This window comes from Anguilla anguilla, chromosome 7 (assembly GCF_013347855.1).
Source record: "Anguilla anguilla isolate fAngAng1 chromosome 7, fAngAng1.pri, whole genome shotgun sequence".
NCBI lineage: Eukaryota > Metazoa > Chordata > Actinopteri > Anguilliformes > Anguillidae > Anguilla > Anguilla anguilla.
In genome coordinates this window covers 26,583,899-26,728,077 of record NC_049207.1, presented here as the reverse complement: position 1 = coordinate 26,728,077, position 144,179 = coordinate 26,583,899, and the positions used below count along the sequence as shown (strand labels likewise).

General features: G+C 44.0%; 6 protein-coding genes across 11 annotated transcripts in view; 2 read left to right on the top strand and 4 right to left on the bottom strand.

Moving 5' to 3' along the window:
* LOC118231140 (testicular haploid expressed gene protein-like) overlaps nt 1-3,414 on the top strand; it is an 8,320-nt gene extending 4,906 nt beyond the window's left edge. The window contains exons 4-6 of the mRNA XM_035424680.1: nt 549-690; nt 1,421-1,558; nt 2,247-3,414. Of these exons, the coding sequence (XP_035280571.1) occupies nt 549-690; nt 1,421-1,558; nt 2,247-2,408 (442 nt within the window). The 3' untranslated portion in view covers nt 2,409-3,414. The remainder of the gene's footprint in view (nt 1-548; nt 691-1,420; nt 1,559-2,246) is intronic.
* Nucleotides 3,415-8,914: 5,500 nt separating this feature from the next.
* hopx (HOP homeobox) lies at nt 8,915-14,486 on the bottom strand. Its single transcript, XM_035424884.1, has 3 exons — nt 14,339-14,486; nt 13,731-14,031; nt 8,915-9,266 (listed from the first exon to the last, which is right to left on the bottom strand). Exons 2-3 carry the CDS (start codon nt 13,893-13,895, stop codon nt 9,189-9,191), a joined length of 243 nt encoding a protein of 80 aa, XP_035280775.1. The 5' UTR covers nt 13,896-14,031; nt 14,339-14,486; the 3' UTR covers nt 8,915-9,188.
* An 11,506-nt stretch (nt 14,487-25,992) lies between these two features.
* On the bottom strand, nt 25,993-53,456 carry sec24b (SEC24 homolog B, COPII coat complex component). 2 transcript variants are annotated; one of them, XM_035425971.1, is made up of 24 exons: nt 52,892-53,456; nt 50,914-51,519; nt 50,366-50,524; nt 45,442-45,561; nt 42,611-42,691; nt 42,163-42,326; nt 41,434-41,618; nt 40,751-40,853; nt 40,135-40,261; nt 38,591-38,700; nt 38,054-38,166; nt 36,835-36,953; nt 36,373-36,428; nt 35,869-36,075; nt 35,342-35,465; nt 33,338-33,496; nt 32,634-32,807; nt 32,077-32,187; nt 30,921-31,096; nt 30,274-30,411; nt 29,710-29,814; nt 29,346-29,438; nt 27,178-27,281; nt 25,993-26,629 (listed from the first exon to the last, which is right to left on the bottom strand). In XM_035425971.1, exons 1-24 carry the CDS (start codon nt 52,983-52,985, stop codon nt 26,515-26,517), a joined length of 3,543 nt encoding a protein of 1,180 aa, XP_035281862.1. In that variant the 5' UTR covers nt 52,986-53,456; the 3' UTR covers nt 25,993-26,514. The 2 variants fall into 2 exon arrangements, with proteins under 2 accessions (XP_035281862.1, XP_035281863.1); XM_035425972.1 differs by lacking the exon at nt 45,442-45,561 and having other exon boundaries at nt 52,892-53,452.
* Nucleotides 53,457-53,710: 254 nt separating this feature from the next.
* LOC118231770 (thiosulfate sulfurtransferase/rhodanese-like domain-containing protein 2) lies at nt 53,711-59,801 on the bottom strand. Of its 3 annotated transcripts, none has more exons than XM_035425975.1 (10): nt 59,676-59,801; nt 59,000-59,178; nt 58,409-58,701; nt 57,871-57,979; nt 56,669-56,791; nt 56,294-56,399; nt 55,464-55,579; nt 54,962-55,120; nt 54,723-54,861; nt 53,711-54,248 (listed from the first exon to the last, which is right to left on the bottom strand). In XM_035425975.1, the coding sequence occupies exons 1-10, from the start codon at nt 59,683-59,685 to the stop codon at nt 54,022-54,024; spliced, it is 1,461 nt and encodes a 486-aa protein (XP_035281866.1). In that variant the 5' UTR covers nt 59,686-59,801; the 3' UTR covers nt 53,711-54,021. The 3 variants fall into 3 exon arrangements, with proteins under 3 accessions (XP_035281866.1, XP_035281864.1, XP_035281867.1); XM_035425973.1 differs by having other exon boundaries at nt 59,741-59,771; XM_035425976.1 differs by lacking the exon at nt 59,676-59,801 and adding an exon at nt 59,494-59,669.
* A 4,658-nt stretch (nt 59,802-64,459) lies between these two features.
* On the bottom strand, nt 64,460-80,294 carry LOC118231091 (solute carrier family 49 member A3-like). Of its 3 annotated transcripts, XM_035424574.1 has the most exons (11): nt 79,873-80,008; nt 79,394-79,479; nt 75,337-75,495; nt 70,008-70,227; nt 69,537-69,613; nt 69,296-69,433; nt 68,971-69,087; nt 68,293-68,445; nt 67,696-67,853; nt 67,041-67,153; nt 64,460-65,839 (listed from the first exon to the last, which is right to left on the bottom strand). In XM_035424574.1, the coding sequence occupies exons 3-11, from the start codon at nt 75,403-75,405 to the stop codon at nt 65,685-65,687; spliced, it is 1,200 nt and encodes a 399-aa protein (XP_035280465.1). In that variant the 5' UTR covers nt 75,406-75,495; nt 79,394-79,479; nt 79,873-80,008; the 3' UTR covers nt 64,460-65,684. The 3 variants fall into 3 exon arrangements, with proteins under 3 accessions (XP_035280465.1, XP_035280463.1, XP_035280464.1); XM_035424572.1 differs by lacking the exon at nt 79,394-79,479 and having other exon boundaries at nt 79,873-80,294; XM_035424573.1 differs by lacking the exons at nt 64,460-65,839; nt 79,394-79,479 and adding an exon at nt 65,947-66,207 and having other exon boundaries at nt 79,873-80,294.
* A 6,218-nt stretch (nt 80,295-86,512) lies between these two features.
* Nucleotides 86,513-140,572, top strand: LOC118231417 (polycomb group RING finger protein 3). Its single transcript, XM_035425195.1, has 10 exons — nt 86,513-87,034; nt 120,674-120,780; nt 124,114-124,231; nt 128,840-128,936; nt 131,851-131,906; nt 132,753-132,863; nt 133,968-134,056; nt 138,018-138,155; nt 139,908-139,988; nt 140,370-140,572. Exons 2-10 carry the CDS (start codon nt 120,766-120,768, stop codon nt 140,415-140,417), a joined length of 753 nt encoding a protein of 250 aa, XP_035281086.1. The 5' UTR covers nt 86,513-87,034; nt 120,674-120,765; the 3' UTR covers nt 140,418-140,572.
* The last annotated feature ends 3,607 nt before the right edge of the window (nt 140,573-144,179 follow it).

The following is a 144,179-nucleotide window of genomic DNA, read 5'->3' as shown; positions in this document are numbered from 1 at the left end:
ATAAAATTATATATAATATAAGACATTCATTACTTATATTGATATTTATGGGGAAAAAATAAGCTTTTTATCGTTGGCTCCATAAGATCTTCTTCTTCCCTTTTGCTCTGTCACTGGTAAGATGTACACGTACAGAGTACAGTAAGACTGCCAAGAAACAGATGCTAAATATCACAACGTGGTCACAAATGTTTACATCAAAATCAGAGTATGACATGGTGGTATTCTCAGAGTTTGCAGATTCAATTTCTAGGCAGGGGTTGCGAGTTCAATTTCCTGTTGTAACCTTGGACAAAGATGCTTAACCTGAATTGCTTCAGTGATTGTCGAGCTGTGTAAACAGTGTGTACAAATGTAACCTGTAAGCAAGTGGCTCTGGATAAGGGTACCTAATCAATATTATCATCTTCAAATATTATAAGTATGTTAATATCTATGTTAAATGTAGCATTGTTGGTGAAGGCTCCTGCATTGATATTTAAGGAGAAAAGGAAAGGGAGGGGTAGAGGAGCTGTTTGTGATGTTGGGTCTGGTCTGAACCGGTCCAGGCCTCCCCACACGCAACGGTGCGAGCGCGAATGTCCCATCTGGCACTACGAAGTGAGCACACCGGCCCGCCCCTTCTCGCCCCGTCTCCTCCAGCTGGCCCGGCCCAAAGAGACCCACCCCAGCTTCAGAGGCAACCGGGAGGTGAGCATAGTCCCAAAAATCCTGAGCCACGCTGGGATAACGATGCTGAGTGTGCAGTGCAGACTAATGACAGGACCGTCATACTGGGGGAGGAACTGCTGGCACGGTGGTGTCAGGTTCAAATCCCGAGCGAGGGCCATTCTGCGTCGAGCTTGCATGTTCTTCCCCTGTGTCCACGTGGGTTTCCTCTGGGTTCTCCGGTTTCCTCCCACAGTCAAAAGACATGCAGGTTAGGTTAATTGGAGAGTCTAAATTGTTTTTGAGGTATGAATGTGTGAGTGAATGGTGTGTGTGCCCTGCGATGAATTGGTGACCTGTCCAGGATGTATTAATGCCTCTCACCCAATGCATGCTGGGATAGATTCCAGCCCCCCAGCAGCCCTGATCAGGAATAAGCGGTTTAGAGAATGAATAAATTTAGGGATGCAGGTGCTGCTGTGTGCACCTTGTTTGAGTGGATACTGCATATGGGGCCATGGTTATAGAAGTGGATCTAATGCTAGGTGGGGCTTTCTTGGGATATAATTAGTAAAAGATGGCCTTGAATCTATGAGCCCTTCATGTCCCGGGATTGATTTTGACAGAGATGTGGCTTTGGCCTGCTGGTTTCCTGTGATGATGTGATGGTTAGTTTTTAATTTTTTTCCTTTTTATTTTTCTGCTCTCCATCTGTCTCTTGTTCACACTTTCTCTCTCTCTCTCCCTCACTCCCTCTCTCTTTCTCCCTCAGTCGGTGGAGACGGTCATCTCTGAGACTGCTAAGTTGGCTCATTCCACCCCCAGGCTTGACCTACTCTCCATGCCCAAGATGAGGGAGGAGAGTCACCTGTCCTTTCCTCTGAGACACCTGGAGGACCCCATTCGCCCTGTAAGAGTCTGACCACCTTACTCCAGTCCCCTGGCACTACCCTACCTGAAAACAACACACCACACATGACCTTCTATACATCACATTCTCCATCTGTCCTGGGTGAAATTCTATATACCACATTCTCCATCTGACCTGGTTTAAACAGTACACACCACATTCTCAGAACAGAGAATTCTGGACTCAGGATTTGACCTTGAATCTCATAGCCTACAGCAGCAGTGTAGCCTATGCTGATCAGACTTGTTTCTGAAAGCATTCTCTAGAACTGTATAATAATGACTTGGCCCATACTGACCTTTAGCTTTTGTACAAATTCAAATGGTGTTCTTGATCCCTGCTTATTCAACCTCCTACAGAGCACTACACACCAAAGCCACCACACCCACATATTTATTTTTTTCCCAAAAGCTTGTTTTTATTCAGTTTCCTGTTTCCTGTAAAGCCTTTTAGATGACAGTGTATCTGTATAAAACATTTAACTCTGAACTGAATTAAACTAAACTGAACTGAGCTGAACTGAGCTGAGCTGAGCAGAACTGAACTGAACTGAACTGAACTGAACTGAACTGAACTGAACTGAACTGAACTGAACTGAACCGAATTGGACCTAAAATGAACTGATTTTAATTTAATTGAGCTCTCTGCGGGCCTCATCCCATGACACATCCTCTCTCGCGTTTCGCAGGTTTCCAAACATGCCAAAAGGGCCGTGGCGTCCCTTCGAGTCAAGAGCCTGGCGGTACCCAAAGCGGTCGTTAAGGATTACCTCCCAAACCGAGATCCAGTGTGGTCTCCTCCCAGAAGCCTGTGGACAGGAAGCTCAAAGAGGAGAGACAAGTCAGCTTAGCCCATAGCTGTTAGTGCACAGCAGAATAACACAAGGCACTATGCAAAGCCCCTCATCCCCAAGAAGACTTACTTGGTTTCTTTTTTGTATGATTTTGAGGGGTATTACAGCAGTGAGTCGCTAACCCTGGTCCTGGAGAACTTCAAGGTTTGCTGCTTTAGTTGTTACTCAGCACCTGATTCACCCATTCACGTGATTAATGCACCTCATCTGGTTTGTTGGGCCTGACCTGGGTGTGAAATTCCTGGTGAGGAACCAGCAACACCAGGGGGGGTGGCCGGGGAAGGACATGCAAACTCCACACAGAGAGGATGCGGCCGGGGCTTGAAGCCAGCACCTGCTTCTTGTGAGGCAACAACGCTAACCACTGCCTCCGTGTCGTCCAATATTCCCCAGCTGTTGAACTCTACTCCCTGCGTCTGCAATGCTGGGAAAAAAAATCTGTGTTCTACAAAGGGCCTGCTGAGCATTGCGTGGGGGTTAGAGCTCAATGAGAGAACACAGCAGGAGGTCCTGCCTTTATATTTAACAACACTTTGTGCTGTTATTCTCTAATATCCACCATAAAACCAATGGGATCTTTTTCCCCTGACTAAGGACAATTGTGAGAACATAATTGGTGTACTTATGTGTAAAATTAGTGAAATAATTTCTTGCTTTGTAAATAATTAGCTAAAACAAATTGGTAATGTTTAGTCAAACTTTAATGAATGTTGGAAAAGGTTCTGTAGAGGAGAAGGGTTGCCAATTGCAGAAATTCCTCATAAAATATGAATGTGTGCAGTGTTTTATCTGAGCCCTTCACAACAGTCCATAGGTCACTCTTAAACTTGCATGAAATGTTCCCGTCCTGGAAACTGTGATTAGATCCATAACATTACTTACGAGGATCCTCCAAACATTACTTGCATTTCTCAACATTAGACTAAACATGAATGGTTGTTAATTGTTTATATTATAGTTATTAATGCTTTATTATGAATAAAATAAATAATTTTACATTTTACTGCCCTATGAACCTTAAACGGGCTTACTTGTCCAGTACAGAGAAAGATTAAAGGAACAGTTTCCTTTTTTAATCTATATATAATTTCAGTTTCAGTTTGTTTTCAGTTAGTCCAGATAATTTATGTGTGCAAGAAATGGTATGATTTTAGATATTTACAGAGGTTTCTGACCACCAGACTTGAAATGGCTGATATAGGGCCTTTGAGGGGTGGTTGTGGTCTATTGAAGAGAATACAGTTCAAGTAACTCCAACACAGCTTGTCTACCAATCTTATGTTTCTGGAGGCAGTATATATGCACATAATAGCATTCACTCACAGTTACAAACATAACCATCAGTTTACAAACCGTGTCAGTTCCTGTTTCCTATAGCACTGTGATCTTAGGCTGCACATTCGTACAACAAAAAAAAAAAATGTTCAAGCCAAACAAAAAACATATACATACACACACACACACACACACACACACACACACATCCACACTTACATACATACACAAAAACTGAATTAATATTAAAAAGCTTAGAAAGTGAAATATCACTTTAAAAATGTTGCCTCGGCAGAGAGAAATTTTCTAACATTAGAATGTTGGAATCTCAGCTGTGTGCAAAAGCTTATAAACATTTACCAGAGAAAACATAAATCAAATTTATGTTTATGTACATACACACCTAGTACCAATGGTCCAACATTTTGACAGAGGTAGTGGAAAGGAATACAGAGGTGCAGGCTACCCCTGGGTTGACTCAAATTCCATTGTAGGTTTCACAGTCCGCACCAAATTTACACCAAACCGTCATGGCCCCCCTGAATTCTCTCAACTGGCCCTATAGCTTAAAGAAAAATAAACATCATGTTAAATCATGAATGTTTAACTTCTTAAGTTCCTTGGTATGGGGGATGGAATTTCAAAAATGTTTGACAAATTCTCAGGGCACAGACTAAACCAATGACAAAACACAGCTCTTATGAATTAAGGCACTGAGAGCTTTTACCAACTTTGTTCTGAAGGAAATGTATAGAATGGGTCTATCCTGCAGTTACAGACATGCAGTAAGTAACACAAAAGGAAAAAATTACAGAACTAATGAACACACAAGCAAGGACTGACGCGAAACAGAGGTACAGTTAATCACAACAGAGCTACGACACAGTACACAATGAATGGCTTTCGCAAAACATGGGATGGCCGACGGGTACTTAAAACTGGGCGTCGCCCTCTGATTGGAGGATGGTGGGTAGGGATGCAGCAGGATAATAATGATGATGGGTGGCAGAAATTGGGAAGAAAGAGAGAAAGAGAAAAAGGCAAGAGAGAGAGAGAGAAACACACACAGCTACATGCACAGGGACGTAACAGTGACTGTCTATATGCCATGAGATTCAATAAAGTGTGAGTGCTATGCGTTCTGTTGGGGGGATGTGGTGTTTGATAAAGTGCCTCCTGTGCTTCTCACCAGACTGATTTTTCTTTCCTGTTCTCTTTTTTTCCACAAAATGCTCATGTCAGCGTTGTCAGGCCCTGCTTGGATAGAAGTAAAATTTACAGCGCAAGAACCTTTGCAGCTTCAGCCCAGTGCTTTATGTAATCAAACCCACCTTTGTTTTTGCCACCTCTCACACTGATTGGGTTTCCTAGAAACATGCCTCGGGGCATATGGTGATGTTGAGCACATTCAGCTGTTCTGCACAGCACTACTACCACAACATAAATATATAACATTCACATTTATCAATCTTTTAATGGTGTTTATTTTGGAGTTGTGACCCCTGTAAATTCAGTCAGGTCCAGAACACAAAACACAAATGTGCCCATAGCATGACATAACCATGGTGTGAAGCATAGCATGACATAACCATGGTGTGAGACATAACATGACATAACCATGGTGAGAGACATAGCAAGACATAACCATGGTGTGAGTCATAGCATGACATAACCATGGTGTGAGACATAGCATGACAACCATGGTGTGAGACATAGCATGACATAACCATGACGTGAGACATATCATGACATAGCCATGATGTGAGACATAGCATGACATAACCATGGTGTGAGACATAGCATGACATAACCATGGTGTGAGACATGGCATGACATAACCATGGTGTGAGTCATTGCATGACATAACCATGGTGTGAGACATATCATGACATAGCCATGGTGTGAGACATAGCATGACATAACCATGGCGTGAGACATAGCATGACATAACCATGGTGTGAGACATGGCAAGACATAATTATGGTGTGAGTCATAGCATGACATAACCATGGTGAGAGACATAGCATGACATAACCATGGTGTGAGACTTCAACGTACGTGCACCACTTTTACACATGATCAGAGAATATTCCGCAGAACTCGTTATAAAACATCCTTATTAGCCTATGACATCATAAAATTCCCAGCGTTAATGTAGCTTTTAAAGTTTAAAAAGAGCCAAAGCTGGATCAAATGTACTCTGTCAGAGCTGATTTAACACTAAACACTTACCTGCACAGATGTCAGAAAAGATCAAAGAAACAGGTGTGAGTTTCCCAATTTAAGGGTAATTAAATAGATTTAATGAGCAACTTAATTGAATTACTACACTTCTATTTGTATCACTGATTTCTATGTCTTAGTACAACATTGTTACAATATCAATGTTGGAACTGAGGACGATAAGTGCAGTTAGAGAGGAACTGAGGCTGATAACTCCAGTGTTATAATAAGCGTGATTTCACAATATCCGTCAGGAATATTCAGGAATTTCCTGTCTGTCCTTGGGCTGTGTCTCCAGTTTCCACCAGTCATTTGAGTGCTAAATTTAGACATCAAATGCTAATTAACTTTGAGTAATACAGATATTAAATGCCAGCTTAATTTTACCCGCCCTAACAGATAATGTGGCCTGTCCTCTAACACTAGTTAGGTCTTGTGAACCCAAAACATAGGTGGAGCTATCTTCTTATATAAAAGACTCACAATGGTTTTTGATTGGTTACCAGTATATTAGTTATTGCACATGTGCTCCACCCATCATAGGGTTAATGCGTCCACATTTGCCCATCACTGTTGAACACTGTCAAATGGATTCAGAATAATATTCTGTGTGGCTTCATTAATTTAGCCTTTAAATGCATTTTCCTTGAAAAGTTGTTTTGTTCTTGAAATGTTTAATTTATGGCTATTTCACTTTGAAATGTTCTTTATTTCTCTTATTTCTCATTTTGCACCAATTCAGTTTATGGTGATTGCGATTTTCTTTCATCCTCTCATTTCTTCACTTTAATTTCAGCTATTCTGTCGTTGACTTATGGTTTGCTCTCTATGAGCTGCTACGTTACCTCCAGGCTGCCTATATACCAAACCGGTTCTGTACCGGTTCTCTGCAGGCTGACTGTACTATTGATTTCGTTTTCAAAGCATGCACTCAAGAGTATATGTAGACCTTTTTTCCACCAAGCTTCCCCCCCCTGCTTTTATTTTGCAGCATTCAAATTCCCATTCAAACATTCGGGTGATATTCAAATCAAAGTTGGTCCCAAGGTCATATCCATAACCATTGAGAGGAGATAAGATCTCTGTGACTGCGGACAAAGCTCTACGGTTAGGAAATATTCTAATTTCTTCAGGGATGCACTGTCATATTTGACACATGCCCATCAACCACTAGCAAACGTAACAGGGAGTAACCCTTTATACTGGCAGAGGGTGCTGGCTGTAAGTACAACAGGACTGCTCAATCTGGCAACCCTTCATTCTGGCAGAGGATGCTGGTTTTAAAAATAATCCCTCGGGGAAAAACTGCAAAATTTGGAAACCCTTCCTACTGCTACAGGGCCCTGGTTTTACAGACACTTAGGAATAGCAGGTCATGCAACTATGCCAACTCTCTGGTGGCTCCACACCCCCAGATGAGCCCGGGTCATGGCCTACCAAACATTAGCCGGGCTGAGGTTGGGACGGCTCCCCTGTCTGGCCGCCAGTGCCCTGCTGTCCTGGTGGAATTTCGGCAGGTTAGAGTGTGCTTGATCCCAGTGGTACAGGCAGAGAGGGAAGTGCCAAAACAGCCTCCCCGCTGGGGTGCTGGGCAGCTTTCCCGCTCAGTGCCGATCCCGGAGTGACAGATTCCACACGTTTCCGCAGAGCTCTCTTAGCAACACACACAATGCCACAGCCCATTCTAATTCCACATGCACACTGTTTGGCGTGTGTGTGTATGTGGTGTGTGTGTTTAGTCTCTCAGGGTGTGGATGTTTTTCTCACCAGGCTCAGTGTGGGAACCAACCACACACCACTCTTAGGACCTGTTTTTATGCCGTCTGTGTGTGTTCGTGCATATCCAGGTGCTATCAGTAGTTACACGTTGCCACTGCAAATTAGTTTAAAATCAAGAACTACCTGTTTTGATATTATCAGCTGGAAATTCCATTCTGTGTGTGTGTGTGTGTGTGTGCTCGTGTGCTGCTTTTTGCATGCGCTCCCACCATCTGTAGCCCAGGTAAAAATAACATGCTGAAATCACTTCCTCTCGATCTCTCTATCGCTCTGTCTATCATCCGGGTGCCCAAACAGCAGCATTGCTGTAGTTTTGGGGAGACAGAGCTGCCCTCTAAATATGGAGTGCAGGGTGGCATGTGAGGTGTGTGTGTGTGTGAGGCAGGTCAGGAGTCTGTGTGAGGCAGGTGAGGTGTGTGTGTGAGGCAGGTGAAGAGTCTGTGTGAGGCAAATGAGGTGTGTGTGTGAGGTGGGTGAGGTGTGTGTGAGCTATGTGTGTGAGACAGGTGAGGTATGTGTGTGAGGTGGGTGAGGTGTGTGTGAGCTATGTGTGTGAGACAGGCGAGGTATGTATGTGAGGTGTGTGTGTGATGCAGGTGAGGTGTATGTGTGAGGTGTGTGTGTGAGGCAGATGAGGTGTGTGTGTGAGGTGTCTGTGTGAGGTGGGTGAGGTGTGTGTGAGCTGTGTGTGTGTGAGATTGGTGAAGTATGTGTGTGAGGTGTGTGTGAGAAGCAGGTGAGGTGTGTGTGAGATGCGTGTGTGAGGCAGGTGAGGTGTCTGTGTGAGGCAGGTGAGGTGTGTGTGTGAGGTGTCTGTGTGAGGCAGGTGAGGAGTGTGTGTGAGGCAGATGAGGTGTGCATGTGTGTGTCAGGTGATGTGCTGTTTATTCCCACACCCAGACTTTGATTAAGGTTAAATTTCCTGAGCTGCTGAAGCAGAAACTCCAGTTTCCATTCCACATTTCTTTAAAAAAACCACACTGGTAAGAGGAGACACCCTTTACATCTTTTATGGGGTCCTGAAAGCAAAGCCTTGTCCTGCTCCTGGCTCACTGATCAAATCTCCACACCCTGGCAACCCGCCAGCTTTGGTAATGCGATCACACAACGAGATGGCACCTGTTAAAATACACACACAAACACACAGACACACACACATATGCATGCACACACACGCATTCACACACAAATAATTCTGAAATTCTGAATATCAGGTATACAAGAAGTTTGAGTTATAATGATATATTTATTTTCTTATATATTTATTTATGTAAACATATTGGTTACATTGGTACAAAATGAGCCAAACCAGCTATAAAGTAATAAAATAAAAAAATAAAAAACAAGGAGACTTACAAACAGATCACATTCAGCGAATGAGCAAAGAGCTTAGATACAGGAAGGAGAGAACTACATGAAGTCAAGACTCCAGTCCTCCTTTCCTGCCTGTTATTGGGTCAGCAAGAAACGGCCACGGCAGACTGGCACTTTCACCCCATCTTAGTCCTTCACTGATCCCAGTTCAGCTGGCAGACCCTCGGCCTGTCTCCACTGGGCATTGCGTAGCCTGAACCATTTCTAGAACAGTGGTGGGGGGGGGGGGGGATTCAGAGTCAGAGTCAGTCAAATGTCATGTGAGGAATTTGACAACAATTGGTTCATATTGGAAATTCTTACAACATCATACATAGAGAAAAAAGGATTGTTGTTAGTAACTGGAAACCCAAGGTTTACAGTACTTGCAGACAACATTTTTAAAACATTTATCTGACACTCTAATCCAGAGCAATTAACAGAGCTAACTTTTCATTTTACAGACAGGACAGCCAGATCTTTACTTACGCTGTTCGGGTTAAGTATATTTCTCAAAGAAACAATAGCAAGTATACTGCTCAAAGGTACAATGGCAGCGCCCCATCAGGGAACTAAACCCTCAACCTTTGAGTTACCAGCACAGTTCTCCAAATATTAAGACACACTGCCAACCAAAGAGCCAAACAAGCACAGACAATAATGACTTTATCAGCCGCGGCAACTCAGACAGTGAGAAAGTCTGGCTGCATTGTGCATCTAAATCAGGTAGACAGCTTATTCCATACCAGGATTCACTCAAGGGAAGTTCTCTAAGAGAAGAAAATGAATCACTACCCTGAAGAATTCAACCACAGAAACCTTAAGGCTGTGTTTTACATTGTGGTTTGGAGGCAATAAAAAAAAATAACAACAGAGGCATCCTGGGTAATGTTGTCATTGTTTAAAGGTATTAGGTTTCGAAGGGATACGCGGCAGCGGTGACATCATTCGGACCGTGTTGCTAAATTAGGGAAGGTGTGAAACTGCTTTAATAGCCATGACATCCCCTCCCTTTAGGGTTTGCAGAAATTGCACAAACATCCGGAGGGAAATTAGGGAAATTAAATGGGAAAAGTTTAGTGAGAAATGCACATTTGATTTTCACTTGGAGCTTTTCCCAGGAAAAGTCTGATGTTTTTTAAAGTGACAATAAACACGAGAAAGCATGCCTTTAAAAAAAAGAAGAGGGGAAACATGGCCCCTTCTCCATTCTTCCTGAAAAATGCTGACTCTTCAGCCTCGCTGACTGCACACACAGAATTTAGTAAGTACTTAAACCGCACTTTACTACAGATAACAGCAGGGTCTTGGGAACCAATCCAAATTAAAAGATTTGGCACAACCTGCACACTGCTCATGGGAGGCAGGTTTTTAAAAAGTGTAACACCAGTTTCACGCAACACTGCGAGCCTGAATTATGTCGTTAATTAATTACCTATTAATCAATCACTAATTATTTTATGTTTTAGAGGAAATCGTTCCCATTACGAAATCAAATTAAGTGGTTTGTAATGTACAGGTGAAATATGCAGTGCATTAATTTTGCTGTTAGGCAGAGACTACTTGAGATAATATGTTTCTGCAGGGCTAGAAACCTACATTTCTAAATTCTGCCTCACAGCTGTGGGTACTGGCTTCTGATTGGTGCATGAGGAGTTACCGCTAACTGAACAGACACACTGGGTAACTGTGTCCTGAAGAAGGTTGCTAACATTAGACTTGTGTGACCTGTGACGAAGTCACTTGTTCCGATATGTTTATTGTCTGCAAATAAACTATTTATGTAGAAAAATAATTTTGGGTAGTGTTTACTAATGTTAAGTGTACTAAACTTGATTCAATTTAGACTGAAGTACATACAACTCAAGTAGTTAGTTATGTTTCACAAAATGTAAAAACTTACATGGTTTTAGGCATGGTGTTCTCATGCAATTTTCTAGTAAAATCAACTAATCCGGGATTACAGTGGAGGTAACAGTGGACTAACTCTGGAACACACTGAAAGAATCAATGCCACACCCTCGCATGAAGACATCCCATTGGTTGCAGCATGACGGCAGTCATTCATTTACTACTACTGTCGATAACAGCAGAGGGGGCAACTTCAGCAAGTTTGAACTGATGGATTTTATTTTACGCTAACACAAGCAGAAGTTAGTGTGCTGAGTGTGAGCACTCGGTCCGGTCAAAGAAACCGTGTGAAAAAGCTGAATGAGCAGCAGAGAACTGAGATAACAAACTGCAGTCACCCTCTCTGCTCACACAGCGGCCATATTGCAGAAGGCTTTTTGTAAATGCTCAAACAGAGCAGGGACTACAGACTGAGGAGGGGGAGTGGCCTATCAATGTATGGTCTTTGCCCAACCATTTGACATTACACTAAACATTTTTGGCTAACTTACACTGGCATTTAGAAGATGGCCACATGTTTTTGTTATACGAAAACCAGTTATAATGGTGGATATTTACTGAAGCAAAGCAAGTTAAGTGCCTTGCTCAAAGATATGTAGCAGGGCCCCTCCATGGGTATCAAACCTGCAACCTCTTGAGTTACAAGCTCAGTTCTAAAATCATAATACCACAGTGCCGCCCAATTCTTAACCTTTGAACAAAAGGAGCCAAAAAAAGAAAGAAGGAAAGAAAGAAAATCTCAGTTGAGGATGAAGTTAGGCATTCTGACGGGGAGCCAAACACTCCATGTCATACTGAGCCGTGTTGCCTGGTCAAGTTGGCTGCTTTCCTCCTCCTTTGTGACCTCATAATGGAAACTGACATGATCTGGCAAAACCAGTTTGCACTTGAATACTGAGAGGGGTAAAAAAAAAAACACATTTGAAAAGCATGTGTCACTACTTGATTTGTGCATTAGTGCTTGACAACCTTTAGCAGAAACATGAGGATAATGCCAGGTAACAATCGACCCATGGGAGGCGCCCAGTAGGCTTTTGTTCACACGTTACACTCCCCGAATTCACCTATTCATAAACTGAAAATAAGGATGACGTACATTGAGAAACAGACACATCCTCATGCTGCTAATAAATCCCTCAGGATTACCCATTCGCAACACCCATCCTGTTGTTTGATCTGTTTGATACTTCCATCATTGATGGACGTGTCTGAGTGATGCAAACGATACTGAAACTTATATATTACATATGCTCACTGGAGCTGGAAATATGGTCCATTCTCTACATATTTGCTCTGTCTCGTTCTCTATCCTTTTTTTTCACATTTCCTTAACCAAATAGTGAGTGAGTGAGTGAAAACAATAGCCCTGTGTAAAATGTGGAATGTAAGAGGAGTTTCCTCTGAACTTCTGCATGATGTCATGTCAATACCGCCCCGCGCCCTCCCAATTTTATCCACAGAGCAGACCTACCCTCATTAAAGCCGCACATATTTCGGTATGAGGTCTTGCATCTGTTAGTCTTCTGATAAATCCAAAGCGTAGCTACTGAACGACTTCTCACTCTGGCAGACGCGATTAATGCTCGCACATGGCACAGTGCCAAGCATCCCCTGATCGTCAGGCAAAAATAACTCCTGCATTTTCATACGAAACGCTCTGTGCCTGTTGTATCCGTGGCTGAATAGAAAGGCGTAATTGAAACGTCTCGGGCAAGGGCCTCGACTCGAGTGCAACTTCGATGTTTTATCACCATACTCAAAGGCGCGGAGCTTTGAAAGACCACGCGATATGAGCGCTGTGAAAAGCGTTCTATTCTATCCGGCAATGATTTGGAACTTCGATACCAAGGGGGAAAACATAGTTACATAGAGTCACATAGCCTAAATTTTGTGTTTTACGCCGTGAAATAATAATTCTGGGGGTTGGAAGTGACTCTGAAGTCATGGTCTAGGTTTAAAATAGTTGTTTAGACCTAAATTCAATTTTAAAGTCACATTTCCTATTTTTATTCAGCCACACGAACTTTCACCACAACTTTAAACGGAAACCAAATTGACAGAGCGACGGGTGCAACGGAACGGCCAAGCCGACGGCCGTTCTAATTGTAAGGACGGAGGGGGTGTGAGTAACACACGGACTTTCAATAGCTCTCTTGGCACGGAAGCGTTGTTGCCAAAAAAACAAGTACCCATTCTACACACCGCGGTAACCCCTCCACTCGCTTCTGGTGGGTTCCACTAGTAAACTCCTCACAATGCAGCCCATTAATTCCCCGCGACGTGGAGTGAAAGGTATTTTGTTCGTCGGCGCGTAAACACTATTTGGAAAGCAGGATGTGATTTTGCGCAAAGCCAACAAGTTAATTGAATAGTCAAACACACCTTCCTGAAAAATAACCCCTTAGAACTACCTCCAGCACTTGTGACTGTGGCACACCCGGAGCATCCAGATGCCCACCCAAAACATCGCATGGATTTTTGCTATATGAACGCACAACAGCAAAAAGAACCGCATGAGCAATGTTTACGAAACAGAATTACTGAAAACGCATGCAAGCTCTTTTTTCAAGTATCGTTGAACATACAGCTCATTATGTAGTATACAAAAGTCCTTGTTTCCAAAATACAATGATTCACCAGTACGATTATGCATTTCAGAAGCACAGGCGTCCGTTTTCTCAAAAGTAATATTAATAATAATAATAATAATAATAATAATAATAATAATAATAATGATGATGAAAATAGATTTTGAACATAGCTATGAACCAGACTCACCGCTGTCTCTGCCTCGGATAGTCCGCACTCTGCTGCTATCAACATGAGCGTCGCCTGGTCTGGATGCTTGCTAACTCTGGTGAAATGACCCTCCAGAATTTTGACCTGGTCCTCTTCTAAATGTATGCTTGCCATACCATCTCCATTTCTTCCAACTGAAGCCATTTCTTTTCCAACAAAAACAGCAAAAAAGTAGAAGTAGCCAAACAAGATTTGTTGCGGACGCTCCGAATGATTTTCACTCCCCGATCGTAGATCCCATGCAAAACGCCCTTGTTTAAGAAGTAAACAACAGCGGCAACTGGAAAACAAATAACAAGAACAATCATAAATCCCATAGTAATTACAAGTACTGGTAAAAGGCTGACTACGAACCCGTGTACAGTACTGTGCGCAAAATCTGTGTGATGGACTGGTCCAGACAACAGCAGCTCAGCAAGCATTTCTCACACCTCCCTTTCTTAAGTACACTCTGTCACTAAAACCTCTCTTAAAATTTGTACACATTTGTCGAATGCGCAGGCATAAAAGTGGGACACGTTCAGCAATAAAACTGCCCGCTACTACGTAGCGTCCATTTCAAATATATGGCAGAAAATGTAGCCTACCGATTCGCAGCTCCTCTAGGTGCGTTCGCGTCGTTCGAAGTACGGAGCTACAACAACTGTACGCTACAGTAGCTTTCCCTATCGCAATGTTTGCTTGGTGACGTCACGCAGGGGTAACGCTCTCCGCGTTCAGTCGCTGCACCTGTAATATGCTTTCAGAGTTTTTATGTCATTCCTGTCATGTTTGTGCGCCAAGAATTGAAACCGCTTGTCAGCAACATGGTAAATCTCTCATGGGAAATAGCTACCGCGCGTTAAAGGATGGGGTAGTGTGGCCGTAACTGAGGAAACCATTTCTGCACAGCCTACAAAACGACACAGCCGCTAGAGTCAAGATATATTGTAAGCTGCGAATTTCATTTTAAACATATATAACTAGATTCGAAGCGAATCAGTTATTAGAAGCACTTTCCTTTGTTAACGCGTATTCGCTGTGTATGCAATCACTTCTGGCAGACTTTCTGCGAAAAACGGAAATGTACAAAAGGGTCAAATTAATTATTCTCAGGAATGTTTAAACTGGCACGCACAACGGTCACAGTTCTGGATATTATCTTTACTTTAGTCTATATTTAGAGAAGACTTATAATCACTGCAATCACTTGAACTGCGATACTGAACAAGTTAAACCACATTTGATATTTAACAGTCCAAAGTGTCAACAACAGAGTCCAGGTACTTGATGTGATCAGACACGGACATGCACACGCGCAGACACACATAGACATTTGCACGCCCACCCAGACAGGGGCACTACCAGGGATTGTGGGCCGCATGAAAAGATCTAACATTGGGTCCCATCACTCCATGCCACTCCATCCCTCCACAATTACAGCACAATTAATTGATGGCCCTTGACATCATCTTAAGCCCCCCCACCCCCCACCCCCCTTACTTGCACTTACAACACTGCCTGAACAAAGAATGTGTGGGGAGAATGTTTAAATTAACTGTGAAATAATACTGTAATGTCTTGACACACATGTGCATGGACACACATATAAAATATATTCTTGGCTACAGATCAAATACTTGAGCATATTTGTGATAGATAGATAGATAGATAGATAGATAGATAGGACAGTGAGGACATAAAATGTTAACAAGTGCGTCGTGTAGAATAGATGCATACAAACTAAAAGCTGATCCCTAAATTAAAGCTTATTAAAACTATACTTAAAAGAGTAAAAGTCATAACCTACAATATGCACAAAATTAATATTAGTTTTAAAGAACTGATTTTTTAAATGTTTTTCTTTTCCTTCTTCTTTTTTACGACAACTTAAAAACAAACTGTCAGCACCGATGCATCCTGGTTGGGAAGTCCAAAGTGCAGCACATGTGTCCACAACCCATGTTGAACATTCTATTTTGAGTGCTGCATTCTTGTTTTATGACCTTCCATTCAGTAAACTGACGTTAATATGTTTTACCATTCCCTATAGAGTTACATAAGGAAAAGGACAGCCAGTGTGTACAGTAATCCACTTGTAAACATTATACACTGTAATAGGAATACTGTAGAATTTACAGTAACTTGTTGGCAGCTTGTAAGTTGCTGTAATATATTTCACAGTATGTTTACGGTAATAACAATTGCAGTACTTAGATGGGTACTGTAATTGTATTTACAGAATGCATACTGAGACATATTAAAGAAACTTACAGTACAAGCTCATTGTTGCTAGAAAGTGACTTTAAATTTTACAATATTCCTATTACAGTGTAGAACATGTTTACAGTGCCTACACATAATACCCCATAATGACAAAGCAAATACAGGTTTTTAGGAAGTTTAGCAAATTTCTTAAAAATAAAAAACAGAAATATCACATTTACATAAGTATTCAGACCCTTTGCTATGACACTCAAAATTGAGCTCAGGTGCATCCTGTTTCCATTGATCATACTTGAGATGTTTCTACAACTTGATTGGAGTCCACCTGTGGTAAATTCAATTTATTGGGCATGATTTGGAAAGGCACATACCTGTCTATATGAGGTCCCACAGTTGACAGTGCATATCAGAGCAGAAACCAAGCCATGAAGTCAAAGGAATTGTCCATAGGCCTCCGAGACAGGATTGGGTTGAGTTACAGATTTTGGGAAGGGTACAAAAATCTTTGCAGCATTGAAGGTCCCGAAGAACACAGTGGCCTTCATCATTCTTAAATGGAAGAAGTTTGGAACCACCAGGACTCTTCCTAGAGCTGGCCGCCTGGCCAAACTAAGCAATCGGGGGAGAAGGGCCTTGGTCAGGGAGGTGACCAAGAACCCGATGACCACTCTGACAGAGCTCCAGAGTTCCTCTGTGGAGATGGGAGAACCTTCCAGAAGGACAACTATCGCTGCAGCGTTCCATCAATCAGGCCTTTATGGTAATGGTATGGTATGGTAGAGTGGCCAGATGGAAGCCACTCCTCAGTAAAAGGCACATTACAGCACACTTGGAGTTTGCCAAAAGGCACCAAAAAAACTCTCAGACCATGAGAAACAATATTCTCTGGCCTGATGAAACCAGGATTGAACTCTTTGGCCACAATGCCAAGCGTCACATACCATTGCTATGGTGAAGCATGGTGATGGCAGCATCATGCTGTGGGGATGTTTTTCAGCGGCAGGAACTGGGAGACTAGTCAGGATTGAGGGAAAGATGAACGGAGCAAAGTACAGAGAGATCCTTGATGAAAACCTGCACCAGAGCGCTGAGGACCTCAGACTGGGGCAAATTTTTACCTTCCCACAGTACAACGACACTAAGCACACAGCTAAGACAACACAGGAGGTAAGGGTCCCAGCAGGAAACCTCTCAGGAAAGCAGAAGGACCACACTGACCTCTCTCAGAGCATCATGGGATCCAGGAGAGTCCTGAAATCGCTCCCTGTCCCAGGCTGGCCCTGGTCTCACATCAGGCAGGGGAATTCTGGGATACAAAGTACAGTGGGACTGTCCTTTAGTGACCCCTCTGCTGTCAGAAATCCCCCCCCCCAAACTTTTCCATGAGCCACGCAACCCCCTCGCAGGCTAACTATGGCAATGAGCACAATTGAAAGTGTCACTCCTACATGATCACCATGACAGCTGCTACCATGGCAACGTCTTTACATCTGATTATGACCCCTTTATTCACACTGCTTCCCATTAGATCACATGACATTATATTTTCAGCATTTAGAAGAGAGAGTAGAGCAAGAGAGGCTGAGACATACCTGTGCATACAAAGCTGTTCTGGCCAAAGAAAGAAGGAGATATGTTTGTACAAACACAATGACTAATGTATACACAGGTAGCAGCATCAAAGTTGTAATCATGTGTCTACCAGAGAAATTTGCCAGTAGGCCCCGGGGAGATTGTGATCATGCATTGTGTGTGTGTGTGTGGGGGGGGGGGGGGGGGGGGGGTCTGCATATTGAGATTGTGGATCGGGGGAACCTCCAATGCTTGGGAAACCAATCAAAAACAGCATGTGCCTAGGACACCCAGAACACAGTAGTGTTAGTAGTATAGACAGAGAGATGGACTCATGTGCATGGTCACTTTGACCACAAGAATGCAGGGGGGGGAGCCAGCGTTCCTCCCTCTCTTACCCCCGATACATTCAGGGGAATAGAGAGCCTCCCCCCGTTTCCGTGGCATCCGTTACAAGCTGCCTTGAAGTAGCTACCCTGTTATTTAGGGAAACGGTTGGGGGGGCGGGGGGGGGGGGGTGGTGGCCATCACATGGATCTTACATAAGCTCTGGCCAGTACTCCCCCATGGGAAAGGCCAAACATCTGGAAATTGAAATCGAATTCATACGACCCGGGAGAGGAAATGAGGCTCCGTGCAACCACAGCGTTATTGAATCGTGAGGCTAGAGACGGCGGCACTAGCGCACGCTGTCTCTCACCCCTTCTCACTCTCTCTCTTCCCCCCTCTCTCTCTCTCCTCTCATTTTCTCTCCCTCGCTCACTCCCTCTCCCCCTGCTCTCTCTCTCTCGCTCCCGCTCTGTCTCTCCCTCTCCTGAGCGTGATCTCCACACTGCATAAAGGAAGCATTGAAGAGCAGCTACGCCGGAGATGGTGGAGGCCCAGGATTTGAGGCGATTTGCTCAAATGACGGGAAGCAGCTTCCTGTATTAGCAACAGACGGCCAACCGCTGCAGAAGCTGGCTTTTTTCCCTTTTTTTTTAAAGAAGGCAGAAGGGAGGGTGGAGATGATGGCTGCTTATACAGAGCTAGAGTTGCAGGATGTGTTATGTAATGGAGAGGTTTTATTGATCCCATAGACCAAACAGGGACGAATGCCTACTGCGGTGCCCATTCACTGTCTGAACACAGCGCTCATTAACACAAGCACTACATAATCAAACTCAAAGGGAAACTTTTCCCCCACTAACAAAGGTCATACACGGTTGGCGACTGCTAGTGAAAATGAGAATAATCCTGCCCTATGCTGCAAGTTTTTATGGAATCCTTAGAGAATGTATAAGCATCATTAAAAACTGGTAGTGCACTGGTTACATTACCCTGTTCATAATATTCATATTTAAGGTACAATAGCCTGTACTGAAATGATTATGAATCTGAGTCAGCAGTGCAGCAGAATGGTTAGGGGCTCATTTTTGAGAGGCTGCACATTCAAATCCAAAATGCCTTTGTACTGCCCTTGAACCTTTGGCGAACTGTGCATAAAACACAAAAAGCTAGCATTGTAAGTCACTCTGGATATAAGCCTATACAGTGCCCTCCATAATGTTTGAGACAAAGACATTTTTTCTTAATTTGGCTCTGTACTCCACAATTTTAGATTGATAAATTTATCAAACAATTCACATGTGGTTACAGGGCAGATACTCAGCTTTTATTGTAGGGTTTTTTATATACATTTTGGTTTCACCATGTAGAAATTACAACATGTTTTGTACATAGTCCCCCCATTTCAGGGCACCAAAATGTTTGGGACAAATGGCTTCACAGGTGTTTCTGATTAGTCAGGCGTGTTCAATTGAGGAGAGCTTTGGGTATCTAGTTTTGATTCTATGCTTTTGATTGCCTTTGGAGTCTGTTATTGGCATTTGTCAATATGAGGACCAGCGTTTTGCCAGTGAAAGTCAAGGAAGCCATTATGAGTCTGAGAAATAAAAAAAATCAGAGACATAGGCCAAACCATAGGCCTGCCAAAGTCAACTGTTTGGAACATCATTTAGAAGAAAGAAATAACTGGGGAGCCCAGTAATCACAAAGGCCTGGTAGGCCAAGGAAGACCTCTATAGTAATTGATGACCAAAAAATTCTCAGCATCAGGAAGAAAAAAACCCAAACCCCTGTTTGACAGATCAGAAACAATCTTCAGGAGGCAAGTGTGGATTTGTGAGTGACTACTGTCCACAGAAGACTTCACAATCAGAACTACAGCGGCTACAATACAAGATGCAAAAACCACAAAGCCACAAAAACCTGATGGCTTGATTAAAGTTGACTACTTTCATTTATAAAACATTAGTATGACACAAACATGATGATGCCCTGAACTAGGGGGGCTATGTATAAAAAGTTCTGTAACTACATGGTGAAACCACAACGTATAAACAAATACCCTTTAAATAAAAACAGACAATGTGCACTTTAATCACATGTGAATTGTTTGATTACAAATCTAAAATTGTGGAGTGCAGAGCCAAATCAAGAAAACAAATATGTATTTCTTTATACTAAACATTACGGAGGGCACTGCACTAAGCAAATAAATTATACAGATAATGAAGTACATTCTGTTTAAAGTGTACTCAAAAACAGGCAATCCGTTGATTTATCTGGGCCTCTCCTGGACCAGGAAAGGAAGTAACATGAAATACTGGGCTTTCTGTAAAAGCGACAGCACCACGGAGGACATGTTCATGCTTCTAGGAGCATCCTGCCAACTTACCTAAAGGAGCTGGGTACACATGGTTTCAATTCAGATGTGATGGATTCTGAATGAGGAATGCACCTCAAAATAAACCCAGCCTTGTTTTATTTATTTATTTTTTTGCCCGTCCTTATGCCATGCCACATTGTTGTTGTTGAAGAACAAAAACCATTTTTTTATTTTTCAGAGATTTAGTTTTTAAAATGGGGTATTGAGAAATGAACTTAAGCCTGTGTGTCTAACAATAATAAAGAGTGTCGGAAGAAGAAGAAAAAGCCTTTGGTGATTTGTAAATAAGTGAAAATGGTCAAATCTGAACAGCCATTGTGTTCTTCCATAGCACAGCCGGTGTTAACCCCTCGACTACAAGCTGTCCCGTATCCTCCTGTTCAGAAATGTGGCGTTCTGACAATACATTTTTACGTTTAAGGTTCCCTTTCTTACAAGGAAACAGGAATATAGGATATGTTGTGTTTTTGAATGCTATACATAAGATAACAATCCAAAGGGACCACAGAACAATGTTTTGAAATGTATAAAAAAAGAAAGAAAAAAGAATGCTTTCCCAATTCTTTCACAATCTTTGCTTCATGTCGCACAATATTGCATTGTTGGCTGACCAAAGGATCATGGGAATAGCTTTGTGGGAGGCAGCCGCAGCACCCAAAGCCTATAAAAAGACAGGGAATTTTCAGCATGAGGGAAGGCCTCTGTGAGACTCAGGATTTGGGGAACTGCCCCTCTGCAAATAAACGCTTGAAATTGGCCATGATACTTGGAGCTTTAACATGTAAAGGAGGGGAGGTACGGTGGTGATAAAAGGTTGTTTTATGATTTCAAGATGGGAAAATGTGGTCATTCAACTGGGGGTGAAAAAAAAAACAAACCGGAAAACTATGTCATTGTGTCCATGAGAACATCATGGAGCCGCTGTAGCGTGGACAGTGTCGGTGAGGGAGGGGAGGGGGGTGGTGCTGCAAAATGGAATGTGTGTTTTAATACGCACAGTCAACAGTACTGTTTGTTTCCTGCTGTTGACCCAGGAAACAGCCCTGAAACACCTCAGTGGCTGGTAATTAAATGTCTGGTACTGGGAGAGAGGGGGGAAACAGGCGGCCTTGACCGAGCGAGCACTCGACAGCAGCCTTCTGTTGATTCTGTGCACGTTACGCCTGCGAGAATACGGCAGGGGTGGAACATCTGCGAACCATTTTAATGCTTTATTCCCTCTTTTTTTTTTTTTTTGCTTCTTCGATTTTGGCTGTTACTGTAGCGCGCGGAGAACAACGCACCTCTTATTAAATGTGTTCTGCGTTAGCGTGGCGACGGAGCGCGATGCAAAAAGCCACGGTCGTAAGGAAAGGAAGGCCGCTTCCATGTGACATCGTTTAGTGAGAGGCGAGGGAAAATGCGCGCGTGACGCACGTCCTTGTGCAATATTACTGCGTGTTATTGCTGTACCCGTGCTGGACATCAAACGCTTCATTTCATGTTACAGTTGTGACAAGATACGAACAACAGAGAACAGCGGAGGTTTTGTTGCGGCGCAAGATGAACCAGACTCACAGTGGCACGGCGATAATGTGTGCGTGTTATTTTAAACTCCGGTGAAAGTGCAGGAAAGCAAAGAAAGGGACTTGTGAACTACATCTCTGAATCGGAGCTGAAGTCTAGAGGCCCCTCGAAAAAAAGGGCATTTTCTTTCCTGCGAAGCAGCTGGCTTGAGGTTCTGAAACCCGAGCCTTCGGAGAACCAGCCAGAACCTGCGGATCCGGAGCAGACGGAGACGATGCGCAGCGCACTCCCGATTTCACAGCGTCTCCACGGGGAAAGGGATCCGCACATTTGCAACCGAAGCCAACGCCATTGGCCGACGCATTGGAAAGACTTACACCGGCACCCAGAACAAGTTTCTCAAGCAGAGAAACATTATTCAGAATAAAAGCTTTGTTTTGGAAGGATATTGTTTCTCATGCCATGCTTCTGCCTGCTCGACACGTAAATGATACACATGCAGTTCTCTTGAGCCCATGACACGTCTCAACTAGACACCTCTTACCAGTCTAATTAATTGTTATTTGTAATTAAAGAGAACTGATCGGTGTCCACATCACTTCTCAATAACCCTTCCGTTTTCCTGGTTTCTCCAACTAAATTGTTAAACCGCACATTTTTACACCTCATGAGCATCACCTAGCATACAGGGCATGACTTAATAATGCTTTTCCAGTGGTTTCTTTCAAAATTGAATTTTGGTTTTCTTTTGAATAAGATTCACTTGTTTTTCTTCTGATTATTCAATATAGGATTGTGGAACTTCTCCATTAGACAGTTCCCTTAGATCTAAGGGATGAAAGCCCCATAAATAGGAGGGGCCTGTTGACATGTGAACCACCTTTGAACTGGAGCCAAGCTCAAAAATGGCTGTCCCCCTCCAACACATCTCTCACGCCCTGGCTAAATAAACCACTGTATAAACACACCACACAAACAGAGGGGACTGTTTGTCCAGCTACTGCTCAAAAAGCTGTTCATCTCACCACATGCTAAAGATTTAGAGCCTGGACTGTTTTCAAAAGCAAAACCAAAACACTGGAGAGATATGGTTGATAATTCAAAAGATATGACATGTTAATAACAAGCATTTTCAAAATATCTTACAAAACCACAATATAAAGCTGCATTTATAATTATGCTGTAACTACTAAAAAAACAGTTCTCCTTTGGCATGAACGACAGTGATCATTCACTGTACAAATAACCAAGAAAGGAAATCAATGATGTGTAAATTCTGTGTTTATTTTAATTATTTGCAAAATGTAGCAGCTGTGAGGTTTGAAATAGTTGAGCTCTCAACAAAAACTCAGAGGTTCTTGACAGTTGAAGAAAGCCCATCAGTAATCAGAAAAAGTGAGATCTGGCAGGAGTTTCTAATGAACTCAAATTAGAGAATCAAACCCCATCCACAATTTTATTTCCTTAGCAAATTATTCCAATTCTGGGCACATTTTTAGCAAACAACTGCTCAGCTAAATGGGCAAATAACACATCTGCAAAGCTGAAAGTAGGACACATTGAAAACAGTGATGTAGCCTTGATTTCAAAATCACATCTAGGATGGGCAGCAGAACAGCAGTTACTCTGTCCAGAGACTGCTTTTTCCCCACAAGAATTTCAAAATTTTGGCCAGGTTCAATGCCAATGTCAATACTCTGTTGAATATATCAGTCTCTACTTCTAGACTCGGGGGAAAAAGACCCACACCTTTGAATCTTTTTTTATGTATTAACAATTTTGCAATAGTGCAATTTTGCTTGGCTCACAATCCCAACAGCAATATATAGTTTCATGCCTAATTATAACAGCATGTATGAAAAGTCTACAATCTACAATCATTTTACCTTTGCTGGATCAAAACCGCAAAAAAATAAAAATATAAAAAAGAAAATGAAGTGTTCTCTGATAAATTCCCCACCCACTCAAATCTAAAGCGAGGATTGGGCAGCAATTGTTGCTGCAAGTTGAGTGGCGGCGCCAGCGTCCCTGGGCTTCAAGTCCGGCGGCGAGGAGGTCAGTTAGCAGCGGGAGACCGTGAGCGCAGTGCCCATCGACCGCTCGCTTTAACCGCAGAAGCTGCAGACGCAGACCGCTCGCCACAGGCACCACGTCTGCCGCTCCTGCTGACTGGGCTGGAGGCCCAGGAAAAAGCGCTCGCTCTCCCATAACAAACCCAGAGTGCATCGGGAACTCCGCGCGCTCAGATTGCATCGTCTTGATGGTATCTAGAAGTCTGCTTTTGTTGACACCGCCGCGGCACGCCGGATGGCTGATCATATGACAACGCTGGCCCAGAGGTCCCACCCCCACCACAGAAACAGGAAGATGATGCCAGGGTCCATAAGCATAAAACGTGCCAGAGGACGACTGCAAGTCCAGGCTGTGCTTTTTATCTTATAATGCAAAAGTTAGAATATGGACAGCGCCCAATTCAAACTTCAGCTCTAAGATGCTTTATGGATAACAGGACCTGATCCAATATCAATATTTCTTTTTTAGCTTATTTGGATATGGACAGGGGAAACTTGATACTAGATGAGTTCTCCTGCAAGACACTTTATCAATGAGCTGAAAACTCGCTCTGAAACAAGATCTGGATCTGCCAACGTACTGAAATTTGGGTAATGCACCTTGCCCAAGGGCAAAATGGTAGGGCCCCATCTGTGAATCAAACCTGCAACCTCCAAGTAACAAGCTCAGTTCCTCTCACCACGGTTCTACACTGCTCTCTTACTATCTTTCTTCCCTAAGTGGCTGTGAGACATGAGAAAAGCCCAGCACGTGGAACTGCTCCAAACTTTCTAATCTGCTGTTGCTGCTCTGCAGAAATGTCTTGCTCATCACATGAAATGCATCACCGGTTTCACATTTTCAAAACCACATTAATTTATTTTTTTGTGCCGCAAGCATTCCTCTTCACGACTGCTCTGCACATGTGAGCTCGAACCTGGGGTCCACGTAATCACAGGGTGTCCCACACTGCGACTGAGCCTTTTTATTCAAACACACCGTCATGGATTACTTACCATCACAAAGGCAAGGGTCTGAAAGGGAAACTACACCCCAACTTCCATGTTAACAAATTTTACTGCCCTCCCACTGCAGGAACAGATGAAAATGCATGAAGAAGCCTTGCAGATTCAACTGAGTCAGTACTGTACGTAGAGTGGGCGTGGCTACCTCGATGATTCTTAAAGTATCAGTTGGGCGTAGTTTTCCTGGATGTGTTAGAATGTCATCATCCTGGCCGACTTGACATTTCCCCACCTCTGGGGGGCATTAAAGCCAATTGTTTGTCATTCCTCTGCCTCAATTCATTATTTATTGATCAGTTTTACTGGTGGACGGATCAATTTAAGGTCAGCTCAGATCAGAAAGCACAAGCTAAAAGCTAAAAAAGCTTCCTCATCATAAGCAGTTATTCAATGCTTCATCATGCCTGCTACCAGCTGCATATTTTTTTCATGACCATTTATTTACAGGCCTTGAAATGAACGGGACAGTGCCTTTGAACGTACTGACACTTGAAGATGTACAACTTTGGAGGAACAAAAATAAGATCAAGCAAAATATTGTTTTCTTTTATTTCATAAGCGGATGATAAATAATTTCACGTAAAAGATTTGCAAGAGAATTACAAAGAGAAGAACAGCAGCTGTTATTGCCCTAAAAAAAAACATGTTTTTTTTTTTTGTCCTTTTGTTTGTTTTGTTACAGGAATTACTGTTCATTTCAGACAGAGCCTCAGGCCGGACAGGCCCGAGATGGCGCCGCGCCGCGCTCCGGCCCAGGGGCGTCCAGCCCGACCGGAACGAGCCGGACCCACAGCGCTTCCATGATTAGTACAAAAAGAAACGACAAAAAAAAAAAAAAAAAAAAAAGAGAAGTCTGATACTGCTTTACAACATACATCACAAAAAAAAAAACTGCCATCCCTGTTCCATCCACACTTGGGGACAACAAAAAAATGATTTTGGGGTGGGGTGGGGGGGGGTGGGGGGGGGCAGGGAGGGAGGCGGGGGAATTGGGTCTCTGACATATTTAAAAAAACAAACAAACAAAAAAAAAAAAACAGATTATGCACAAATTAAAAAAAACAAAAAAAACATGCAAGGCTGCTCCTTCAATCTGTAACCGGATATTTACTTTCCGCCTCTTTCTTTTGCGTTGCATGAGAAGTCGCTCTCGCTTGCCTTCGTGCCTCTGGGAGAGATCAGGGACAGTGGCCCGCTCTGCGGCTCCGCAGGGCTCTGGGCGGGAGGAGAAGCAGCTGGACGAAGCGACCAGTTCCTTTCCTCCTCTTCCTTCAGGGCGTGGGGTGGGGCGGGGTTTGGCTGCGTTTACCACGGAGACGAGATGAGGGAGCCAATCACGTGGAGTTTCCTTTGCTTTTTGATTTTCATAACTCCTCCCATCATCTTATTTTTTCATAGTTTGTCACATAAGTGGCCCCGCCCTGGCAGGTGACCTCTGTGACCCCCCCGACCCCCACCCCCCCAACGAATCACTGGGCCAGGAGGTGCCGTACCCCGCCCTTCACCTCATTCTCTCCATCTCTCGCTCTCTCTCCTCATACATCTCTCTATTTCTCTCTCTCTCTCTGGTCCTATCCTAAGTCAGGTGCTGCTCCCCTTGCAAAAAAAAGACGTGCCCCCTGCTGCACACATCGTGACTCTAGCATCTTCACAGTGACGACACTGGGCTGCCGTTACCTAGGCGACTGTCTATCTACTTGGACAGCTGCTGCTGGATGTGGAGCAGGAACTCGTAGTAAGAGAAAGCAGACTCGGTCCGGTCCTCCACCAAGTGCTGGAAAAAGCTGGTCTTCGCAGAGCAGTCGTCCCTAAGAACGGCCATAGAAAATAAAGACTGAATAAATCACACATCCAACATCCAAACAACCAAAACACAAGGCTTGGAGGGCACACCCTTTCTCCTAAAATCACCCTGTTTTCTAAATGTGTCACATGACCCAAGCTCATATCCTGTTCCCTTTCTTGCTGCACTTGTATTTGAAGGTTTTTTAGCACTATGACTAAAAGGGCCAAAACAAGATTTGGGGTTTCATGCAGACGACTTCTGTCAATGAATAAGTTAATTGATTAGCCCCAATAATTTACATGATGTGACATTTCTGATAGCCATGCGCTATAGATGCAAACTGCACATGCATCCTTGATGAAAATGGATATAGGAGCCTACAAGCATCAGGTGTGCTGCCAAACTACAATAATTGTTTATACAGTAACACAAATCAACAGACACACACACACACACGCACCCAAACCCTCCAGGAACATTGCTGGGCACCCCTGTTCACTCCTAGAACAGCTTACTTATCCAGTCAGCCCAGTTAATTCCAAATCCAGATGAAGAGTCTACGGTACTTACTTCACAACGTAAAGCGTAGGGCTAAAAGGCCGAGACTCCAGAAGCCAGCTGAGGAATGCTCTGGTTCTTTCTGACGAGGGAGTGTCTAGGTCTGGAATCTGAGTCTGGTATGAGACATTTAAAAAAAAAAACAAGTAATTAGCAACCACTAAGAGAATAAAATAACATTACATGACTGCTGAAAATGTCAGCCCAACGTGTGAGCATTTGTGTACAAGCTGGCTTCGATAATTATAGCCTCAGGCGAGACAAAGCATATCACTGAAACACAGGGAACAATAGAACAAAATCAAACTTAAATAAATCAAACTTAATGACTTGTTACTACAGAATGCGGTTATGTTGGAATGCCTCAACCATCACAGGCTACCGCCATAACTGAAAACAGCAGCACTGCGGAGAGGTCTATCGAGTGCAGGACTGCAACACGTACAAACAGATCTCTGTATTTAGTACAGTACAGCAGCACAGCATCAGGAGCGGGCATCCAACACTGGCAGGGTCAATGATTACGGAAAGAGATTAGCCTCAATATTACAGACAAATGTGTCTATTTATGGATCATGATGCACACATCACAAATGGGTTTCACTGCCCTCAAACGAATATCTATCAACTTGTGTCTTGTAAATCATCATTTACATGAATGTACACCAATTTGTACAAATGCACACATATTTCTGATTACATATTTTCCCTTTTGAACAAATACCTCATACTCCTACCTCTGTACGCATTCAGTGACGCAAATTTGTGAGTTTCCTCTCATATATTTTTTTTTATTTTGAGACTTTCCTTTCGCTGTTCTGGCACCGCAATCCACACACAAATAGCTGGCTGTATGATTAACCTCAAAGTGCCGTGAAAGCAATACCTGCGTTGACAGTAAGGAGTAGACTGGAGAACACACTTGTACACTTAGTACAAAGGAAAAGGCAAAGTATACATCCAACAACGAAGGCAATAGGAGTGCACTGTAGCATCATAACAGCATCATAACAGCATGGTCTAAGTGTACACTTCTACACTCCCGTTTACTAAATGATACAAATGGCCGCGTGTGAAGAGGGTAAACGCATGGCCTCATACGACTACAGGAGTCAGCGGTAATGAAACCAGGATAGGACGGCTGTGACGTACCAGTCAGTAACAACCAACAGAACAACATTATAACCAATTGGTGGATACTCTGACAATACTTCCTAGGTCCTAGCGGGACAGACCAGGAAGTAGCCAGAAAGTATCAACCAATCACCACTGGTGTTGTACTACTCATTTTATGGGTCGTTCTCACTGAAACTGGCATTTGAGTCCTATTCATTTTTTATGGACAGGCAGCGCAGTGCATGAAGGAAGTGTCTGGCGAGTGGTGTGGTGCCGTCGCCGGTTCTATATTTGCATGGAATGACCTCCGTGCTTTTTATATGCAAATGAAGGTGTAAGCTCACTCCGGCTCACAAAACCCAGCTCAAACTTTCAGACCAGGTGCTGGAGATCAAATATAAATAAGATTCGGCAACTGCATAGCCTATTTCTCACCTCAGATGTTTTCAGAAGTGTATTTTATTGGACAGTTTATGTGGGGAAAAAAAGAGAAGGTTTATCAACGCTCCGCCATTTTGCACCATTTTGAAAGCGGAGAGCCAAAACAGGTGCCGACAGTTTTCCGGAGTAGGCTGCATCACTCGTGCTGGTCCCTTAGCTATCCAACGAAACCCGCCTACACTATTTGCATAGTACCGCCCAATAAACACAGAGCCTGGGGGTTTGGTGAGAACGCAGCATTATAGACACTCAGTGACTGAAGGAGCTCCTCTCTCCTTTATATTAATAAGATGTGCTCATGGCTGTTTCATCTCCACTTTATTATCCCAATTAAAAATCAGTAACAGGAACAGGTTCTACTGATAATCTGCATCACGCACCAATATCAAGCCTATCGCACAGCTATTAAAGTGACTAAATAAAGTAAGTATTTGAAACACCTCCATGTCTTGTATGCAAATGCAATTAAAAACAAAATGTATGACTACCCAAAACATACTGTTTATGAAATAAATATGAAAGATAATATAATATGAAAGAAAACTTTTGTTGTGAAGATGCGTAAAACAAAAAGCACTGAAATCATTTTCTGAGCCAGTGTTGTAAGGATGTGCTGTGCTTGCCATATTCTGCGGTACTGAAGCGTGGTTCTGGTAGCCCAGGACATCTCTGATGAACGGCTCACTGCAGCCTTTCCCAACCCACAGGTACATTACCTGAGAGAGAGGGAGGGAGGGAGAGAGAGAGAAAAAGAAAGTAAGAGAACAGGAGAGAGAGAAAGAACACAGGTGATGAGCTTAAACACAGACTTTCACACCTTACGTCATTTTATAAAAATGTATTTTATACTGTTTATACAGTCCTAATGGTTATGAATACAGCTGGATACTTACGGTAACAATTTAGGCAACTTAACCGTGCTCAGGGGCACAATGACAGAGGAACCTGCAACCTCTCAGCCCAGCGCCCGCAGCGCGAAGCACTCACGTTTCCGCAGTCCATGAGGAAGGCGCCCTCTCTCGTCAGCTTCTCGGCTGTGAGGTGGAGGAGGCTCGGCTGGGGGACCACGCCGTCGTTCATGTGCAGCGCCCCCTGTTGGAAAAACATGAGTAATAAGAACAAAACAAAAATAATATAACTACAATAAAATACAACAAAAAAGTAAAAACAATTAAAAAAAGAAGTGACAAGAGACTTTGTGAAAATACATCTTAAAAAAAAAAAAAAAAAAAACTGCCACCAAGGATGACAATTAAAAAAACAAACAAAAAAAAAAAAAAACACATATAGCACAAACTTACACACCTCCAGAATAAAATGCAAACAAAATTCTACACTGTCAGGTCTGAGAAATTTGGGAACCGATTGGGATAACATTTTTTCTTTTCACTTTGAATGGGACTAAGATGATGCCCCACATTCCAGAGACGGCCAGACACATGTTCATCAGAGTACAGTAACACATCTGTGTTTATTTGATCTTATGACCTCTTATGAAACGGTTAGGTGCCGGTAACCCTAACGTGCTTTCATTCAGAATGAGCAGCTCACCTGGTCGGACAGGTTGTCTATCCTGTACAGGTCGGGGTGGATCAGGCGCATGACCTGCTGCAGCGGCTGGCTCTTGAACTCGCACATGGCGAAGACGCGGTCGTCCAGACGCGTGCTGGTACCTGTGCGCAGAGCTTTCTGTGGGGGGGCGGGGGGGGGTGGGGGTTTAGAGATGTTAGGACTTGCAGAGTCAAGCCCACTTAGGTCAGTAAGGTTAGGTTCAGGAACCTTCAACCCAATTACACTTTTAAAATGTTAAAAATATTAATCTCTGTTTGAGCACGAGTGCGTGCGTACGCACACGTGTGCAGATGTGTATGGGTGGTCATGCTTGTGTGAGTGTGTGTGTGCTTGTGTGAACTTGTAAGACTATCTTTGTTAGAACCAAATGTCCTCACAAGGATAGAAAGATGAGGAAAATTACACAACGTGGGGACATTTTGCTGGTCCTCACAAGTTCAAGAGGCTGTTTTAGGGTTAGGACTTAGGGTTACAATTAGGTTAAGGTTAGGGTTAAGGTTAGGCGTGTAGTGGTTAGGGTTAGGGTTAGAGGTTACAGAATGAATGTAGTCAATGGGAAGCCTTCACGCGTGTGTGTGTGTGTATACTTGTGTGCCTGCGTGTGCATGTGTGCACGCGTTTCTCACCTGTTTGAGCAGGGCCAGCACGTAGAGGGGAAAGAGGCGCAGGGACGCGGGGGCGACGAGGCCGGACTGCTGCACGGAGCAGCCGTCAGAGCGGTACGCTGCCAGGGAGTCCACCACCGCGTTCACCAGGGCGTCCCGGGCATCCGACAGGTTGGACGACACCGAGCGATCGATAGCTGCACGCACACACACATACCGGGCGGACAGCTTAACAGCACAGATACCGCTAAAAACTGGAGGCAGAAAGCCAACAGACACACACTAACAGAGCTACCAACTGGGCCTAAACCACTGACAAAGGTTTAGGCCAAAACGTTCGGTTTCACAACGCTGGCCTGTACCGTCACAGTGTTTTTGGAGTGCATCCTTTACAATAGCATGTAATTCTGTTAATTTTGATATCAGAATACAGACTACAGATATCAAAACTGATATCAGAATATAGAATACAGATATCAGAATTGATAAAAGAATGCAGAAAGGACACTCGGTTTAGAATGAGACTTACCTCACGGAGGCAGAGGAAGCCCTGTGAATCTGACATCCCCAGAGCATCTACGGTTTTTCCCTGAGCTCTCAAACTTCCGCTCAACCACTAGCGTCACTGCCTGGCTCTCTCACTGGGGAGACCTGCACCAAACCGGACTGCATGGCCTCTACATCAATTATTCACTGGGCTGCTTCAAAATGATCTAACCAGGAACATCTGTGAGTTCAACTGAACCAAGCGAGACTAGTCATCTTTCAGTCCGTGTACATATCAGAACCGGGTTTAAATCAGCAAATTGACAAAGCGTGTACTGAAATGTTAGCCCCGTTTAAATATTAGTTAAGGCTAATTATCAGAGACATGTTCTGTCATGTTTCTCCCTGTCTTCACAGTTCTTCGCAGTGCTTTATGAATTAGCGAGGGGAACTGCACGACACTGCCCTTCTTAAAAGCACAACATCAGTGCAAACTGAGTGCCGCTCTCAGAGACCGCACCGTCAGTCAAACCACGGCCTGAAAGGTGATAAAGTGAGCGAATCCAAGCATCGGTTCTGAGGCTGTGAATGCAGTGTGACTCCGCCCGTTGAGTTGTGACCCCGCCCACAGCGTATAGCCCCACCCACACACCGTAACCGCTCCCACGCGCTGCAACCCCACCCCGCTCACCCATGTTGGCCAGGAGGGCGGAGATCGCCTGCACATCGGCACCAGCGAACACGTCGCTCAGCTGGTTCACCACAGGGAGACAGAGGGTGTGAACCCTGATCCTCCTTTTCCCTGGAGAGGGGGGGGAAGAGAAAGAGAGAGAGCGAGAAAAAAAGAGAGAGTGAGAGACAGTAAGAGATAAAAGGGGGCCAGAGACAGAAGGAGAAAGTCAGGAAGAGACAGACAACCTTTTCACCATACAATCCCTGTTTATTCCGTTCACATAACGCGTCACACACCGATTTGGCCGCAAGACAGCACACCTGAGCCTTTGATCTATTCTCTCGATAAACTGCCCCCTACTGAACACCATGCGGACAGCAGCAGGCCTGACGCAGGTGTGTGCCGGTTTAAGCGTGATTGGGGTGGGGGGGGGGGGGGGGTGCGGAGTTGGCCCGTCTCTGGTGTCTCACCTTTGCTGGAGGTGTAGAGCAGCGTGGCCTGGAGCAGGTGTGTGCGGGTTTAAGCGTGATTGGGGTGGGGGGGGGGGGGGGGGGTGCGGAGTTGGCCCGTCTCACCTTTGCTGGAGGTGTAGAGCAGCGCGGCCTGGAAGCAGACCAGCGAGGTCTCCGCCAGGTTCTCCTCGATGGACATCTGCACGGCGAAGCCCGAGTCCGGGTTCACGTTGGCCAGCGACAGCAGGTCCGTGGAGCGCACAAAGAAGTTCCCGTGAAAGGTGTGGATGGAGAGCCCTGCGACGAAGAAACGTGGCGGGAGGACTTAGCGACCGTCTGGATGACGCCAGACCCCTGCTCTAAAAGATGCCCTCGAGTTTTTACTTTGACCTGACTGACACACTGACGTGAGACAAAGACAATGCGAAGGACCATTGTCTGTTGCAGAACCCCACCTGCAATTAATTATGCTTGAGCACTTTTTTTTGCTGATGTGTAATTGTTGTTGTTGTTGTTTGTTGTTTGTGCCGTATTATTACTGTGACACTTTGGGGTTGGTTGTGTTGCCTCCAGTGCTATCGCTACGTCCTGCTGCAATGGCCCCTTGGGTACAAATAAAGTTGTATCGTAAGTGTGCCTAATATTTCAGGATGTGCTTTGCTAACAAACTAACACTTCAGACGAATCATAATCTTGTGTAGAGGGGGATAAAATCGAACTTGACCACTGAGCTACTACGGAACACTAGCTAGAAGTTGATAGAGCCAATGAGATCGCAGGAAGCCAGACTGACAGACAGTGTCTGAAGAGAGAGCATGCCGGCGCACCTTTAGTGCAGCGTATCCTCATCACCGCCTCGAAGCCGATCTTCCTGGTCAGGTATCGCTGGAGATCCTTCTGGAACTTCACCACCTGGGGCTGGTTGTGGGCGTGGTGGAACCCAGGGAAGTAGAAGATGCTTCCGGCCGAGTATTTGGACATACAGGCTGGTGAGAGCGGGGAAGAAAACAGCAGCTACTGGAACCTGGAAGCCTTCACCAACTCCTGAGGGGCTGGGTGCACTTTTACTGCTGAACAGTCTCCCTGACTGAGCGCTGAATTTAATTCCACTGTCTGGCTAACTAACGGCTGCCACAGTTGTTCTAAAGTCGACCAATAAAATTCACCCATACAGAAAGACCACCTCCGGCATTATGATATCCAGCATTAGTCAGTTACATATATCACTACTTCAGTACCCTGGAGCAAGCCCATGCAGGAGAATTATATCTTTTACATAAAATATACAATGATGTTTTTCCATTTATATTATCTTTATTTATCATATTAAAAGCTTTTAAAATCGTAACAGAATCCTTTGGCTGAGGCCTTTCTCTAAAAGCACAGATTCGCAAGGAAGCCCATTAATCAGGGAAAAACGTTTACATATTTGCGCAACCAAACTCAGATAAGGAACTGATATGAAGGAGTGAGGGAGAGCCACAGTGTCTGCTGTTTTCTGTCGTTGCTCAGAGCTTAAAGGCACTCTATGCAGGATTTTTACCTTGAGAATATGACTAAATAAACCATGCTGACACATATCGATGATGCACCGGCAATCTCTGTCTTTACGCACTTTCTCCAAATTTGTGCACCTTTATCTGTATTTGTTATCCTAAAATGCGTACAGGACGTTTCTGGGCGTGATGCTCTTTTCTGTGTCGAGAGGGGTGGGTGTGGCTACAGAGCCTGTGGTTTGGGATCTCATTTTCGCAAAAGCAGCAACGACACACCGAGGCTCACTCAAGAATTAGAGTTAACCGTGGAATTTATTTTCCTTGGTGGCGTCAGCTGAAGTTCATCAAGGGGATGAAAAGCCATGTACAGTTGGCTTGTGTTCTGTGGGATCTGTAAGTAATGTTACTTACAGTGTATTTTCAAACTAAAAGTCCCAACGATAAAACTGCTATTATATTCAAAATAATGCAATTCATCTATACGTTAAACATAAAAGAATTAAGCTATAATCAAATATACCGTCTCACTGTTGTGCACGATCACTCATTTCACGGTACTAACGTTACCTCCAGCTATCCAGCCAGCTACATTATGTGAGGTACGCAGGGTGAGTGGGTGGGGAGGTGGAGGAGGAGACTTTGATTGTAAATACAAGACCACAGCAAGGCTAATAAATCCTGCATAGTATACCTTTAACTGATTAAATAAAGCTGTTGATTACAGGGTTAATTCACCTCTCCAGGACCAGGGTGGGGGACCCCTGCAGACCCTGCAACTCTGTGGGGGACCCCTGCAGACCCTGAGACTCTGTGGGGGACCCCTGCAGACCCCGCGACTCTGTGGGGGGCCCCTGCAGACCCCGCGACTCTGTGGGGGACCCCAATAGACCCTGCGTCTCTGTGGGAGACCCTGCAGACCCTGCGTCTCTGTGGGAGACCCCAATAGACCCTGTGTCTCTGTGGGGGACCCCAATAGACCCTGCGTCTCTGTGGGAGACCCCAATAGACCCTGTGTCTCTGTGGGGGACCCCAATAGACCCTGCGGCTCTGTGGGAGACCCCAATAGACCCTGCGTCTCTGTGGGAGACCCCAATAGACCCTGCGTCTCTGTGGGAGACCCCAATAGACCCTGTGTCTCTGTGGGGGACCCCAATAGACCCTGCGGCTCTGCGGGAGACCCCAATAGACCCTGCGTCTCTGTGGGAGACCCCAATAGACCCTGCGTCTCTGTGGGAGACCCCAATAGACCCTGCGTCTCTGCGGGAGACCCCAATAGACCCTGCGTCTCTGCGGGGGAGCCCTGATGTACTTAAGAGGACAGCCTGGCGCTCTTACCTAGCGAGGCCAGGTCTGAGTACTGGGAGCTGAGCAGGAACAGGTCCACAGCGATCTGCTGGCCGGAGCAGTCCAGCGCCAGCTTCTTATAGAAGTCCGTCGCCGGCCCCAAATGCTGCACCCCCTTAAGACAGGAGAGTGACACAGTCAGATGCACAGCACGACCCACAATACGAGCATTACAAAAAAAGTGATGACTGCTTGTATTGGTGCATTCCCACACACACGCACATACACACACACACACACACATTCACAAAATCTGTCAAGTTTATATAAAAAAATACGTAATCTCCAAAAAAAAAAAACAGACACTGTTTAAAATTATAACAACAAATATTCTGATAAAAATGCAGCCAGCAAGGATAAATACAAGACAACAATGGTACTAATAAACTTAAGAAAAACAATAAGTGGGTTAATTCCTGAATGTATCCCATAATACAGTGCATTACGTGGACTCACAGCAAACAGAATATTAGAGGAGTGTGGCTGCATGTGACGAGGCGTTGGGGCGGGGCCGGTACCTTGGTGCTGGATCTTTGGTTGGGGTCCTCCCGGGACTGCAGGAGCCCCGCCCCCAGGGTGGGCAGCTGGGTCTGGAAGACGGAGACGCGCCCGCCGGTGGGGGACATGAGCTTGTAGGCGGCCTGCAGGGCGGGGCCCAGGGCGCTGTGCGTCTCGCGGGTGTGGCTGAACATGGCGGGCAGGGCGTTCAGCAGGTCCTTCACCAGCTGTACGGGGCACAGAGCTGCAACTCAACTCCAACTCCACGTGATTCAACTCCAACTCAAGCTTCAATTCATCTCCAACTCCAGTTCCAATTCAATTCAGCTCAGTTCAACTCAAATTCACTTAAAATCAGCTCTACTCAATTTGACTCAGATTCAACCCATTTAGACTCAAATTAAATTCAACTCAACAAAGAAAGAAATGCACTGGAAAAATAAAGAGTGTTTAATGAACCCCATTAAAACTTAAATGGTTAAATGTTAAATGTTTCACCAAATAATTTGTCTGAAAGCTCTTACCTCTTTACTCTCCTTCAGGTTCACCAGCAGAGTGTCAGGGGTGGGGATGAAGACGTCTGGAAAGAAATTTTACAGCAGGAAGTGAGAGGGGAGGAGCCAGCAGAGCACGCACTGAACAGAATATTCATGAAAAACTGTCCTCCCATCTCCCATCATGCGGCATGGGATGAGATGGCTCTGCATAACAGCAATCACACTCAAGATGGCCTCTGTCCCAATCGCTTATTCTCACTTCCTTTATTTACCCCAGGTAAGCCCTGCTGAGATGGGATCGGCCTTTCCAGGGGAACCCTGTCCACGAAGAAAGCACTTCCTTACCTCCACCTAAATGTGTGGAGCTACAATCAACCGCCATCACTGACTTGTTTGATGGACACAGAGATGGACTGGGAAGACTGAAAGGGGGTGGAGCAGATTGAAAGTGGGCGGAGCATGTTGAAAAAGGGGGGGCGGGGACTGTACCGTCAATGTCAGACACCACCAGCATCTGAGGCTGCGACAGGCCCTCCTGCAGGTTGTAGAAGTGGATGGTGCTGTCGAACGTTACAAACCCCACTCGGGTGCGCGTATCCCCCGGCAACCTGTCCCAGGAAATAAAGAGAAGGAACGAGGAGGCAGAAAGGTTTACTGCGTGTGCAGAGGAGCAGCCGGATTGGCTAGGGAACGGCTGCACACTGACAGAAACCACCTCTGACTTTTCATCACCCCATAACAACCGTGACCCCAAATTAAAAGAGGGAGAAAAATATATAAATTCACGGGATGAACACTGTCCAGAAAAAAGAACCCAAAAAGTTTACACAACTCACTGAAACTTTTTAAATAAATAGTGGAGGCGGTCCACAATTAACAAAGCCTCCTTTTTCAAAACATGCTCAAAATAACCCAGAAGGCCCAGACACACCGCAGGCGCTTTCAAACATAACAGCCGTCAGCTCAGAGAATGTTATTTTGTACGAAGATGAAACGAAACATTCAATGTGAGAGCGTGCAGGCAACGTTCTGTAATTTCGATGTGTGCTACTACATGCGGAGGCCGTGCTCTTGTCTGATTAAATCAAGTGCAGTAAAAACGCAGCAAGAAGTGCCAGAGTCAACAGTCTTATCAGCATAATGAACTAACTGTGCAATTAATCTGGAGTACATATTCAATTATCCAAACAAAAGATCTATAATTAAACAAACTGCAATTGCTTGTCGTGCCAGGCCATTTTGGAACGTGGATTCAATTCCGTATTAACCCCTTTAGGTGGAAGATAAAAAGTGTGTTATTTGAATTTTGTTAACTGAACATGTAATGTAATGTAACATTCCAATGGTGATGCAAAAATCTCGAGTGGTAACTGAAAGCAACAGTTCTAGAAAGCCGACTTAGAATGAAAATTTAAAAAAAATATTTTAAAAAACCGAATTGTCCGTATTTGCAGTTTGTGTCAGTGCTGATCCTGTAGAGTAGGGGGCCCTAAATCTTATCCAGAAAGGGCCAGAATGGGTGTAGGCTTTTGTTCCAACCAAGCAGTTACACACCCGATTCTACTAATCAACCACTAGACTGCTTGCTATTGACCTTTATCAGTAGAATCAGGGGTGTTACTGCTTGGTTGAAACAAAAGCCTGCACCCACACCAGCCCTTTCTGGATAAGATTAAGGGCGCCAGCTGTACAGCGTATTGATTCTCACTTGTCCAGGTTCTCCAGCAGGGATTGGCAGAAGACCTTCAGGTAGCCCGCCTCCACGGCATTGTGGGATACGTCCAGCACAAACAGATAGACGGCGGGCTGAGGAGGCCGCAGCTGAAGAAACAAATGCACATGCAAATGAGAAGATTAATAAAATACAAAAGCAATACATCCTAAAGACTACCCAACAGCTTCATTGAGCCCAGCCAACCATCTTAGGCATACCATGACTGGTCAACACACATTAGAACAATGTAGACTGACTGTTACAGAGGAAAATTACAGGGGCACAGCACGCATGCCATGAAACACACTGGAATTCCTAAAGTGTGTCATTTCTGTACCCCTGCCAAATGATTTTAAAAGGTTCTTACAGCACTGAATCAGCCTTCTCGAGCACTGAAAGTGTCTCAGATTAGTAATGCTGATCTGAGGTCAGTTTTTCACTGTCCATAGCCAATATGAACGTGAAGGTAAAACTGATCCTAGATGAGCACTCGCGCACGCTGAGACAGACCGTGAATAGGGGCCCTCGTACCATGTAATCTGAGGATGCGATGAACTCCACGGTGGAGTTCTGCACCTCCGGCCGCTTGTGTGGCTCCCCGTACGATCGGGTCACGGGGTTGTACATGAACTCATCGGGCACTGCCAGGGAAACGAAAAGAGCACGTTCACTCCATTAGAGAAACCCTTTCACATGAAACACACTCACTCACTCCATCAGAGAAATCCTTTCACCTAAAACACTCCCCATAATCCAGAGAAATCCTTCTACATTAAACACACACTCGCTCACTCCATCAGAGAAACCCTTTCACATACAACACACTCCCCATACTCCATTAGAGAAATCCTTTCACCTAAAACATTCCCCTCACTCCATCAGAGAAATCCTTTCACATACAACACACTCACTCACTCCATCAGAGAAATCATTTCACATACAACACACTCCCCATACTCCATCAGAGAAACCCTTTCACATACAACACACTCCCCATACTCCATCAGAGAAATCCTTTCACCTAAAACACACTCCCCTCACTCCATCAGAGAAATCCTTTCACATACAACACACTCACTCACTCCATCAGAGAAATCATTTCACATACAACACACTCCCCATACTCCATCAGAGAAACCCTTTCACATACAACACACTCCCCATACTCCATCAGAGAAATCCTTTCACATGAAACACACTCCCCATACTCCATCAGAGAAAACCTTTCACATGAAACACACTCCCCATACTCCATCAGAGAAATCCTTTCACATAAAACACACACTCGCTCACTCCATCAGAGAAACCCTTTCACATACAACACACTCCCCATACTCCATCAGAGAAATCCTTTCACATAAAACACACACTCGCTCACTCCAGAGAAACCCTTTCACATACAACATACTTGCTCACTCCATCAGAGAAATCCTTTCACATACAACACACTCTCTCACTCTCAGAGAAATCCTTTCACATACAACATACTTGCTCACTCCATCAGAGAAATCCTTTCACATACAACACACTCTCTCACTCTCAGAGAAATACTTTCACATACAACACACTCACTCACTCAATCAGAGAAACCCTTTCACATACAACACACTCGCTCACTCCAGAGAAATCCTTTCACATACACACTTGCTCACTCCAGAGAAACCTTTTCACATACAACACACTCGCTCACTCTCAGAGAAATCCTTTCACATACAACATACTTGCTCACTCCATCAGAGAAATCCTTTCACCTAAAACACTCCCCTCACTCCAGAGAAATCCTTTCACATACAACGTACTCGCTCACTCTCAGAGAAATCCTTGTACATAGGCTACAACGTACTTGCTCACTCCATCAGAGAAATCCTTTCACATACAACACACTCACTCACTCCATCAGAGACCTTTTCACATGAAACACACACGCTCACTCCATCAGACATCCTTTCACTTAAAACATTCACTCACTGACATCCCTCCAGAAAGAAAAAAAAAACCACACTCACTCCATCGTGGATGAACAAATAGATGGACAGAAAACAGACAGACGTACGGACTGAAGACTACGCGCTTACCGTCGTTGACTCGGTAACACAGGTTGCATTTCCATCTCCTCTGGTCCAGGAAGGACACGAACGGGTTGATGTAGGTCCGACAGGACCGGCAGCGTACGATGGTGTTGGACGTGATGACGGGCAGCTGCTGCAGGAGGGAACGTGAGGGGCGGTTGTTAACACCCAAACCAGCTTACGAAACCAGGTTATCAGTAATGGCATCAGTCATTAATAGCACATGATGAGGGGCAGAATTGTGGATGAAGGTTTGAATGTAACCTCGTTTGGACACACTACTTGGCTCTGCTTAGGGGCAGAAGGGGCAGAAGGGGCAGAAAATCAAAAGCAAAATGTGAAAACATTTTTTTGCTACCATTAGGTCCCTGAAGGGGTGTAACTGTTATGAAGTGACCCTCCCTTATTTTGGGGGTGTAAGACTTACGATAAGGTCCCTGAAGGGGTGTAGCTGTGGTAAAGTGACCCTTATTTTGAGGGTGTAAGACTTACGGTAAGGCCCCTGAAGGGGTGTAGCTGTGGTAAAGTGACCCTTATTTTGGGGGTGTAAGACTTACGGTAAGGTCCCTGAAGGGGTGTAGCTGTGGTAAAGTGACCCTTATTTTGGGCGTGTAAGACTTACAGTAAGGTCCCTGAAGGGGTGTAGTAGCAGGCCCAGGGGCAGTTTGGCTTTGTTGAGCAGGGCCTGGGTTTGAGGGATGTTGGTCAGGGTGCATCGGAACGTGCTGGAAAAGACACCGTGCGCTAAAGGTCACGCACACTGGCAGTCAACGCTAGATTACACACCCCCCGGGAAAGCCAACAAGGGCACGCAAACACGCACACACACACAGACAACTGTACACAAGTACATGCATACAACCACACGCGCACACACGCACCTCATGGGTACAACCACATGCACACACACGCACCTCATGGGTACAACCACACGCACACAAACACAAACACACACACACACATACAACTACAGACACACACAAACGTGAGCACACACACACACACACACACAAACACACAGACAAACAACTGCACACACACACACATACACAGACAAACAACTGCACACACACACACACACACACACACACATACAACTACAGACACACACAAACGTGAGCACACACACACACACACACACACACAAACACACAGACAAACAACTGCACACACACACACACACACACACACACACATACAACTACAGACACACACAAACGTGAGCACACACACACACACACACAAACACACAGACAAACAACTGCACACACACACACACACACACACACACACACGCACACACACCTGGCGCTGCAGTTGGCCTTTCTCAGCTCGGCGCTGAGGTTGGGCTCTGGGGGCTGTACGGGCTCCGGGGGCAGGATGTTCCTCTCCTGCAGGAGGTTCACAGGCCGCAGTGCCTCCACCTGAAGCTCCGGTACCCCACTCATGCCCCCCAGAGCAGCAGACAGCTGGGACATGGTGGGAAAGGGCTGTGGGGACGCACAGCAGTGGAGGGCGTCACCAGAAAATACGCAATACCGGAAACACAAGGCAGACCACTCAAGTTCCCCTTGAAGAACAGCGCTTCCCTTTCTTTTCCTTTTCAAAACAGAAGACAAAATTACAGCAACCAGGACCAATGTTAGGGAACTGGGCTTGTAGCTCGAAAGTTGCAGGTTCGATTCCTATGTGGGGCACAGCTGTTGTACCCTTGAGGTACTTAACCTGAGGTGGTTCAGTAAATACCCAGCTGTATATATGGATTATATTAAAGAATGCAGGCTTTGTAGATAAGAGTGTCTGCCAAATGGCATCAGTAATATAATGCAATGTAATAATCAGATTTCAGAATAGTGGTTTTCCCTTAAGACGTTCATACCTTAAAAATGGTGTAACCATAACACAATATTTATAAAATAAAACTATGAAAGTACAACAAAATGAAGATCAGTGTTTTAGTTCTTCGAGCAGCCTAGCAGAAGGACCTCCAGTGTTCACAAGGAAAACAGCGATGAGTCAGAGATAATGCATTACCTGTGAATAGGGCTGGTATCCAGGTGGGTTGTACCCACCATGGGAGGGGGAGGAGTCTGTTCTGGAGGCTGGTCCCTGCTGATAGCCTGGAGGCATGCTGGGATATCCAAATCCAAAGGGCGTGGCAGCTTTAGATGCGTCGGATGTGGGTGGAGCTGAGGAGTCTAAAGGCAGAGACAAACACAAATCATCATTACAATCTCATTAGACCCCTTATTAATCGTATAAGAGCAATTTATTAGTAAGGTGTGACCAAGGATAATGCTGTGGCAATAGGCCATTTTGTAATGCAAGATGGCACTGGAAACTTGTGTTACTCATTGGACGTTAACCTTGCAGCTAAGAAGCAGAGCAGACAGATAAGACAGACATAAGAGTATCAGAGCCGAGTATCTGGTGACCATAATGCATCTTTGGTAGTACTGGGAGGGCAGGAAGTGAGAGTTACCTGGGTAACTGCCACCCTCTAGTGACTCATAGCTGTTGGGTACTGGGGACGCGCTGCTGGTGGAGGAGGAGCTGTCGGCACCTGAGGAGAACAGAACGGCCAATCAGACGCTCAGCTCAGAGTACGAAGGGAAGAGGGCGGCCAATCGGACGCTGTAAGGAGAGGGGGAGGAGAAGGGGGCAGCAAGGGGTGCTTCCAAGGGGCCGAAACACACTGCAGAAAAGGGAGAGCGAGAGAGAGAGCGAAAGAAAGCCACGCCCAGAAATCCGCCTCCAATCAAGGTTCCCGCCTCCTGCATTCTCTGAAGTTCTGGGCAATCCGGGGGGGAATAATATGACCCCAACCCCCTTCCCCCATGAAGAGCCATGACAAACACGGCCTTGCAGGTACATGTGGGGGTGGGGAGCGGGGAGGGGCGGAGCTGGTTAACCCGCCCAAATTAGTGCACTTGTGCTGCCTGGGAGTCCAGTGTGACCAAGCGCCCAGGCAGGGCAGGGATTTCCCCGGGATGAGCCGCGTTATCCTCTGCTAATTCTCCCGCAGCTCCCTACGGATTACCTGCGCTGGACAGGGCGTGCGGAAAGAAACCCACCCCACAGCCCCCGGGGATTACCTGCACCTCTTGGACAGCACATACACACGGGGAGACAGAAGCAATAAGCCAACACAGTATTTCATCACATTCCATGAGGGGGCAAAGTCAAAGACGTAAAAACATGAAGCTACAATGACGCGGGGAACATTGGTACCAAACGGCCTTGCCTACTTAGTGTCCATAACTGGAAACCAAGGAGGCAAAGGCTACTAGGGTAAGTGAGAGAAATGAACATAAAATAATAGTCGTAAAATGACTTCAGGAACAGGACGCTGGTTTCTGAGATGGAGGAATGAGAATGTAAGCGCAGCTGTTTGACACAGTGAAGATGAATTCACAGCTATGCGAGAGAGAGAGGAAGGCAAGAGCAGTTCCAGGCCAAGCCCATGTTCCAGTGACACACAGCGCTGTAATACCAGAGAAGGCTATATTTAAAAACCCTGCTCAGTAGCCGGGAGGGGGGGGGGCACACCACCCTGGGCTCCAGCAGAGTGGAGCTGCAGAAACACAATAGCAGTTGGGACACGACTCTGAGCGGGTCACCAATGCAAAAGAAAACATACCTCCATGTAAAAACAGAAAAAGGATGATCACAATGACAGAACAAACCATCCTGGCAACCTACAGCTAATAACTCAACTAGCTAATCAAACAACTAGCGTGGCTCTATTTCAGCTAACCAAGGAATTAGCTAAGCAAGCACAATTGCTGTCAGTGAGGCTAATCAAGGCAATTAACATAGCTACCCTTTGGCTAATCGAGCAATTCCACCAGCTAATCAAGCTACCTGCAAGGCTATCCCTGCAAGCTAATCAAGCAAATAGTATGCCTATGCCAACACCTAATCAGTGAAACAGCACGCCTATCCCTGAAGCCGATTAAGCAGTTAGCATGGCCATCCTGTCAGCTAATCAAACATTCAGCAAGGCTATCCCTGCAGCTAATGATAATCAAGCAACAAGCCTGGTTGTACCATAACCAAATCAAAAAGCTAGCATGGTTATCCATGTAGCTAATGCTAATCAAGTAATGATGGTGGCTGTACTTGTGAATAACAGACACAAATCAGAAGAAAAGGAGACAGAAATACTTAGGAAGCCAATAGACATTCCAGGTTTCTGATTTTATGCCTTAGGATTAAAGAGAGCCCCAAAAATCAACTCAGGTAATAGTACGAACAGAAAAATCTGAGAAATCACATTAATTTAGTTACAACAGTGCTGAAAGTCAGAGCCAAGCCAAAACATGACAGGGGAGGAAGTACAGTTCATGAACAGGAAAGTCCCAGGAGCAGAAAGCTTCAACCATAGTAACATTGTAATGAGCTGCTAATTATTCTTCATTACACACCAATTGTTCTTAATTTGACTTAAAAAATATTTTTTTTACATCTATTGAAGGACAAATTACTCTCTTAAAGCCATATTATGCCAAAAATAGCAATGTATGCCCCTAAAAATATCCCACATTTACATCCCAGAAACTTCAGTCGATCAGACCACCTCATTTTTTAATTTACTGTATGGTATGTACTATATGGCAAATAATTCCAGTTGAAAGAGGTTCCATTTTTTATTGATTCAATTACAAACTGACTGGTGAAATCAGCTGCTCAGTGTGGAATCCTGAAACCATGAGTGTAAAATGAATGGAGTTTACTGACAGCAAAATGGCAATGAGCCAAACCTCCATTGTGTTGAAATACCATACAATTATATTTAACCATACATTATGGTAGAACACATTTTCAACAACCTTAATTGATTAAAAGATGGCAAAAGCCAGCATACACAGTGGGTCCCCAGGACCAGGGTTCAGAAATACTGCCTTAACACATACCAGATGGTGGGGGCCATCCACACACTGGAACAGTGCCTCAACAGATACCAGACCATGGGGCCTATCCCCATACTGGAACAGTGATTTAAAGATACCAGTTCATTGGGCCCATCCACACATTGGAACAGTGCATTAACAGGATGAGCCATGAGGATGTTTATTAGCTATAAGCTGAGTTTTCCCTTTTACCTTCACCAAAGTGGCAGCCTTTCTGTGACTCACAATTCTCAGAAAAAAGCATAGGCAGGGCGAGTACGAGCACTGAATTCTGGGATGTGAAGTCTGCGCTCACACAGGCAGAGTTGGATGCAGGGTTGCGCTAGGGCGAGGGAGGGAGGGAGGTATGAATGGATGGATGGGGGGATGGAGGGATGTGGGAGTAAAAGCTAAAGCAGACCTGCTTCCTCATCCTCCTCCTCCTCCTCGTCCTCATCATCGGAGCTCGATGACGAGGGGGCGGCTGCTGCAGACGCTGCAGAGCTAACTCCGCTATTAGCAACATATCCGCAGTGCATGCCTGTGGGGTGGAGAAGCACAAACAACCGGTCAACTGCGCAGGAAGGACGAGGGTCGGGGTAAGGGGTCAGAGGTCGAGGGGGGGGGGGGGGTCAGGGCAAAACCGCCTGCTGATTGTGCCCACCAAAACTCTGCATTGAGATCTGCCTCCAAACATAAACACACAAACACACGTTCTCCTTTACGGTCGATGCAATGTGAAATTGCAGAGCTCTCCATTACACATACTCTGGCACTTCGCTTGTTTTTCTGTTGGTGTGACAGCGCCATGATGATCGAACAGCAAAGCATGATTTCCACAGACCTGCTTATGTTCAGCTTAAACCTGACCAAGTAAAACACATGACATCAACACAACACTTTTCAAATCAGAACTACAGACAGAATGAAAGCCCAGCTAGCTGCCACTAGCAGGCTTGGGAAACAGACCTTTCATTTCAATATCAAGGAGTTCTACCTGGTTTGTGTTCTGATTACATACCCACACGCCTGTTGACTCTACTCTGTTTTATTTGAATACGGTTAATGTCAGAATACACACCCACACACACAGTACTGTGCAAAAGTCAGAGGCCACCCTTTTGTTTATTCAATTTCCAGCCAAATCAGCCCTTCAGTGCAAATTATTTTTCTCCAGTGTCAGACAATAGCAGGAAACACATATTTAACAGAAAATTACAGGAAAGTCTCCACCACTGCATAGCCTATATCAAATCTATCAGCATTTGTCCACTTACCCTTTTGTGCGCCCTACTACTGCTAACTCTTCCATCCTTTCAATCAACAAACACCTTGCAACTATGTCCTCCCAACAAATGTTAATGTTACAAACGCGTCAATGATGATACGTTAGAACCCTTTGCCTTCAAAAGTAACAGTCAAACAAACAACTACTCAAAAGTACCTTAGCTGCTGTTCAGCTTTCTTTATCATGTGCATCTAAAACGGCTACAGGAGATATTTCTGAGATTAGATAAGATAATTCAACTGCACAAGGAACGTGAAAGTCAAAGGAAAATATGTGCAAATACAGGAGTTTCAAAAACTGGAAGTCAAAAGTGTATTGCAAAATACAGAGAAAATGGGACTCCTAACAACTGTGAAAGAACTGGTAGACCACTAAAACCATCAAACACAATACTTGGCAATACTTAAATATTTTATCTTTGAGACATAAAGGGGAGGAAGAAAAAAAAAAAAAGCTCCACTCATGCTTCAGATCTGAAGAAATCCACAGGTGTTTCTGTCAATCCTTCCACTGTGAGAAGACAACTCAAAGCAAATAAACAAAAAAGAAATTTTGCACTAGTACACCGAAACTGGACACCTAAAATGTGGAGTAAGGTTTTATGAACTGATGACTCGAAGTTTGAGATTTTTGGAAGTAAGAGAAATCAGTATGTACCCCACTGAAGCAATGAAAGACTGTACAACCATCAGTCAAGCATGTTGGCGGACCACTGAGAGTTTGGGATTGTATAACATCTGGAGTTGGTGATTTGATTTTGACATCATAAATTCAGATAAATACAGCAAATCTTGATATATCATGCAATACCTTCTGGAGAACATTTGATTGGGAGAAAATTCATCCTATAGCAAGGTAATGACACCAAGCACACTGCTAAGAAGATCCAACTGCTGGTGATCTCAGAACAACTAAATCCCAGAGTCCAGAGCTCAACATCATTGAATGTGTTTGGGGGATTACTTAGATCGAGAAAAGCAGAAATTGCAACCAGCTTCTAATTTAAATGGTGTTGCATGGAAGCATGGGAATATATCCCAGCAGATTTCTTTGAAAAACTGAAAGCAAGTCTCCCAAAAAGAATGTAAGCTGTAATTAAGACAAGGGTGGACCAACTAAATATTGAAATATTTGATATTGTGCATTTAGATTTTTTTTGTGAAACATACGCTATATGGCCAAAAGTATCCGGACACCCCTTGGTCTGGGGCTGTTTTTCATGGTTTTGGCAGGGCGCCTTAGTACCACTGAAAGCAAATCTTAAAGCCACAGCATACAATCACATTCTAGACTATTCTGAGCTTCTCCAACAGTTTGGGGAAGGTCCTTTCCTAGTTCAGCATTACAATGCCCCCAGGCACACACCGAGGTCCACATGGTTGAAATGGTTGTCGAGAATGGTGTGTAAGAACCTGATTGGCCAGCACAGAGCCCTTACCTCAACCCTATCCAATACCTTTGGGATCAATTGGAAAGCCAACCGCGAGCCAGGCCTAATCGCCCAATCAGTGCCCAACCTCACTAATCCTGTTCTGGCTGAATGAAAGAAAGTTCCTGCAGCAATGCTTCAACATCTAGTACAAAGCCTTCCCAGAAGAGTGGAGGTTATTATAGTAGCATAGGGTGGTCCAACTCAATATCAATGCCCATACTTTTGGATGAGATGTTGGATGTCAGGTATCCCCATACCTTCGGCCATGTAGTGTAAGTTTGCCGCATTATTTTCTGACAATGAAAAATAAATAACTTGCACATTATGGCTGTTTTCACTAGGAAATAAATAAAAGAAAGGCTGGTCTCTGACTTAGGCACCGTACTGTACATTTTCATCTCCATGAAAGAGTCCCAAAATAGAGAGGGATATGGAGGGAGGAGAGAGAAAGAGAGAATGCACTGCCCCACCTGGGACTTACATTTGTGGTGTCCCAAAAGTTCTGCTGACATTTTCAGCTATGTGATGAACACCTTTAATAACATCCATAAAAGCTTGCTTTTAAAAACTAATAATCCCAGCACTGTAGCATTGACTACCACAATGAAAAGCAACAGAGGACATAAACATGACCAACACAAAATCACAGCAAACACAATTTTGAGAAGTTCAATTACCCGGGAGCAGTAACTATGGACACAGCAGGAATCAGGTAGAACAGCGATTGGACAGCGGGTCACAAGATAAGCGCACACAATATCCTGTCAACAGGCATTCACATGAATAATGGCAAGCACCGCACAAGCTAGTGCACACTTACCCTTCACCCTAACATGGCAAATACTGCACAAGGCGCAAGCTTGTGTACCCTAACAGTTCCCCCTAACATGGCAAAAACACATTTTAAAATACGAACAAATTTTTGGCTAGTGTACACTTCAAGGGCTGGACCAGAGAAAGTCTGTTTACTCATCAGTAGGGTTGCACGTTGGGTAACCCCATGAAATACAGCATAGTCTATAAAGGTAAACTTAGATAAGTAAAAAACACACCCTTTCTGCAATGCTCTGCTGTGACGCACTGAAGCTCATGCCAGTGTTTTCAGCAGATGGGCACTCTCAGAGATAAGCCAGAGGACAGGCAGGGATGAAAACAGCACCCCAGTGTGTAGTACTTTGAGCCGCTACGAGCTGTACCAGAAACGGGTTAGTGTATGAAGTGGACAGCACCAATGGGTATGTGAAGCCGTAGCCTTCACTGCAGAGACAGGACATGCATTTTTTTTCTCCAGGTATTTTAATTTAAAATTGTCTGTATAATAAGCTTTAATCACCATTTTCATTAACTGACTGTTGGATTAAGTGTGCATAGTGTCTTGCTGGAATGTTTCCAGGTGTGTCTAATTGTGGGCGTATTTAAAATCAGCTGCGTGGATTAATATAGGTTGATATTTTGTGACTAAGTTTGGGCAGTATGCTAGTAAAGCTTTTGCCAATTATTTTCTAAAGGGTCCAAAAAATTTTGAAGTAAATGTCCTACAACTATGTAAAGCCTCAGTGCCTGCATTTCTGGCTTGTGTGTAAATAAACAGTTTTATATATTTTTGAGCACTGGTAATTAAAAAAAAAAAACTTTTGGTTGCCCAAAGAATCTCCAGGCTTTGTGACAGGGCAGCTATATAAACCTGCATCCAGTAGGTCTCAGAATGGCTCGAATGGCTGTCTGCCTGGAGTGCCATTTCTGCCCTGAGGTGTGTTCCATCTCAGGGGCACCCAACCCCAATCAGGGAGAGCCATACGGTCTGCTGTGAGCCCCCAACCCCAATCATGGAGAGCCGCACGGTCTGCTGGGGTCTGCTGGGGTCCCCCCCCCCACAATTCAGACCCCAGAAACCAGGGGATGTGACATCTGTGTAATTAACTGCTTTACCTCAATCAAATGGTTGCCAAATGACAACAGAAATCAGCATGCACTGTGGTTCTCCAGGACCAAGGTTTAGCTCCTCAGAATTTGTAGTCTCTGGAAGTGGATCTATATTTGGCTGACAGCCTTAAAAAAGATGCGTCACTCAAATAAATGATTCAGGCATAACGAAAGGCATCTTTAGGATGAAACTTCAAACCGAGGTCCTGAATGAGTGGGGATATTTATGTTCTCATGGTGCTTATCGCCAAGATTAAGAGGTTCCCAGCATCCTGACAAAAAATCCCTTGTTTAACAGCCTTAATAATTCCCCTCCCTCACCATATCTGGTGAGGTTAGGTAAATGTTCTGGCACAAAATGGCTCCCATGCATCACCCAGGTGGGCGCTACTCATTGGTAAAGTTTAAGGTGATTCTACCCCCATTAAGTTTCAAGCGGTTTCAGATCCTGAAAAGCATGATGTATATGCAATCCATAATGAACAAGATGAGTTCAACAGACCACAGTAACCATATGCAAAAAGATGTGGGATTAGCTATGTGTGGTGAATCTTTCCTTTAAGGGTGATTCAGCTTGAGAACAAAATCCATTAAATAATTTTTTTTTACAAATTTAATTAAGTAAAATAAAATACAGCTTCTTTCACTTTCAGCCAAGATCTGGTGTACGAGAATCAGGTGTGCATGTGCAGGGTGTCTTACCTTGATGGTGACGGGGTGAGGAATGGACAGAAGCAGAGGGGGTCCCAGAGGGGGGTCTGTCTCGGGCGAGGCCGCTGGCATCCTGCTGGACTGCCCCATATGAGTGGGTCACGTGAGGGGCAGAGCTTTGGTCGTAGTGCTGTAGAACCGGCGGTGAGACTGAAACAGAAGTGGAATCAGATCAGGACATCTTCACCCTTGCTCTGATTTTAAATCCCATGATGAACTCTAGCCCCCCCCCCCCCCCCCCCCAAATTTCTCTCTCCTGTTTTATTATTTTTTTAATCATCCACACATTCATTACTCAGATGATCTCACACTTCTATTAGGGTAATGCCAGTCATTTTGTTGAGCGCCTTTCTGGAAACTTCATCACAGATGGCCCCTGGCTCGTCTCTCAGGACATGAAATATCACATCTCATGAGTCATGACACACACAAGGCAACAGTGGAGGCCACCATTTACAGCTGTAATAACAAAAACCACTTAAGCAAATCAGGGCACTCATAAGGAAAGGATATTAGTCAATGGACAGGTTAAAAATTACCTGTGTTCATCTGCCCATTGACAGCAGCTGGCGGGGGAGGGGGCTGGGCCACTCCGTAGCCCGGGGGTGCACTGTTGCCATGGGAAACCTGCTGGAGAGGGGCCAATGCGGGGGTTGTCATGACATTGGGATCGTGTCCTGGCCCCAGGGTCTGGGAGGAGCGCAACGTGCCATACTGGCTGCTCCCTGGAGCCGAGGGGTAGGAGACGATTGGGTAGAGGGGGTTGCCGACGGCGCTGGTCGCAGGTGTCACGCCGACAGGCTGATGGGAGGGTCCCTGAGAGGTCGAGTACTGTCCATAATAGACGGGAGCGTACGGGGCCGACTGCTGGAATGAGGGCTGGTGCTGGGGGGCCGTGCCGTAGGGCTGGGCAGGGGGAGGAGCCTGGGACCCATCATAGGGAGAGGGGGTGGGGCCTTGCTTGGAAACAGGCTGCTGCTGCTGCTGCTGCATGTTATGGTAGTAGCTGGGGTTGTACTGGTTGTTCACCACAGGGGTCTTGCTTGGGACTGGGGCACTGTGACCCTGGTAAGAGGCGTAGTCCTGGTGGGGGGTGCCATAGTAACCCGTCGTGGGATACAAGGACTGGTACATCTGTCCTGGCCCTGGATAGAGAGACAGGGGGAGACACAATACTATAATCTGTGAAAAGGGATGTTTGATCACACATATTTAGAAGGCTCCCTTCTCAACAATTAAGATTGGTGATACTGCGTTTTTTACGTGACAGATCTAACTAGCTATCCATACTTTCAACCATAACGATGGTAAAACATGGCACAGTTGACAGTTAAGGGGGGAAAAACATCTCAGCTAGTTTCGTTTTGTGCCTTAGGTCATTTTATTAAGACAAGCTATTTATTGGCTTCCTCAAACCCATCATTATTCATAAACACAAAAACATCAGTCTACACAGCTATATGAAGCAGCTGATCTATCTCACCGCACAAGTATGTGGATAGCTAGTTGCCTCTCAGTCGTCATTTGGAGCTCGTTTTGGCGATTGTGATCTGTCCAAAAATTACAATTACGCAGTTCAGGCTGAATACGAACTGCATTAGTCTAAAAGTAATCATGCTTTACAGGGAACGAGCAAACACTAATACCGACTTTAACCACGTTAAAAACGCAATTAACTGTGCCTTTTATTCAAGGTTGTGCAGAAATGCGTCAACCAACGTAGGTAGTTGAAACCTGAATAAAGCTAAAGCTAGCTACTGCAGGTACCTGTACCATTAACTACTTCGCAAGATAGCATAATGCACTTAATGACGATGAGGATGGTGATGATAGCCGCTGGCTGGCTAATCCTGGCTGCTACATAGCTAGCACTAGCTAGCAATGCTGAATGCTTGGTGGTTAGCCAGCTAGACCTAACGTTACAAACATAAAATCGATTGTAAAATTAATAAGTGGGAATACGACTTGAATCCGAGTTGAAACAAGCTCACGAAGCACTTAAGAACAAAGTAGAGTAGAGACAACTAACCAGGTCGCTAACGTAAGCTAGCTAATTGTAAGAGGGATTAAACCGTAGACACTGCAAGCTAGTTGGCACTAACGTTAGCCAAGACTGTTCAGCTCTATTTTCAGAGATCATAGTCAATATAAAATCTGAATGTTTTGAAACGCTTGCATCATTATTTTTGCTCAACTCATCGGGTTAACGTAGTATGCTCAAGAGATGAGCAGTGCAGCTACGTTAGCTGGCTAGTTAGCAAGCTAAAGGCCATCGCCTTATGCTGGCTAGCAAAAATATTACACCGGCAAATTAGCTACATTTAAAACAATAATGATGTACTAGCAATGATAACCATATAACACGTCGGATAAAATATTTTGGAAGGCACACGGGCATGTCAACTATTTGTCAGAGAATCCAAAGGCTTGGTTGCCTTCCACCCCAACCGTGACACTGGGACCGATTATGTAGTTCGCTAACCGGGCCTTTGGCTAAAGTCTAACGGCCTGCCTTACCGTTCTGGCAGGGGGGAGCAGTTCCTCCGTTCGGCGTTGCGTTCATACCGTAGCCGGTGGATGCGTTCAGATTTGTGAATCCCGGCGCAGACATTTCTCCGTTTAAGCCCTTATGTTTATGGAAAAAATAATATACATGCAGTTTTATATAAAACAAGAAGAGCTGTCACGAGGTGGGAGTTCCCATTAATCTGGCTAGCTAGCGGGCTAGCTGTGTGACTTCCTCCGGCTGTCCGGTCGCACTCGAGATACGTCGAGAGGGTGAGATTTCATTCAGAGGCGATTAACTGAAGCTAGTGGGCTGAGTAGCGGCGCCTCCTGTACCCGTGGAACACGGTATTAACTCTACTTAACCGAGGAAATCATTTCGATACGAAGTTCCTATGTACGCCTATCAATCACACTGTTCTCCTCCCCATTTCTTATTGAGCCGTTACCTGGCAAAAGTAAACGTGTTCATTGTGTGAGAAAACATGCGTGTCAATGCCTGCTGCACTTTTATTTTTTGTACTAGCCTACTCTGCGTGGCTGCCGAACTTTTCTAATATTTTGTATGCAACACTCATTTCACGTCAAAACGTATTGCAGGTGAACTGCACTTAAATGTAATATGAATCTGGTAGCCAACTGTAGTAGCCTCCCATTTGATGTATGTATAAAACTCTGACATCAATGAGTACAGCTGTTCTCATAAATATTTTTATATTATACTTTTAAAGCGTTTTTCTTAAACGTGAGTAGGCTCAGTGTGTTTGAATCACAGTGATTCAAATTTGAGGAAATTTTGTTAATATAGGATATTGCAGCCATTTCTGAATAGAGGGTGCATCGTCGGATAAAATCGATTTATTGAACAGAGAGAATTAATTTAATCGGACAGCAGAGCCGCGCAGTTCAGATGAATAAAAAACCAATATGATGGACAGTTACATTCGATAAAATGAACAAAGCAGCACAAATTAACAGTTTTAAAGTATCGTAGGTCTAATAAGTCAGAAAAAACGATCCTCTTAATTCCTAGGGACCTCTATGTACACAGCATGGCATGGGAGTACAGTTAATTTTTAAAAACGCTTTCATGGTTACGATTTTCCTTGGTTTCAGTGTCCAGGCATTACAAAGCAGGGTTGTCAGAGCGCATCTTGAGGAATTCGCGGCCGCGTGTTCGTGCACTCGCACTCTTCCTTGAGCGGCGCAGGGGGCCCGTCTCCCGGCGCCCCCTCTTTGCGCTGGCAGGTGGGGCAGCAGGCGGTACGGCCGTGCTGCCTGCAGGACGGGCAGGACAGCACGAGCTGGCAGCAGAGCCGGGTGGAGCACAGCTGATACTGGTCCCACGGTGCTCCGCAGTACCTGCAGTCTGTATGTTGAAGGAGAAAGGGCAAGAGGCGTGGATAAACTATGTTTATTATTATTATTATTGTATACTAATAATAATAATATGAAAGTTATCATATACTTTGTGTAATTTCTAAATAAACAATATCCATTCAACCACAGAGGTAAATGTTTGCAAATAATTTTATTAATTTCACTTGAAAGTACAACTGTTATGTGCTGTTCTCACTTAGATTTAATCATATTTACTTTAATTTATCTAGGTGAAATTCCCATAGGCCTGACACACTTTGTGCAGATGGCTTTTTTATATCAGGACAACATAACTAACTAATCCCTTGAATGCAATAACAACAAATCACAGCCCACCCTAAAAAAAGAAACTAGAAACAAAACAAAACATTGAGCCAGAAATAAACTAATTAAGCACAGAGTGCAGTCTCTATGGCCATGGGACCATGGCAAAGCACCATGGGAGTAAAGTGTTCTCACTGACCTGAGATGATGTCACCGTTGAAGGAGATTGCATAGCGTTCATCAAACACGAACAGTTTCCCCCGGTAGAACCCATCTGGGTAGTGCTCCAGGTACTTGTGAATGCCACCTTTCAGCTGGTAAACCTCCTTACAAACGTCCTGGGAGGGCAGTGGACGGGAATGAGAATGTAACCCGCAGAGCACTCTGTGTTATATCGGGGTGGTGTGAAGACTGGGGGCACCTGGGGTGGTTCCTTACCTTTGACCTCAGGTAAGCAGACCCTCGTTCACAGCGTATGCCTCCAGTGCAGTACATCAGGACCTTCTTATCCCGAAAAAGCTCCAGGTTCTTATCCACATAGTCTGGGAAATAGCTGAATTTCCGGATGTCAGGGGCCAAACATTTACTGAACTGTCCCTGAAAGAATAACATAACATTTATTTAGACAGTTACAGCAAACTGTCCTGAAGCTACAGAGAACTACAGTGCATGAGCGTAATTATGCCCCCCTCCCACACCAGTGACAGCCATGGAATGAACAGACAGCAAGATTTTTTTTTAATTCTACTTGTCTGACTGAATAATGACTCAAGTCTGGGTTAGTGCAGCTTAGCACTTCCAGCACTTTCCACACAAAATGGCTGAAATGATAGCCCTTCAAGACCAATGTCGATATGTCCTATAATAACCACTGCACAAGGACAACACCACAGCAGGAGACTACATTGATTTTCATTAAGATTTTCAAGTTAAAACTCACGATTTTACTCTCGTAGAAGTTCCTGCAGTCAAGCAGTATGGTATCATTGCAGGAGTCACCTTTGGACAAAAGTATTTCCACTTCTTTGTGAAACTCCTCTGGCTCCAAGTGGACTCCTGAGAACTCAAACAGCAAAGCCACATCAGACATCATTTTTTATAAAAACCCAATTTTTTTGACAACTACGTCTATACAAATATGAAGGCCATCAAGAAGCCAATCATAAAAATGCCTGGTGCATTTTCCTGAGGAAGAATACCCTAGCAACAGAACATGTCCATGTCAGGATTGAGATGCATTTACTTATTTGACAAAAGTGAGGAATCTGCCAAATCTGTTCCAAGGTCCATTCCCCACAAATCTGACAATCATTTCACAAGTACTGCAGACCAAAATTGCCCCAATTATCCACAAAAACAAATGAAGTCCCATGAACACCCAACCCAACCATTTTGAGCAATATGTGAATTCTAATATAGAATCATTTTCTAAAGGGCATACTTTATACAAAATATGGACAAGGAGCTTTTCTAAACGATTACCAAAAATTTCTCAAAAATAAAAAATCTTGAACTTTATTTTCAAAAATTCTTTGATTAATTTTTTGGCTGGACCGCAACAGCAGGGCCAGCCCTACAAACGCGAATGTCTGTGACTGAGTGACGAAGTTACACCATTGGTCGGCCGAGTTATGAAGTTACACCATTGGTCAGCCGGCCCAGCCATATACTAGGTTTTGACCTGGTCTTGTTTCTCCATTTAAGTTATTCCAAAGACTCTGAAGCAGCGTGGGAACGCTGTTGTGGGGATAAACTCTGCCGTGCACTCACCAGCCTGCCTGAAGGACACAGTGTCTGGATCCACCCCCATAGGCACTATTTCCTTGTACAGTCCTACCTTCAGATCAGTGAAAGAGTCAGCCCCACCTTCACTTCTCTGTAGAACAGGGGAAAAACAAGTAAACCGTGCTTATACTTTTTAAACATTAAAAAATAAACACCAACAACACCATTCACTTTGGGTACTGCAAGGAAACTATGCTTTCAACGCATTTTACAGTACCATTGGTTCTGGAAAATATTCAGTTAACTTTTAACAGTTAACATGTTAGCAAAGATTTTTAAAAAGCCATGCACGCACATGCACACACGCACGCACGCGCATGCACGCACGCGCATGCACGCACACTTCTGAGTGTACATTACCTTGAAGTCCTCCGGCACCATTGTCCTGAAGATTGGATGAGACAGCATTGCCTGGATGTACAAACTGGTGGCCATTTTGGTTCCTCCCACTGTTCCATTTATTCCCTCAACAGCCACTCGGACCTCCAAGGAAACCAGGATTCAGTTAGAATTGCTCATCAAGATCACAGTACTACGAGCCGCATCACTCTGATACTCTCATGGGAGATAAGCCTGCCCAACACCCATGTGCTCTGCTCCTGAACCAATGGTTGGTTACTTCTGAGGAATCATCATATCTTGTAGGAGGGGTTCAAATAAGAAAAGGCGATTCAAGCCCACTCAACCCCTGACCTAAGACTTGCTACAACAGGGGTGTCAAACTAAATTCCCAAAGGGCCATAGTGTCTGCAGGTTTTTGTCATTGCCTTTCAATCAGCTGCCAATTAAGGCTTTGAGAAGAAGGTGAGTGGAAACCTTAGTCAATCAATGGCTTCACTCGTGCTGAAACACACCAAAAAACCATCAGACACTGCAGCCCTCCAGGACTGGAGTTTGACACCTGCGTGATAGAACCAATCAGACTGCAGGACTGCATCATCCCTTTAGAATCTCTGGGATGGAGGGCAGGATTAGGCTAGCCTGGCATGAAATGAGTGCACCATTCCAGTTGTCCTTCTTTGACAGGGCCACTGTTTTTAAACTCTTCCAGGTTCTCTGCAATTCCCGCTAAAGCCATAGGAATGCCCCCACAGATGTTTCTACTCACCACACTGATTTAATTTTAATTTCTATACAGATCACAAGCCTTTTCATTCAACTCTATTTCACACAAACTGTTCCAATATGTAAATCCCACCAAGGTAGACAGTTTTTTTCCCCCATATTGGTTCAGCCCTTAAGAGGTGAAATAGCAACAAGCCCCTTTATTTCTAGATATATAGTGATTAACACTGATGTAGAACCACATGGCAATTTATCATGTGTGATGATTCAATGCAGTATTTATCAATTATGCACAACATCATGAGAATTCTTAATTTAACCTGAACTGAAGAGTAAAACGTCCATGGTATTTTAAGCTAGTGTACAGTAACTTGCCCCTTACTTCCTCCTGTCTGCTGCTGCTGCTGTACCCTGTGCGTCACTGTGTCAACTTTGGCTTGGGTGCAGCCATATTTCCCCATTGGGGCCAGTGATGCAATGAATATGTGTTCCCCTACCTTGCCGGTGAGGTGTAGCTTTTGGCACAGCGCGTTCTGCCAGGTGCAGATGAGCTTGGGGTCTGGTAACTGAGTATAACAGTAAAACAGGAGGACCTCGCCTGGGCTCCTGATTGGTGCAAAAGTTAAACACATTCACTCTCTGTTTCACAGTAATGAAGATGCACTTTCACCATATAAATCCAGAAAAATCACAACCAGTCACATTGTTGTTACACTTCTGCAGGTGTTCTGCGTCATTATCTCTTTGCTCAGCAAACAGCCACATCCATTTGCTTTTAGTTCTCATATTAACCATTTATACAGCTGACAACTGATCAAAGTCATGACGATTATATACCTGGTCGAACAGTGCCCCACTTAGTCAGATTTTAGGGCTAAATAAAAACGGTAGAGAGATGTGGAACATAAAGAGTGTCATTTCAAATTCCTGTTACTGCTAGTCTTCTTTAGTAAGAAAGCGGCTTTGGCATCACCACTCTCACAGTTCTACTTCATATACCTGAAATAAACTGAAATCATTCCGCTGGGCCCTTACTTTACAAGGTGTTCTTCGTCGACATGTGCAGTGTCTGGTATCCATCTGGATACATCTCCCGGTTCCTGCTCTCTAGAGCTTTCCAGAGCTGGACTCTCGTCCTCAACACCGCTCAAGATCAGCCTGAGGATGGCTTCGGTGTGCTTCAGAACCTCAGCATTGTGGGTACTGGAGATGTGCTTGTGCAAGGAACCCGAGTCCTCGAAGACCTGCCCGCAGCAATGCCACGTGCAGGGGCAGTCAGTTTCGCTAAGTGCAGTGGTCTTCTTTGAAGCCACATATGTAGAAAATGCCTAGGGAAAAATCACACACAAACACTGATTAACATGGTGGTCTGCAACTCAACAATTAAGCAGAGGTGGAAAATCCAGGTTCAGAAAGCAAAAGTCCTCCCCAGTATTTTGTTCCAACCACCTGGATTTGCTAATTAGCACAATTCTACAGCCAGGTGGTAGAACTAATCAGTGAAATCAGCTGACTGAGTTCATTGGTGGAAGAAACACAAGGCAGGACTTGTACTTTCTGACCCCTGGACTTTCCACCTCTGCAATTAAGCATAATCATTCATTCATTTTTTAAATAATAATTTACCCATCTCTTTGCGTAGGTGTAATGTTTTCGTAAAGACGCAGAAAACGTAGGTTTGGTCTGCTTCACGGTGCACTGAGTAAGGTTTTCCACATCTAACTCACGAAACGCCGTAATGTTTTGTGATGCAACAGTGTCAGCTGACATGTTACGGGCAGGGTCAAACCAGGATGTTTTTATATCTGCGGATAAATAAAGTCATTCGTTAACATGTCAAACAGCTAGTTAAACTAGCAAGCTAAACTTTCTAGATTAACAAGCACATGCACAATGTATATTAGCCAGACGCTTTGCATGCAAACATGCTTGCTAGTTAGCAATTGTTTCATTTACACCTGAACGAAGAAAGCTGTCAAATGAACGTTAGTTAATATAGGACAGACTAAAATCACTACACTTCTGCGCATACAGATATGCAAGCTAACACGGTCTATCGATGTTCATATTTTTATCAAAACCGTGCTAGAAGCTAGCTCGCTAATGTAGCCTGCAATTACGTGTTATTCGTTTCTTTGTCCATTTTATTCATAATAAATCAGAAAACAGAAAATAAATCAGAGTTAGAAAACGGTCCAGTGTACATTCTTGTGGTCGCATAGCATGTCAGGACTCATAAAACTATGTTCATTATTTAGAAAAGTTACTCCTGCACATGTTAGCAAAAACTGAACTGCCAGACCTGAAGACATCCAACCGGAAGACAAACAATGTTACACCCGCATGCTGGTTCCTGTTCGCACTGACCCGGTTCATCATTCATTTACAGCACAGTATCTGAATTAAACACTGAACTCAGATTCCCCACTCTGTCAGCCCCCCATCATGACGATAATTATTATTATTTTACGCAATAACTGCTCCTAAGCCATGCTCGTCGTGAACATGCTATTGATTTGCAATCTACTTCCCATATGGCAGGGTTATTGAAGCTACGGGCCACAATACTGTCCCCATGAACGTACACTTCGCCCTTTTAAGGCAGGTATTCCAATGTCAGCATACTTCGCACTCGTGGCAAAATTGTCAATGATAATAGCTCAGCATATTTTAAGAAGGAATCAATTTTTTAAAATTCACACTAAAGTACATTTTATTTAAATGCTGTTTATGAAATAGTGAAATATGAAATTTGGTCTTTGTGCACCATTAAAAATAATCTGGCACCCTTGAAAAAGCAGTTGAAGAGCTCCACTAAATGGAGCTTCTCTCTCCTTCTCTACCAGGATTCCACAGCAGAGCGAATCTCTACCCTGAAAACATTTGTATTTTTGCGAATACCCCCTCCCCCAATGCAACTGTCTTTCGTTTTATTTCTACCCTGACACTTAACACATCACGCTGAGATTTTAGTTTGCTTTTATTATCCGTTTTGTGTCATTTTTTTCATTCATATTTTCCTTAAATCACCTTTCTTTCTGACATTGCAGGACAGAATCATCCCACTGAAAATGAGAAGGGATATTTATTTATTTATTTATTTATGTTAACAATGATATTTTTCTCACATAAATAAACATGAAATTAAATTAAAACCCATTAAACAGGATTCACAACCTGAGGACTCCATACAATCCATTTTGAAGCTGTTCACTTTGAAATTAACCTAGTTTCCCATTGGATAAAAGTGAACAAAAACAAAACTGAAGAATTTTATAAAATTAATTACATTTAATACTCATTCATTTATCTGCCTTAATTTGGTAGGTTATTTATAAGAGCATTCCCTTGTAGTGTAGTATTTCAGTCACATTTTTACCCAGTGAAGGTGTCATCGTATGTCATAGTGACTTACAAAATAGGAGAAAAATAAATGCATTGACCTGATTAATATGAGCAAAAGTGGCAGACCTGGCTAACAGTTAGTAGCACAGAGATGTCTAAAAGGTCAAATTTATCAGGAAAGAAACCATTTTTGACTGAAATGTGGATCATCAAAGCTAACATGGGCCTGCTGGCAACACTACACAATTGAAGTCGGAAGTTTACATACACTTAGGTTGAAGTCATTAAAACTCATTTTTAACCACTCCACAGATTTCATGTTAGCAAACTATAGTAGTGGCAAGTCAGTTAGGACATCTACTTTGTGCATGACACAAGTAATTTTTCCCACAATTGTTTACAGACAGATTATTTCACTTTTAATTCACTATATCACAATTCCAGTGGGTCAGAAGTTTACATACACTAAGTTGACTGTGCCTTTAAACAGCTTGGAAAATTCCAGAAAATGATGTCATGGCTTTAGAAACTTCTGATAGGCTAATTGACATTATTTGAGTCAATTGGAGGTGTACATGTGAATGTATTTTAAGGTCTACCTTCAAACTCAGTGCCTGTTAGCTTGACATCATGGGAAAATCAAAAGAAATCAGCCAAGACCTCAGAAAGAAAATTGTGGACCTCCACAAGTCTGGTTCATCCTTGGGAGCAATTTTAAAACGCCTGAAGGTACCACGTTCGTCTGTACAAACAATAGTACGCAAGTATAAACACCATGGGACCACGCAGCTGTCATACCGCTCAGGAAGGAGACGCGTTCTGTCTCCTAGAGAATCAAGTGAGAATCAATCCCAGAACAACAGCAAAGGACCTTGTGAAGATGCTGGAGGGAACAGGTACAAAAGTATCTATATCCACAGTAAAACGAGTCCTATATCGACATAACCTGAAAGGCTGCTCAGCTAGGAAGAAGCCACTACTCCAAAACTGCCATAAAATAGCCAGACTACAGTTTGCAATTGCACATGGGAACAAAGATCTCACTTTTTGGAGAAATGTCCTCTGGTCTGATGAAACAAAAATTGAACCGTTTGGCCATAATGATCATTTTTATGTTTGGAGCTAAACACCATCCGGAGAACACCATCCTAGCCGTGAAGCACAGGGGAGGCAACATCATGTTGTGGGGGTGCTTTGCTGCAGGAGGGACTGGTGCACTTCATAAAATAGATGGCGTCACGAGGAAGGAAAATTATGTGGATATATTGAAGACATCTCAAGACATCAACCAGGAAGTTAAAGCTTTGTCGCAAATGGCTCTTCCAAATAGAAAATGACCCAAAGCATACTTCCAAAGTTGTGGCAAAATGGCTTAAGGACAACAAAGTCAAGGTATTGGTGTGGCCATCAAAAGTATGTGCGAGCAAGGAGGCCTACACACCTGACTCAGTTACACCAGTTCTGTCAGGAAGAATGGGCCAAAATTCCAGAAACTTATTGTGAGAAGCTTGTGGAAGGCTACCAGAAACGTTTGACCTAAGTTAAACTATTTAAAGGCAATGCTACCAAATACTAACAGAGTATGTGTAAACTTCTGACCCACTGGGAATGTGATGAAAGAAATAAAAGCTGAAATAAATAATTCACTCTTCTATTATTCTGACATTTCACATTCTTAAAATAAAGTCGTGATCCTAACTGACCTAAGACAGGTAATGTTTACTAGGATTAAATGTCAGGAATTGTGAAAAACTGAGTTTAAATGGATTTGGCTAAGGTGTATGTAAACTTTCGACTTCAAATGTACGTGCACAATTAATCCTGAACCAAAGGAATATGAGTTAAAGGTCAACCCAGGCATTGGAGGATATCTGTGGTTGGGCAGTACATCATGTAAAACTCCACGAGAGCTCAATGAAAATAGGTATGACGTGAATGCTGCTAAATACACCATCAACTAGGGCAACTGGGGAGGAAATAATGGCTGTACCAGTGCTAATTATAAATAATTGTGAGATGCTTGGCCGTTCTCTGTGTAGTTCTGCTGGGTACAGCATGTTTCTCAGTGTTACTGAGGGAATGAATGTCTGTTGCTAGAGCCTCCATCCTTTTATCTGTAAACAGTAATTTGTGGTGACTCACTAATTAACTTCCCCTGTCATATTTAATGATAGTGATAATGAAGTGAAATTAATTAACTCAGCGTAGACACCCCACCAACACCCCACTATCACCCCCACCTTCCCCTTATGGCCATCGTTTCCAGGACAGGCCTCCGAAACAGATGTGGCCTTTATGATCAGAGCCAGAGCCAACGATGTGCCCAGACCAGCTCTGCGTGAGCTGGGTGTCTGTTCACTCATTAAAGACGTTTTAATAAAATGAGCTGTTTGCATTGGGATTAAGGGTATTTCAGAAATGCTTACGTCATGTCTGCTAAGATCATCACATATGTGCATCAATATTAATACATGGAATAGTCTGCCATATTTTGATTCAACAATATTAACATATGTCAAGGCTAAATTTATATAATATATTGTGTGGAAAGAAATTCATCTGCACTGCACCTAAGTGGCCTGTGGCCTTATAAACATCTTGAACTGGTTGGAAATCAGTTGTATAAAAGTGAGTTGATTTAGTGGAGCCCACCGCTAGAACAGGGAAGCAAGAGAGCATGCCTTCCCTGACTGTACAGGAACGCATTCCTGAACCTGTTTTTCTTGAATAACACATTTGTCAAATTTAACAAACTCAGCAGGCAGCAGTAGGGTTCCCTTTCACTTGTCTCCCGCATATCAGCATTTCTCTCATCATGATTATTAAAGAGGCCTTCATTAAAGAAGCATTTTTTGATAGTACTTGGAGATGTGTACTATTAAAAACTTAAAATACTATACTTACTTAAAATAAAATGTATAATATGCTTGCCAAGAGTCATTATCAAAAAATTCGGCAGTGTTCCCAGTTTATTCTGCCACACACACGCACGAGTACTCATGCATGCGTGCACACGCATAAAAATGAAATAAGTATAAATTGTGTATTGGCAAAATATTATGTAATAGATTTCAGGTTGTTGATGAAACCAGTGCAATCAGAACGGAACAAGATGTACCACCGATTGCTTGTCCTTAAGCATTGCTTAAATAGAGTTGACCAGCAGAGAGAGCTAAAGAGCATTATTTGAATTTATTCTTGTCCAGAATTGATGCAAATTCCCAGTTTCTGTGCTGGCCTGGGAACAAGGCTTCACGCTGCCACTGGTGCATCCAAGAGAACCCAGCTGGAATTCAGTACTCTGTAAGCTAGATCCCTTAGGAAATTTCTTCCAAACAGGGAGTTTTTACTTGCCACTGGGAGTTCAAACATGCAGTCCCCCTGTGTGACTATTCAGCGTGAAAAGACCGTGGTGATCTATTTGGTTCAAATTTACCACATGTTGGGTTCCCAACTAATTGACCCACATGTTTACACACAGTCCTAATATTTCCTTATATTTATTCTTTTGTCAGAAATTATATCAGATTATTGCCTAAATCACTTCGGATGCTTTATTGTTTCATTGACAAAACCAAAATTCCTCTGGGGTTTATATTTTGTATTTTTTCCAGCACAAATATTTGTAATCATAGTAGCTCATACAAAAATCTTACACCATTTAAATTGTACCATGAAAATTCCCCTCCAGTGTATTTATGTGATTTGTCTCAAAGTTGCATTGAAAAAAGTACACACGTATTGAAAAAACACTTTTATTAAAGAGCTTGGAACCGGCCAGAGATACATACATCCATGTCATGAAAATTATAAAACAAAACAAGCTTAAGAACACAATAAAACACTTTCATATGCAAGCAAGTGATGACAATATGGGGGAAACAACTACAACTGTATGCAATTAATTGAGTTTATACTTTTACATTTTTGGTTTTGTGCAACAAAAATGTGCAAATTTCCAATCCATTTTCCAAATGAACAATTTTGGAACAGATGTTTAGGCTTTACATCTCAATAGCTCAGAATGTAAAATGGCAAAGGAAAAAGGCTGGGAATTCACACCAAGTGTTTCACATGCAATTAAGAAAAGTATGGATCATATTTTGAGTAGCAAGTTAATGGTTCACTCAGAAGATTAAAAACTGGTACACAATTAATCAAATTTGATAAAATTACAAGTATAAAACTGCTAATTGTTTATATTTAAATGATTTGCCATTTATTTTTTAGAAAACACAGCATTAAAAATACATGCATTTATTTACATTAAACACATTTTAAAATAGTTTTCAGTTCAAGCACTGAGATACTTGTAAAAGTAATCGAACAAATAAAAATGTAATAAAAATCAGTGAAAAATCAGTGTTTTAGTCCAATAAAAACACAACTAGTAGCTCATGAAGTACCATATTTAAAAAAGTTACAGTGCACATGCAGTGGGCTTGTTTAAGAGGTAGATGAACACACCCATGCTTGGAAATAATGCTGCAGATTCCAAAGGGTTTTGGATTAGCAGGGGAGTACACTAATCCGGGCCACAGAATGGTTGAGGTGCTATTACACGTGACTGTTAAGAAGCCAGTATACTCAAAAAGACCAAGTTAATGATCCTGTGTTGTGCAAACCAACTTGGAAAAATCTTCACGCCAAGTTTGTGCAGCCCCCAAAGGCTTCAAGTGACATAAAACGAAGAACATGGCGTTTATATTGAGTATGCTGACAGCGACATGTTCGTCGATGGCTCTTCCTTAAAAACTTCGTCGTTCGGAATTCACTGCCTACCTTACCATCACACCATCAGGGCACCAAGAACCTGGGACCCTGAACTGGTGTAAAATGAATCAGTGACCTGGTGCAGTCAAATAACAATGAGCAGCACAGCAGTTCTTAGAAGATACGTTCACTTTCCTGAGGTCAGTAGAGAGACACGTGTCCAATGAGGTAAAGTTTCCCCCTGTACATTCTGCTACGCCTCTCTGGTGCTTTGCGATCTCCCCGGCTCCGTTTCCGTGGTGATGATGGCGTCTGCCTCGGCCCGAAGCCTTCGGTATTCAGTGTGGAAGAAGAGGACGAAACAGCAGGTTCCCACACTCCACAAACCAGCCATCACCAGCACAGGCACTGCAGAGAAACCACACGGCTGTACATCAAACCCTCATGACCAGCACTGGCAAGGCAGAGAAACCACACAGCTGTACATCAACACCCTCATGACCAGCACAGGCACTGCAGAGAAACCACACAGCTGTACATCAACACCCTCATGACCAGCACTGGCACTGCAGAGAAACCACACAGCTGTACATCAACACCCTCATGACCAGCACTGGCAAGGCAGAGAAACCACACAGCTGTACATCAACACCCTCATGACCAGCACTGGCAAGGCAGAGAAATCACAGCTGTGCATCAACACCCTCATGACCAGCACAGGCACTGCAGAGAAACCACACAGCTGTACATCAACACCCTCATGACCAGCACAGGCACTGCAGAGAAACCACACAGCTGTACATCAACACCCTCATGACCAGCACTGGCAAGGCAGAGAAATCACAGCTGTGCATCAACACCCTCATGACCAGCACTGGCAAGGCAGAGAAATCACAGCTGTGCATCAACACCCTCATGACCAGCACTGGCAAGGCAGAGAAATCACAGCTGTGCATCAACACCCTCATGACCAGTACTGGCACTGCAGAGACCACACAGCTGTACATCAACACTTTTGTTACTCTATATTTATTACATTATTTATTATATTACAATAAATAGAGTAAAAATGATGATGATGATCACCATCATGCTACGAATAATCGTCATCATAATAAATACATAGAGATCCAATCATATGCAGAAATGGCCAATTCCAGAATGTTCTTAAAGGACATTTATGCTTAGGCTTTAAATGTATTTATTATTATATCCATTAGTATTCTAAGTTTAAAAAGAAGAAACAAAATCAGTGCATATAACAGCAAGGGGCTCGCGTGTCACAGAACTATAAAGCTGTGTTTTATACATATCCAGTGTGACTGCAGCTGAATTTGGGAATCACTTTTTAAAATTTTAAACAGAGGCTGCAAAATTTCTGGAAGAAAGCTGTTTTGGGCAGTCTGGGTAAGGATACAAGCGGGACTCCACATCTGGTGGTGCGGTGTGGTGCGCACCCAACCACAAATCACAAATGACAGGCCCTGGTTCGGTTTTTGGTCTGTGGGGGGAACCATCGGGCCCGCTAACAAGTCTCAAAACCACAAAGCTACAGCCTTCCTGACTGGCTGTGACATAAACGCCGCTGGTAGGACAAGGACAGCCTTACCTCTCCAACTCAAGCCCTGGCTTTCTCCAGTTCCACATGTGGAGAAAGGGGAGTCTGCTATTGGCTTGGTCAGCATCTGGAGAATCACCATGTAGACGATGGATTGGATCTGCCTATAAGAATCCAAACAATCAGTGCCTTTGCTTATTAAACAGTCAGAGAAAGATTTGGTGCCCATGCAGACCAGGGTAAAATGCTTTATTTTAAATGCTTTAACCCTGTAGACACCATTGAAAATCTTGCAGATAACGGACCAATTTTATGAACGTGCAGAACAAGAATACAGTACATAAGACATGAACCACTGTTTGGGTACCCATTACTTTACATTACATTACATTACAGGCATTTAGCAAACGCTCTTATACAGAGCGACTTTTAAAAATTAATTTTTTTTTTTTAACATAGCATACCCCTAGTCAAGAACAGAGATATCAAACACTGGTTCTGGAGGGACACAGAGTCTGTTGGTTATTTTGTGTTTTCTTTTCAATCAGTGGGCAATTTAGGCCTTGGTAACAAGGTGTGTGACCACTTTAGCCAAGCAATGACTGAAATGCCACACTTAAATGCTGAAACCCAAACCCAAAGCAGGCCAAACGGTAAGGACCAGAGGCCCGTTACCATAGCAGCCTGTCACCATAGTAGCACGTACCCTGAGATGAAGAGGAGGCCGGAGGAAGATGCCTCTCCCACAGGATAAGAACTCTCCACTGACAGTTCCATGGCAACAGGGTATAATGAAAACCCGAAAAATCCGAAGAGCGAGCACAAGACAGCCACGGCGGCTTTCTGGTCACGCAGCTGGGACACCTGGAAGAACATTTCAACATGTTTTAATGCCATTTAATGCACATTCCCATCACCCCACACGGACAGCAGAAGGAATTTCACCAAGTACATCACGGAGTCAACCAGCTAACTTTCAGATACATTTGGGGAGGAAAATGCAGCGACATACTTTGTGAAATAATCTCAGTGAAACTTGGAGTCAATTAAATTAATTGTTAGAGCTAGGGTTAGGGCTAGTGCGGTCCTTGTGTGGTGTGTCATGGTGAAAGCTTGCTACATCATTGGAGAAGGCCAAGTGCATCATGGGGAAGGCTTGGTGCATCATGGGAAAGACGTATTGCATCATGGGAAAGGCCTGGTGCATTATGAGAAAGGCCTAGTGCATCACGAGGAAGGCCTGGTGCATCATGGGGAAGGCCTGGTGCATTATGGGAAAGGCCTGACACAGATGGGAGCTCACCACTGCAAAGCCGATGCAGGCTAGCGCACAGAGGGACATGCCTATCTTGGTGGCCTCAATGAACTTCTTGCTGCGGTCGACATAGAACCCCAGGAAGGCGGCGCCAACCACCCCAAACAGGATGAAGAGCGCTCCACAAATCCCCGCAAACTCCTAGAATGGGATAGAAATTGGGTGTTGGGTATTCTACAGCAGGGATGAGAAGGCTAGGAACTTACCCCCAAGTCCCCCCCCCCCAGGCCCCCAACATGCTGGTTTCCATTACAACCATAATTCCATCCCCTGAACTGTATTTTCTTTGAACCACACTGTTAGAAACATATACGCATGCCACGAAGAAGAAATTCAGCATTCATATTGCATGACTTTTAATCAGTCGGATCAACCAACACTTTCCTGTCATGTGCTATTAGGCAAATGGCTTAGACAGAGGTTTTATTTTTTAATTTATTAAATAATTGACTTTGAGTATGTATGGATGTGTGACTGTGTTTGTGCATTGTTGGTTTTTTTAATCAATATCAATTTCTGACTGGAAGACATATGTCATTCTATGAACGTGCACACATACGTACATGCGTGTGTGTGCGCATGTATGTGTGTGCGTGCTTGTATGTGGCCGTGTGTGTATCTACGAGTGTATTTGTGCGTTTTGGAGTAGTCAGAGGAGTTCCTTACATCACTGTATCCTTTAACACAAAGGATCTGGTCCAGCACGGTTGAGAAGCAAGTGAACACAGCTATTCCAGATCCCATGCACAGCAGGAGAATCATATATGCCCTGTTCATCAACAGCTAGAGAGAGAGCGAGAGAGAGAGAGAGAGACGTATGTAACACATGCATGCACACACACACACACACACACACACGCACAAAACCATTTTTAATGCAATCAAGATGCAACAAACAGGAATTAAATCTGGACATAAGGTGATGGTGTAATTTCGGTTCAGGTGTTTGCTTAGGTGGAGGCTAGATTATTCCAGACTCCTCAATACTCACCAGCTTAATACCCTGCAGAAACGGCTCTGAGTTTGAGCTCTCCGCGCTGGCAGAGGGAGGAGATGGAGGAACGCTCTCGCGAATCCCCAGTGTTGCTAGGATACAGGCCACGACTGCTGGGATGGCATAGATCCCCAGCTTCAGGTTCAGGTGGAGAAGCAAAGTGGTGAGGCGGGTGAATTTTTAGAAGTTCACATTGTGAAAAGTATGTTTGTCTAAAACACACAAGCCACACCCTCACCATCAGAGGAATGTTCATGTCCTGCCCAACGATTATTGGAGAGAAGATGTTGGCCAAGAGAAGTCCAATTGGGTTAGCTGAAAAAAAAAGAAGAAAATATTCTTTGCTACAGTTGGTAAAAACCAAAAATGCATTTCTTTGCTCAGTCACTCAACCAATCAATCAGTTAGTAAATCAATGACATCCTGTGTGTTCCAACGTGTGGATGGGCCCCACGGTCTAGTATCTGTTAAGGCATTGTTCCAGTGGGGTGGATGGGTCCTACATTCTTTGGCTGGCAGTCCCAAAGGGTGATGCACACTTAGCGCTAGCATTGCCTAGGTAAGGAGCAAGGGTTTCAGCTGAGATCACAACATCTCATGGTCACTTGGGTGGCCATGGCTGACTCTAGTACTTACCCTCTAACCCCACCCAGCCCTAACCAACACCCCCTCTGATTCTGTGACCCCTACCCCCAGATCCCTGACTTACACATAGAGGCAATCGTGTTGGCGGTGGCCCTCTGATGCTGAGGGAACCAGAGCGCAGCCAGCTTGGTGGGGGAGAAGATGATGAGGGTCTGCGCCAGGGCGCACAACGTCTGGCCTCCCATCAGCAGGGGGAAGTAACGCACAGACTGCGGCAGGCTGCTCAAGATGCTGAGGAAACGCAGGCCACTCCCCACCATGTTCAGCCAGGACCCCAGGATGAGCTGCAAGCCCAGACACAGAGAGAACCAGTCATACATACTATAGAACAACCAACTAGTCAGTAGCCATACTGCCATAGATACTACAGTCAAACCAGATTGCAGTATCTATGGCAGTATGGCTACGTGCTGTCTAACCAGATGGCTTAGCAGCTAACCAGATGGCTTAGCAGCCAGTCAAACCAGATACTCACGTAGTCTGCAGCCATACTATCATAGATACTATAGTCTGACCAGATGGCCAGCAGCCATACTACCACAGATACTATGGTTTAACCAGATGGAAAAAAGCTATAGTATTGTAGATACGATAGTCTAACAGCATTCAAGAAGTATGGCACACACCTCGTCACATTTTAATGCAGGAGAAGTTCACAAAGTCTGGTTTTGTCGGTGGAAACAATTTAGTTTGATTTAGTTCTAATTAGATTTGCCTTATGAAAATGAATAACAGAACATGGTACTGAAGGTTTTGTCCTCAGGCATGTCTCTTTGTGAATTTTCATAAACCATAATATAGCACACTGGAAATGTCCTTTGCCAGCTAGAAACCTTTAAACAGGAAGTACAGAGAATTGTGGTGGAATTAACCTGGTTACTACAGAGGTTCCCAACCCTGGTCCTGGAGAGCTACAGGGCTGATTTGTTGTTGCACTAAATTCATCAATAAAAGTAGCTAGTCATACTCACATGGTTCCTTTGAAGTAAATTTCTTTTTAATATTAAGGTGAAAATAGGACCCTGCAGCTCTCCAGGACCAACACCCCCCCAGAGAATCTCTGGAAGGCCCTTTGAGGCCCTGAGATCATATCACTTCCTCCTGACATGGGACCCACTTCCTGTATTGCAGCACATTTCCTGCATTGCACAGGGTTGCTGGGGGAGACATCATTCTAAGGGTTTATAGTTTATTATTAACCACCGCCAATCAAAGCCTCGGTCGGCAGGGGCAAAAACGTGGCACCGTTACTGAGAACGCCAGCATTTCCCCTTTTTAACAGAGCAGTCATTCAACACGTGCTTGTATCCACAGCGACCACTAGATTTACATAAAAAATGGCTGGGCAATGAGCAAATAAATGAGAATAAACAGTGGTCAAAAAGAATAAATAAAATGGATGTATTTTTTAACGTTTACAGAAGTTACTCACAGTTTGATTTCTGTATGCAATCATGAAATCTTGACTGTAGTTGTACCAGAACAGAACACGACATCAACATTCATGATTCACTTTTTTTAAATTTTATTTGCATATTTCCTACAACACAAGAAAGCACATTTTTTCTAAAGTAATAACAGAATTGCTCAGAATTTGACAACCGAACGATCAACCAGCATTACAGGGAGGTGCGCTCATTATGACGGCTGTACGATGTGAAAAGCAGGAAAACACGGCGGGGGAGGGAGAGTAATTTTGTACAGTTCAGGATCATCACACTGATGGACAGTGCCCTCGCTCTCATGCTGAGGAGCAGGCAGGCTTAATTACAGCATACAACTGTCTGTCAGTCAGTGATGGTGGGATCTCCGCTGCATGGTTATTCTGTGTGGCAGACAGCCAGGCAGGCACCCATCCAAAGCCAGGCAGTACAGACTGACTGACAGCACCCACAGCCAGGCCGTATACAGATTGACAGCATCCAAAGCCAGGCAGTACCCACAGACTGACAGCATCCAAAGCCAGGCAGTACACACTGCCTGACTGCACCCAATGCCAGGCAGTGCACACTGACTGACAGCATCCACAACCAGGCGGTACACACTGAATGACAGCATCCAAAGCCAGGCAGTACAAAGTGATGGACAGCATCCAAAGCCAGGCAGTACACACTGACTGATAGCACAAGCTTTCTAATGAATTTGAGCACAGCGGACTTCACAGGCTGTGACCGGGATCTGCAGCCTGATCCTGGAGAGCCGCAAGGCCTGCTGGGTTTTGTTGTTTCTCACCAGTTAACGGACGAGTTAAAGCTGCTGACTGCATGGTAACTTTGCCTCGCCTCGTTTCTTGTGTCTGAGTTGGTTTCTCATTTTTAAGCGAGGGCTGCAGAAGTCTATGGTATGTGCTTCACCCCAGGTTGCAACAGCTGGTGTTTTAGAACCCGCAATCACCACAGTAATCCCTACCACTCACCCCCATCCCAGAATGTGATTTTTTTCTGATTAACTAGAGAAAATGATTTTTTTCCAGACCCAGATGTCTGTCTCAAACGGAGGCAGAGAACAAAGGCCCACCATAAGCCCAAGCCTCGAGGGCGGTTTCATGCCCTTTTGACAGCTGATAGCAGACAGAGAAACGTTCAGCAATAAAGCCAACTGCTAAGGGCAGAGATAATTAGGGTATGAAAAAATTAGATATGTCTTGCACTGTAAAATAATAATAATAATTATTATTATTTAAAAAACGGTCAAATGATTGGAAGCGACAACTTCCGAAACAAAAATCGTAAAATTAACATAAAATACAAATGAAGTGAAAAATAATAAAATTGCAGCAAATTTACATTAAAAGTTATACAGACTATCACCTTTAATTTACAGATGTTTCCTGATTTATTAAGCTCAAATACCTTCAATAAACTGTGATTGTCTGTATAATTTTTAATGTAAATTTGCTGTAATATTATTTTTTTTTTTCACTTTCTTTGAACTAGGGTATTTTACTTGAATTTTACATTTTTCTTTGTTTTTGGTAGCCATTGCTTTTTTAACAATTTTTTAAAAAAACCCTCAAATACCTTCAATAAACCGTGATTGAAAGTAATCACACATTCTAAAGATTTTGTGCTGTATGAGTTACTTTTGTTCAGTTCACCTATCTATAAAACCAGCATCAGAGTTGACTGAGCTATGAATTTTGGGTGATCCCATTGTCCTGGCACCGGATCACCCAATCACGCAACTCATTATGCAGGATAATGATGACCGCCTACTGAACACAGGGCCCAAGCGAGTCTTCACCGAGATCAGGAGGACCAACTGGATTCTCCGCAGCCGACAACCAATCAAGAAGCATCAGTGGCAGTATCTGGAATGCTGGAAGTTGCAAGTCGCACTCCTGTGGTCTCGAAGATGGCCGACCCGCATTCCGCATGACATAGACTCAACCAACCACCTTTCTCGTCTACCAGGGTAGACTGCTTTGGCCTGTACACAGTTAGGCTAGGAAGGCAACACAAAAAGCGATGGGGCATAGTGTTTAAATGCCTTACCACCAGGCGGGTCCACCTCGACCTGCTCCCTAGTATGGATACCGACTCCTTCTTGTAAGCCCTTCGTCACTTCATAGCAAGACGAGGCAAGACCTATGAGATCCTGTGTGACAGAGGCACGAACTTCTGCGGAGGTGAAAGGGAACTGTGGGAAGCCTTCACGGCCCTCGAACCAACCCTCCAGGAACAGCTGGAAAAGCAATGCATTGCTTTCAAGTTCAATCCCCCTCTCACCTCCCACTTTGGTGGAGTCTAGGAGCGGGGGATTAAATCTGTAAAGACCTCCCTCCATGTCGTCCTCAAGGACTCAGAAGAGATGTTGTCAACCGTCCTCATTGAAGTAGAGGGGATCCTGAATTCCAAGCCCCTGGGGTATGAGTCATCTGACTCAGCTGACCCAAATCTCATCACACCAAATCTGTTGTTGATGGGGCGGCGAGGCTCCTTCCTTCCGCAGGCCGTCTATGGTTCCCGTGATCTTCTGGGACGTCGCCGCTGGAAGCATAGCCAAGTGCTCGCTGAACATTTCTGGGGTCGGTTCACCCACAGGAACCTCCCCAGTCTACAGCTTCGCCAGTAGTGGCGGAACAACACTCCTGACCTCGCCGTGGGCGAGTCGTTGTGATCATCCACTCACAGCTTCCGAGAGCCCTCTGGCCCACCGGACATGTTACACGCATCTTCCCCAGCGATGACTGCAAGATACGGAGCGCTGAGGTGCACATCAAAGCTAGCACCTACAAGTGTGCAGTTGCCAAGCTGATTGAGCTCCCCAAGATGCCCGATGATTGAGACAGAAGCCCCCAGTAGCACAGCAGGGACTTTTAGGTTATTGCATACTTGGGACTACACGAATCTGGGGGGCAGCTGTGTAAAATCCCCTGCTGCGCATGCACTGCGTGATTTATCCCTCCACTGACTTACTGTCTCACTGCACATGGACCAAATTTGTTCATTTGTAGCTAGCGAAGTTGCGAGAGCAGACCGTCCTTGCTCGCACAATTTGTTTTGTTATGGTGTATGTCGGTGAAATAACACCAATTAAATTATTGAAAGGAAGTCTGGAGTTGGCTGCATTTGTACTGACCGACAAATTAGGTCAGTTTGGGTACCACCAGTTATCACCACGCAAATCATCTACCACAACCATTGTTCATAGAAACATAGGCTACTCGTTTCTAGCCTATTACAAAGTTCTCAAACTTTGTAGCCTGAGCCAAAGACTCAGTCTGTGAACAACACCTTTTCCATCTCTTCCATGCTCAGTAGGCTGTCATGCTTTCTAAGATAAACAGCAAGGTTTAGAGATAGCCACCAACGTGATGATAAAAGCAGCCATTTTCTTATTTTAGTTTATTATTTCTCTTATTGTTTCACCCCTAGCTATATTAGCTATGGAAATTAATGGTAAAATATCTAGTTGCATAGTAGAACTACTCTGTGTCAACTTGCAGAAATGGCCTACCATACTTATTTATTCTTTATTTATTTATTCTGTGCACACAAGTTTTGTTTACAGTGGTGTGTGGCTCACAAGTCAGAAAAGATGGTTCAGGTTTGCAAGTTTTCAGGTTGCAAAAAATAAAATGAGAAGATCAGTTTTCATAGTCCTACTACACAAAGAAGATCAGTTAAAAAAAAGAAAAAACTGGTGCATGCATAAGTACGACAGCCTATTTTTATGGCAGCATATTTATTTATAAATTGATTTTTATTTGCAAATATAACAAAAGGCATTGTAAAGTCACACCTACAGAACAAATATCCATCATTGCACCTCATAGTAACATAAATCACACCAAGTATAAGCTCAAAGCATGTACAAAGAGGAGAAAAGGAAAAATGTGCATCATTTCAGGATTTGAACCCATGCCTCCTCCCGCAGCCCCCCATACTCACTGAGATCCGGAGTCCCAGGGTGTCCAACATCCACGTGGTGACAAAACAAAAGGGTACAGCCACCACCATGTAGACCAGGGACAGCCAGTTGACCTGGTCCAGGGAGGCCCCTAGATACCTGGCTGTCAGATTTGCCACTGGAGCAAAACTCAGCCATATCTGGGGGAAGGAAAAGAAGGGGGGGGGGATTAATCTCACACAGGAGGGGGGGTGGGGGGGGATTATCTCACATAGGACGGGCTAATCTTACACAAAAGTTGAACGAGTTAATCTCACCCGTAGGAACCTGGGTTCTCTGTCAACATAAAAATGAAGGGAAATACATTTAATTTAAATCACAACAGCAAAGATCACTCTGCTGATATAGGCCAGGCATCTAGCTAATACAGTTGAAAACAGACCAAGACTACCAGGTATCTAATCTGAAGGTGTTTTTAGTCATAAAACTTGATTAAAGCACATGCCCCAAAGTTAAATATTAAGTTTAAAAAAAAAAAGTAAAAACGATTTCTTGGTCATATGTGTAGACTTGCAGGGGGACGGGGCAGAGCACACCCCATACGGCAGACCGCATACCCCACCCAGCACACCCCATGATTTTTAGCACATGCCCACTGGAAAATCTGCACATGGCCTTGATATGAGCTGTGTCCTTTGTCTCTCCCCCGATGTTGAAACAGAAACTAAACCTATGGCATATTCCAAACAGTGACCCAGAGTCACAAAGCCCTGCCTCACAGCACTCAGCACTTCTCTGCAGGGCGGAGGGGAGGAAATGACAGCCAGTCCTCATGTGATACTGTAATTTGCGCTCATGTGACCACATAATGACCACAAACACTGCTCAGCTGTGCTAGAGGGAAGAACCTAGGGAAGTATGTGATGTCATAGAAGACCAGCAGGGTCAGGGTGGGTCTGGGCACGCTCAGTGTCCATCTGACACCATTTAGTATTCTGCAGTACCACTGGCCTGGGAAACCACCCACTAGTACTTCCTGTGTTTATTCCAGGGGAAACAAAGGCAAATTGTTTGCCTGCTTTAGCTAGATGCCCTTAATCTATACAATTTACATCAGCTTACAACTTCCATACATATTAGCCATTTACACAGCAAACAGTTTTAACACATTTTCAATTTACTTAGTTTGCAACATTAAAAAAATATTATCAGTTTATACAAGTTAATATTAACTAATGCAATTGGCAATTGCAGCCCCTATCTTAAAAACCTTACACACTGCACTACAGCCAGTGATTTCCTAAAATAAAATCACGCTTTTATCAAAGGTCATTATGACCACAACACCACTTTCTTCAAAAGATTAGTCCAACAATAAACTGTCACACTTTTTGGACATTGAAAGCTTCAGTTCTGAGAACAGATGGAGACCCTCTAATGACATTTTCACTGACTATAATTATGTTAAGCATCATCCACAGACCACTTCTTCAGTCATCCTGAGATTGATTATGACATCACAAAGCCCCATTACATCCTGAGATTCATTATGACATCGCAAAGCCTTATTACAGTAACACAATCAGCCTGTTAAACCTCATAATATGAATTTGAGATAGATGTAACATGCGCAGATGTGATCTGGGATTTTTTTCAATTGCATTCTTTCCAAATGCTTCTGTTTTTCTGCAAATCTTGAAATGTTTCTTCTAGCAAATTATCTGGTTTCACGAGAATACATGCATGTTGTTTTCATGTGATAATGCATGCATGTGGGAAAAACACAAATTACCCCGTTACAAAGCTACACCGGGCCTGAGAAGGAAGTACAAAGGTCCCAGGGAAAAACCAAACCAACTTACGGTTGAAAGAAAAACCAAACAAACAAAAAATGTGCATGCATATATAGTCACTACAGACCACAATCTACATTTGGGCCTGGTGCCTGATGATTTAATGAATGAAAACAGCCTGATTGTATGAACAAACAATGGCTGCTTTTTGGACCCAAAAGTCAGCCCAGGCCTTGCGTTTTTTTCCTTTCTTTCTGTTGTAAAGCATGCGACTTAAACGGCCAGCTGTTCCACACCAAAGCTGGCAGCACTCGACACTAAATGTTAACCAACTTCACGCAGCAGGTTCAGTAAGTGGCATGCGTGGAGTAGGGTCTACCTGTACGTTTTCTAGCTGTGTTACATAACAGACAGTCACAGGTACTTGCACGAATCACATGAGCTGTGCAGACTCTTCTCCCTGGGGAAAATGTCCAGAGAAACTTGCGTGAGCATGTTTGTGTGCGTGTGTACGTTTGCGTGTGCTTGTGTGTATGAGCATGTGTGTGTGTGTGTGTGTATATGTGTGTCAGTACTCTGTAACTAGGGAAATAAGAACATTAAAAACACACATGATTAAGAGAGCAGGGCCCTGTTTCATGTACATCACTTAAACAGTCCAGGATAATTTGATGCGTATCTTATCAAATTATCTCATTAATTAAATTTGGGTTTACATCGTTTCACAAATAAGAATTACAATTTGATTTGTTATTCTAGGACTGAATCATCTCAGATAACTGTGTGCACCCGCTCAAGCAGTATTTTGTAATACTCATAATGTAACCTATTTTTATTTAATTTTTTTGAGGTTATAGATCACAACATTTTCACAACACTGGAGAGGGAATATTGTTTCACCTCTAAAGATCAAGAACTCATCAAAAGAAAGCAATCCTAACTGGCAAATAAAACACAGCAAGAGCACCCAAACTGAGTGAGGAAGCCTGGCAGATAATTGCACACAAATTAAGAAGGCCTATGCTTATATAAAAAAACTTTCATTCACTTGGTTTCTGAAAATGTCACCACACTGAAGCATTAACCACACTGAAGCATCTTATTTTTCAACGCATACGACAGCAAAAGGCGCTGGTGGCAGGACTAAGTTAAATATAAAAATATATTTCAAAGATAGCTTTGTTATTGATATTCTACATTTTTAACTAAGTAATGTACAAGGTAGTGGTTAACCTCATAAGACATTTGGAAATGCAATTAAAACATTTATTTATCATTGATGATGTAAATATTACCATTGTGAAACTTGCAAAGTACATCTTTACATCTTTACGTGCATAGAAAGCTTTCTTACGCCAAAAGTATGTGGACACCCCTTCTGCATAAAATCAAGCATACGGCCATGCAATGACCATAGACTAACATTGGCAGTAGAATGGGTCATACTGAAGAGCTCCATGACTTCAACGCAGCACTGTCTTAGGATGCCACATTTCCAACAAGTTAGTTAGTCAAATTGCTGCCCTGCTAGAGCTGCTCCAGTCAACTGCAAGTGCTGTTCTTCTGAAGTGGAAATATTTAGAAACAACAACCGCTCAGTCGTGAAGCGGTGAAATGTTTTTCCTTGGCCGAGCAGCCACACACAACCCTAAGATCACCATGCGTAATGTCAAGCGTTGTCTGGAGTGGTGTAAAGCACACCACCATTGGAAACTGTGGAGCAGTGGAAATGTGTTCTCTAGAGTGATGAATCACATTTCATTATCTGGCAGTCTGACAGACAAATCTGGGTTTGGTGAATGCCAGGAGAAAGCTACCTGCCCAAATGCATAGTGTCAACTGTAAAGTTTGGTGGAGGAGGAATAATGGTCTGGGGCTGTTTTTCATGGTTTGGCCTAGTCCCCTTAGCTCCAGTGAAGGAAAATCTTAATGCTACAGCATACAATGACAATGACAACCACACCAAACACCTTTGGCATTAACTGGAATGCCGACTGTGTCTTTGGGTAGCGTAGCTAGCTTCAGAAAATCGCAATTGGGCTTAAGTGGCGAGTTCACACCATACTTTAGCTGATAATACTCCTCAGCCCAGTTGTCTTGAAATGGTTGCCAAGTCAGTAAGATCCACATTCAGCTGCAAGCACCAATGTATCATTTTCTGTTAAGTTTAACAATTTATGCAAAGAGATGCATTTAAATAGACATTCGCTAATTATAAAAACAAGATGTTGGTTTATTTATAACCAAATTAATACTGTTTTTCAATCATATAGTCATTGAAATGGTCATTTCATATTACACAGACCTCTCTTTCTCTGTCGTTGCCTGACCTCTCTCTCTCCTCCCCCTCTCCTGCAACACCGCCCGATCTCGTACGCGATTCACTTCCAGCTGAACAGCATGTATCACAGTAAAATGTCCAGTGTTATTTTAACTCCCAACAGTGTTCATTCAACTCTTAACGGATAACATTTCGTCCCACTCTGGAATGAGGGACCAAATGTTATACATTACGTTACATTACATTTTTTTGGCAGACGCAGAATAAATATATCTGCTAAAAACTGAAGTAACACTCGACATTTTACTGTGTAGTCCGGTTTTAACAAATTCTAAATCTGCCGACCCTATCGCACGCATGAGTCACCAAAGGAAACACATGACAAACATATAACTCATACACGCCCTAATTTAACCATGTTGGTAAGTTGTTCTCCAGCTTTCAAGTTCACTTTACTACCTTAGATCGGTGAAAAGAGATCGGTGAATAGAGTGGCTACTTACCACTGCGTTTGAACAATTCAGCATGCAGACTACTGACAGAATGAACCACCTCCTCTTGTAAACTTTGAAACCCCCCAAAAGGTTCTTCGTTTCTTGGCTGGGATCGGCATTGTTACCAACTTCTTCGGGGCCGAGATCCCAATTAATTTCCATTACTTGAGCCTCGCCGAGTCCACCAACATTTGAGAAAAGGGGGAAAACAATGCGGGGGTTTCTTTTATTTGTAAAAACTATTAAAATAAATAATAAATATAATCTTGTTCCATTACGTCTATCCAGTACCTAGTGTAATTTTAAGAAGTTTACTCCAATTCCATTGGCAAAGTAAAAGGCTTTCTGATTTCCATATGGCTCGACCGGCTTCGCAATGCAGGGCAGGAAGCAAAGCGAACTCTCAGTCCTCGCGTATTAAACTGAATGGAGCGCGGAGGTTGCTCTTGTCGTGTGACTATGGCAAAAAAACCTCTTTGTCTCGCCAAGCGGGATTCATTTCAAAGTCATAGTGCCTGCCGTGTTCAGTGTTCGCTGGGAGAGTCTAGAACAGGACTTCACTATTAATATCGGTCATGGGATCCAACGCTGTTTTTTATAAAGCCAGTCTCTTGATCAATGGTTGGAAACAGGATTTAAAAGTCGCACAGGCATCTCCCTATAATTTAACACAATGCATGTTTGATTAGATGATTGAGTCAATGAACAGTTATCGTTAGTCGATATTGTAATCACACAAGAAAGGTAACCTCTGTCTTAAGAAATCATTTGCCTATAGCACATTACAAAAATGAAAGCGTTAGTTGATCTGACGGATTAAAAGTCATATGATGCAAACAATTGGACATTTATTCTTCATTGTTGTCATAGCTACAGCCTATTTCTGGAACAATGTGGTTTAACTGACTAAATAACCCCTCAGGATTAGAACAGTCAAATGAATAATGATTCACAGCCCATTCAATTTTCTGGGGTTGCAGTTGGAGTGGTTGGAGAAAAACACAGGCTGGTCTACACGAATTGCTTCCATGCTGAATAAAGTGGCCATAACCTTTGTGGGAAATAAATATTGATGTACTCAAAAAACACAAGCCCATTGCATTGGGAAAGATATGTAGTTAGAGAGCACAGGCCCAGTGTATATGGGAAAGGAATGTATTAATGAGCACCAACTGTCTCCTCCCTGACGTATCATCCGGCTAGCAAAAGAGGAAGGATGCAGGTGGACCAAGGTCGACCTTAGCCATAAGATTAACAACCGGCAGCAGGGAAGCGCGTCATATTAAAATAGGTGCGATTAGAACAAACACGTAATACACACATAATTTCTCGCCCTGCTAATTAAGCTGTATACAAGCATATGTGTGGAACTAACGGAAGCTTCTGAAAATGTGTTGTCAGAATATGTGATTAATGATAGAAGGGGGAGGGAGATTCAAGTGGGAGACGAAGACTATCATTTTTTTAAAAATAAGGAAGGAAGGGGCTGATAAATAATGGTGTCCGACAATTGGGAAATAATGGTGTCTGAAAAATGAGAAACAATGATGTGTGGGAAAAGAGTAAAGTAAAATGATGTAAGCATGAGGGACAGTCCAAGCTTGAGCTCCACAACAGGAGGAGCTAAGATAGGATAAAAGGGAGTGTTCGGCCCCAGGGGAGTATGTCTTGTATGTCTTGTATGTCTCGTATGTCTGTGTGTGTGTGTCTTGTCTGTGTGTGTGTGTGTGTGCGTCTTATGTGTTTTCTGTGAAGTGTCTTGTGGAATGCTTTGAGACAGTTTGTATTGATATGTGCAGATCAGCCCGGGTTCTTGCATGTTATCTTGGAATTACCTGCAATAAATCCAGTTGCATCAGACTCTGTGAAGTGTATATTTTGAAGAAGTATTCAACAGTGTGAGGAGAACACCCAGCTCTTCTGGCCCAGACTGGGTCCTGTTTTTCCCCACACCTTTGTGTGTTTTTCACTGCCACCTCTCACAGTTAAAAAAAAAAAAAAAAAACATTTAATTGAAAAATGTTGCAATATTGTGATAAAGCAGCCAGTTTAGACCTTGGTTTAGACTGGATTGACCTTTTTGCCAATCATTGACAATCAATGAACCGTCTGCTGAAACACAAGAGCAGTTACTGTGGCCCTTCAGGACCAGTGGCCTGTGGTCCTAGGCACTGAATCACCACCTCCATATTTTATTTAGGTACTTTTAAAAAAATTGGTTTTACCCAAAGAGAATAATAATTCGATTTTAAATATGATGCTCATAAACAGTAAAATGTTCAGTTTTAACTCAACTTGTTAATTCAACTCGTAACAGATAACATTTGGCCCCACTCTGGAGTTTGCATGCATCTATGACTTAATACAACAAAATAAACGTTTTAAAATGTATGTAATGCTAGCTTCCCTGGCTAGATTGGCCGAGTGGCACAGATTGCCATGTCAGCAGAGCCTGCCAGTGGCTACTGTCTCCATTTAACTAATGTGGGCAGTAGTCATTGATTATCCTGTATCCTGCAGTGCGGTGTGGTTTAATGGTTAGGGATTCAGGGTGGTAACACTCTGGATAAGTCATTTTGATTGTGTATTTGACATTGATTGAGTGCAACATTTGTTTAACAGTAACAATTGGCCAGTCTACATATTTAGCCTGAATATAGGCTACTTAAAGTAATAATCTCAAAGATTTTCATTAAAATAAATGTCTGTTAAGTCACTATCTATAGCCAAATTAGGTAAAACAATGGTGATTAAGCATATTATTATATTAATTTATATTATTATTATTATTATTATTATTATCATTATTTATGATTAAAGAACTGGGTGTCTGTGGCGACATTCCTGGCAAAAAATCACAAGCGGCGCATAGTTAGTGACGCGTTTTCCATCACCCATCAGTGGTTGGTCCGCCAGAGAGGGTAGGCGGTGCTAACGCAACAGGCACGCTCTTCAACTCACTTGTGTGTGAGCGGCGTACTGTTTTTTCCGGTGTCTGCCAGCGTTACAATAACAGAGAGGGGGTTGGGGGGGGACGGTTATGGAACACTAAAAAGTTTTTGTGTAACATGAGAGGTCATATTATTTGTTTATGTAGACTTCGTATTACATTTGATGATAATGTAACGTTACTAAATTACATAGCTATTTGCACAGCTAACGCTAGCTACTGGACCATGTCAAGAAAGGCAACATTAGTTTAGACGACGTTGCGCACAGTATCCATCTCTCATATCAGGTAACGTTGCGTTAGCTAGCTAGCGAATGTAAATAACACAATCTACTGTCAGCTAACAATTATAAAAAAACGTTAGCTAACGCTACCGACTGGTACCGACCTCGCAAACTGTCTCTCGAATGCAATGCTACCTTGTGCAACGTTGCAGTGTAGCTAACTAAAGGCCAGTTCAGATCAATGATTCGCAACGAGACTGGATGCAACTTGCAAAATTCCAAGACGTCTGATTGTAAACGTTCTAAAACTGCACTTGGCGATTTGACAAGGTGGGTCTTTTGAGACCCCAGGCAACGGCTTCAGACGCTCTGCAACTAATCAGTTCACACCGCTGCAATTTTCTCTGTAACATTCTGAAACCGTTTTGTCTTGTTACGAATCATTGATCTGAACTGGCCTTAACGTTACCGTTATTTACGTTGTCATCAAGTTCATAATGATCGGAATAAAGCCGGGGTATAATACGCTTCCTCATATGCTCCTTCAGCCTTGATGGCCTTTTTTGATGAAACAAAACAAAGGTGGAGCAGCTTAAAACAATCATTTCAGTAAATTTACTGTGCAAAATGATAACAAGGGTGTAATTTTAGTTTAAATATTGGGGGAATGTCCCCCCTGTTAGAATTATTTTAGTAACAACTGTGAAATGATAATTTCTGGTGAATTCTAAATCTGGGAAAATACCAGATTACTGATCAGTAAGGCTGGGTGTTAGTCACGGAAAAGTTGTTTAAAATCATGGAAAACAAGCAGAAGAAAGCACGGAATTATTTAACATCAGTTTATTAAATTAATGAATAGATCTCATGGGCAGCAGTGGGAAAAGATTTAAATAACACGCACATCTGTAGCAACAATAGCAAATGCTTGAAGTTTCAAAAAGTCAACATCCAATTGCCCGGCTGCTATGAACAGAGTGAAATACATTGATAGGCTGGTGAATTTACTCACTGCCATAATTCACTGCCGTCACGTCATCTGCACTTTGAAAAAGCTCGCTCAAGCTATCTGCACCGAGAATGTTACTGCACATTCTACGTTACTCTTCACAGTAACTTGATTGTGATGCAAATATACAGCAAATAAAGTTACTTGCACTTTCAGTACCCCAAATAAATAAATATATATCCCAGCGTACATTGGGCGAGAGGCAGGAATACACCATGGACAGGTCACTAATCTATCGCAGGGCACACACACCATTCACTCACACATTCATACCTACGAGCAATTTAGAGTAATAAATAAATAAATAAATAAAAATTTCTTGAGTGAAAACAGTCTTTTCTGATGTTGAACACTTAAGGCTTTTTATTGCTTTTAGTTGCTTTCTGATCAGATGGAGTGACATTAGAACAGGGTACATAATCAAATGTAATGCCCAAGATTACAGTGTGTTTGTATTGCCAATGTTATCACTGCATGCAGCGTGTCACAGCGTGGGACTAGAGCTGTGCATACACATATGCTGTGCATTTTTTGGGTAATCGGTAAGTAAATGTAATTTGTACAGTAAGCCTGACGCACCAAATCACCTTGTGTTTCATTGTGGTATAGGTGCCATTTCACACACTGATACACAACCTTTACACATTAGGGCTGTTTTTACCCTTTAAATTAGTTCAGTTTAACATTTGCAACCATGTACTTTGGGCTGTAGTTACCCATGGGAAGAGATCCCAGAGTTCAATGAAGACATTTTGGATGTTCTGTGAGTATTGGTATACCCCATAGGGTACAGGTGTAGATTACCCAAAGGACGAAGAACAAATTAATCAAACATTTACAAACATTTTTATCTTTCAATCTTATCTTAATAAACAAAAAACAAAAATTATGATCTTATTATGAGTTAATCTTTCCTGTGTTTCCTGATGATTTGAACAAACAGTCAAATTAACAATGGAGAGCATCCTGACAGTCAATTTGTGAAATGATAATCTTACTCAATTGTTTTTTTTTTTGGTGAAGATTATGATCAGTATATGTCTGCCTGTCTGAATTTCCACTCTAGGGCATGACTACACAGTCTTTCTGAGTGTAATGGTGGTAGAACTGCTGCATGCTTTGAACTGCAGCCCTCACAAGCTGCTTCACATAAGAGATATGATTAGCCTGCTCAGGATTTGAATTATCCTCTGGCTTTTTGGTGGGGCCTGTGAAATTGCGAGTGGAGTGGAGTGGAGGACTTTTTTGAGGGACCTCAGCTCTCTTTCTGCGGGGCGGAGCTCCCCCTGCTCCCCCATAATTGAAGTAGTACTAAGTAGACCAAACTGCTCTTTATCATTTCTCCACCCATCCATTTTCTAACCCAATTATTCCTGGTCAGGGTCACGAGGGGCTGGTACCTATCCCAGCATGCATTAAGCAAGAGGCAGGAATGGCACCACCAAATAGCCTAACCTGCATGTTTTTGGACTGTGGGTGACAGTGTAGTATAATGGCTAAGGAGTTGGTCTTGTAACCTAAAAGTCGCAGGTTCGATTCCCCGGTAGGACACTGCTGTTGTACCCTTGAGCAAAATACTTAACCTGCATTGCTCCAGTATATATCCAGCTGTATAATTAGATACAATGTAAGTCGCTCTGGATAAGAGCATCAGCTAAATGTCTGTAATGTAATGTAAGACCCACTTATTCTTGAGCAAATTAATTTGCTGTCACCCAATCCCTGCTTAAAATATAGCCAAACACAATGTCAGCCTTGGCTCCTCTTGCCTTGAACTCCTTCTCTATAGAATGCTGCATGAGACACTAGTTTCACTCGATAACTACTTGCCTGACTCAACAGAATATTCAACAGATAAACACCCCTGCACTTTTCACTGTTATTTTCTAGTTTCAACAGTGTTCATTTTGACTTGATGCACACATTTGTATGCAACCACCTGTGCACCCTGCAGTGTATTTAACAAGTGCAGCTTCTAATTTCAATGGTGTGATCATTAATGGAATTTATACTCCGTACAGTAAGTTAACTTTTTATTAATGTCATCTCACAACATCTAACACGTGCAAGTCACCAGTGAGACCTGATCCTGACTCAGTTTGTGAACCACTCTAAGTGATTCAGTACACTTGTGCCATTCCTCTTTTTTGTCCTCCCCCTCCTCTGTACACATTTGGAATGCCCGATCGTATTCACCAGCCCTGCCAATAGCCTCTGTTATCATATCGGGAGTAGACAGAAAAGCTAAATCTATGTATCTGTGGATTTACAGTACATAGCTAGTTGGATGGATATATACTACAGATGGAGATTGATGTGTATGAGTATCTAGAAATCTAGAGTATCTTGCTTGTAAGTCGTTTGCTAAATGAATGTAATGTAATTAAATGTGTTCGCACGTATGTACCTATGCGCGCGACAGTGATATGCTGAGACAGAGAGAGAGAGAGAGAGAGAGAGAGAGAGAGAGAGATGGGGGAGCAACCCACAATACTATAAATGTAATACATTCGTTTTGTTTTTTTAATTATTGTCAGTCAAAGTCGCGTAGAACGAAAGAAACACCAGATCGATAAGTGGCCAATATATAATAGTACGCAGTTTACAAAGTAACATTATTGTTAAAGCCCACGTATTACCTAGTAATTTAGTATATGGTTAATAGATAATACACGTTCTTGTTGTTTAAAAGCGGTTTGATGTTATTCTAACCCATTGTTGGACTTGCAACATTTTACGTTATCGCCATAAATAGTTACGGACTGATCGAACTGTACGGAACCGGCACCAAATTCATTGTTACTTGTCTCCGCCTCTACACTCATTAAAACCTCATCCCTGTGCTGAGCATGCGCTCTGTAGTACACACGGGGTGGTTGTTCGGTCTGTTTCGGGATTGCCCGGACATTTTCGCCTCTTTGTTTTACTGAAAGTGGATTTAACTCGGATTCAACCCAATATCCAACGAACTGCTCAGCTTGCGAACAGGTCAGTTTCTTTCACTTAACGGGAACCGAGTAGATAATTGGACGCGGGGTTGTTCTGGTTCGCTACAGTGGATAATCATACAGTGTTTCATTTTTTATTGTAGCATATAGCCTGTGTCTTTTCCGCTTGGTGGTATGTGCATGCTCTGCGTGTTGTTGTATGTGGCTGTGTGGTGGTGCTTTACGTGTATGGCGACACCGGGCCCTGCAGTTATACATTGGGGTCATCTTTTTCACCGAAAAGTGCAGGATTTGGTGGTTGTAGGTTAAAGGGACGGCCATTGCAGGTTCTGCAGAACGGGAGCGTGGTCGTGCACGCTTAACGTCTTTCTTTCATTTGCATAAGTGCAGTTTTATACGAGAGAAACACATTTTTCATTAGCCCAAAATGTTCGTGGATTCCACAGTCTACCAGTAACCCCTTCGGACTCTGGAAGTTCGTGGTGGGTGCCCGGGGGTTTAGCCGAGGCCACGTTAATTTTAAGTAGCCTACATAAAAAGTTCAAGCGGTTGTTCATTTTCTCCATTCAGTTAAGCGTATAAAGTCTCCCTGTCCTCATTAGTTTTAGATTAATCGAGTCTACAAGTTATTCCCACCGGCGAGTAAAATAAATGAAAGCAGCCACTTGCTTAGCGACAGAGAAACTTGTGATAATGACCCGTGGGGTAAGGATAGCCAAAACGGCTAAACGAAATGAGGGAAACGGAACACGCTAGGTTCTATGTTCCTGAATTGACACTTCGGGCTGAGGCAGTTTGATAGCTTCGGGAAAACCGTCCGCTACCCAATTTAGATGTGACCCTATACGTTATAGATCCGCTCCCATTCAGATGTGACCGTGTTCAGTGGTGAAAGTGTTAGCAGGCTAAATTCACATTTTACCCCTGGCCTGAACCTTGTAAAACAGCCATGTCTTTCCAACTATTGCCCCCCACCCGCTTCGTTCCTGGAGGACCAGTCTGCATAGGCTACAGTTTGATTTAAATCCAATCAGTTGCCTTAGTTTTAGTTTTGACAGCTCTGTAAACTACATTGGTTCATTCCTGTACTTGAGCACAGTAAAACCTTTAGGATATACTTAAAGTCTGTGGCTGTAGCCAGTGCTTATACAAATGTTAGATCAACATATGATTGAGCTAATTAAATGATTAGGTACAAAGGTTTGTACAAAATCCTGAAATGGGTCAGTCTTTGTCCTGTTTCCCAACACTGGACAATTCCAGAGGAAGTGATCTGCTGTTGAGTGGTTGGCTGCTCTTGGTACAGGAATGTACTTTCAGAGTATTTCAGAGTAAGTGGATAAACTTTGTGATATGTGTGAGCGAAATCTGTTTTCCAAGACACTGGATAGAGACACTAAGTTGTTGTGAGCAACTAGCAGTTCAGAGGGGTTTGGAAATTTGTATGTGAATTGAGCTGTCAAAAAGATTTTAAAAAATTAGAGTGGCATAACTTGAAAATATTGATGCCTTTTACAGTGGTAGTTTACCTGACGATGAGATTGCGTGCGTGACACATGGGTGTCCTGTTTTCACCTTGACTGCAGACCCTCCTCTTAAGACCACTTCCCTGTGACACAGGAGGTCATATGCTCTGCCTCTTGGGAACAGGCTGAAAAGATGGGGATTGTGATGCGTGCGTGCGTGTGTGCACATTAACAACTGGCGTAGGAAAAAAGAACCCAACACACATCAGATATATGAGCTTGGAAATGTGACAGATTGGGTGCATGTTGACTGAGCTGAACCTGGCGCTATCCGCAATACATTTTGCTCAGAGGATTGTGCTTGGACAGGTAAAATATGTGTCCGATGTTCAAGTGGATTCCGACCTCATAGGTCTTTGCATTTCCTTGAGTTTTACAAAGCAAAGAATTCTGAGGAATCGTTTGTGTCCAAAGGCGATGAATAGATGACTGCAGATGTGAAATGTTTCACATTTGTGTGTCACAAAAATGGTTGTGTATACCAAAAACTATAAAATGACTCGTTCAAGCAAACACTGCTTTAATGCGGACTGCCAGCATTAAAGTTTGGCATTTCCTGGCTGTTGGCAGCATTTCTAGATGCCAGTTTAGGCGGAGAAAAAACAGTAAAGAACAGGTTATTCAACATGAGTGTTGTTGTATTAGGATGAGCCTCTCCAGCATTCTGGTTTATTCTTGAGTGGTGACTAAAAGAGAAGGTACAGTGCCGTGAAAAATTATTTTCCTCCTTCCTGATAATTTCTGTTATCGTGTAGTTGTTACACTGAATGGTTTGAGATCTTAGATCTGATTATTAGATTCAGCTGATTGGACACAGCCAGGTTTGATTATCCATCCCTGTTGAGTCTTAACCTCTCTCATATTGAACCTTACCATCAGAGTGAAGTTGTCACCATGAAGTTCCTACTAGCATATTATGCCAAAATCAAAGGAAAACCCAGAATATATGAGGGGAAAAAAGTGTATTAATATATCAGTCTGGAAAGGGTTTCAGAGCCATTTCTAAGGCTCTGGGACTCCTCTGAACCACACTGAGAGCGATTATCTCAAAATGGGGAATGCTGAGAACAGTGGTGAAAGGCACAACAACCCAGAAGAACATTCAAAGAACTTCTGGCCTGTCTCACCTCAGCTAAGGTCAGTGTTCATGAATCCACAATAAGAACGAGTCTGGGCAAAAATGGTATTCATGGGAGAGGAGCCAGGCTGAAACCAAGAGAAACATCAATCTCATCTCATATTTGCCAAAAAACACCTGGATGATCCCCAAGCTTTTTGGCATAATTTTCGATGGACAGATGAGTAAAAAGTGAAACTTTTTGGATGACAGGTCCCATTATATATCTGGTGTAAAGCAAATGTAGCATTTCACGGTAAGAACATCATACCTACAGTCAAAATGGTTGTGGTAGTGTGATGATGTGGGGATGCTTTGCTGCCTTGGGACCTGGAAGTCTTGGCATTATTGAAGGATCCATGACTTCTACTCTGTACCAGAAAATTCTTTGGGAGAATGTCTGATCGTCTGTTCGTGAGCTGAAGCTGAAGCGTAATTGGGTTATGTAGCAAAACAATGATCCAAAACGCAAAAGCAAATCTACCACTAAATGGCTGAAAAGAAACAAAATCAATGTTTTGGAATGGCCTCGTCAAAGTCCTGACTTGAACCCAATAGAGATGCTGCAACGGGGCCAGAAATTAACAGTTTATGCTCAAAAACCTACCAGTTTGTCTGAATTAAAGCAGTTCTGCAAAGAACGGTTCGCTAAAATTTGTCCACAGTGATGCAAAAGACTGATATCAAATTATCACAAGCGTTTGGTTGCAGCTAATACTTCTAAAGGTGGTTCAACCTGTTAAGTTTAAGGCAATTACTTTTTCCAATAGCCTAGGTGATATGGGTGTCTGTTAACTTTTTAATGAAATTAATGAAATACTCATTTAAAAATGTGTTTTGTGTTTACTCTGGTTCCCTTTGTCTAATATTACATTATAGTCTTTGAGACAGCAGTGTTCCCTTTTTTTAAAAAGGTGAAACTAATGCATTTATTTGCATGTTAAATCACGCAAGTTTCAGAATGTTTAGACCTGTTTAAGGTCTAAATGAAGGTTAAAATGAAAAGGATTTATAGAATAGGCTATATGAAAAAAGTGCCCTTTTAATTTCACAGAGATCTGCGAAATGTTTTGACCTCTGATCGGACAGCACTGGTAGATTCAGAGGGGTATCTAGGTTTCACAGAGTTCCCCCCCTACTCTGGTGGACCCCCCAACCCCCCCCCCCCCACCCTTCACATGGATTGACTTCTGGGTTCCAGCTTGGTAGACATCAACGTTAGTACAGACAGATTTAAAGGCTAAAGTACCTGAAATGAGTGAATTCTTTTCATGTTCACCCTCTCCTCCACTAGGTTTACAACTTTTCTCCAGGCAATTCAGAGATTTCCTGGAATAGAGAAACCAGGTCCCACAGACTTCAACCCGGTTCAACTGCCCTAAATACAAAGCCACACCATGAAATAGGCCTACAGTGTTCCATGCATACTCTGTTGGCAAGTGGGGTGCCCATCATCACTAAGAAGGAAATTTCCCTGTCTTAGAAGAATACTCATCATACCCTCCGTATTTGTGAGGAAGTGTGCTGGGTACAGAAAAGTTCCTTATTCCGTATTTACAAGTGTTTGACAATCACAATTCAGCCTGTCTGTTCTGTAGTGTGTCCTACTGTTACATGTCAATATGTTGGGAAAACAAATTGGTTTCTCTTTAGAGGTCTCACCAGCTGCTTGTGGAAAAAAAAAAACAAGCAGTTTGACAAGTATTCCCATAAAGTGGCAAATGAGAGACTTTGAGAGCAGATGGATGACAGTAATGCATTGAGGGAACACAGCTGAGAGAAGTAGCCCGTTCCCCATTCACTGTGCACCTGCGTTCACGTAAAAGCCAGAATTTTGCCAGCATAGCGTTAGCATACATTTCAGGGTTACAAAGAAAATGCCTCTCCTCCAGCTTGAATGATTTGTTTGCAGTAATTTTACACCCAGTTGTCCCACTTTTATTCCAAAAACTAGACAATTTAGTCTGTGTGGATTTTGAACAGAGCTAAGTGTGTATGGGGGATGGAATGGTTCAGTGGTTCCCCTGATACAGTGTAAAAAGTCACACTGGGCATTGAGTTTGTGGGAGACATGTTACATATAAATGGTGACCGAAAACCTCTGTGGCTGTATTTATATGCCTAAAGCCCAGTCCAGATCAAAACGGCAAAACCGCACTTGAGGTGAGGAAAGACAAGCACGGAACTGTCCAGACCCACGGCGCAACTCAGTTCCGCTGGCACCACCTGCGCATGCATCCTACTAAACGAAGCACCACCTGCGCATGCGTCCCACAAAACGTCCCTCAAAGGTTGTCCGTGAGTGAGTGTGTGAGTGAGTGACCACACTTTGCCATGCATAGCCCACGGCGGCAGTTCCTGCGCGCCATGGGAAAAATCTTAAAATGTTCAGCTACACCAGAGGAGTCCAATCTTGTCCAAAAGCACTGTGTCACCTGATTCAACAAGTAATCGTGGTCTTCAGTCAAGACCTTGATTAGCAGAATCGGGTAGGCTATCTTTTGCTGTGCTGAAACAAAAACCTGCACCCACACCGACCGTTTTCAGATAAGACCTGACACCCCTGAGCTACACAGCCCACATCAAAATGACAGTTTGCAAATTAAATGACTGCTTTCATAACAAGAAGTTAAAAATACAGGAGTAAGTAGATGCATTATGGGTAGAATTTTGGAGCCTGCTACAACCATCAGCAAATATACTAAAACACAGTAGTTTATGCTGAACTGCTTTTCTTCTGAAAAGTTTCTAATACGGTCTAATCATCGCAGGATGCTGTGATTTGAATTTGCTTTTAAACATGCTCTGAGCGTCGTCTGAAGGATCGTGTGGGATTTCTGCATGCTCACATGCTGCAATCGCTAGGCATCTTCAGAGTGGCTCCTGTAGTTTCATCCATTACTGCTCTGGTATAATGGAAATCGGCAAGCAACTGTGTATAGGCTAAATGAAACTGAGCTGAGGGTAAACGCCACAGCATTTGGGTTGTGGTGTGGAAGGTGTTGTCAACTGCAGCACAAAGTCACTTTGTAAAAACTTTTTCTTTTAAAAAAAGAAAAAACCCAGCCTTTTTGGTGCAGAATCCTTGTTAGAGGAGTCAAGCATGCTGCTCATTAAGTCACAGTGTGGACCAGGTGGTTACATTGCAGACATTGCTGATCAGCACCTTGTAGCAACATCATTGCAGTTCATGAATTTGCTGAAATGCATGATCGTCTCCCAGGAACACACAGGAAATGCAATCTATGTCATGCTTTGAAATCCAGGTGTCTATGATGGAAGAATTTTCCTTGACAAATCAGATTGTTGTGTCCAGTCATGGTGGTTATTTCCCCATTTTGCCCCATGGGCTGAATACAGGTACAAGTGCATATATACGTACACACACACGTGTGCACAGACTGTGTTTCAGTGCTGCCAATCTGAAGCCAGATTAATGGATTTAATAGCTGTTAATTACCACCAATCATGTTGCTGTTTGCAGTGGTGCATTTCCTCTTATTCAAGGGACTAGCGTCTAAGGAGCTAACTGGCTGTGTCAGTGCTGGAAGGTGGACAGTGGAGGCCAACAGACTTGATTGTCCCTGTTACTTGTGTGCTGTAGAAAGAGCTTGTGCTGTTCCCGCCCAATAAAGCTGCTTTGTGTCACTGTAAAAGAGGTGAGACTGATCGGGACCACCTCACCCCTTCACTTCTTCAAGAAAGGCAGTTGCTCTCCCTGCAACAGGTTTTTTTTTAATTGAATGAAATGCATTAAAGGTCTACCAGCCCTCTTCAACCTTCCAAGTGGACCGAAAAAAAAAAACGAAACTGGAACATTTTATTTTATTTGTCTGTTAAAAGCAAGGCTGTTAAGCCTTGTTTTGTTAAAGCAGGAAAATAAATGGGCACTTGCTGCAGTTTGGCGTGACCTAGAAGGAGGGGTGAGGGAGGTGATTTAAATAAAGCGTTTGCGTCCGAGCAGTTTTAATGGCTTCACATTTTAGTCAGGGCCTGTTTACACTGCACACTTTTTGTGACCTATAGCCTATATATTCTGAACACCTCCCACATGCATTGAAATTTATGTTGTGGTCTAGCCTAATTGCAGGAAACTGGATATCAATCGTATTTGTTGAGATCCAATTCAAACTGCATCTGTAGGTAGTCTGGATCAGATTCTGCTGGTATTGGATCTTAATTTTCATTTACATTGACATTTTATAACTATTTAACCAATTCTCTTACCCAAAATGGCTTACTGCGCTTACAGTTTTCACATACAATGCAGTTATGCAGCTGGATATTTGCTAAAGTAATGTTGGTTAAGTACCCTCCTCCAGGGTGCAACGGCAAACCCACAACATTGAAGTTGAACTCAAACCATTATGCTACGCTGCTGTCCAGTGAATGCAAAGTATCCAGCGTTCGTCGTCTTTTAATCACCAATATTCTAGTGACACATAACATCCCATAATAGGTGTTTGGGAGTCAGGAGAAGCCCTGTCCCAGAGCTGTCAGTTTTGATGGAACACTAATATAAGAGCAGCTAGGAGAAGCTCTGTCAAAATGCTTGGAATCTGCAACAAGTGTAAAAGGATGAACACCTATATGGGACATGCTGATTTGCCAGCTGCATAAGATATGAATGTAAATGGGTCTTAAAGGGGGTAAAAGAACATTGATACATCTGGCCAAGCTGGGTGACAGAAAATGACCCCTCCGGTGGGCGCTGTTAATCTCCTGAACTCAGGAGGACTTTAGAAACATGGCTAATGAGCTGAATGGGCCTGCCACGCAACTCAGGCACGACGGTTTTGTGAAGGTGGCAAGTTGCGCCGCGTGGTTCCTCGGTCGTCTCGGAAACCAGACGGTCACAGCTGGAGAGATCTCGCCATACCCTGGCCTCACCGTGTGGGAGCGTAGCTCACCGTGAGCACAGCTTCTGCTCTGCCCCTCGCAGCGAGATGGACCAATCAGAGACGTTCCCAGACTTCCCACCAGGTTAGACTTTCAGAGGGACGCGGGGCTGTTCCAGGTTACATTGGTGTTTTGACGCACGCCTCCTCTCAGTGTTCAGGCGCTTCCCTGTGTGTAATAATTCTTGTTTGAATAACCTTGTTACCCACCTTCCACAAGTTGATGTGATTGGATAGAAAATATTGGTGACCTTCCAAAAAGTGAAGAGGTGTAGCCAGACAAGCAAGGCTAGTTCCCCAGGATTTTTGTGTGTGTGTGTGTGTGTGTGTGTGTTCCCTCACTCTGCCTTACCATGCACCTGTGTGCCAGCCCTGCCATGCCCTGTCAGCCTTGACGGGTCAGTCCTGTCTCTAGTGCCTAGAAAGGGAGGTCACAATGTGTGAGATTGCTTTTCCACTATCTGATTGGTTCTGGCAAGTTTTAGCGCAGTGATATCTTATTGATCAGTGGTTGAGATGGTTTGAATCACTGCCTCCAATTGGAAACCCCATCTGCACACGATTATGATTCTTCAGAAGTAATTACTGGCTATTATTTTATTAGCAAAACGCGTTCCTAGCATTTAGCAAGACTTGTCTTTCATCAAAGTGTCAAAAGTGATTCAAAAAAGATTATGACCCTGACAAGTGGTGCTATGTGTCTAGTGCCAACCATATTTAACTGAGATGCATATGCATTGACTCACTCTTTATTTCACTGTCTCCTTCACTTTCTGTCTCTGTCCTCTCTCTTGCCCCTCCTCCTGTTGATCCTGTTCCTTGGTGACAGTCTGCTTCTTTCTCTCTCTCTCTCCCTGTCTTTTTCTTTCTTTCTCTCTTAACATTTCTTTCTCTGTCGCCCTCTCTCTTTTTCTCTCTCCCTCCCCCATCTCTCTCTCTCTCCGTGTAGGAGTGGGGCAGCGTATTGTCCATCCGTGAAGGCTCCAGGCTGCACCTGCCTAATTAAATCACCGTTAATCGCCTCGTCCTCCGTTTCAGAACATTCTCTGTCGCCGCGGAAAGTTTCGTCTCGCCCGATTTAGAGCAGGCACAGCGCGCCCTCCTCGAAAAGATGACATTGATCTTTGTTTCTCCTCTCGACACCTTTTCGTAGCCGTACAAAGCCGAGCAGAACCCGCGAAACGATTTCCGCGCGGCGGCGGCCTGTGGCTTGTAAAAGGCGACGAGTCTGCGAGCTTGGCGGGATTCGCGGTTTTAAGCTCGGTCAATATCCTGAAACTGCCGTTCAGCATTCCGGCTTCAATTCCAGACCTTCCCAGTCCTGCCCAGTATTGTCTGCTTTTCCATGGAACTCCAAAACTCCCTATGCACTTATAGGAGAGAACTTCAGAGGCAGAAAAAGGCTGGAATCTGTCCGATTAGAACAGGGCGCTGCGATCCGCCTGTGTTCCTTTTGGCCCAATTGTTCACAGATTGAATGCAGTTCAGGTCACATCAGATCACGGGATAATGGCTCAGAGGTGCGGAAAGATGATCTGCTTCCAGACGAGTAATCCCTTTGGCATGCCAAAAACACTGATCTCGTTCAGTCCGAGACGCAAGATTTAGGATAATTAGCATCATTTGTGTCTTGCTGAATTAAGATTTTGTGGGAGCTGTTTTTAAATTGTCCGAGGCAAGTATAATTGGACAGCTAATATCAATTGACTCTGATATGTGTAAGTTGCAGTGCTGAACAGCTGTCATTTTGAGTAAGAACAGCGAAGAGGACAGTTATTAATCCCCATATCTCCCTCCCTAGAAATCATGTTCTCCAAGCATTGAATCGGATTTGGTGGAAAATGGCCCAGCTCATTTGGTTTCTTCAGAAGGGGACTGCATCCTCAGCACGCCTCATCTCACGGCTAATTAGTTTCTCCACGGACGCTTAGCTCTTGTCATTTTCGCAATTTGTTCTGTGCTTTTGATTAAATGTACGTTCTCTAGTTTTGCTACATTTCCTGGGTAAACCGTAATAGGCCAGAGAGGTTCATTCTTTTCTCCAAGGTTTCGTTTCCGCAGTTTGGGATTTCAGCCCTTCAACTGGCTGAACGTACTCTTATTAATTTGCAATTTTGCATTTTTTGTCAGAGTTCTGTTTCCAGGGAAGCTTTTATCTTATTAGGAGACACAGTGCTAGCCAGTGTTCCCCAAACACTCCACTTGTATTTGGGAGGTCCAATCCTGTCCCGTCCAATCCTGTTGAATCCTAGTTGGATTGGCTGATTGGCCCCCAATTCTCTCTTACCTAAGTAGGAAGAGGGCATTTTTGGGGAAAAAAGCCTATATATTCTTTAATTTTAATTAAATATGTAAAGCCTGGTTGTATTTTTCAGCCCATTCTGAGGCAGTTATGTTGTCTGTTGCTGGAGGACTAGTACATTGCCGTTACCCTGCCATTTCCCATTTCCCTGGACCAGGGGTCTCAAACTCCAGTCCTGGAGGGCCGCAGTGTCTGCAGGTTTAACTCCAGTCCTGGAGGGCCGCAATGTCTGCAGGTTTAACTCCAGTCCTGGTTGGCAGCAGTGTCTGCCGGTTTAACTCCAGTCCTGGTGGGCAGCAGTGTCTGCCGGTTTAACTCCAGTCCTGGTTGGCAGCAGTGTCTGCCGGTTTAACTCCAGTCCTGGAGGGCCGCTGTGTCTGCAGGTTTAACTCCAGTCCTGGAGGACCGCAGTGTCTGCAGTTTTAACTCCAGTCCTGGAGGGCCGCAATGTCTGCAGGTTTAACTCCAGTCCTGGTTGGCAGCAGTGTCTGCCGGTTTAACTCCAGTCCTGGTGGGCAGCAGTGTCTGCCGGTTTAACTCCAGTCCTGGTTGGCAGCAGTGTCTGCCGGTTTAACTCCAGTCCTGGTTGGCAGCAGTGTCTGCAGGTTTAACTCCAGTCCTGGAGGGCCGCAATGTCTGCAGGTTTAACTCCAGTCCTGGTTGGCAGCAGTGTCTGCCGGTTTAACTCCAGTCCTGGTGGGCAGCAGTGTCTGCCGGTTTAACTCCAGTCCTGGTGGGCAGCAGTGTCTGCCGGTTTAACTCCAGTCCTGGTGGGCAGCAGTGTCTGCCGGTTTAACTCCAGTCCTGATTGGCAGCAGTGACTGCAGGTTTAACTCCAGTCCTGGTGGGCAGCAGTCTGGTGGTTGCGATTTATTTTCAATCAGCAGCCAGTTTGTGTGGAGACTCTTTAGCCAATCAGTAACTTAAATTAAGCACTTAAGTGCAGGAACACATCAAAATATGTGCGCTGCCCTGCCCCAAACAAAATGGGCCATGAATATGACTGATGGGGGGGAGGGGGTTGGATCCTGAGTCTGTGGATATTGAGGGTGTGTTACCAGACACAACTCCCATTATCTACCACGGATTTCCTCCCCATTCGCATACTCTGCGACTGTTTGGCTGTTAGCGTAAAGAGCATTGAAAGAGTCAGGTTTAAAGGTGCACAGGAAGCCGCAGGAGTCCTTAGCCCGCTCCCAGAGAATGGCGGCTGCGGAAACGCGAGGTGTGGAGCTTGCAAGGCTCACGCAGCACTCCCGTATGTCTGAAGAGATCCCATCGATTCTTCATTTCTCATTCTGGACCCTTCACCGCCCAGGGCCTGGCGTGTAGAAAGCCTGTTAAATATTTTATATGCGTAGCCTGTCCAGGTTGAACTGCACTTTTTCTTTAGTCTGTGTTCTGTTGGAGATGGCAACAGAGACACCAGCACGCACACACACACACACACACGCACGTATGCAAACACACACACGCACTCACACGCACACGTACGTGTACGCATGTGTGCACACATCCCTGTCCAGTAGAAAGTACTGTGTGTCCTCCAATCAGAATTTCATATTGATTAATGAACCAAGGTCACAGTGTCTTAACTTTATATTTGGAGTGATGTAATGCAGTTGTTTGAGAGAATGCCAGATATGGGCTTAGTTAGCCTGGCAGGTTGTCTCTGCAGTCAGGTCATTTGAGGTAAACTCTATGCGCTGTTTTTTCATCAGGCCAGAGCACATTGACTCTCAGAGGGCTGAAAAGTGTTGACCTTTCATTTTTTTTGTCCAAACTCTCATTTACCGCCCCCCCCCCGTCTCTTTGAAAAAATGTGATCACATTCATGCTTCACTGCCAGTCCACCTCCCACCCGGGGATCACCTCGGTTGCGCCCTGACGTTGCTATGGCAGCCGCCGGTGTCACTTTTTTTTTCACGGTACTGTCATAATGGCTTTGGATTAAACTACATAGGATGAGGAAGTGGGTTCCAGGAGCCTTTTGGGCCAGTTGGGCCTTGTTGGGCATGCTTGTCAATGGTCAGAGGTTACGACCCCTGACAGAGGATCCTCAGGGTCCTGATTCTGGCAGGGGAGGGCTACCGCTGTGCCTGTGCACAAATATAGACTTAACCAGTTTTGAACCTTTTTACATCACTGTCCGACAGCACTGCGTCAGCGGGAATGAATGATACTTATAAGCCTACATAGACAGTACTTTTTATGTTGCTTGCCTGTTGTCTTTTACTGTATCCAAGTTGAGCCAGCATGTTGATTCATTTAGGGTTGACAAAGTTGAACTCAGACCAGACACATTCAAATACATATGCAAACAAATTAGACCTCAACAAAAACTACTGCAGTACTGACAACAAAAATGAAAGCAGAATGATTTCTGAAAGTCTGTTGACCTCCAAAAAAATAGTTTAGAAACAAATGAAAAGAATACAAGAACAAGCCATTCTCTGGGGATGATTAGGCTACATCCCATAGAGTGCAAAGTGAGGCAGGATACGTCTTACTGATGGCATACTGATTTTAAACATGCTGGTTTTATTTTACACCAAATATTTATTAAAATTTTGCGCATAAGCAGGGCAAGGAGTTGCTCTGAAGACGGCTCACTTTGATTTCCTGCAGTTTTGGATACGTAAGGTGACAGGTCCCCGTATTTACGTAAGGTGACAGGTTTTCATATTTACGTATGGTGACGGGTCTCCGTGTTTATGTATGGTGACAGGTCCCCATATTTACGTATGGCAACAGATATCTGTATTTACTTATGGCGACAGTTCCCCATATTTATGTATGGTGACAGGCAATATAGAGGATATTGTCTCTGCACTGTGTATTTCACACCGAAGGCCAGATGCTCCTCACTTTGTGTCTTCTTGCTTTCTGATTAGCCAACCATTTATTGGTCTCAGCCAATGGCACTCATGACTCAGAAGCAGGAAGAGAGTCCTCTGGGATTTGCCCGTTTCAACACTAACTGGCCTGGTGCATTTGGTTTGACATTTTTTCTGAGCCGATGGCCTCAGACAGACAGACGTGTATAAAGGTTCGTGCTAAGAGCTGGAGGCATGTCCAGGAGTGATATGATGCAACACCGGAGTCCCAGGGTGTAAAGTGTGAGAATGGGCTTGGAAAGCAGAGGCACATTTTTATTAGGATTTCTCCCTCCTGCTCTGTAGCCGTGTGCAGAATCTGGGGAAGTCTTCAGATCAGGCTTTTCAGATGTGTTTTTAAAGGCAGAGCTGAAGATTTCCTACAGAAGTTTCCATATCGACTGTCAACTTTTCACAGTCTTTTTTGTTATTTTTTGTGAGTCAGGCAGACCTGTAAGTAAGCCAGCGTTTCTGAACGCTCTGATATGAAAGGTAGCCTGCTGACAAATTGAAGCTGGTATGTAATTTAAGCTGAAAAGTGCATTCTAGCCAGCGGCAGTGGAAATGACAGTATTGCATTTGAATTTGTCATGTAACCTTAAAAAGCTGGCTGTTCTTTCAGAAATAATAACTGGGAGGATGGTTGCAGATCTTTTGAAGATTTGAGTGTTAATCGCCCTATTGTGGATAAATGATCTACCCCCCCCCCCCCCCACACACAAAATTAAAAGAAATAGGCCTACAAACACTTCTTTGGGAATAAAGACTTCAGTACTAGATCTTGTTGGAACAGTCATCTCTGTCCTGATGTATGGAACACTGACGTACTGTGAACCAGACCAAACCAGGCTAGAGTCATAAACTCATGGGAACAAAGTTCTGTTTGTCTGAGCCGGGGGTTGTGGGATCGTCATCAAATCCAGTAAAATCCGCGGAGTCACCTGAGGAGGTGCTGACTCGGGGTGTTCTTTGCCTTGTTGGTGCTGAGGGAACTCCCTGGAGAACAGCAGAGACATCTGACCCTATCAAGGACAGAGGTCAGACTTATTTATGAGCTAGTCCCTCTGACTCCCCTCCCCCTGCCATTGATTTTCTTTATTCATTTTTTTTGGAATGTTAGCCTTATCTCCTATTCTTGTGTCTCTCTGCTGAAAGCCAACTAAAAGCCTGTAATTTCATAGCCAAGAACCACCTTAGTTTTGGAGGATGCAGCCCATCTCCAGTCATTAAATACGAACATGCTCCAGTGTAACTTGTCCCTCTGCCCAGTTCCGTTTTGACGGCAGATCAGTCTGACCTCTGACTTCTGGCTCAGATACCTGTGAGCAAGAGGCACGAGCCAAAACTCAGCCGCATTCCGGAGTTTCTCCGACGCGGTGCGAATCTGAGACTCCGCGTACGGGCCCTACTGTGGGTGTGAAAATGGGCTCATGATGTGTCTTTCCTCATGTCCCCCACAGTGCACACTACGGTAGGGCGAGGGACGGTAACCAGATCCTGATCTGCTCAGAAAGTGAATGGTGAGAGTGCAGGATGTAAAGGCTCATAATGCTCACTGAATGCGATGCATTCTCTGAGTACAGCGCTATTTTAGAACAGCTTATTCAGGTGCGTACAAAAACATGACTAATATTCAGCCAGATCTCACCCTGTGCTAGTGACAGGAGGTTGGCTTGCTTTATAACAGAGAGTATATTTGGACTGTAAAATGCTTTTGTTAATTAATCCTAGGTTTAATTTCATTGGCTTCAGTTAAAGTGGAATTAGTAACTGTGGAAATTGTACAGATATTTGTTCTGTAATGGAGAGTAAGTTAATTGTTCTCGGGGGTATAATCCACAGCAAAATAATACTTGACCAAACCTCAGTTTAAAATAGCTTGATGCTTAAAATCTACCGTTGTGTTGCGTAAACAGCAATTTAGATCATTTGTGTTTCTTTTTTATTTCTACCCCTTAGATGGAAAAGTGGTAATAGTAATTTTGCATGTGTGTTTAATTCTGAACACTTGACATGTCATTAAAATCAAGGTTGTGATGACGGCTGGCTTCCCGGCTAGTAACACCTAGCATGCACGCTGGCTTCCAAACAAATGGCGTTTTTTTTAAATATGCACGTTCAAACCCGAAGCACAAATATATTAAAGCCAGTAACAGGCAGGATTAATGCGCTTATTATTATGTACTTTTTGACTTATGGACTCAAGGGAAAGATTCTTAACATAACCGTTCCGTGATGTGAATGCTTGTTCAACATGGAGACTTAGGCCACGCGCTGCATAGGTACAAGCTGAAATAAACCGTATTTTACTCTTCTGTGCCCAGTCCACACATCAAAATAACTGTTTTTCTGGTTTGTTTAGTTTGGCAGTGAAAAACAAGGCTGGAATAATGTTATGGGAATGATTAAACTTCACCTGCAAATGCAGGTAAAGTCTGTTAGCCTGCAGCTGGATGGCTAGCCAATACCCCGATAACTGTGTAGGATCACTGAGTGTGTTGAGTGTGTGAGAGGTAGGCATGTTGGTTTTCGGCAGTATGGTGTAATTCTGTGCTTTGGGGCTTCTGATTGGCTCATGCTGTAAAGGTGCTGTTGTAGTGCCTTGATGGGCCTTGCAGTCGGGTACGAAATCCACACACAGACCAGCTGCTCTGCAGCACGATGCCCAGCTGGCACCGGTGTTGCCCCGGGATGAGAGGGTTTCAGCTGGCCTGGACTACCGGGTCTCATCGCTCGCTAGCGCCACACGCTGGTCGATTAGGCACCCGCAGATCCGTCTGTGAAGCTGCGCGTGAAGCATCTTCCTCACACTCCTGTCTGTGCAGCTCAACTCGTGAACTGCGGTGCGATTGGACAGCATCGCGTGCTTCGGAGGCGGGCTCTGCTCGTCTCCGCTTTCCTGAATTGGCAGGGGTGGGCGCAGCAGTAAGCGCTGAAATATTGGCCATTCCAAAATGGGGTGAAAAAATACAAAAAACTTAATTATTTCATTATTTGTGAAGTGCTAGCTTGATGACTGGTCTTTTGTGTACGGTATAACAGCATGAAAGGACAGTATACACCTGCCACAGAGATTATCACAAAGCTAAGTATCACTAAAATTTCAGTATTGATCCAGTAATACTGCTCCTGTTCTGAGACAGGCTCTTGTTGTGTGCTACCTGGGTGAGAACCGGCTGTTTTAGAGATGATTTAGGCCTCTGTGTTGTGGAACAGTCCAATATGGTGATGGACCATAGAGGACTGCTGAAGCAGGTTCATTTGCTTCACAAGTGGTTCTCCATTTAGCAACTGCAGTTTTGGACTGGCAAGAGAAATGCTTTGTGCATCTGTGCAGCATTTAATGCTGGGAACTTAATTACCATCCTGAGGCCTAAGATGCGGTTGTTGACTTGTTTTCATTGGTATTCTGCATGTGACCCCCTCCTGGGTGAAATTATTGGGTGGTGCAGAGTAGTGGTTGGAGGTTTATCTAACCTGAGTTTGCTACTGAGGGTGTATGTCAATAGAATGTGTGCCACTGCCAAAAGATGGCTGTGTGCAATTATGCTAGATATTGATCACACTGAGTTCTTGCTGAGATCCCATTGTTATTTTCCATGATTTTTCAATGACTTGTGAACTGGGACATTTCAGAAATAGTATTTACTGCTGTAGCAGTTCAGCTCCCTCAGAATTAGGATATTTTAAATATGTAAATACATGGGGAAAGTTATTTCAGAACATTTTGTTCTGGTCCTGATGCATGTTTGGCAGCCTTCTGGGCAAGCCAGCAGTGACACGGTGTACCAGAAAATTAAAAAATAATAATAAAAAAAACTAATAAAACCACAGATCTGGACATCGCATTGCTGAATTTATTTATCCAGTGAGTCAGCTGTGAACAAGCTTTCTTTAGCTTGTAGCTCATATCCACGTTATACCAACTACCAGATAGTCAGTGTTCATTATCATGAATGTGTTCTGTGGCTGAGCTCTATAGCAATGAGCATTACTGCTGGTCAGGGTCATAGGAAAGCTGGAGCCTATCCCAGTAGACATTGGGTGAACGGAACACATGCTGGACAGATCACCAGTCCATTGCCAGGCCCACACATCATTACATTTATTTGGCAGACGCTTTTATCCAAAGCGACGTACAAAAAGTGCATTTCATGGTCATAGACAACTGCTAAACACAGGTTCAGTAAGGTACAATACTTATTTTGTACAGCTATTTCTAGTCAAGAACACAGTTTACACAGTGAACACTATTCAGACCTAACCTCTGCAAACCCAGCTAGGCAGAAGAATAAGCTACAGTATTAGGACAAATACAAATTACCAAAAAGTGCTGGGATGGGGCAACATGTAGGCTAACAAGTGTCATGAAAAAGGGGGGGGGGAGATTTAGACTGAAATATACAGCGTGGTGGTGGTTAGTCTAGGTATAGTCTGAAGAGATGAGTCTTCAGGCCACGGCGGAAGATGGGTAGTGAGGGGGCGGTTCGGAGAGGGACGGGGAGTTCGTTCCACCACTGGGGAGCTAGGGTGGAGAAGCTCTGTGATCCCTTTGGGCGGGTTGGAGGGGTTACAAGGCGCCCTGCTGCCACAGAGCGGAGTGGTCGAGCAGGCACATAGAATCGAGTCATGTCCTACAAGTAGCCTAGATGGGGGCTGTCCTGTTAGCAGCAGTGTAGGCAAGGGTCAGGGCTTTGAACCGGATCCTGGCAGCGACCGGTAGCCAGTGGAGTGATCGCAGCAGAGGAGTGACGTGGGAGAATTTGGGAAGGTTGTAAATGAGTTGGGCAGCAGCATTCTGAATCATCTGTAGTGGCTGTATGGCACAAGCTGGCAGGCTTGCAAGGAGAGAGTTGCAGTAATCAAGGCGAGAGGCCACCGTAGCCTGGACGAGCAGCTGGGTGGAGTGCGTCGTCAGGTATGGTCGAATCCTTCTGATGTTGTACAGAAGGAATCTGCAGGACCGTGATGTTGCCTTGATGTGCTCCTTGTGCTCCATCATTCAGTCGTAAATTCATACCATACCATACCCCAAGGACAATATAGTCTCCAATTCATTCACACATTCATTCCCCAAGTAGGGCTGTGACTATTATGAAACTTTAGCTGACAGTTAGCCTATTTGTCACACATAATTTTGATTACTGTTTTACAGTAATTGCTTTGTTTTAACTGATAATGCAGTATAAGCCCAATTATTATTGCTTCAATGATAAAAGCATCTTTAAGGAAGATCAGTTAATTGGTAATGAACTGGGGCATACGTGAACTGAATTGCCTGACTAATGTGCCTGTTCTGATGATTATGAAAGCATTATTTTTTAAATATAAAAAGAGCACATTACTTCTCTAAGTGTTTCAGAATGATGCATTAGTCGTCACAATTGTAAAAATTGTGGGAGGACCAACCCCCGTAAATATCTGCCATTTAGCCTACAGATATGAAGTCACTTGGGCTACTACTAGGTAGGTGGATGTTCCATTTGCTTGTTTTTTTCTTCGCAATTCGATTGTAGTTTTTTTTAGCAGTTGAATTGCAGCTCCCAATATGACGAAGTGACTAGCTGCAGTGCTCTGTAATCTCCTGCATGTCATTCAACAGGTTGATGCCGCTGTTCCACATTTTTCAGAGCAATGCAATTTTAGCCAGCTGCTTCAAATTAGTTGACTGTTTGTCCATTAAAAGCTTAACTGTACTCATACTGCCAGTGCTAGGTGTCAAGTAATTGTGCCCAACGCAATGAAAACGGAGGCCATTGGTGGGGGACAACATGTTTACTATTTGCTTGTTTTGTTTGCGTGGACCTAAGTTTTTGAGAAATCATCCTAGTTTTTTTTTTACTTTTTCTTCCCTCCGTTATCTGCGTTTTGTGTTTAGACGTCTGGCTGATCGCTGGGAGCGCCAGAGTCGCTAATCTGCCAGCCTTTGTCGTTGCTGTGAAAGATAAGGACGGTGCGTGCCGCCAGCTGTCCCTGTTTCCTGGTTTGCGTAGCTCTGAATGCTAGCCTTGGCTCAGCCCTGCCGTATCTGCGGCCTCTCCTGCTCCCAGTAGCTTAGGAGCCTTAACTTGCGTCCAACTTTTTTTATTTTTTATTGTCTCTCTCTTGCCTTTTTAGCTGAGGCTATGAAAGTATAATTGCGCATGTGGAGGTAGAAATGACTCTCCAGACACGTGCCGAGTTGAGCCAGTTGATGGTTTTGTAGATGCAGGGCGACATACTGATTGAATGAATCAGCCTTTTGCTGGCATTCTAATCTGCCTCTGGTGAGACCTGTAATCAGCAGGGTAACCATAGATATTCATATACAGTTGAGGCCAAAGGTTTACATACACCTGGGCTAAAGATATTCAAGCTCAATTTCACAACTCCACACATTTCATGTTACCATACATATCCTGTGTTAAGTAAATTAGGGTATCTACTTTATTTCCATAAGAGGTCATTTCAAAATAATAGCTAAGAGACAGATTTATTTCTCATTTTATCTACTAGGCTATATCAGATTTTCAGTGGGTCAAATGCTTACAAACACTTTGTTAGTATTTGGTGGCATTGCCTTTTAATTTCTTAACTTGAATCAGTCGCTTGGGGTAGCCTTCCACAAGCTTCTCACAATACTTTGTCAGAATCTTTGCCCATTCCTCCTGACAGAAGTGGTGTAACTCAATCAGGTTTGTGGGCCTGCTTGCTCGGACATGCTTTTCCAGTTCAGTCTACAAATTTTCAATGGGATTCTGGTCAGGGCTTTGTGATGGCCACTCAAATACTTTCACTTTGTTGTCTTTAAGCCATTTTGTTACTTTGAAGGTATGCTTAGGATCATCGTCCTGCTGGAAGACCAAGTTGCGACAAAGTTTTAACTTTCTAGCTGATGTCTTGAGGTGTCGCTTCAGTATTTCTAGATAATCCTCCTTCCTCGTGATGCCACCTATTTTCTGAAGTGCACCAGTCCCTTTTCCAGCAAAACACCCCCACGACATGATGCTGCCACCGCCATGCTTCCCAGTTTGGTTGATGTTATTCGGATTAAAAGTCTCAATGTGCCGTTAGGTGGAGGTGCCATTTGCAAGACTGAGATTTTTTGAATCCCAGGATAAGTGGAGCTGCAGTGACCTGTCCGTCTTGTTTGAAACCAGTTGGAACAAGGAGCTCTAAATGCAAAAATTGGTTCAAATTGGTGAGCATGTGATGGCTCCTCCTATTTTGGGATTCTGCCATTGCTGGATATGTGCTTTCCTGGAGTCAGAAAATTCAGAAATGGAAAACAATTTACAATTTTATCTTTTGGTGTAGCCAAATTACTTTCATGAAAGTGCAGTTTATGTGGTAAGCAAATGCCACTAGAACTTGTGAAAAGCAAAGGTATGATCAAATAAGTCCCTCCTACAAGGATCATGCCTAAAGATCTGCTAAATAAGGGAGAGAGTGGTTCAATATAAATAAAAAAACCAGAAGCTCTGTTCTTTGCCTTTCTGATCGTCACACACCACACTGTCCTCCTCTTTGTTTGGGAGTCTCTTCCAGCTTGTGCAATAGCGGGAGATCTGGCGGCTTTGCGTTCGGTGTCTGTGGCTTTGCTCTGGCCGCGGGAGCCCAGGCTAAAGGCTCAGTCAGGATGAGGCCTGCGCTGCTGCAGGGCGTGTGACTGTGGCGTATCTGAGCACGCTGCATCGCAGGGCGTATCTGAGCACGCTGTGCATCGCAGGGTGTGTGACTGTGGCATATCTGAGCACGCTGTCTGCATCGCAGGGTGTGTGACTGTGGCATATCTGAGCACGCTGTGCATCGCAGGGTGTGTGACTGTGGCATATCTGAGCACGCTGTCTGCATCGCAGGGTGTGTGACTGTGGCATATCTGAGCACGCTGTCTGCATCGCAGGGTGTGTGACTGTGGCATATCTGAGCACACTGTCTGCATCGCAGGGTGTGTGACTGGCATATCTGAGCACGCTGTCTACATCGCAGGGTGTGTGACTGTGGCATATCTGAGCACGCTGTCTGCATCGCAGGGTGTGTGACTGTGGCATATCTGAGCACACTGTCTGCATCGCAGGGTGTGTGACTGTGGCATATCTGAGCACACTGTCTGCATCGCAGGGCGTGTGACTGTGGCGTATCTGAGCACACTGTCTACATCGCAGGGTGTGTGACTGTGGCATATCTGAGCACGCTGTCTGCATCGCAGGGCGTGTGACTGTGGCATATCTGAGCACGCTGTCTGCATCGCAGGGCGTGTGACTGTGACTGTGGCATATCTGAGCACACTGCATCGCAGGGCGTGTGAGTGTAACTGTGGCATATCTGAGCACATTGTCTGCATCGCAGGGCGGACTCATGCATTTCAGTGCTTCTGCAGATCAGGTAGGCAGGATTGAAGTTCAGGTTTGCTTCCCTATTTTATTTAGGCTAATGGTTTTGAATGGTGCACCGAAAAAGCTGTGCCTCTTGTCATCAGTGAGGGACTAGGATTGTGCTTGGCCTGCATGGTGTGAAATGAACACGCCCTGCTGGGGAAGTGCACACCCTTCAGTGACGGTGCCCCTGGTGTGTGGGTGTGAATACAGTATCAGATGGCTCCCTCTCCAGATTGGGAAGATAAAGAGAGGAAATTAGATTTAAAGTATTCACCTGTGAAAATGGTGAAATGGGGCATTTGGGTCCAGCTGGCTAAAGCTTCTGATAAAAGCAGACTGACCCACTTAAAGTGGTGAGTGACCACACTCTGCAGTGCTCTCTGGCTAATCCCACTTTCTAAGATTTAAGATTCAGGTGAAAATGTTGCTTATATTTCTGCTTTGCATTCATATTTGGGTGATGTTGCTAGGTGGTAATCCCCGTTTATTCATAGTGGATTAAAATGCCCTCTTTCACTCTGCACCGCTTTCAACAAAAAGGCTGCCGTTCTCCCTCTAAATTTGCAGCATTGCTTTGATGTGAACAGAGGCCAAACCAGTTCTGGCATTTTGTCGACTCCCTTTCTAATTTGCCAGCCGTTGGTAGTATTTACAGCAAGCCCATTTTTGTGTAATTCCTCAAGTGCATTACATTGCATTCTGTCAGGACAGCGAGGAGTGTGTAAAACGTGTTTATGTTTGTTCTGAATCCAGCAGTTGTAACGGCTGACGCCCTCTTTAAACATTCAGCACTCTGAATACCGAACACGTGTGTCAACAGTTAGGACTTCTCGCTTATCCAACACATAAAATATATTTATTTGATTTAATTGATAATTTGTATATTTTTAATAGAAATGCCAAATTAAACAAGTGTAAAAACTGTTGATACATTTGTGTTTGGTATCCGAAGTGTTGAATCTTAGGCTAAACGAGGGTGTTGGCTGTTGAAACCGCGGGATTCAGAAAACATTTTACTCAATCCTTACTGTCCTGACAATTTATTTAGATTACTTTAATTTAGCGGATACTCTTATTCAGAGTGTTTTACAGCGTTGGAGAATCGGATTATTTTGAGCACTATTGCCAGATCAGGCTAATAACATTCTCAGACCAGTTAGTATTGATGTAGGCCTAACATTACTGGAGCACTTAACTGAGTCTGATAAGTGTGTGTTTTTTTTTTTTGGCAACGTTTGTATTGCTCTTATGAGCCAATCACTGAGCTCTTACAAACAACCGCTATATAACCACATTTATCATTTTTACATGCACGCTCTGATCTTACATTGCTTTCACTGTGAATATAGGCCAAATCCAAAAATACAGTTAGCCTATTTGTTTAAAGTTGATTCTGTTCCAAAGTGTGAATTCCCTCACTAAAGGTAAATTCTACAATTCTGTCCGTGACAGTTTGTTTTTCCAGTTTGATGTGCTCTTACATGCAGTTTGAGATCTGTCGAGTGGTTTGGATGTTATAGACACCCTTGTAAGTTGCAACAGTTGTATTTGATGACTGTCTTTTCATTGGTTCTATTGACCTGTTACCACAAACAGTTAGCCTAAAGCTTTGAATTTTGAATGGGCAATACAGTGTAGACCTCTGCTCTCACACACCGGACATGACATTTATCTTGCTCATTTGTGTATTTATACCTGGTGAGTTTGTGGTAAATAATGAATCTCTATTTGCACATATGGCTGATGTTTTGTTAAGATCAACAGTTGCTTAGTGATAGATTTCAGCCTTTGAAAGATCTGCAAGGCGCCTTTGAGTGCCTCTCTATAGATGATTAATTCTGTCATGTTGGTGCCCTTCCACAGGGCAATCACAGGTGCTTTACAAGGCTAAGAACTTTCTGCTCTGGCTATAAATATGTCAGGCTCTGCTGTGTGTTTGTGACTGCCTGTGTGTGTGTGTCTGTCTTGGGTGTATGTGTATGAGTGATATTTTATGTGTACATGCTTGTGCGGGTGTGTGTATGCCTTTGTTCTGGCTTGTGTGAATGTATTATTCGATGAATGGTTGTGCTTTATATTATTTGTGTGTGTATGTGTGAGTGTGTGTGTTTGCACGTGCATGTCCTTGTGTCCGTATGAACTCCCAACAAGCTGGCTCTGTGCAAGGCCAGTCCCTCTCGCTGCCTCTTCAGCAGTGAGCTGCACAGGCCGGCCCCCTGTCCCGGGCTCCAAACCTAGAGAGCCCAGCACCCTGGAACAGCACGGTCTTTGTGGAGGCGGGCCAGCGAGAGCTGTCCGTCAGAGGAGGAGCAGCTGTCTTTGGCATCGTTAAGGGTGAGGGAGAGGACATAATGAACCTTTTAAGGTGCAAGATCACAAATATGTGATTAGAATGTTCTTAACTGAACATTCTAATGCTGATGCAACAATCACTTTGTAATTGTGCTGCGTTCCTTATGAACTAGGCAGCTTACAGCTCCGACTTGGGAGCTCGGAGCATTACCTTGTCATTAGCTCTGACACTTTCTGACCACCAAACCTTCAGAGCTACTTGTAAGTAGTAAAATATAACTACTGTAAAATATGCTGTTCTTTGGGAACAATTAAATAGATTTAAAAAAAAAAAAACATATTTAGGAATTAGCCTAATTGTTGTTGCCTGTTAGCCTATGTATTCTGACATTCAAGCCTTTTTTTGAATGACTTCAGTTTCATTACATTACAGGCATTTAGCAGATGCTCTTATCCAGAGCAACTTACACAACTTTTTACATACCATTTGCATTGCATCCATTTGTATGGCTGGATATAGGCCTATACTGTAGCAATGCAGGTTAAGTACCTTGCTCAAGGGTACAATGGCAGTGTCAAAACCAGGTATTGAACCTCTGACCTTTAGGTTAAAAGACCAGCTTCTACATACACTACACTGCTGCCCAAAGAGTTTCCTCCTACTTGACTTTCTGACTTCTAATTCCGAGTTAATGGGCCATTCAAGTGCATCTTTCCTGGTCAGAAGTTCGTACGTTTGTAGTTTTCGAGGTATCTGGAATGTGGCATTGAAAGCAATGGAGTTCTATAGCACTGACTCGGAATGTAAAAAAAAAAAAAAAAAAAAAAAAAAACCTACTCTTTGAAGGGTTACAGAGGGGATAATAGGGAAGCTGGCAGGGTCATGCCAGGGAATTGCTACCTTGATGATGTGGCCATATTAAATCCGGGCTTGGATCAAATGCATTATTTGAGATGCATTAACTAGTGCATTTACTAATGCAGTGAGGTTTCATGAATCCCATAATGGGAGAGCTACAGTCAGCTACGTACCTTCATATCAACAGGTTTTATTCTCTACAGTGAAGTGATTGATTTAAATTGGTGAGGTACTGATACAAAGTTTAACCGTTTAGATACCTGTAAAATTCCTGTAGATTACTGCCATCTTTTAAAAGAAACATCTTTTTTTAACCATATTTATCATATTATTCACATGGATTGTTGAAAATCTGAGGGATCTGCAAAATCAACCAGTGTCTGAAGAGGGGGGAAAAAACTTCAAAAGCAACATGAAATGGGAGCGTACCGAATGTTCTATGAGGGATAATATTTTAAAAGATGATATTAATAGTTATTAGTGAATATATGAATTTGTTGATGGCAAATCCTGGATTCAGTTCCCAGAAGGGGAATCAAAATGTATGAAGACATTGTGGGAATCCCCCCTCCCATTTCCATTCAGTGGACTCCAATACAAACGGTCCACCATATGTTCTTTTAAAATCCCCCATCCTCTATTGACTGTGGTTCATTTGCTATCTGACATGTAACCCATGGGTTTTTTCATGTTGGTACACTTGAGGGGATAACCGCACGCTGGCAGAACTCCAGAGCAAATAACAAAAACAAATGAAAGGGCTCTCAGAGAGAATGAGCAACAAGAAAGCCACAGCGTTGTTTCTCCATAAACAGTACACGGGCTGATTGGGTGTCTGTTAAGGTGAAAAGCGGGCCAGGTGCGCTGGCTTGGCAGGAAGCAGCTCTCTGAACAGACCTGTACATGCAAGTTTCTGTTCTGAGCTTGGGCAGCCGGCGCAGACGCTACGATCTACAGGCGTTACTGCTCGGTGTTACTGAGCATGTGCAGAACCGAGTTGTATCCGAGACTATAGAAACACATCAGGTCCTCCCACGGAAGGAATTTCCAAGTAAATGGGCTTCTAAGGAAAATAGACACCTTATATCTTCACCCTGATCTTGGTAAAGAAAAAATAAAGCTGAGTGAATTGTCGGAATTGCGTAAAATGTGGCCCGTGCGAGTTTTCCTGGATGTACAAGTAAGACGAATATTGAATGTGATGTTCGGGACAAGTGGAAATCGTCGGAGATCATTCTGCTAACTCTGCTGCCGTTCTCTTCACTTGCAGAGCGGTTTATTCCTACGTTACAGAAATGGTTTGCCTGTGTGCGACTGTTTTGTTTTGGCGCATGTTCTTTTGATTAGAGACCCGTATTTATGTTCTGTGTGTGTCTGTTCTCTGTGTTCCCTAACAGGCTGTGTGGGAATCCGTATGTGTGTGTGTGTGTGTGTGTGTGTGTGTGTGTGTGTGTGTGTGTGTGTGTGTGTGTGTGTGTGTGTGTGTGTGTGTGTGTGTGTGTGTGTGTGTGTGTGTGTGTGTGTGTGTGTGTGTGTGTGTGTGTGTGTGTGTGTGTGTGTGTGTGTGTGTGTGTGTGTGTGTGTGTGTGTGTGTGTGTCGGGGGGATGGGAGGGCGGAGCGGGGATAAGATGGGAGGGTGGAGCGGGGAGATCACTTCAGCAGGGACACTGCATGCAAGACTACAAAACAGCCTGTTTTCATCTCAAACAGCCTGATGGCTTGGGTTCTGCAGGCTCCCTGTATAAATTATATAGAGGCATTTGGCAGCTTATCCAGACTGACTTACACAGCTTACATTCTTTACATACAGTTAATTTATACAGCTGGATATTTACTGAAGACATTTGGTACCATTAAGTACTGTGCTCGAGGGTGAAGTTTACAGTGCCCCACCTGGGAATCCTAGTTCACTTCCTTAACCACTGTACTCTACCCTCGCCCCACCCAGATCCAATCCCTACCCCTCCTTGACTCTTGACTACCGGAGGATCTGGTTATAAACAGGAATTTCTGGAATGTCCATTTGCAACACAGCATTGTCCTTTGTCACACCCTTTATGGAATTTTTGGAAGATGCATCAGATTGGAAAGTCTGGGTTTCACTGGAGGCAAAACTCTTTTTTAACAAAAGCTGGAACTGAATGCTTGGAGGGCCCAAAGAATCTATGGTGATACCCATGGTTAAGTCAAAGAAACAGGGAGCCTCCTCCTCATTGGCTAATCTTGCACTTGTCAAAACCTCTTTTTGACTCCGATGTTTCTAGTACCATTTTCACACAGTCTATCTCCAGACTAGTCTCTAGTACCTCTGAAGGGAACAGCCAATGATTTAAGTCTGATTCCTTTTGAGTTCATAGCAGTCATTTCGGGTTTTTTCATATGTAGATTTTAGCCTTTTTTGTGGTGGTATTTGCCATTTCTTGCTCTTTGAAGCTTCTGTTCACCAAACATCAAAGGTGCAGCATTGTTATTGTGATTTAGGCTACTGCAAGCAGAACTACACGTGTGGTAACTCTTTAACCACACTACTGAGTAGACTGTAGGGTGATCCAATCATGGTGCGGACCATCCATGTCAGGATGCAAATCCTGGGTCAATTCAATACACTCAGTAGGTTTACATGATGCTTGAAAAAGTCGATTTATTGTATTAGTCCGACTAAAATTGGACTTTTAAAAATCATGGAAACATTGTAGTCCGACTGAAATCGAACTAATTCAAATTTTTCAAAGTCGGACTAACATACATAGATAATGCGGTTGGGAGTCGATTTACTACGGGATGTATGCGCTTCAATAGACCAAAAATTGGTCTAGGCATTCTGTGTATGTTCTGTAATTTGCATAGCAACTACTGTGGCGAAGCGGAATCGATAACGTTTGAGAAAATATATAACTTTAAAAGATTTAATTAGATCTTCTACTGGGACTTTTGCCGTTTATTGAGGGTGTGACAGAAAATTTTGGTGCCGCTGACTATAATCGAATGTTTTTCACATTTACCGTTCGATTGCGCAAGTAGCCGACCATTCAAAGTAGGCTACATTTTTATGGGTCAGTGCTGTCCGATCGTGCTAGCTACTTCACATTAACCTTGTACGGCGATCAATAAAGGCTAACAGCACAGTACCACTTAATTATTATCACTTCTATCACTACTGTAATGAACTAAAAAAAAAAAGAAAAGGTGAGAAACGACCTTTTCTGTGAGAAATGCATTGTCGAGCTCACGCGCATACACTGCTGGCGACATAAAGCTCCGTTGTGCCCTCCCTAGTATCATGGCGAGAAAAAAACATTTCTGGACGGACGAGGAGACCAACTTCATGCAATCGCAACTAAAGGAGTTAAATATCCTACAATACATGGATGGAAGAAAAACGTGGAATGGCGAACTATTCAAAAAAGTTGCGACAAAATTGGAGGAAGCAGGATTTATAAGTAGCCTTCGTCAGACACACCTCCGGTCAATAAATCGATTCTTTCCAAGTCATGTAGGCTATATTGGGGCAACGACAATAATCCAAAGCCGCGTTTCCACCGAAATTACCCGGAACTTTCAGTCCCAGGAACTACTTTACCAGGAACTAAAAGGTTCCTTCAGCCAATGGTTGTCTGCGTTTCCACCGGGGTCTAAAGTACCGCGAAGATTAGGCAAATTAGCCCACTGACGTTGTCGTCGGTCCATCTGTCATATGATTTCTTCTGTAACCCCATACTACCACCGAAGTAGCCTACATTATTTTCTAATAACCGGGACAGCCCGGAGGGGTTTATTCCACTTATATACAACGGGTTACCAACAATGACTATATATGGTTACTTTTGTATTTAGTGATTTTCATATATCCTCTCAAACACATTCATTAACAGCAGAAAACATGCACACGTTGTAAACAATTAGCTGTTTTATTACTTTCTCGTCGTCAATTCCATATAGGCTAATCGAAAAATGACAAAAATAGAACGAAAACTCAGACTTGCGTGAAAATGTAAATTAATAGTGGTACAGCCACCGTTTGCTTTCCTTCGAAGTTACTGCTAGCCGAGCAGCGAAGTGTGCCCTCCAGATGCGAAACATGCACCATAAATGAGTCCATAGTCTTCCTGGTCTTTTCGTGGAATTGAAAAATGGCAGTAAAATTGAGTAAAATTACGGCAGTCTGAAAAAGCTAAAGGGAAGATTACTAGAATTAACCTGTTATTTTACCCGGATAAAAAGTGCGGAAGGTGATTTCCAGTTTGCTTGTACTGTATCACCAATGTTAATTATGCAGAACTACCGCATACCTCACATAACTGTATCAAACGTTTTGAGTCAATTACAACGGGCTAACAAAGAAAATCCGGAAGAAAATATTCAGCAACCGAATTAATCCGTTTGAATGTTTTGGTAGCCTACGTAATATGCTGTCCCAGCACGAATGCTTAGCATTTTATAAAACGAATACTAAAGCAAGAAAAGAACAGAAGAGCACACGTTATAATTCCAAGACGTTGATAGGCTATAACCAAAAGTAGGCTACTGCGCCGCATAACATACAAGTTTGATTTGAAGTTATTATGAAAATAAATTGGTTTGCCGCTGCATATTTTCAAACATGGCGGGTAATGGCGGAAAATAAATACAACACAAACGCTACGAGTACTCGACCAATCAGAAATGTTCAGCGCTGCAAGCTCCACCCAAAAGGTTCCTGTACTTTCGGAAAGTACTACCCCCCGAGCAGGAACGTTTTGGGGGGTAAAACAAAGCCCCCAGAACTAAATTTAGACCCTAGTTCCTGCGGTGGAAACGCACTGAGTTCCTCAAAAGGTTCCTAGTTCCGGGGTATAGTTCCTGCGGTGGAAACGCGGCTCAATTAAATCTCATCTTTGGCCAAATCGAGCTATTAATATCGATTTCAACTGTGCATGTAAACGGACTGACTTTTGGACTGCATTGTCACTGATTTTTATGAGATTTGGCATTTGGTCTTATAAGAAACCCCTGGAACCATAAAACTACACTGGTCTCAGGTCATAAATCTTGGAGATATGGGTTAACAAAGTTTGGGCTAATTAGCGCAACTCCTTGAATTTGACTTGCTGTATCTTCATTCCCATACGTCATAGAGAAATTATTCTTATATGATTTTAAGTGTTTTCCGGCTCTGTCTCTTGTATATGTTGACCCAAAAGGTAAAGATAACAGTTATGAGTGACAATCTTGAAAGTTGATCTGGGAAAAACTATATTTCAAAATGGATCAAATTTTCACCAAAATTAGGTTAAAATGTCAACACCTCCAGAAAATTTAGTCTTGGGTTTTTGATTCATTGCCCAGATATCATTACCTATCTGAAGTGGCATTGCATCACAAGTCCCTTACAGTTGTTTAACAGTAGCTAATGATAAGTGTTAACAGACAGCATCAGGCAGAAGCAAAATTACATTGCGCTACCTTTTGGGTCCTTCTTGATGTGACAAAGAAGCAGTGTCTATTATGTTCCTCCAAACAAAAACCACAAGGAACTAATGAAAAATTGCCACTCAACAGAAACAAGCGACACAAATTAGGAGAGAGAAAGGGGTTCTGAGATGTACCCTGGAGAATACCCACTAGGCCTAGAAAACCAAAGCACAGGGAGATCATAAAACTTGTAATCTGGAAAATTTGATACACACACACACACACACACAGATAGGTGACAAATGAAAGGGAAAAACCTGAGTGGAGAAACATAATGAATGCAGATGCTTCCATACAGATGTACTGCATGATACAAGTACGCAATTAACATCCTGTCATGCTCTGGCATGATGAAAGTGCTGAACAGGCCCAGTTGACCTTGATTTTGGCAAAAGGAAAAGATGGCAAAAGGAAAAGATGGTGACTTTGAAAGAGGATGCATTATTGGGTCATGAATGAGAGGAGGTTTAGTCACAAAGACTGCTCAACTGGCTAGTGTTTCAGTAGGAACAGTGACTGAAGTGACATCTGCATTTATGGGAAAGACATCAGTAAATAGGGTCAGAAATTGTGGTCAAAAGCACACATTATCGTGATGCTCGTGCATTCGTGCAATATGTAAGGAAAAACAGAAGAGCAACTCTTCCTCAGGTTACCGAGAATGTCAATGGAGGACATGACCAGTTTGTGTCAGCAAGAACTAGGCCTATCTGTTGACAACTACAAGAGGGACATTTTAGTAGGGTTGCTGTTCATAAACCCCTAATTACAAACAGCCTAACAACCCCCCCCCCACAGCATAACAGAGCCACTAGATCCCCTCACTGTAAGGGTCAAAAATGCACTCTGCCACTTGTCGAGAATATGTGGCGTACATCAAGAGAATGGTACACTCTTGAATGCTTGACCTCTTCAGTGAGTGGGTCTGGTGGCTCTGTTATGCTGTGGGGGGCATTTTCCTGGCGTAGTTTGGGTCCACTTATCCTCTTAGAGGGAAGGGTCACTGCAAATCAATACAAGTTAAGTTATCACCTTTATTCTGTGTTGAAACATTTCTATCCTGATGGGAGTGGTCTCTTCCAGGATGACAATGCCCCCATCCAAAGGGCACAAGGGGTCACTGAATGGTTTGATGAGTATGAAAATGATGTGAATCATATGCTATGGTCTTCACAGTCACCAGATCTTAACCCAATTGAACACCTATGGGAGATAGTTGTGACCAATGTGTTAGACACCGCTTTCCCCCAACATCATCAAAACAACAAATGAGGGAATATCTTTTGGAAGAATGGTGTTCCATCTCTCCAGCAGAGTTCCAGTGACTAGTCAAATCTATGCCAAGGTGCATTAAATCTGTTCTGGCAGCTTGTGGTGGCTCAGTGCCTTACTAAGATTACTAACCAACATACTAACATTTTATGTTGATTTTTCCCTAAATTCGTCACCTGTCTATATATATATATATATATATATATATATATATATATATATATATATATATATATATATATATATATATATATATATATATATATAAACCTATAACCTATATCTCACAGATTAACGATCTGAGAATTAGTGTCATTTTGGTTCCAATGGTTTCTTGTAAGACCAAATCAGCATGCCAAATCTCAAAATCTGTGACGACATAGTCCAAAAGTATGTTGAATTGACACGGACTTACCCCAGTCTGTGATAAAATAAAAACAAGATTTTTACTTGTAGATAACTGTTTTTTCATTCTGTAAGCAAACTGACTTTTTTTTTTTGAACGGTAATCAGTGACAAGAGCATTTCAGGTCAGTAATGGTGATGCTGTAATGATCCATCAGTCGGATTTGCTGGTTCTGTCACACACATTGGGCTGTTTGCTGTCGTTCTGTTTTTGAGTGAGTGTGTGCTCTTAAGCTGCCGATGGGACCTGGTTACAGTCTGTAGTAGAAAATCGCATGTGACAGGTTGCCCTGTCGGAGGCAGATTGAATTGAGACCAATGACATGATTTCCTTTCACTTTCCGTTCAGTGTAAGGGGGTAACAAGTGGAAATATATGCCAGTGTCATTTGTGTTAGCATTAGCTCACTCTGCTGAAAGTATGTTTTTAGTGGATATCCCTCTCCACCGTGCCTTGCACAGTTAAAATTTTTCGACGTTATCTGACCTTCTGGGTACAAATCTACCCCTACACTGTTCAGTGAGGCAAGTGTGTGAATTCAAACCCTGTTCATAGGCCGCATAATTATTTTTTCACGCTCAGACGCTCACACACACAAACACACACACACACATACACACACACACACACACACATACACACACACACACACACACACACACACACACGGACACCCCTACATTTGTGTCAGGTCATTTGTGGCTTGGCAGACACAGATAAGTTTAACCTGATAGATAAGTGCACTAATTTGATTACAGGTGGAGAAATCCCATATGAGGCCTACTTCTGCTCTTAATTGAGGGCATACTTCAGCTCTGAATTGTGTCATTAGCCCAACCGCTGGCAGCAGGGAGAGGCGTAAGATCACGGACATCAAGTGCAGCCGCTGCACCGCTCTCTGAAGGCCGGGTCAGGATAGAGGATGGGACCGCATTATGCTAATGCTAACAGCGCACCATGTTGAGGCAGCGTTCTGTGGCGATTATGAAAAAGCCCGGGTTTCTCCTGAGAGATTTGCATGCGTTTTTTTTGCAAGAAGCTTATCTCAGGGCTTTGTTGAGTCAGCATTCTGTGAAAAGGACTGTGAAATTTGGCCTGGGGGGGGGATGGGGAGGGGAACCCCTTCTTTTTCTCCAGGTCCATCCATCTCCATGGTAATCTCTATCATGGGACTCATTCAGCCCTCACTCCAGGGTCTTTGTGATGTCCTGTGAGACACATTCCTCCCCAGGCCTGAAGGAGCTTCTTCCAGAACCTTCTGAGGGTGGGGAAGGGGGCAACCCCCCCTTCAACTCTGGCAGTTGGCTGCCATGATACAGATTGGCCTTGTATTGATTGTTTCATTTCTGATTATTATTATTGATTTAATTTAGTTTTTTTTATTGTTTCTACTTTTGTTTTTTTTATTTTTGTCTAATGCACTTTCAACCACTTCATTAATAACTCCCTGTCTCATCACAGCAGCTTCTCTCCAAATAAACCAGAAATGTATATATATATATATATATATATATAGAGAGAGAGAGAGAGAGAGAGAGAGAGGCCTATATTTTATGCAAGATTGCAGTCCTCCAAGTGCATTAGAGCCATATTCTCAAAACCGCTTTGAGACGAGGCCAAACAGTAAGACTTGAGTTAGGAGTTGGGATGCTGTGCCCTTGAGGTGTATATGTGTGCGTGTTCATGTTGTTTTTGCATTACTAGAAAAATGGAAATACCAGTGGAATATGTTTTCTATTTTCGAGAACAGAAATTTAAAAAAAAAACTGAAATTATTCTTAACATTATCATTTGTAGGCTATCACATCTAAAAAAACAAAAAAATGAATTAACCTGAACGTACTGTTTTATAAAACAGCAGATGGAAGCCCCATCAAGTCCTGAACAAAAGACTGATCAATGAAAATGACAGACTTTTTATACTGAATTAGGGCATGAACCTGAAGCAAATTTTGCAGTGAACAGTCGGAGAAACAATTGTGACGCTTGTGTTGAATATGCGGGTTGAGACTCTGAGTTCCGGCATATTCCAGAGTATTTAGTCCTGAATATGTGTGTGTATATGTATGTGTATGGTGACAGGGCTGAATTCATGAAACAATTATTTCTATCTTTGGCCGAAAGGTGAAAGCAGAATGTGTGTGCGCACGACTATAGCGGCCTTTTAAATGAGCCGACTCGAGGCCAGGACCGAAAGCAAAGCGTCTGTTTAGCTTCGTCGTCCTCGGGTGTCCTCACTAGCGTGTAGCCAGCCGTAGCCCCGCCCGTCGGTTCGGTGAAGCAGGAGCTAACGCTAACCTCCCTCCCGGTTCCTCCCCTCCAGCCGCATGCCGACGGCCCCGCCCATGATGCAGAGCTAACGGCCCACACGCCGCTGAGAAGAGACGTGGGAGCCGGTTCCTCCGCGGGAAACACATGGCGGCGCTCGGAGTAAGTCTGCTCTTTATAGGTCAAAACGTTCAATCAGTTTAAACCAATCAGCTCCTTTTAAAAAAAACATCTGGGTAATATTTGGTGAAAATTGGTAGAAACTGAAAAACAGTGAGCCTTAAACATTTTGTGGTCCTGATGGCATTGCATCTGTTAAGTTTTAGCATGTTTAGAAACCTCAAGTAATTCCGTATTTTTAATAACCAGTTGTAATATTACAAAGGATAATATAACGTTCTTGTTGAATTAAGTAACACGGCCCTAAACTCTTGGCTTGGAAATTCATGGAAATTCATGAAAAATTAATGGAAAAAGCTTTCTTTTAAACATTTTAATGAAGACTATTCACATGCTCATACATGGATACCACACGCAATATACACACTGAACATGCAAGCAGAACCACTATTTCATAGTCATAAAGGACCACTAAATTGCCTGTAACTCAGGGAAGCACTCATCCAGATGTTAAACATGGACCTAATAGCGGGGCCAGTGAGGAGCTGTGCGTGCCAGTCCACGTTTTCCATACAGCCTGTGGGTGCGCTCAGGTGATCCCCCTACTGTTGGATTCCTGTCGGTGCTTTACTGAGTCTCTACTACGACCTGCAATGGCTCCAATTACTGTGCATTATGAGTGTTATTTACACACCTGAACAAGCTGGTAGGCAGGTGGACAGTTTCGGGCGGCTCCAAAACGTGAGTGTCTTCGGTCATTTCCTTTTTTTTTTTTTTTTGGAATGCGGCAAGACCCAGCACCGATGCACATTGGGATGTGCAGTCTATGCCCCTGCAGTTTAAACTCACAGCTTGTGTGTTCAAGGCTTGTATAAGCCAGGGGTGTCCAATCTTATTTAAAGAGGGCCTGTGTGGTGTGCCGGGCTGAAACAAAAACCTGCACCCTCACCGGCCCTTTTCAGATTAGATTGGACACCCCTGCTATAAGCATACGAAGAGCCAATGAAGTCACAACAACAGATACTAGGGAGCAAGCTACTAGAATTGACCCAGAGCCTTCACCCTTTGGATTTAAGGTCTGTCAATCAGCAGCTGATGTGAATAATAATACCTTGTAGGTCACGTTAGCTGCTATGGTTCCTTTTAGCGCAGTATTCATGAACAGACTCCCTTGACAGCTTAATTTTCCTCATCCCGTACTGTAAACCTAATGGAAGGTAATCTGAAAGTAGCTGTGCGCAGTTGACAGAGTTCATCTGAAATAAATTTTCAGGGGTTCGACAAAGCGGAGCATTGAGAAAAGTCAGCCACGGAATCACGGATGTATCAGACTCAGAGTACTGGCAGAATCGAAGCGATAGAAAACGGATCAATCATGAGACCCACCGCTGGGTTGTTGGAGCGGTTCGTGACAAATGTGACTGCCTGATTATTACAGACTTTTCGCTGACATTCGAAGCTGTCAGATGAGCACGGCAGTTGTTAGCTACGCTTCGGTAGTTACGCTGCACACGCAGTTGTTTTGACAACATGTCTGTCAGTTTTTAATTCCACATTTGAACACATAATGAGCTGGTGAGGGAAAAGCGGAATTTAGCCTACTCAAGTGAACTTTGGGCTCGGAAAGTTCTGGAATCTCCGCGCTATGCTAGTCAGTGTTAGCAGAGCACTTCATTACACGTGCGGAGTGTGTGGTGTTTGTGTGTCCAGCGTGAATTAGCTGTTATTTCACACAGTGCCCTTGTAAAGGAGAACTCCTCAAGAGAGTGTGACACACTGATGGCTCATTATAACGAAGGGATGGGGCTTATGTGCTCCACTTAATATGTAATCAATGCGTTTTGCTGAATCCTAGTGAATTACTTGCAAAAGACAACAATCATGAATAAACCTTTGAAACTGTTTACAATTCAGACGTCATATTGAAACAGAATGACATACTGCATGAATATGACATACCTAGTGATTAATTTTACCGGTGTGTGCAAACTGCTGCTGTTGCATAGAAAATACCAGAGTGGGACCCTTATCGCTAAATGGAGCTTGCCGAAATATGTTGTAAATATGCATTTTTAGTTTATTTTTAATTTTTAAATGTGGTATATTTCACAATTGTGAATTTTTTTTATTTATAAATTGCAATAGCTGGCAACAGTTTGTATGTTTTCTCATATGTTGTGGAGTGTTGCAATTTCATGGTAATGTATTTTATTTCAGTGTATATTTCTGTGTATTCCATTTCTGTAGGGAGAGACCTGTCACTGTAGCCACTGATTATAGCCTTTCTGAACTGTCTGGCAGTCCCTCTTCTCTTAACTAAGGCATGCTGTATAGCTTATATATTACACATTATAGATTTATACAACTGGTGTGTACGTATTTACTGAAACAATTCAGGTTAAGTAACTGCTTCAAGGATCCTGCAGTCATATTCTATCTAGGATTTGTACCAGCAGCCCTGGAGTCTTTGTATGTTTGAGGGTAACTGCTGAGTGCAGGGGGAGATGGGGGTACAGTGCAGTGTATTTGGGGTGCAGTCTTTGTCGTTTATATGAACCTTTATTTTACTCTAATGTCACATGGACCAGAGAGATAGAATGGACAATGATAACGGTTTGTATTTATATAGCGCTTTTCATCCCATGATATCAAAGCTCTTTCTCTTCCATACATCAGCTGGGCGCTGGGGTAGGTGGGGAGGGGGTTGTGCCAGTAAACCAAGGGGGCATTAGGTGGCCAGATTGAAAGGACTTTCATGGGAAATCTGCCAGGACAGAAATAGATTTAATGTTTAAATCCATTTTCTGAGAATGATAGCAAGCGAGGACAGGGATAAAGCATCAGAGCAGAAAAGCAGAAAGCAGATAACATCAAGACCAAATGAAACTCGTAGAACTGGGATTTCAGGCTCCCTTCCTGGAGGGTCAGGGCGACTGCTGGGTTTTTTGATGATGTTGTTTTTGTGTGTTTCAGTGCTCTGTGCTCATATCTTGTGATCCAGGGCCCAAACGGGCTGAAGTGAAACCACAAAAAGAAACCTGTAGACACAGCGCCCCCTCCAGGACTGGAGTTAAACCTGCAGACACTACGGTCCTCCAGGACTGGAGTTAAACCTGCAGACACTGCGGTCCTCCAGGACTGGAGTTAAACCTGCAGACACTGCGGTCCTCCAGGACTGGAGTTAAACCTGCAGACACTGCTGCCCTCCAGGACTGGAGTTAAACCTGCAGGCACTGCTGCCCTCCAGGACTGGAGTTATACCTTTGCAGACCCCATGAAGAGATAGTTGAACAGGCCTGATTAACAGGGAAGGGTGTTGAGCACTTTGCAGCGGTGTTAATCACTCTTTTTCGTGCTTTGCCCCCCCCGCTCTAGAACCCTGAAATGCTGACCCGGAAGATAAAGCTGTGGGACATCAACGCCCACATCACCTGCCGCCTGTGCGAGGGCTACCTGATCGACGCCACCACCGTCACCGAGTGCCTGCACACCTGTGAGTCCCGCCCCGTCCCGCGCCGTACCGGACGTCCCGCAGCTCAGCCCCAAAGGGCTTTTTTTTCCTCCCGTACAGGACACAACCCCCTCCGTTCTGTATTTGTATTTGGAATATTTGTACGCCGTCAATGAATTTCCGCGACAGTCTGCTGGCTGGCGCACTTGCCCGCGCCGACCTGCCAATTCAGGTTGCTATGTGGTTACCAAGCACTGAAAATAAATGGATAAATACACCCCCCTGCACATAAGGCTCTCAGAAAAAATCCATCTCTCCGGTCAACATTTTTGCAAGCGGGCTTTCGGCTGCCCAGAAAACCGAAATGAAAATCCTTAATGAACCGGTTTGTTTGTGTTGCCCCATTCGGAAGGTGCTTTCACACAAATGAAAAGAGGAATTTTGGGGATTATGTGTGAAGCAGAGGGATCTGTGGCCTTGCTTTTGATTTGAGTGTTTGCGGAGGGTGGGCGGCGGCAGAGTGTACTGCGTCGCCATTGGCTGGCTGGCATCCAGGCCTGGCGCTACGCACGTGGGATTAGAACACAGCTGGCCGGCCTCCTCCCTGTGAGCCACAGGGTCCGCTGGGGTTTCTGTTCTCTCAAGAAACAAAATGGAGTTTAGACCTGAGAAACCAGGTGAGCTGAGGCAACTGTGTAATTGGTTAATTAAGTGGTGCGTTTCAGCGCACACCCTGCAGCTGTCCAGAACCAGGCACAGATGACTCCCAAAAGATCCTGTGGCTTTCCAGGTCTTGGGCTGGGGACCCCTGGAATTAATCGCTTTCCAGGGATGACAATGGGTGTGTGAAATGCTGCTGTACGCCTGCTGTAATGAGCAGAGTGGAGAAACACGGTCACTCTTTATTAGACAGGATCTTGGTCTCATCTTTGCAGACAAGAATATGCAAAGGATTTGAATACTGTGAAAGAGAATGATTGCTGCCTGTTCCCCTCCTCTCTTAGGGAGCCGGCTCTGTGCTTGGCTTGCTTTAGTATAATGCCTTTTTGCCGTCTGTGGCTCCTGTCTGATGTTCCGTAATGAGTCGAGCAGTTCAACTGAGGTGAGGGTGGGCTGAGCTTCACATGCTCTCTAGCACCACCCAGTGGTCATAAAGCAAAAGGTGCATAGCATCAGGGCAATCTCCCACGACTGAAATATCCACCCTGATGAGGGTTGGTAAGTGGGGACTTTATTCGGTTTTCTAAAGTACCAACGATAATAACATTTCCAAATAACATTTGTACGAGGGGGTATTACTGGTATAATGTTGACTGATTGCATTTGTGGTTGCAGCAACAAAAACCAATACCTAAATGAAATTCCTGTCGGGTTGAATTTCTAAACATTTTAGTCAGTTTTGCAAAGTTGAGTTTTGCGAGGTGTGTGTTTTTGCATGAGTGCATGCATGCATGTGTGTTTGTATGTGTGTACACGCATGCGTATGTGTGTGTATGCACGTGTGTTGTGTGCATGTGTGTGTGTGCGTGTTGTGTGGCGCGCGTGAGTGTGTGTATATCTGTGTGTTGTATGTACATGCATGCATGTATGTGTGTGCATGCATGTGTATTGTGTGCACGTGTGCATGTGTCTGTGTGTGTGTGTGCATGCATGTGTGTTGTGTGCGTGTGTGTGTATGTATGTACATGTGTGCGTGTGTGTGTGTGTGCATGCATGCGTGTTGTGTGCATGTGTGTGTGTGCGTGTTCTGTGGGCGCGCGTGAGTGTGTGTGTATCTGTGCGTGTGCGTGTGTGTTGTATGTACATGTATGTGTGTATGTGCATGCATGTGTATTGTGTGCATGTGTCTGTGTGTGTGTGTGCATGCATGCATGTTGTGTGCATGTGTGTGTGTGCGTGTTCTGTGGGCGCGCGTGAGTGTGTGTGTATCTGTGCGTGTGCGTGTGTGTTGTATGTACATGTATGTGTGTATGTGCATGCATGTGTATTGTGTGCATGTGTCTGTGTGTGCGCGTGCGTGCAGAGAGCACACGCACGCGGTCTGCAGATCGCTGGGTATTACTCAGCTGCTGTTTAACAAGCACGCGATTTGCAGCTGGTCCGAAGCGGGAGCTCTCCAGCGGCTCTCCTCTCGTACCGCGTGAAAGTTTGGGCTCAAAGCGTGGCCCGCTATCGTGGGGAACAGAGCGTCTCCGAACCGCACGCTTATTTTTCCCGCGAGGCACTGCGATGGATCGTTCCGCAGCCTCTCACTCAAAGGCTCCTTTGGTTTCCGGAGCGGGCCCGCGCAGGGAAGCGTGTGATCCGGGGCACAGAGGGAGCCTCGCAGCCCTCACTTCACACGCCTGTTGTTTGCAGTTATGTTGAAATGTGCGGAACAAAGGGCTGACTCATGGTCCGCGGGTCCAGATCGGCTCCGGGGCGACCGTGCCGGCTCCGCTCGGGCGCCGGTAATCACCCGCGCTTACTCGCACCCCGTCGTCCGCTCACCGAGAACGAAGGCGAGCGTCTGCCGAGCGACTGCGTTTAAATGAAAGCCTGAACGCGCCTCGAGGGAAAAAAAAACCCGGGCTCGAAGGGAACCGCCTCGCCCCCGAAACGCGTTCGTTTCAGACGCAGTGTTTTTTAGGTTCGCCGCGCCGAGATGTGTTAGTTTGGAAGCTCATTACTTGGCCGCTCAAGTGCTTTTGAATTCAACAGGTTGAATTTGCCTGAGAGCTCTTAGCGGTGAGCTGCGGAGCGCGTGTTAGCAGAAAGCCGCCGCCGCGAGATCTTCTCTTCAGATGTGCGCGAAACACGGGGCCCCTTTCTGAATTTTTATCCAATCTTCAGCGTCACCCCGAGACAGAAACGCCGTGACGCCGTCCTCTGGAAAAAAAAAAAAAAAGCTAGCGATTTTTTTTGTTTGTTTGTTTCACCAGGTATCCGTCCGGCACAGGCTGGCCCCTAAATAAGCTTCAGACATGTTTTACGGTGGCAAAATGCAGAGACCGACCCCCTTGCGTGGAGTCACCTCTGCTTCAGACCAGCGCAGATTCCACTCTGTACTGGAGCATACGCTCGCATGGTTTTCTGGCTGGTCCCGAAACAGTGCCTCCTGCTGGCCGATAAGCAGCACCACATCCGGCTATTGAACGTGCTATCTCCGAGCATGAGCTCCAGTTGAAACATGCCAGCGTGCCGCATGTTACATAGCGACAAGGGCAGAGAAAGCTGTCTGAAAGGAGCAGAATCTGCCCGCCGACAGGATCTGTGGCGTGATTTGCGCCCAATCGGCTGTGTTACCCATCTCCATCGTCCAACATACTTCGTTGCATGTCATGATTGTTGTCTGTCTAGTTACAGGCACCAGGTACACTTTAGTGGTGGGAACATGGCGAGCAGTGTTGGGCTGAATGGCCTGTTGTCGTCATGTCCTGTCAAGGTTCTGAAGTCCTGTGGGCGGGTTTATAAGACTGCCTCTCCCTTTAGGCGAATCAGATTGTCTTAAGACTCTCAGTTTAGGTTATAGCCTAATGATCTCTCTCTCTCTGTAGGTCACAGGGGGTTGGGCCTCTCTCCTAGGCCTTTCCTTGTGTTTTTTTTTTTGTTCTTTTTTTGCCTGCAGAGCAGTTGCCTTCTCCCAAGTCAGCAAACACATCCTGCAATCTACGCATTTATACCCCTCATCGTTTCGCTGAAACAATTCCTTTTACATCCCTTTGCTCGAGGATAGGATTCCGGTATCACACCAGGAATTTGAAGCCACAACCTTGCAGTTAAAAGTGCTTTTGTAGACACCGCTTTGTCACCGTGACGACCTTTGAAGCAGACAGTGCTAATTTGCTGTGGTGAACATATACTGTAATTGTGGAAGCCAATGTATAAAGAGCAACGTCAAGATCATTGTAATATCCCTTTTGTGCTCTAGAGGGAGACATTTAGCTGTGTAAGAGCTCTTGTCACATTGACATGTTGTTGAAGAGCTTTGATTATCAGGCACACACACAGAAGGCAGTGATTGAAGAATGAGGTTTTGTAGTAGGTGGAACTACAGTGAACTGCAAATCCCTGGCTTGTTGGAACTGGTCAAAACATTTTGGCTCCATGTTGAAACGTAATGATTGATTCAATCAGAGTGACTGATCGCTAGTGGTAGCTCGCCCTTATTTGTTTTCATTGAAACGCCTGTTTGCTTCTCTTTATTTCAGCATCAAGGCTGATTTTCATAAATATGAGGTTTCATTTTACATTTTTCTAATATGATATTTCAATTCAACTTCTAAGGTTTGAGCTTATAGCTTGTATTGATCAACCACAATTCAGCAGATACATGCTAAATTGCAGTAAAGTTAGGTTTTAACTGTTATGTGTCCTTTGTTAGCATGTAAAGTTAGGTTGTAACTGTTATGTGTCCTGTGTTAGCATGTAAAGTTAGTTTGCAAGTCCAATTTGTCCTGTGTTAGTATGTAAGTTTGGTTGAAACTGCACTGTGTCCTGTGTTTGTGTGTAATGTTTGGTTGTAACTGTAGTGTATCCTGTGTTTGTGTGTAATGTTTGGTTGAAACTGCACTGTGTCCTGTGTTTGTGTGTAATGTTTGGTTGTAACTGTAGTGTATCCTGTGTTTGTGTGTAAAGTTGGTCGTAACTGTAATGTGTCCTGTGCTACAGTTTGTAGGAGCTGTCTGGTGAAGTACCTGGAAGAGAACAACACTTGTCCCACCTGCAGGATAGTCATCCACCAGAGCCATCCACTGCAGTACATCGGGTGAGTGCCATGTTGTCACTGCTATGCTACAGTGCTACATCATCACTGCTACTCTGTAGGGCTACGTCATTAGTGCTGTGCTGTAGCGCTACATTGTTAATGATGCGCTATAGGGCCACTTCATCACTGCTATGCTACAGCGCTACATCATCAATGCTACGCTATTGGGCTACGCCATCACTGTCATGCTATAGCGCTACATCGTCAATGCTATGCTATAGGGCTGCATCATCACTGGTACACCATCACTGGTACATTGTCACTGCTGTGCTTTAGGGTACATCAGGTACATAGTGCCATTACACTTTTTTATCTAATGGACTGCATTTATATAGCGCTTTTATCCAAAGCACTTTACAATTGATGCCTCTCATTTGCCAGAGCAGTTAGGGGTTAGGTGTCTTGCTCAAGGACACTTCGACACGCCCAGGGCGGGGTTTGAACCGGCAACCCTCCGACTGCCAGACAATCGGTCTTACCTCCTGAGCTATGTCACCCCTATCTATCTGAAGTGAGGTTTAGTTAGGTGGTAATACCAGGACCTTTATTGATACAGCTCTTTTCTGAAGTCCATCTGAAGAGCTCTTTGAGCACACGTCCTGTGCGCGTGTTAACACGTCCCGCCTCTTTACTGGGGCTTCAGTCGTGATGAGAATCAGCGCCTGCTCTGTGCCAGGGAGTCCGTCACGTGCGAACTGGAACTGTGTCAGCTATAAGATCCTCTCCAGGGCGCCGCGCTCGCTGGCTTTGAAGAGTCCAGCTGCCCTTTAAGCCCTGGTGCTGTAACCTCCGAGCAGATGTCAGAATTCTCCCCAGTTTTTGTGGAAAATGCCAGAATAATTTATTCATGCCCAGCATTCCCTTCATTCATTATTTAACCTTACGAACAGTTAGCAGTGCATGTTATCCAGAGCGAATTACAAAAGTGTCAATTGCAAAATATCAAGAATAAATGAGCATAAGATACTGACAGTCATTATCGGCTTCTCTGGTAGGTAGAAATTTCAGTTCTGAGAATGCGAATGAGATCAGTGTTTGGCGTATCTAAATATTCTGTGTTACAGTGTGTGGGAATAATGATGCAACCATTAACAACTTCCAAAACATATGAAATATTCATAACTCCCCCTCTCCCCTTTGAAGTGTGTGGGTGTCGGAGAAGGATGGAGAAAAAAAAAAAAAAAAAGTTTGGAGCCGAACTTAATTTCAGCATTTATAGGAATGCAAGATTAATGGATGAGGGGAGAAATGGGTCTAGGGCGCGGTGTAGTTGAGTTCTGGTGCTGGCTGAGGAAACGGAACCCTCACAAGACCTCGATTCCCCTGGGCCAGGCGTTAGCCAATCAGCTGACTCCACCCTGCTGGACGCGACCAATGCACAAACAGGAACCGGAGCTCAACAAAGATTGCACTTGTTGTGTTTTGTTTTTTTTCCTTGCCTTCCAACTTCTCCGTTGTCAACACATTGTGCGCGCAGATGAGCCGGCAGATGCTGGTTTGCAATTAAACTGCAATTAATAAAGCATCATCGATAAAGCCTTTCTTTAGTTGCCCTGGAATTCTTCAGCGGGGGAACGCAATAAAAACTGGCGGTGTATTTTTTTCTGGGGGAGAAACATGAAAACAAATCAAAGCGTATGTTTATTTTCTGTGTAGCCTGTTGCCGGGGATACAGAACACTGACCTGCTTTCTGAAGCGGCAGTGGAGAGGCAGTAGCTGGAACTGCGTAGTTATCCCTGCGCTTGTGTGAACACCACCTCTGCCGTTTTCTAAAACCTCATCCCACTGAAGTATCCGTTCGCTGCCCGGTCCTCAGGCCGGACTCGTGAGAACTAAACAAGCGGACAAGTCCACGCGACAGGAGACAAAAACGAACGCAAAGTAAAACGGACGTAGACGGGACAGGATACTCAGCCGGGCGGTAATTTAACAGGAGTCTGATGCGGGGAAGGAGGAGACACCTGCGTTGTAATGAAATCAAGCGAGCGGAATGCAAGTTAAATAGTTGGCTTACTTTAATTTGCTCGGCTTAGATTTCCCCCTTTCCCAAGTACCTCTCTCTCTCTCCAGCGCGCGCACGCTCGATTTCGTGCCCCCACTCCACGCGGACGCGTTTCTCCCCCCTCTCGAAAAATGTCTCTCATGCAGATTGCTCTGGTGTCAGAGTTAATTAAACCCACTTAGACACACATAAATTAATAAATTACCGGTCTATTTTTACCCCGCTTTTTTTTTTTGTTCTCAGAACAGCAATCTGTCACTCACTCCACTTCCCGCCAGACGCTAATCTGTTCCATTCTCACACCCCCCCCCCCCTCCATTTTCCTGCCTTCAAAAATATGTGAGGCCACCCAGTAAAAGCCCCTCGACCTCACAAGCGCAGTACGGGCACCCCGTCTTCTCTGAAGGGTGTCACTGACTCCTTGAAGGTCCCCCGCTGTGTTTTCAGCAGTCCCTGCTTTGACGGACATGTTCTGCTAAAAACTGAGTTCCGGTGGATATCGGGTGGGGGGGGGGGGGGGGTGAGGGGTGGGAACGACCTGTTCTGACAGGTCAGCAATCTGAAGGTTTATTTAATTTTTTCTTTTTTTTTATTGTTATTTTTTGTGTTTTTTTTTTGTTTTTTTTCCTTTCTTTATTTTTTCTCTCTTTGGACTACTATGATTGGGTGTACCACTCTCATTTGAGTCTGAATTCACATACATGTCTGTGTATTTGTATGTATATAAATATTTACTTACACACACAAGCACACACATTAGAATTAGTTTTCCCTCTATAATGGGTATTCGTGGATTTGAATTTCACTTGAAATTCACGGCATGGTTCCAGTGATATGTTTTAATGTTTCTCTCTCTCTGTTTCTGTCTCTCTCTCTCTCTCTCTCTCTCTCTCTCTCTCTCTCTCTCTCAGCCATGACAGGACAATGCAAGATATTGTGTACAAATTGGTGCCGGGGCTCCAGGAAGGTCAGTACTAGCCCGTGCGCTCACGCATCTCTCCTCTCAGTAATACCGGCGTGCCCCGTCTGTCGCTGCAGAAACCCGTGAACACATCAGAGGCTGTGCGTTCAGCAGGGAGGCTCCCGCTCCACACAGAGAGCTCGGAGCTTAGCGCAGTACTGCCGTTTGCCCCGGCTGCTAACGCCTCTTAGCCACGGACTGCTAATAATAATAATAATAATAATAATAAATAATAATTCCTTGCATTTATATAACACTGTTCTCACACTCAAAGCGCTTCACAGTGATGAGGGGGTTACACGCTTCAGCCATCCGCCTGATTGACGCATGGCAGCCATTTTGGGCCACAACGCTTTGAGGTTGAGGTTGAGGTGGAGAGGGAGGGAGCAGTCTTTTGCCAATTAAACTTGGAGATGATTAGGTGGTAGGTTGAGAAAGCCCTGTTGTGAATAAGCACCTACTCTATGCACTAAGTGTCGTTGGATCTTTAATGACTTTAATGACGCACTGAGTCAGGAATACCTTGATTGGCATGTTATCATGGATGCTTGCCACCATTCTGATTGACGTCTATAAAAAAAAATATACATATACAGCAGAAATGCTATTCCAGTCTTTTGTGTGGGTCCAATTGTTGCGCGATCCATCAGCTTTCAGCACACAACCCCCCCCCCCCCCCCCCCTCCTCAGGGAAAACGTTATCGCCGCGATGACATGACAGAAGGTCAGAGGTCACCGCGGTCCCGAGCGGCATGACGGGCCAGGTGAACCCCGGGTCACCTCTGTCGCCATCGCGCTCGGAGCAGAAATTAAGATTGCGTTCCCCCCCCCCCCCACTTCTCTCCTCTGCAGAGGAAATGAAAAAGCAGAGGGACTTCTACCAGAAGCTCGGGATGGAGGTGCCAGGCGACGTCAAAGGAGAGCCGTGCAACGTGAAGGCTCACCTGGATCCTCAGCGGAACGGTGCGCTCCTGCTCCTCCTGCTCCTCCCGCTCCTCCCGCTCCTCCTGCTCCTCCCGCTCCTCCCACTCCTCCTGCTCCTCCCGCTCCTCCCGCTCCTCCTGCTCCTCCCGCTGCTCCCGCTCCTCCCGCTCCTCCCGCTGCTCCTGCTCCTCCCGCTGCTCCTGCTCCTCCCGCTCCTGTCGCTCCTCCTGCTCCTCCCGCTCCTCCCGCTCCTCCCGCTCCTCTTGCTCCTCCCACTCCTCCTGCTGCTCCTGCTTTTCCTGCTCCTCCGGCTCCTCCTGCTCCTCCCCCTCCGCCCGCTCCTCCCGCTCCTCTTGCTCCTCCCTCTCCTCCTGCTCCTCCTGCTCCTCCACCTCCGCCCGCTCCTCCCGCTCCTCCCGCTCCTCTTGCTCCTCCCTCTCCTCCTGCTCCTCCCTCTCTTTCTGCTCCTCCTGCTCCTCCTGCTCCTCCCGCTCCTCCTGCTCCGCCTGCTCCACCTGCTCCTCCCGCTCCTCCCGCTCCTCCCGTTCCTCCCGTTCCTCCCGCTCCTCCTGCTCCTCCCGTTCCTCTCGCTCCTCCCATTCCTCCCGCTCCTCCCTGCCACCTTGCCGAGCATTGCTTTACCGCCGGTTAGCCGGCGCTCTTACCCACTGCACAGACCGGTGCTGAGACCAGGGGTCAAAGTGCAGTGATTCCCTAGAGGTTGGTAGTGCCAAGCAATTTCCAAGACCACACCCTTTTCATCTGGCCCTGCCCCCTCACCAACTCGCCTGCCCCTCCCTCCTTTTGCCCCACCTATTTTATTCCTAATTCTACCCCTTCCCCACACAGCCATAACCCTCATCCCCTAAACCGACCCCCTCCCTCACCTAAGTCCACTCCTCTCTACTGTGCCACACCCCCTTCCCATATCGCTCCACCCCCTCCCCACCTGGACCTGCTATCCCATATAGATAGTCTTGGTCTAAATGTGTGAAATGATTTTGCCTTTAATGCAAGGTGAAAATGCTACACAGCTGCCGGGCTGGACAGGGTGAATGTGCGGTTCATACAGGGGAGGGCAGATGGTGAGGACTTTTATTCTGAAATGCGTTCTCTGAGCCTGACCTGTCTCCACCACTGCAGGCGAGGTGAAGACTGAGGACACAACCAGCAAGGAAACGGCCGAGGAGAAGCAGGAGGAAGAAAACGACTACCACCGCAGCGACGAGCAGGTGCGTGCCCATGCCTCTCTCACCACACCTGTCTGAGTACACCCGTGTTACTACACCTGTCTCAATATTCCCATCTCACTTTGCCTCTCTCACTACACCTGTCTGAGTACACCTGTGTGACTACACCTGTCTCAGTATACCCATTTCACTTTGCCTCTCTCACTACGCCTGTCTGAGTACACCTGTGTTACTACACCTGTCTCAATATACCCATCTCACTTTGCCTCTCTCACTACGCCTGTCTGAGTACACCTGTGTGACTACACCTGTCTCAATATACCCATCTCACTTTGCCTGTCTCACCATACCTGTCCGATTACACCTGTGTGACTACACCTGTCTCTATATATCCATCTCACTTTGCCTCTCTCACCACACCTGTCCATTTACACCTGTGAGACTACACCTGTCTCAGTATACCCATCTCACTTTGTCTCTCTCCCTGCACCTGTCCATTTACACCTGTGAGACTACACCTGTCTCAATATTCCCATCCTACTTTACCTGTTTGACCGTACCTGTGTGACTACAGCTGTCTCACTTTACCTGTCTTTCTACACCTGTTTCGGTACAGCTGTCTCATGAGCTCGCCCAGACATACTTCACATTTATAATAAGGTTGTACTGTCGGTTCTGATATAAATCCTATATCCAGTTGCTTGTACTAAGCAGTGAGATTAATAATATTGTAGACTGAGGCTGCTGATCGGGTTGCCACGGCTGTCTGCGTTTGGAAAAACTACACAATGTTACCTGTCACAGTGAAAGTACTGGTCAGTTCAGCTAAGTTCAGCATCGGTATATTTATCCCCTTAAATCTATATGTTATTAAGGGCTACTGTGATTCATGGACACTGGGCAAAGGAACATAAAAACATGCGAAAAGTTGCTTGGAAAGTATCTATGGTGTACAGTCATTTCAGGGCTCTTGGTACCCATGGTGCTCTTTCCCAGTTTCATCTATTTATTGAAAAGTGCTAATATTTCAGCTGTGAGACCTTCATCCGGGCTCGGATGTAATATGAGGTAGCTAAGTCTTAAGTGAATGAAACTTAGTGAAAACACTGCATGCTGGGATTTATTGGATTTTTTATTGAGTTGATATCCTCACCATGCACCTGTGGGTAAAATTACCAGATGCGCAAACATCCACAAACAAGTTCTTCTTCCTTCGGTAGAAAAGTTGCGAAGTGGATCCGCTGGTGTTGGTTGGATACAGATGCAGAAAGTGGTGTCTGAGTGCATGCGTGTGCGTATGTGTGTGATTTTTTTCTTCTGTTTTTTTGTTGGATAAAAATACAGAAAGAGGTGTTTGCGTGTGTGGGTGTGTTGCGGAGTGTGTGTATGTGACTGCGTGCGTGCGTGCGTGTGTGTGTGTGTGTGTGTGTGTGTGTTTGAGTGCATGTTTACGTGTGCGTGTGTGTGTGTGTCTGTTTTTAAGTGCATTCTTGCGTGCATGTGTGTGTGTGTGTGCTTGTGTGCGTGCGTGTGTGATTTGTTCTTCTGGTTATTGGTTGGATGAGGACGTTAGACGGGAGAAGCAGGAAGTGTCCCTTTCGAAGGCAACAGGGTGGAGGCTCTGCCCTGTTGATATTCTGCAGAGATGCAGTGAGGTCAGAATATTGAATAAATACTGCATTGCGCCTGCAGCATTTGTGCATGGCATACACATACAGGGAGTGAGAGAGGTGGGGGGATGGGGGGTGGGGGAGGGGTTGAGTTGGTCAAACAGAAATATGAAGGAGAGATAAATAGAGAAAGGGAGAGAAAGGAAGAGGTAGGAGGCGAGAGACAGAAGTTGAGAGAAGGAGGGGAGAAGCGTGTAGTCAGGCAGCAAAGAAAAATTTGAGACAGACTGAGAAATGGAGGAACGTGACCTCCGTCCTGTGTTAAATAATTGAGTCGGTCAGAACAGAGGTTTTTGAAAGCATGTGCCGTGCCATGGCATCTCTTAACGTCATCGTATAAGCAGGACGCTACGCAGCTTCACCCCGACAATCTGTCCATGCGGTCAGCCGCAAAAAAGTCTGGAGCGCTTACCGCATTGTGGAAAAGTGTCCTCTTTCACAGTGCCAGCTTGCTTGCTACACCACATCAGAAACGGGCAACCCCGGTAGCGTTAGCCTTTTCGTCCGTCGTCTTTTCTCTCTAAAAGAACGTCGCAGCATTAGCATCCTTGCGCCCCTATGACAATAGCGACGGGTATTTTTTAAACCCGTTTCAAAAGATCCATTTCACTCGGTCACGCTATTTTTGGTGTGTGAAATGCAAAGGCAGTAGGCCTGCTGGTACAGAGTTTATCTGCACCAAGAGAATTTTATGAATAACTTACCCCCCCCACCTTTTACTTTTTGACTGTACATCTATCTTTTCCGTCTCCTGCAGTAAGCATTGATGCCTGGCGCTTTCACCAATACGCGAGAGAATATTCGCTATCTCAATTCAAAATCCAGAATCAGAGTGAATGGAATCCTGCTATGATGGCAGCCTGCGTGAAAGCCTTGCCTTTCACCGTCGTGCCATTTTGTATTCAGGCCGGTTGAGTCAGACGTGTTGAGTCTGGAGATTTCTTACCCTTCCCGAATATGAATGCATGAAATGAAAAGACGTTCGGTATCGAGGAAATGGCACGCTTCCCTCGTCACACCCAGCGCTCTCGTTCCCTGTTGCCCGTTTGAAAGCTGTTTTTATGGCTGCATTAAGAAGTATAATTTTCGCTATAATTTGAACTACCTTTTATTAGTGCATTCGTTGCTTCTGTTTAATGAATGAGAAGCACCACATAAATCACATTTATTATTATTTGAGATATTAGTTTCAGAAATAATAATAATATTTTTGGTGATATTTATGCGTGACTCTGAGCTGAATGGCCTGTTTATCTCATAGCAGTGCTCAAATGCTGTTATATGGCATATATTAAGCCCTTATTACGTTCATTATGTGACAGAATGGCTTAGGGAGGTGTGCTGTCTCAGTGGACGTGCACATGATGCATTTATAAAAGAGAGCAGAGCCAAAAAAATGGGTTTAGAGCAGAGCCAATGAAGTGGGGTTAGAGCAGAGCAGAGCCATTGAAACAGGATTGAAGCAGAGCAGAGCCAATGAAATGGGGTTAGAGCAGAGCAGTGCCATTGAAACGAGATTGAAGCCAAGCAGAGCCAATGAAATGGGGTTAGAGCAGAGCAGAACCAATGAAACGGGGTTAGAGCAGAGCAGAGCAGAGCCATTGAAACGGGATTGAAGCAGAGCAGAGCCAATGAAACGGGGTTAGAGCAGAGCAGAGCCAATGAAACGGGGTTAGAGCAGAGCAGAGCAGAGCAGAGCAGAGCCATTGAAACGGGATTGAAGCAGAGCAGAGCCAATGAAATGGGGTTAGAGCAGAGCAGAGCCATTGAAATGAGATTGAAGCCGAGCAGAGCCAATGAAACGGGGTTAGAGCAGAGCAGAGCAGAGCCATTGAAATGAGATTGAAGCCGAGCAGAGCCAATGAAATGGGGTTAGAGCAGAGCAGAACCAATGAAATGGGGTTAGAGCAGAGCAGAGCCAGTGAAACAGGGTTAGAGCAGAGGCAATAAAATGGGGTTAGAGCAGAGCAGAGCCAACGAAACCGGATTAGAGCAGAGCAGAGCCAATGAAACAGGGTTAGAGCAGAGCAGAGCCAATGAAACAGGGTTAGGGCAGACAGGCTGCTGGCCCCACCCATGTTCTGCTAGGTGAGGAGCTCACCATTCTTTTTAAAAAAATTTCTTTGTCTGGTCTGCTTCTCCTTCTCCCTCTCTCCGGCAAACATGTATCTGTTTGAAGTGTAACAGCTCTCTCTCTCTCTCTCTCTCTCTCTCTAAATTCAATTCAAAATGTTTTATTGATATACTTCAGTATACGTGTTGCCAAAGGTTTACAAAAACCACTTGCATAACTTACAGTATAATGTCGTCAATTGTATGCCTCTCTCTCTCAGGTCAGTATCTGTTTGGAGTGCAACAGCAGTAAACTGAGGGGTCTGAAGAGGAAGTGGATTCGGTGCTCAGCACAGGCGACCGTCCTGCACCTCAAGAAGTTCATCGCCAAAAAGCTCAACCTTACGTCCTTTAACGAGGTAGCGAACCGCACCCCTCACCCCGATGACCCGGCACCCTGCCCCACCTGGGCGGGCGAGTCTCTGGCGCTGCATAAAACGCTGATACCATGGTTGCCCTCGCCGGAGAGAGAGGCTTTCCTGACACGTGACGCCTACCCTTGTGCTCCTTGTGGCACTTCTGCCTTGGCCAGGGTGGGGAATCCTGCTCCTGGAGGGCAGTGTCCATTTCTGTATTTCATTCCTGCTCTCCTGCAGTTATTTATAAGGAGCCCAACCCTTTATGTGATGCTTTAGTTGCATGTACTGATGGACGAATGAACAATCTAATCTGTGAGTGATGTGATGTCAGTGTGTACAGATAATTCAGCCAGAGTAACCGGTGGAAACAGAAATTCTAAATGGACTCTCGGCCCTCCAGGAACAGGGAGAAACCTGGCAACATAAGTTGTTATCTTGTCATGCCAATAAAGCATTTTTGAATTGAATTGAATTGAGAAACCCCTGCTCTAAGCAGTCTTCCTCTTCCTCTATCTTCAGACCGCCCTGTTAGTAAGTGAAGGGAGCATGAGGTTTCATTAACTCTGTGAGGGATAAAGCCACAGATTCATATCAGCGAATGAAAAATAGACTCTGTTCTCTGCAGCAAATCGCCACGATTTCTTCACCGATAACATTTTTTTTGGCTCCGCCCATTTTGGGGGCAGGCAAAGCCTCAACTGGCCCACCTCTGCCTCTGGACCCGTTCGTGGGCCAGTCACGCGTCTCCCTCGGGTGCGGCGTTGGCCGTTTCTCACACGCCGTCTCCCTCCGCTTTCCTTCGAAGTGCTAACGACCGATAAATCCGCCGCGCGTCCGCGCGCTCGCTAGCCCGAGGTCCCCCCCCCGTCACGCCGTCGTCTTTTCCATCGCGGGTCCGTTTGTCACCCGCCGTACGTTCGCGGCGCGACGCGCTCGCTCGGCGTCGTCCGCTCTCCGTCACCTTTTATCTGAGGGGCCCTGTCGAGAGCCGCGCGTCGGGGAACGCCCCGCGCGACAGCCGCACGCGACAAATCATCTCGTGTTCTCGTTTCTCCCCTCGCGCCCCCCCCCCCGTCCGCCCCCGTCCCTCCCTCCGAGCGACATCTTTCTCTCCCGCCTCCTTTCCCTCGCGGGCTGCACGGGGCCGATCCGCGGCGTCGAGCAGAGACGGATACCGCGTGAAGTCGGTTTCGGCGGGAAAAGAAAAAACAACAGGCGCTCCGTAGCAACAGGTCAGCTTTTTGCTGCCAAAGAGAATCAAAATCCCCATTACATCTTTATCAGCCACAGATAATAATTTGGCATCTACAATTGCTGTCTGCGCCATACCATGGAGGTCAACTCCATTTATGTCATTCATTTTAGAGATTGATTTAAAATTCAGTTCATGGACTGCAAAAATGGGATTAATGTTTTTGGGGATTTTTTTCCCCCGGTTCATGACTTGAATTTCAATAAATTCAGTTCACGAATTGACCGATTCAAACTGTAAGCTGTTTTTCAAGTGTACGGTTGTTAAGTAGAGATTTCCTGATAAGTGTAGGTAGGTCCTGAGATGGAACTGTGCTCAAAATTGTGAAAATGACTAATTCTTTCCCCAACGTTAATGAATATGAAGACTGTAGGTGTTACTCATGCTTGAGAAACGTTACATTTGCTTTGCTTTGTGTCATTGCTATTGGTTTTTTATTTTATTTTTAAGCTGTGTTACATTTTTTTAAATGAAATTCTTTTATCATATTTGTTTTTCAGCTGGACATTTTATGCAATGAAGAAATCTTGGGCAAGGATCACACATTGAAATTTGTAGTTGTGACAAGATGGAGATTTAAGGTACTTATTAAAGAGCTGAACTGCACTAAAAAGATTTTTAACACTGGAAAACTGACTGTTGGAAGATGACAAGGCAGTACAATATGAAACATGAAAACTGGTCTTATTAATATCTCTTTCTTTGTTGGTTATATGCCTTTCATACAAGTTGTTTAATATCACCTTTCTTACTGGTTGGTTAATATGCCTTTCTTACAAGTTGGTGTTGGTGGTGAATGTCAGGCAATTCCTGTCACAATATCTTAATTTGGGATTTAATCAAGCTGAAGAACAGAAATGGATAAATTAAAATCTGTGTCAGTTTTAATACTTGTATATTCTGTAAGAGAGAAGGTTGATTACATGGTTTTCTAGTAACTATTGTTTTGCTTTCCTTTGCAGAAATCCCCCCTTCTTTTGCATTATCGACCCAAAATGGATTTGCTGTAATGGGACAAATTTGGTTGAACTGGCCTCCCTGGCCTCATTACCCTGGACCCCTTCTATTTATGCACAGATGATCATCCCAGCAAAGACACACACACACACACACACACACACACACACACACACACACACAAGCGCAAACACACTCACACACCCTCACACACACATGGACTAGTACTCTTTCTCGCTCTCTCTTTCTCTCCCTCTCTCTCTCTCTCTCTCTCTCTCTCTCTCTCTCTCACACACACACACACACACACACACACACACACAAGCACACATGCATACACAACCCAGCAAATCATGAACAGAAAATTTTGCAGTACCTGGTGGACTATAAAGAAAAAGAACAAAAAAAAAATGACAAAAAAGTTCTAGTGTGTGAAAAGAAAAGAAGAATTGAAGAAAGCATATATTTATACTTTTGTACAGAAGAAAGACTGGACAAGGACCCAAGACACTACCATGCTCTGTTTACATGTCAATGAGGGAGAGGAGTCACATGACCCCCTCTGGATGAGGCTCTTCCCTTTGTTGCAAAAAAGGCTGTTTTTCTTGTGCATGGTTGTCAGCATGGACACCAGCGATTTGGGGAGGTGGTGGGATGGACACCTGCGATTTGGGGAAGGGGGTGGGGTGGAGGTTTTTAACAACTCATTTTTCCTTTCAGGTCACACTTAACTAGTCTTGGGAGCACAGAAAGTATATATAGTTATATATGACAATTTCTAAACTGTTCATTGAGTTGTGTGTTGTCTCTTGAGGTTTTACTTTTCTTTTCGTTTTATTGCTTTGATTTTTCGGAGTCAATTGTGAATAGTTTGAAATTATTTTTTTTCCCCGTTTGTGTAGTAATTTATGTTCTATCTTATATACCAATATTGTATATAAAAAAAGTCATTATGAGAGATTTGAGAGTTATGGTTTCCATAAGTGCTATAATTGGGGCTACGTACTGTTTGTAGCCTGCTAAGCGAGTGAATAGTAGAGAACATTGGCGTGGGAGTTAGATTTCAAATGCATACCAGCTTCTTTATTTAGACAGTATAGGGGCATCCTATCCTCTGTGCGTATTGCGAGTCCTTCTGGTACATGACTAAGGTTGTTTGGCGTTTTTTCTCCGTCGCGGAAGCGAAACCATGTTTGGTTGCCATTTGCTGTAAACGGACGCTGCGTTCTGCACATACGCCTTTGCGCCCGTTCTGTGCGAAACATCTCCTCGGTCAACTTAGGATAAGGCGCGGGGCACCAGGCCTGCCGCGTTTGCGAAGGCGGTGTTTTTGTTTGACGTGCAGCCTCTGCGGAACCAGTCTGAAATATGCACCGGAAGATTTTTTTAAATAGGCACCCGTCACAGGTGTTCTTTCGCGTCTCGGACCGGTGCTGCTCACTTTGAGCTCTTAAGGTGTTCCGGTCATGCAGTGGAAATCTTTTGCACTGGCTTTTTCCCCCCTCTTTTTTTTATTTTGTCCCCCTGCTCCCCACCCCCCAATTTCCCTACATCCTGATTACAGAAAGACGATAGGACTTTTAGTAAAATTTCACTTGAACTATATGACATAAACCTCAATATAGCTACCATTTGCATGACATGACATCATGTCATCCAGTCTTGATGACATATTGCATCTCATGACATAGTTATATAAGTAACATATCTTTGTGATAAGGCCTTTCCTGTTTCAGCATGGTAATGCCCCCGGGTACACAACAAGGGCATTGTAGAAATGATTTTGTTGAGAACGGTGTGGAAAAACTTGACTGGCCTGCACAGAGCCTTGAACTCAACCCTATCCAACACTTTGGGGATCTGTTGGAAAGGCAACTTTGAGTCTAGCCTAATCGGCCAATCGGTGCCCGACCTCACTAATGCTCTTTTGGCTGAATGGAAGTAAATCTCTGTAGCAATGCTCCAACATCTAATGTTAAGTCTTGCCAGAAGAGTTGAGGTTGTTACAGCAGCAATGGATGGATCAACTCCATATTAATGCACAGAATTTTGGTTGAGATGTTTGATGTCAAGTGTCCACATGCTTTTGGCCATGCAGTGTAACTCACAAAATGATCACTGAGTATTATATGACAATGTTAGCACATGTCAGAAGCTGTAAAATGTCATTATGACAGGCCTCATGTCATGTTTATGGCAGTGTTATAACATGTCATGAGCTACGATATGCTTTTATGACTTGGTTATGTCATGTTTATGACTGTGTTATGAGCTGTTATGATGTGTAGCTCAAATGAACGTGTTACCAGGTTTTGGGCCCTGTCCCAGAGAAAGACTGGCCCATACAGTGCCACTCGGTCCCAGAACAGTCAAGTTCGCTGCGTTCCTCCTAACCCCGTCCGATGAGCTCTTCTGAATTTACATACACGATTAACATTTAAATGCGTAGGTATGACATTTCCGTTTTAAATTATGAAATTATTTCAGATGAATAAGAAAACCCAGTATCCCTTTTTATATGGTAAACCTCAGACATGAAATAGCATTTTTATATCAAAAGTTTGCTCTGATGAACACTAAGTCATGAGCAAAATGTCTATTTTTTTTTTTTTTTGGAAATGTAATTTTAACTGATCCAAATCCACTACAATATGCAAAGATTTTCATATAAGCTGATTCCCATTTGCACACAATACAACAGACTGCTATTTCTATTACATTTCTTATGACTAATGTCAATTAAAGATAATTTATGTAGTATTGAAACTAAAAAGAGAATGATGAATTCAGTTTTAATTGGTAAAAGAAATGTAATTTCCTGTTTGTAATGAATATTCCAATAGCAAAAAAATTCGGATTTATGAAGCTGTGAGTTCAACTAAACGGCTTTTTAAAAATGATTTCAGTTGATCATTTCTGCTATATTCATTTTCAAACAGCATCTGTGATTGGTTTGATCTTTATATAGTACTGATTGACGGAATTTTTGATTGGTCTGATAATAAGCAGCAGGAGTCGAGGGTGTAAAAAAAAATCCTGTCTGCCCTTACGGAAATTGAATATACGGCAATATACTGAAATTTGTTATATTTTCAAGAGAATAAGATGTTGCAATAATTCACAATATGTGGGCAAATGTACAAATTATTGTCGTTCTCTGTCATTGCAAAATGTTTTTAAATGATACATGCTCTAAAATATATTTTAAAATGTATTTTCCAAAAACATAATCTATATACAATGTTTTGCAGTATTTACTATTTCTGTAAGGGCCTGGCACCTGCTCTGAATGCTACGTGCTCCGTTCTCTAGTGAGGTGTTTTTCTTTGCATTTTTGACCTGTCAGAAATGACACAGCCTGTAAATCTTTATTTTCTCTGAAGAAACCCAAGGTGCTGAAGACACAGGGTGGGGAAATGAGCCGTCCTGCCATTTTGAATGCAACTTTTGAATGGAGACCGGCTGTAGCAGGCAAGCATTCAAATGGGATAAAATCCTTCTCTCTCTTGTGTACCATTGCAAATGATGGAAACATATTTCCTGACAACTGGAAGCCAGATGACCCATCAAGGGTCAGAAATTCAGATGCTGCTGCGATTGAATTTTTGTGAGAAAAGCTCTAGATTTTGGCCTCCCTGAATCCGTTATTTGGACTACATCCTTGCCCTTGTAAGAGTATCGGTGCTACTTTAAGGACTTTGTATTCTGTTTTCAGTTCAGTAGAGAAGAGGTGATCTGTTTAAATGGTCTTTGCCTTTCTCTGTTCAGTTTCTTTCCTGAGGATATTATTGTCTCGAATGCCTTTGGCCATAGCT

Coding starts and splice junctions, on each gene's coding strand:
- sec24b (XM_035425971.1), bottom strand. CDS start 52,985: ATGTCTGCGCCGGGATTCACAAATCTGAACGCATCCACCGGCTACGGT. Junction 50,525..50,913: donor CAATGGGCAGATGAACACAG/GTAATTTTTAAC, acceptor CTTCTGTTTCAG/TCTCACCGCCGGTTCTACAG. Junction 26,630..27,177: donor CCTACGCTTTACGTTGTGAA/GTAAGTACCGTA, acceptor GGCCGTTCTTAG/GGACGACTGCTCTGCGAAGA.
- LOC118231091 (XM_035424572.1), bottom strand. CDS start 80,025: ATGGAAATTAATTGGGATCTCGGCCCCGAAGAAGTTGGTAACAATGCC. Junction 68,446..68,970: donor GTGTTAAAGGATACAGTGAT/GTAAGGAACTCC, acceptor ATCCCATTCTAG/GAGTTTGCGGGGATTTGTGG. Junction 65,840..67,040: donor CCAGGGCTTGAGTTGGAGAG/GTAAGGCTGTCC, acceptor GTTTCTCTGCAG/TGCCTGTGCTGGTGATGGCT.
- LOC118231417 (XM_035425195.1), top strand. Junction 138,156..139,907: donor ACCTTACGTCCTTTAACGAG/GTAGCGAACCGC, acceptor TTTGTTTTTCAG/CTGGACATTTTATGCAATGA. Junction 139,989..140,369: donor TGACAAGATGGAGATTTAAG/GTACTTATTAAA, acceptor TTTCCTTTGCAG/AAATCCCCCCTTCTTTTGCA.
- hopx (XM_035424884.1), bottom strand. CDS start 13,895: ATGGCTTCAGTTGGAAGAAATGGAGATGGTATGGCAAGCATACATTTA. Junction 9,267..13,730: donor TATCCGAGGCAGAGACAGCG/GTGAGTCTGGTT, acceptor CCACTGTTCTAG/AAATGGTTCAGGCTACGCAA.
- LOC118231770 (XM_035425973.1), bottom strand. Junction 56,400..56,668: donor TGGTGCCGGAGGACTTCAAG/GTAATGTACACT, acceptor CCTGTTCTACAG/AGAAGTGAAGGTGGGGCTGA. Junction 55,121..55,463: donor ACTTCTACGAGAGTAAAATC/GTGAGTTTTAAC, acceptor TTATTCTTTCAG/GGACAGTTCAGTAAATGTTT.